This window comes from Pelophylax lessonae, assembly GCF_965119305.1.
Source record: "Pelophylax lessonae genome assembly, chromosome: 7".
Lineage (NCBI taxonomy): Eukaryota > Metazoa > Chordata > Amphibia > Anura > Ranidae > Pelophylax > Pelophylax lessonae.
Window position 1 is genome coordinate 172,165,476 of NC_138774.1, and position 144,179 is coordinate 172,309,654.

At 42.8% G+C, this 144,179-nt stretch overlaps 1 protein-coding gene across 2 annotated transcripts; it reads right to left on the minus strand.

The window, feature by feature from the left end:
- Nucleotides 1-7,529: 7,529 nt before the first annotated feature.
- LOC309560748 (actin-binding protein WASF3-like) lies at nt 7,530-85,594 on the minus strand. 2 transcript variants are annotated; one of them, XM_082264396.1, is made up of 8 exons: nt 85,423-85,594; nt 75,864-75,998; nt 69,087-69,240; nt 65,052-65,169; nt 50,274-50,389; nt 49,274-49,534; nt 20,037-20,413; nt 7,530-8,470 (listed from the first exon to the last, which is right to left on the minus strand). In XM_082264396.1, the coding sequence occupies exons 1-8, from the start codon at nt 85,553-85,555 to the stop codon at nt 8,313-8,315; spliced, it is 1,452 nt and encodes a 483-aa protein (XP_082120522.1). In that variant the 5' UTR covers nt 85,556-85,594; the 3' UTR covers nt 7,530-8,312. The 2 variants fall into 2 exon arrangements, with proteins under 2 accessions (XP_082120522.1, XP_082120521.1); XM_082264395.1 differs by having other exon boundaries at nt 50,214-50,389.
- Between the last annotated feature and the right edge of the window lie 58,585 nt (nt 85,595-144,179).

The window sequence follows — 144,179 nt, forward strand, 5'->3', positions numbered from 1 at the left end:
CTTTTGGGTGGAGCTCTGCTTTAAAGGAAACATTCCCTGAAACAAATATGGTGGCTACCATCACTAACTTATCATCATGTAAACGCTAGGTTCCTGGCTGACGTTCTAGCTTTAATTCTATGACTTTCCTCATTTCCATTACGTTGTTACAGGACATAGACTTTAAAGCACTGAACACAGTACAGGTGGTCCCAGCTTACAAACAAGATAGGTTCTGTAGGTTTGTTCTTAAGTTGAATTTGTATGTAACTCAGAAAAGGTAAATTTTTTAAGTGTAGCTCCAGACAGAAAAAAATATTTAAATTTTTTTTTGGAATAGCATAGGGAAGGGTTAACACCCCTGTAAGGTTTGCTTTGCTGTCTATGTTCCAGTTCAGAAGATTTCCCCTCACTTTCTGTCCCTATCCCTATTGGGTTTTGAAAATGTTGGGTTGTTGTGGAAACAAGGATTAGTGATAAAGCTTCAGTGGAGACACCTTTTGCCAACTCTTACAGGAATGAATTTCCCTTCCTAGGGGGAGATTTCCTCTCACTTCCTGTTGTCTCCCCCCATTTATAAGTAGGAGTCGTATGTAGGTCGGATGTTTGTAACCCGGGGACCGCCTGTATAAGCATAACCACCAGACAGCTAGGATTTTTGGAAGAAGGTCCACAATTGCAGCTCTCTAGCAAAGATCTAGCAAAGAGTGAGACCATAGAGATTTTACTAACAACCAAAAGAACTATCCTAAGATGTGAGAGAATGTTCAGGACTTCCATAAATATAGTGTTATATAAGTAATCTACACCTAGGAGACTTCCTGTCCAGTTTTTACGCAGAAAATTCAATTTGAATTCTTTAGAAAGCTTTCTGCAAGCTATTGTGAGCTATCTCTTCTTCATTAAAGAACTATTTTAGGGTTACCGATTATTCTCATTTTGTCTATACAAGTTTTTTCTGTAAATAAGATACATTCTAACTCTTGCTTATGTTTAATAGGGGTTAACCCTAACTCTTTCATGACCAGAGGTAATTGATGCCTAAGTACACAGAACAAATTTAGCAGCGTCACATTTTATTTTCATTACTGCACATTGTTTACAGTTTGCTTTATCCCAGCTAGGGCTTTTTTAAATTTTTCTTTAACATGAGATTACCACAACTTTCACACATTTTCCAATTAAATCCAGCTAGAAAAATGTGTGAATCTTGCTTAAAACATCTTAAAAAAAAAGTTATTGGGCTGGTTATAACAGTGAGTTTCAATGTGTACAAAAAAGAAGTAATTAGAGGTAAAAAGAAAATAACACTTCATGAGGTAATTCTTTTTTTTCAACATTAATATATGAGAAAATAACAGCTTATACTCTGAAAAAAAGTGATTGTAAGATAAAAAAAACATGGTAAAATAACTAGTCCATATCACTAATTTAATCCTTTTGAATATCCATTTTGATCCATGCTCAAGTCATTTGCTATCCAGCAAAAATTGAATATATTTTAGTTTACCAATCATTAACCACTTGCCGACCGGTCACGTTGACCGTACTGCGGCAAAGTGGCACGATTCCGTCCAGCGACGTAGACCTACGTCGCTGGACTCCTCCCCCTGTAGGCGGCGCTCGCGCGCCGCCGGAGGCGCGCTCCCGCTGTTTTCATTCACAGCGGGAGTCGGGCCAGGGGAGGAGCGGCGGCGATCGCCGCTGCTCTTCCCCGATCGTTGGGGAATCTAGTTTGGAGATCCGCCCGCCTGTGTAAACAAAGCAGGCGGATCTCCTAAGTGACAGGGAGTGACAGATCGCAGTGTTCAGCATAGCTGAACATCCGATCTGTCCCTGCCTCACTCAGTCACCCCCCCCCCCCACACGTCAGTAAGCACCAGGCATACATTAACCCCTCCCTCTCCAATAAAATTAACCCCTTCACTGCCAGTGTCATTTTTATAGTAACAGTGCATATATATAGCACTGATTACTGCAGTAATGTCACTGGTAACCCCAAAAGTGTAAAAAATGTCTGTCAAGGGTCCGATCTGTCCGCCGCAATGTTGCAGTCCCGCTAAAAAAAAAAAATCGCAGATCGCCGCCATTACTCGTTAAAAAAAAAAAAAAAAACACCAAAAATGACAGAAATCTTTCCCTTAGTTAGTAAACGCAATAACTTTTGCGCAAACCAATCAAAATACGCTTATTGTGATTTTTTTTACCAAACATAGGTAGCAGAAAACAAATTGGCCAAAAATGTAAAAAATTTGGATTTTTTTTGGGGGGGGGAATTTCATATAAAAAAATTTTAAAAATATTGTTATTTTTTCAAAATTGTTGCTTTTTTTTTGTTTATAGCGCAAAAAGTAAAAATCGCACCGGTGATCAAATACCACCAAAAGAAAGCTCTGTTTGTGGTAAAAAGAATAAATTTTGTTTGGGTACGGCGTCGCACGACCACGCAATTCTCCGTTAAAGTCGCACAGCGCCAAATCGTAAAAAGTGGCCTGGACGTAAGACAGCAAAATCCTCCGGTGGTAAAGTGGTTAAATGAGGTGGCTGCATTTGTTTTTTTTTTTCGGCTTTTTTACTATGACCTAGTAATGCAGTCAGTAACACACTTCCTGTCTTAGGGTGGCTCCACTATTTATGAAGGACTAAAGGAGCAACAGAGACCTCTTTGGAAAAGGTTTTTCACCAGGTGAAAAAAACTAAAAAAGAAAACAAATGCAGCCCCCACATCTAAGAATAGATAAGCTGCAATATAATTGTTTTTTTTTGGTTTTGGGTTTAATGTCACTTTAACCATGAACATAGAAAACCTAGGTGCATTTTATAAAGTCTGTTCTGGTAAAACCCAGCATCTACCAATGTAATGTGCAAGTCTACTACTGATTTATTTCTACTGAAGGCAGGAGGAGAAATATAGTCATCATTTTGGGGGTAAAAAGCAAAGGCATGAGTGTACTTCTGATGTCAGGTGTAATAGTGTCTGGCATATCATTTGGATCACTACTGACTGTTGTTACAGCTCACCGAAAGGGGTAAATGTCACTATTATATGTACTTTCCTGGGTCAAGTAAATGTCTGCTCACTGGCTGAACATAAAAAAAGGCTGGTGACTGTCAATCCCTAACAAATATATATACAAGAAATAGCAAAAAAACAAAAAAAAAACAATGAACCCTTTTCTTACAATGGCAGCTTTCCAGGTAGTTAGGACTTTCAGTTCTTGTCAAAATAATTGTTTATAAAATTTAGAGATTTAAAATGTCTGATTTTGTAAGAAGCAGTGAGATAAAATTTATTGCAACAATGCAAACCACATTTTAATGCACTTTCAAGCACATCAAGTATTCTGTATTTTGGAGATTTAATGCTGCCGCCCAGACATTTTCTTTTTGAAACTGAAAGGTCAACGTAAGGTAAGTTGAAATGCCTTAACGACTAGATGGTTCCAATTTATTGTTCTATTAAGACTAGCCCCACTTGTACCACTGCAGAAGCCTGGAAGCTTTATACCTGTAAATCTGGTGACCTCTCAATAGTTCAAAGGTGTTATGTACCCCAGTGCTGGGTACCCAGCACTCTGCATCTGATGTAAGCATCCATCCCATGACTGACAGCAAAGTTATTGTCAGATGGCTGCAGTGCATCATGGAAGGATCAAAAAAAAGCTGAACTCCATGAAACTTGCAATGCAAGAGTTATTTGCTCGTTTATGTCTAGAGAACAAAGAAGGTCTACTTACCTGATCCTCTGCTCCTCTATACTGCTAGACTGGTTCCCGAAGTGTCTTTTCCCCCATGCTCTAGCAGTCCAAGGTCCTGATGTCATCAAGACCAATGTAGGATCCAAAGCCCTGCACTGGATGTGAGGATGACTAGGGACAGTCCACTTCTAGAGTGGGGGGGGGGGAGCACTGTCTGCCTAGAGAGCAGAGGATCAGGTAAGCAAAAGTGTTTTTACTTTCCCCCAGACTAAACAAGCCATCCATTAACCTTTGCAGTGCTGGCATAGCCCCACTGAAAGGGAGAATTCTTAGATTTCCCAGAGTTGGCCTTTAAGCTATTTCCAATGATTTTTTAAATTCCAAATGGATATTATCAGGTTTTCTAAGAATGATTTTTATTATTTAATGTATTTGTTTATTTTATTAATAATAAATAAATTAATTTTTTTAACATATATTGTTATTATTTAATTTGTTTCTGTAGGCAAAATGCAAAAATACTGGGACATTTTATGAAAAACAGATCATCTTAAAAAACAGACTAAAACTGTAAAATCTTTCAAGATAAATATTAAGGTTTTAAAAGCCAGCCCTACAAATTAACACTGCACCGCTTTTGGGTGACAACCCGTCATGGCTAATTTGTCACCTATCATATCGGAGGCTCTCATTCAATGAGGAAGGTTGTCACAGGCTAAGTCCTGGAAACAGAGATTATTGAAGGGAGAGCAGGCTTGCCCATCATCACTTACAAGGGCTTTCCTGTAACTAGTACTGCCTCAAATACCCAATCAATAGCAGTGTACAGCGTTGGATGGGAACCTCAGCTGTGTTTTCTGAAAGTGATATAAAGAACTTTTAGAAGATTTGATTTCCTCTTTCTATATGCAAACCTTTGGCTCACATGTGACAAGCTATCTCTTGAGGATGTAGTATATGTACAGTATGTCACCATACTGTCATCTGGACCATTTCCTCCAAGCAACTGTCAGAGAGAAGAAGAAGCTCCTAAATAACAGTCCCCACAATAGCTAAGAGGATAAAAACTGTTCATATGTTTAAAACACATAATAATGTTTTTGTAGAGATGGAATGAGAATTAAGTGTGAAAAAGGAAAATAAAAATAACTGCCGGAGAGCTTGCTATTTAAAGCTTCGCTCTATGATTCCACAACAAGATGCAGAGAGGGAATCAGGAACGCTTTGATGTTCCAGCTGAAATATTGTTTCCAAGGAGACTGGATGAATTCAACTGTTTGAGGGGGAGGAGCTTTCCCATGTCGTCTCCAAAATGACAGATACAGAAGGAAATCTGGTTTGTCTGATTACTGATAACTGTGCACTCTCTACACAATAGTGTCATTGGGAACGGGACTGAGCATAGAATACATTATAAATAAACAACAGAAATTTTGAAAACCTTTTTATTTATATAAAAGTAATTCATTGTGTTTGTAAGTCATCTCTAAATGTTGTATTTATATGTGGTACTCATCAGTATTAAGGTGCCATGTATGGCACACTGTAGTTTACTAGCATTAAACCCAAAATCAAAAATGTAATATATTTCAGCTTACCAATTCCTAAACCTTTTTTTTTTGTTTAATCTAACATTGAATGAGAAGTGTCCTCCCTCCTGTGCATCCCCCATACTGCAACAGTAGTAATCTTCCAGTGCTTTGAGGGTTAATATAACCCCTAGTCATAATGGTCATAAGCATAAGAAAATAAGAAATAATGCCATATAAGTGCCGACTGTCCACCCTTTACACCCCATCCTCCATTCTTATAACCTGTTCTATAGCAACTATTAATGAAAAGCCATCTATAAATGGAGGACAGCAGATGAATGAAAGGTCCACCTTCTCCATTCAAAGATTGCTTTTTGTTCCACAATCCATCAGATATAATAGATTCACTACAATGTGCCAGAGAGAATCCTTCTGGATCCATCAGCTAAATACCCTTTCCCCATGCGGTTTGAGCAAAGTCAAAGAATCTTGCTAAACTGCATGGATTTAGTGTATTTCCTAAAGAAATATAACCCTCTCAAAGTTTAACCAATCTCCAAGAAAAAACAGCCTTGAAGAAGGGAGAGGCAGTTCCCCGAAACACGTTGGCTCTACTTGTTTAATTTTATCTTCAATAAACAACTATAAAATTCATCAAGTGAGACCTTTTTTTTTGGACATCCGTACTCTCCAAGTACCCAAGTGCTCCCTTCAGTAACGACTCCATTATCGTTATCAGAAAGGTAGCAGCCCTAGACCCCAATGGAGCCTTTCACTTACCACCTACAATGTGGATACAACCAATTGGAAGCAATTCCCGCTATACCCTCCACACAGTAATGTGCGCTAGGCAGCCTCTAGTGACACCAGTCCAGTGCTGTCTTCCACTCAAACTTTTTGCTAATGGAAGCCATAGTACAGCTTCTATAAATGGAGGATGGGTGGAAGTCGCAGGCATAGTCACTACTCTTTGCAGTTGTCAATGACAGGTCCAATGGCTGTATTAACCCCGCAGTGGTAAGCCTCTGGTGCTACATGAGTTCATTTGTGGAATGGGGGCAGAGGACAGAAGATTTAAAAAAGACAGCAGCCACCAGCACAACGGACACCTTTTTATCAATGTAAGTCATGTTGATTGTGCTAATTAACCTCTTGCAGACCGCCCCAAGTACATGTACCACCGGGACCTGCCGATCGTTCCCGACAGAGGCAGAGCAGCAAAATGCCTATGTAAGTAGGGAAGACAAAGATCCTGTGTTTCTGCTAAGCAGGAATATGGATCTCTGTCTTCCCACAGTTAACCCCCCCCCCCCTCCACACAGTTAACCCCTTCCTGCTAGTGTCATTAGTAAAGTGACAGTGCATATTTTTAGCACTGATTGCTGTGTTGGTGTCACTGGTCCCCAAGAAAGTATCAAAAGTGTCACTTAGTGTCTGATTTGTCCACCGCAATGTCACAGTTCCACTATAAGTTGCTGATCTCGCCACCATTATTAGTACAAAATAAATGAATAAATAAAATTTCCATAAAAATATCCCATAGATTGTAGACACTATAACTTTTGTGCAAACCAATTAATATGCGCTTATTGAATTTATTTTAACCAAAAACATGTGGCAGTATACATATTAGCCTATATTGATGAAAAAATTTGATTTTTTTTACATTTTTTTATTGGATGTGTTTATAGCAGAAAGAAAAAAAATTTTTTTTTTCAAAATTGACGGTCTTTTTTTGTTTATAGCGCAAAAAATAAAAACCGCAGAGGTAATCAAATACCACCAAAAGAAAGCTCTATTTGTAGGGGGAAAAAAGAGACATAAATTTATTTGTGCACAGTGTTGCACAACGGCACAATTTTCAGTTAAAGTAACGCAGTGCCGTATCGCTGGTCATGAAGGGGGGTAAACCTTCGGGAGATGAAGCGGTTAAAAAAAAAAACTTAGTCTTTAAATTTAGTAGTTGTATTTGTTTTCTTTTTTAGGCTTTTAGGGGAGCAACAGAGACACCTTTGGATAGCAGCATTGTCCGTCTGAGGATTGGGTAGTGTCAGACTAGCAGATTTAAATGGGTTTGTATAACAAATTCAAGCTACACTCCAGCTAACACTTCACAAGCAGTTACAGCAACATTTTTTTCCTTTTGGGATAAAGGATTTACATAAGTGAATAAAAGCTGACCATTGTAAGCACCCCCGTCAGAGTTAAATGGTTCGTCTCAAATATCTAAATGCCATGTTTGCTTGACAGCTTTGTCTTTTTGCAAATAATAATTGAATATAGATGCTGAAGAACAAAAACAAAACAGCAGTTTAAAAACTAAAAAGAAATGACCCAAAACCATGATAGTTTTCCTTTAAACAGAAATGACTCTTCCCTGTCACACTTTAAAAGGAATATAACCCTGCAGTAATGCGAAATCATACTGGCTAAATATTTTGTTTAGTGAAGTAAAGCCAATGATATATTCGTTCTGGCTGGCTGTGTACACTGCTTATTTGCCCATGAATAAAGGGCTCCCTTGTCACTTCTTCTGGGGTTTGTGTTTGGAGCCATATTTATATTTAGGCACTAAAAAACATTTTTCCATTCATTCTTTTAATCATAAAATCCTAGAATATGAACTGAAAATGTGAGAAAATGAGTTCCAGCATGTATTTGTTCCTAATATTCTACTCTCTGACAATGAACAATCCTAGAGAATATTATGTGTAAAAGACCCCTGGCTTGTGCAAGGGTTAATGTGCTGGAGTCTCCAGTGAAGTGAGTCCAGTCCTGTGTTGTCCTATAGGTCAAGAGTAAAAAAAATCAGTCGAATGTGCAGCTCATGTATACTTGAGTGCAAATATGTATATTTGTGCATATCACAATTTATTACTATGGCTCACAAATAAAAAGACCACATTACTTGACCATATTCAAAGACAGAAGTTTTGGCTTATTAGTGCAGAGTTTGAACTGTGTAGATATCCATAGACATAAGCAGGCAGAGCTAAGTGATACTGGTGGCTGAGGGCTACACCGTGTTATTTGCAGAGATCTAGTGAGAATTGGCATTGACAATGTGGGTTTAAATAATTCAGTAAACAGGAAATCCAAATCCTTAATCAGACCATTCGTTCTCATCCAGTTCTGAGTCATCATCCGACTCACTGTATTCGACTGCAATTCTGCGAGATAAGATGGTGGCCACATCATTGCCCACAGGCTCTTTTTTTGCTTCCTGTTCTCTCTGTTCTTGAACTTTTCGAAGCTGAATACCTGCAGAGAAACCATAATTATCAGTCTTAATTTAACAAAAGACTTTTCTATTACAATCTAACCTGTCCATCCATTACAGTGGCCTCTGCATGAATACATTCACAATATGCAGTAGACCAACAATATTAAAAGCAGTTCTTGAGCACCAGAGAGAGACTTTTGTTCACCCACTAATTGGGAACATGAGCTGGGATAAGACTATTGGGAGACAGGTTCGTTTTACCCTACTGATGATGTGTTGTTGCAATAGTAATCCTCCTCAGCACGAGAGGAACCGCAGGTTCAGACATTTGGTGTATGTGCTTGGCTGAGGAGTCAATGGAGCGAAGCTACCATCTGTGGGATTATGACTGAAGGCCTCTAAGTCAGAATCCCCCCTAAAGGTGACAATACCACAATGCTGCGGAGCCCAGGTTGGCCTGGGATAGCCGACCCCCCCACCCCTTGGCTGGGGCAGAGGCCAGCACATAGCATCCTTCGCCTCGGGACCAGAGCGGGACCAGAGCGCAGGCGGAAGTGGGCCGACTTCCTGGAGCGCTTCGCTTGTTCGTTGGGAACCTGGTGCAAAATCATTCATAGACGACCTGATTCTGGGTCAGGGTTTCATGCGTAGCAGAGCAGCTACCCCGTAACGATCTATTGAAAGTCATCCCTTGCACCAAGCTTTTGTAAAATAAAAGAGAAAAAAAATATAACACAAAGAGACTTTGTCAAGGCTGAAATGCTGTCATCAGTCTGCTGCAGGCAGGAGGAAACATTTTCCCAGTCCCCTTTCCCAAGTTGTCAGGCTGCAACATTGCAACTTTGTGACAAGTCACAAAGTGCTGCAGCGATCTATGTAAGACATTTGGAACACAGCTAAGGACTGCACAGGCAACAGGGTTTACATGTCAACTCTGAGCCAGAATTCAGGCCAGCGATGCTAACCCTGAATGATGCCTAAAAAGATTGCTCTGTGTCTAATAAAAAAAAAAGAAAACATACAAGGACATTTTTGGGCACAGTACTGTGATCTCTGTGAGAGGTAATAGACATCTACAATCTCAATTTCAAAAAGGTTGGAACACTGTAAAATCTACATAAAAACAGAATGCAATGATTTGCAAATCTCATAAACGCATATATTATTCACAATAGAAAATATTAAACATATTGGATATTTAAACTGAGAAAATGTACCATTTAAAGAAAAAAATAAGGTCATTTTGAAGTTAAATATTGCAATACATCTAGAAAAAAAGTTGGGACAGGGCCAAGTTTATCATGGTGTAGCATCTGCTTTTCTATTAACAACACTTTGTAAACCTCTGGGAACTGAGGAGACCAGTTGCTGGAGTTTGCCTGAGCATATGTCGTTTTAAAACCCAGATATATCTTTCAGCATTGAATATGCTTTTCAGGATGTAAAAGCTGCCCATTTCATATGCACTAATGCACCACCATACCATCAGAGATGCAGGCTTTTGAATTAAGCGCTGATAACAAGCCAGAGGGTCCCTCTCCTCATTAGTCAGAAGGATGCGGCACTCAAGGTTGGAAAAAAGAATGTCAAATTTTGATTTGTGTATATTGTTTTTCCTTTGATGTGCTACATGTTAACATTATGGTTGGGCTATTGGTCGCTGTACACAAAACCACTAATCTATGTTCTGGGGGACATTCTGTTCTGAAATTGCCTAATGTTATTTCTTATTTTCAACAAAACGTATTCTTGATTTAAACAAAAGAAATGATTCATGTGACCACAAACAATTTTCAACTTTTCAACAGACCATTTTAAATGAGCTTTGGCCCGGAAAAGATGCCAGCGTTTCTCAATCATGTTCAGATATGGCTTCTTTCCTAGCAGGATAGAGCTTTAACTTGCATTTTTGAATGGCACGGACACAGTGATTTTTTTAAGTATTTCTCTTTTCCTCTTTGTATTCCATGCATTAATGTTCATCACAGAATCATGCCTGTTCTTAATGCAAGGTTGTCTGAGAGCCTGAAGATCTCGGGTCTCCAATATTGCATTTTCAGCCTTGTCCCTTGCACCCAGATATTTCTCCAGATTCTCGAAATCTTTTGATGATATTATGTACTGTATATGATGATATCTTTAAAGTATATGCGTTTAGGTTGAGGAACAATATTCTCAAAACTGTTCGACAATTTTTAGATGCAGCTTTTTACAGATTGGTGACTCTGCTCATCTTTACTTCTCAGAAAATCTGACTCTCTAGTCAGAAAATCTGACTCTCTAAGATGCTCTTTTTAAAGCCAATCATGTTACTGACCTATAGCCAATTAACCTAATTAGTTAGAAAATGTTTTTCCAACTCTTCCTTGTTACTACCACTTACTTTGTCAGGTTTGGTTTTTGTTTGTTTTTTTTTAACACATGTTGCTGCCATAAATTTCAAAATGTCCTTATTATTTCATAAAATGGTACAGCTTAAATATTTGATATGCTTTCTATTTTCTATTGTGAATAAAATATGGGTTTATGCGATTTATAAATCATTGCATTCTGTTTTTATGTAGATTTTACACAGGCTCAACATTTTTTGGGATTTGTGCAGTTTGAAATTGTGTTATAATTACACATTACACATATTGTACATAAACTTAGCTTTAAAAATATATATCTGATGCTAAGTCCCCTTAACGACTTGCAGGCAATAGCCAAATGACAGCTACAGCACGGTCGGCTTATTCTGGGAGGGCGTACAATGACGTCTTCCCAGAATTGTGCTTCCCGCGCGCCCCCTGGGGCATGCACCCAGAAGTGTCAGTGCCTGCCAGGTCCTTTGGACCCTGTGCATCACGGATCTTAGTAAAGGGCCAATGACAGAGTGACAGACAGACAGAATGACAGCTTACAACGTAATCGCTCCATCCAATGACAGAGTGATCAGTTGTTAACAAACAGGCGCATGTCCGGTTTAGTTCCCTCCTTTCCTTGCACGCTGTACACAGTGATCGGTACAGCGTGCGAGGAGAAGAGGGAGGATGCAGCACTGCTCATCCACTACCCCCTCCATGCTTCAATCATACCTCAGTCATGCCTCAATTATACTTCAGTCATGTCTCAATCATGCCCATCCATGCCTCAATCATGTCCATCAATGTCTCAATCATACTTTAGTCATGCCTCAATCATACCTCTGTCACGCCTCAATCATACCACAGTCATGCTCCAATCATACCTCAGTCATGCCTCAATCATGCCCACCCATGCCTCAATCATACCTCAGTCATGCCCACCCATGCCTCAGTCATGCCCACCCACGCCTCAATCATGCCAATCTATGCCTCAATCATGGCCATCCATGCCTCAATCATGCCCATCCCTGCCTCAATCATGACTCATTCATGCCCATTGGTGCCACATCCAGGCCTAATCTGTGCCCACCCATGCTTCATCTGTGCCCATGCATATCACCTCAGTGCTCATCTGTGGCTCATCCATGCCACATCCATGCTTATCCATGTCATATGCATGCCACATTAGTGCTCATTTGTTCCACATCCATGCCACGTCAGTGCTCATCCATGCCATGTCAGTGATCATCCATGCCACGTCAGTGCTCATCCATGTCACATCCATGCCACGTCAGTGCTCATCCATGCCTCATCCATGTCACGTCAGTGTTCATCCATGCCGCATCAGTGCTCATCCATGCCACATCTGTGCCACATCCGTGCCACATCCATGCCACATCAGTTCTCATCCTTGCTACATCCATGCCATATCAATGCTCATCGGTACCTCATCCATGCTGCATCAGTGCTCATCCATGCCACATCAGTGCTTATCAGTGCCCGAAAGTGCCTCACAAAAGTCTAATGGGTAGTCAGGAAATGACGGTGCTCCCTGCATGTTGGGCCTCTGTATGTGGCCAGGCTGTGTAAAAGTCTCACAAATGTGGTATCACCATACTCAGGAGGAGTAGCAGAATGTATTTTGAGGTGTAATTTCATATATGTACAGTGTTGCATGACTGAGTAATTGTCATTCAAAAGGTGAGAGCACTGAAAGCGGAAAATTGGTCTGGTTAGGAAGGGGGTTTAAGTGCCCAATGGATAAGTGGTTAAAGGAGCTTGTTGAAGTTCAAAATAAGTTTGAAATCCTTCAGGTCCAATTTATCTTGAGGCCCAAGTCACTAAAATCTATTGCTTCTGGAAAAAATTCAGTTTGTACATATGCATACAGCTGTCCTTCCCTCATTGCATGCTATTACTGAAGATAGAACTCAGCTCCTATGACTCCTATGAACAGCAGCAACTGAGACTAGAATGTAGTCAACTGCTTCCAATGTCCAATGTCAACAACCTTAGCACAGGCCTAATGGCAAGCAACATATCTGACAAGTTTAGGAAAGTTTAGGCATGCTTAGTGACACACGAGACAACTCCAAATTTTTTTATTCATCATTACAGTTTGCCCTTGACTTATGGGCAAATATATCATCCTTAATGAGAAAGCAGTTGATGCTTTAAGTATCCATGTCTTGCAAAACCACCTACATCTCACCTATGCAAACTGTGATTTGTAATGATAAATGAAGTCCTTATACAATTGTTTGAGATCCATAATGACTAGAAATGCAATACAATCCACTGGGTCCCCTTGGATATCCTAGGGGTAGCAAACTTGGCAAACTGATATATGGGGTTACTTGGAAATTATAATTAGACCTTGTGGCCCCCCATATTACAAAGCATTAAGCACCTTTAGTCTACACACAGCAGGATGAACAGTTTTTTTGCCTTAACCAGTATGCATGATTTAACGTTGTCAATCCAAAGCACTGAATTGCAATGAGAGTAATGAAAACCAACAAACTAGCTAGCAGTATTTTCATTTACACTAATGTAAAAAGCAAATTGTTCTTAATGAACTGGAAATTAATTGTTCTTAAGGAACTGGAAATTGATGCTGATTAAAAAGACACACTTCAAAGAAAGTATTCAGTGGAAATGCCTACAAACGACACCCTCATGCTCTTCAGTCAAAACTGGGCTTAAAGTCTACGTCCACTTTTTTTGCAAAAAAATAAAAATGCACATATATATTCCGCAATATAAATGTACATTTATCTTTTTTTTTTTTTTTTTTTTTGCAAATGAGCCTGCAAAGCATTGCAACCATGATCAGTTGATCGCAGTTGGGATTCACAGACTCCTGCCGACTCTTCTTCCAGCTATATGACCATACTGAGGTACAAGCTTTCAGTTTCATAGCTGGAGAAAGTGACAGTCGCCTTTAAGGGCGGTATTACCTAAACTTGTGTTTTACTGAAAATTATGATTCCATCTTGTGCAGTGGCAGACAGGACTTGTAAGTTCATTCACTCACAGGGGGTTCGCTTGGCACTATGTTAACCCTAAATATGGATGTAATGTGATCAAAAAGGTGAAGTAAGCCTTTAAGCAACGATCTGAGTGTTTAGGCTTAAAGTACACCAGACTATGAACATTAATCACTTTTGGACCACCCACAGTACATTTCATGCAGGCGGGCAGCATGGCCAGGCTGGATCACATACCTGTATGTGATTCAGCCTGTTCCGGTGTATGGACACTCAGCGCGCCACTCCTGTTAAAGCGGACACAGCGGATCACAACTATCGGTAACTACTGAAAACTATTTTTTTTTTTTTTACATACTGTCACACAGTCACCCTGCCACAAACTATGGTATATATATTTGGAAATTGATCAATCCTGATGTACTGATGACCTTATTTCTTGATGCCCTTAAAATGCCAGGACAGTAAAAATACCTCCCAAAATGAAATGACCTCTTTTTGGAAAGTAGAGAGCCTGAGGCCCCGTTCACACTGGGGCGATTCGACTTGGGGGGGCGACCTCCGAGGTCGTGGTGCGAGCAGCGCGCCGCGACCTCGGAGCGGCCGGCACGGACTTCATAACATTGAAGTCTATGACGGTCGCTCCGGGTCGCCCCAAAGAAGCTCCGGACCCTTTTTCTAAGTCGGAGCAACTTGTGTCGCTCCTATTAGAACGGGTCCGCAGCTTCCCTATGGAAGGCGACCTACGGTGACCTGTGAGGCGACCAGGTCGCCTCACAGGTCGCCTTAGTGTGAACGGGGACTAAGGCATTTAGTAAGAGGCAAGGCAAGTTTTTTTAAATTGTAATTTTTTTGTCACAAATATTTTGAAAATTAAGAAATTGAATACATAATTTTTTCACAATTTTTTTTTACATGCTGTCATCAGTGCAGTACAGCGTCATCATGTGACTAATGTGGTGGTGGTCAGAGACACTGACTGGTAATTTTTTTTTTTTTTTAACTTTATAAACAAATGTAAAACATTTTAAAATGTTTTACTATTGGCTTTTACATACTCTCATCAGAGTAGTTCAGTGTCACCATAGTAACACTGTATTACTCAGTGTGATCAGGGATTTATTTATTTTTTATACACTTTGTTTGCTGTTACAATGAAGATCATTGTAGCAGCAAAGTTTTCAACTGTCATGAATGGGTTAACCATTCATGACAGCTGTGATCACTAGAGATCTATTATTGGCTACAGCAAATCTCATGGTATAGGGTGCTATGATTGGACCAGGTACAATATGACAGCATAGGAAACACAGCTGTTATGAATGTACTCATTCATAACAGCTTTATTAAAATTGTGATCATGTAATTGCACACTGCGTACCCACCCCACCGGGCCCCAACTACTGATATCCACAATCAGTTGTGTCCAGTGGGGGCACAGCATGCTCCCAAACCCAGAGCAGGCACATGATGTACATGCTGCCTCGCCTCAATATATGTACAGGTGAGAAGGTGCAAAAAAAAAGAAGTGTAGCCACCACATCTAGGTGGGAGGTCATAGCTAGGTTCACATCTTTGTGGATATGGAACAAGCGCATAATTGTGCGTGTTCCTGAAATCCACTGCACTTTAGCAGGCGCTAAATCAATTTATTAAAGGCACCCCTACGCATCAGAAACTGTGGCATTTTTTTAGCGTGTGCCAAACTGCATGGTGCTGCAGCACCATGTGGTTCAGTGTGGCACACTTTTTAAAAAAATGGTCAGCGACTTATTCCCTAATTTCTGCAGCTAGGGAAGCCCACTTAAATTAAAGGACTGCCTTTCATGCAGAACACAGGTGTAAAGGTCTAAATCTAGCCTTGGAGCTAGTAAGCTGCAATTTATAACATTTTTGATTTTGGGTTTAGATACCATTGAAGTAATTCTTTCTCAAAGATCCGAAAAGATCACAACAAATACTCGAAAGTTTCTGTTTGTTTCTAACAATGTCAAAACATCTGCTGTGTGTTTAGATTAGAAGTTTGGCAAGGTACCAAGATTCTGCTGCAATATAAAATAACAGGGAAAGCACTAAAGTGCTTCTGTTGTAAGCTTTGAAGACTAATTTCTCCACAAAGCCTATAGCTACAGAGATGAATGATGACTTGTTTTGAAATGATTTACTGCTTGTTCGGAATATTTCAATACCTTAGTGTGCATAGTCTAGGCACAGGTTTACTTTAAATTACTGTGTATGTTCCAGGGTAGATTTGATTTAAATCAAGTTAATTCAAATCATAATTTTTAAAGAGCAACTGTCATCTCTGTCCTGCAGCGGCTCCTCCTCTGACCCGCTGTTCACTCACTGACAGTCCCATTCACTTTAATCGGATGGCTGGTGATGTGGTAGTGACACAACAAGGTGGGGGACATGGAGGCAGCAGGTGAGTGGATACCTGCTAACAGGCACTGCCATGATGGATCTGAAATGACAGGTGCTCTTTAAATGTAAGGACTTATTCTTGCTGGTAGTTAGAATATTTATTATTTGCAAAAAAAATGAAGGTTTCCTATTTAGAATAATAAGCTGTCAGGTTAGTAAATCAGCGCTATCAGAACCAATGCAATCATACAATTTGTATTGTACATAGATTTGCAAAACAATTGGATAAAGGAATATTCCTGAACTTTGTTTTATCGCATTGTTACTGTGAAATTGTGTGAATACATCAATGTAGTGCATGTTATCTTAGCTTGCAGAGCTTAGATTCATTGACTGAGCTTACCAAAAATGTAATTATTGCAGAATATACAGCCTCATGCTATATAACTAAGCTGCATTTCATGCTGAATAAACTAAATTATTAATGCATCTTAACCACTCTGCAACCGCTCACAGTAATACTACTGCGGCAGAGTGGCTCGTTCCCGTCCAGCCACGTAGTATTAACGTGACTGGACTCCTCCCCTTCTGGGCGGCGCTTGCGCGCCGCCGGAGGCTCGCTCCCGCTGTTTTCATTCACAGCGGGAGTCGGGCCAGGGGAGGAGCAGCGGCGATCGCCGCTGCTCTTACCCGATCGTCGGGGATCGAGTCTGGAGATCCGCCCGCTGTGTGTAAACACAGCGGGCGGATCTCCATAGTGACAGGGAGTGACAGATCGGACTGTTCAGCATAGCTGGACATCCGATCTGTCCATGAATCACATAGTCACCTCCCCCCCTACACGTCAGTAAGCACCAGGCATACATTAACCCCTCCCTCTCCAATAAAATTAACCCCTTCCCTGCCAGTGTCATTTTTACAGTAACAGTGCATATATATAGCACTGATTACTGCAGTAATGTCACTGGTACCCCCAAAAGTGTCAAAAATGTCAGTCAGGGGTCCGGTCTGTCCGCCGCAATGTCGCAGTCCCGCAAAAAAAATCGCAGATCGCCGCCATTACGCGTTAAAAAAAAAACACCAAAAATGACAGAAATCTTTCCCTTTGTTAGTAAACGCAATAACTTTTGCGCAAACCAATCAAAATACGCTTATTGCGATTTTTTTTACCAAACATATGTAGCATAAAACAAATTGGCCAAAAACTTTTAAAAAAATTGGTTTTTACATCTTTTTTGGGGGGAATTTCATATAAAAAAATGTGAAAAATATTGTTATTTTTTCAAAATAAACGCTCTTTTTTTGTTTATAGCGCAAAAAGTAAAAATCGCACAGGTGATCAAATACCACCAAAAGAAAGCTCTGTTTGTGGGAAAAAAAGGACGTAAATTTCGTTTGGGTACGGCGTCGCACGACCGCGCAATTGTCAGTTGAAGTCGCACAGCGCCGAATCGCAAAAAGTGGCCTGGACGGAAGACAGCAAAATCCTCCGGTTGTAAAGTGGTTAAATAGAAAACTATCATTAGATAGATTTTTTTAAATAAATTTGCTAAATCAAAAAAATCAGATTTAAATTAAAAAAAAATGTTTTAAATTTAACAAAAATTATTTTTTTTATTTACAAAAAAAAAAAATCATTGTTTTTTATCCACCCTGGCATGTTCTTACTTTTCACTTTCATTCAGGGGTAAAGGTCCCTTAAAGCAGTATTAAAGTGTTGCTTAATCCAGGACCCTGCATTCACTATATCTGGTCTCCCACAATACACAAAACATGGAAATGCAATTATTTTATTAAATATACAACTGCTAAATACCTTTTCTCATGTGCAGATAGGGCATTCTTGTGACTTCTATCAGTGCCTGGTTAAAGCTTGTAGGAAGAGTTTTCATTCTCCTCTGACTGTCCTATGAGGCTGCAGGACCCCTGACCCTCTGTCTGGACAGTGCTGATTGGCCCTGTGCTAATCACATGCACTCTCCCCCCCAAAAAAAAAAAAAAAACCCTCTATCTAAACACACCAAACTGAGCATGTGAAGCTTGCCCCCAGAGGCTCTGTTCTATAAGCAGATAGATTGGGGACAGTGAAAGAAGGGGGGGTTAAGAAAAGACATGATCAAACAGCCTTTTTTACATAATGCACAGGATTAACCCCTTAGGTCAGTGAGTATAACAAGCATGCTTTACTGCATTTACAGACTGATTTTACTGTTGTGGGTTTAGTAACACTTTAAACCCCAAAATAAAAAAGTAATAAATTGCAACTTACCAATCATTAGATGTGGTGGCTGCATCCGTTTTTTTTTTTCTTAGGCCTTTATTCTCTATGTTTTTACCTGGTGCTCTGGCCAGTAACACACCTCCTGTATTAGAGTGCCTCCACTCTGGATGAAGGAGCATAGCAGCGCCTTTGGACAGTGGCATTGTCAGTCTGGGAGGGATGGGAGTGTTTTATGTGCCAGCAGATTTAAATACACTATCAAACTGAAGCCAAATTCCACGTAACATTTTATAAGCAGTCACAGCAAACACTTGTTTTCCTTTTGGGGTAAAAGTTTTACTTAAATAAAAGTAGATAATTGTGCGAACCCTTGCTAGTGTTTTGGTTTGTCTCACCTCTGTAACTGATACATTCTGCTGAAGAGCTTATTAATTTGAAAAACAGCAGACTTACTGGCCAGATCATCACATGAAAATAAAGGAAAGAAAGCCTAAAAAATAAAATGAATTTAGCCATCACATCTAAGAATTGGTAATGCTATATTATAAATGTTTGCTTTTGGATTTAATACTGCTTTAGGTCTGCCAGTTGCAAATCTATGAATTGCCTAAAGTATAACTACTAAAGGCAAAACTTTTTTTTTTAGTTTTGAATAGAGTATAGAGGGATTAGAATACTTGTCAGAGAAGAAAAAAAAATACTTATCAGTTTGTTTGTTTTTTTGCTTTCTGTGCCCCCATCAGTGAGATTCACCCTCTCTATTATTCATGTTTACTGTTCTCAGTGAAAGTGGAAGTAAAAGAAAATCACAAATTTTGTGTTGTCCCCAGAAGAGTAATAGAGGGAGGGGATATTCTCCAGTGTGGACAATGTAGCTCTGGTGACAACCAGGGATTCCCTCACTTTCAAGGGATTTCCCTTTACTTTGTGTTTTGGCAATGGGACAGGAAGTTAAGGGAAATTTACCCAATGGGATCCAGATGGCAAAAAAAAAAAAAACTGTCAGGGGTTATAACCCTTCCTTATTCAAATTTAAGTTTGTCCTATAGTTCTACAATAACCTCAGACAATGGCGTTGATTTACTACAGGCAAATAGGCTGTTCACGTTGCAAGGGAAGTTTCACTTTGCGAGGGAATTGTTCCTTAGCTTATTGAATATGATGAAATTTCACATTGCAAAGAATACTCAAACACATGCCCAATTAGGAAAATAAAAAACAGCATTTTTGCTTACATATGAACAGATGATGGAAGGCAGCAGAGCTTCAACTTGTTCACTAAGCTCAGAGAATATTTACCTTCAATAAATTAACCCAATGTCTGTATAAGAGTGTCAATTAGCAAAGACCCGATGTTAGGAGGAATGTAGGCATCTCTCGTCTACTTCCCTCAGTGTCTCTTTCATACTGTCCAAATGGAAACCTTTTCTGAAATCCTTATTATGAAGCCACTTATTGTAATACTTGGACGGTTATAAAGGGGTTAATAGAAAAATGTTTTCTTGCATTAAAAAAAAAAAAGTTAGCAATAAGTAACCAAGCAACAATGCATTTAAAGTATTTCCAGGATTAGCTCTACCATGATTAGCTTTGTGACTGTCAAAATTGCTCATCTCCTGTGTTCTATAATAATCCAGCGGGTAACTATAAAATGATGCTTTCCAAGCAGACAGCTCCCTCTTACCTCTGCGAATTGCAGCCAGAAGGTCACTCCTCGCGTCACTCATAGGGATGAGTGGAATCTGAGGTTTTCTTGGTTCCACAGTGACGGTGGGAGGGGAAGCAGTGTGAGCAGGAGAAGCTGTGACAGTTGGAAGGCCTGGTGGAGGTGGTGGGGGAGCAACCGGTGGTCCCATTGATACGGTTTGGGGAGGAGAACCCGAATATGGACAGGGTGGGGCTGGAGGAGGGGTAGGAGTATAGGAAACAGCTGCATTAGGAACTACAGAAGCAGGGGCAGAAATTGGACTGTCAAATGCTGTTTGTGCAGAAGGGATCACAGGAGGTGGCGGTGGGGGAGCAGGAGGAATAAAATATTCTGGCATTGGCACCTGTTGACCACTGCAAAAAAGAAAAAAAGACTCTTTACTTCACCACTCCAATGTACTATGCAGTCACACATGAAATACATCATTTTGCACTTCCACCAACTGCTTTCTCTAAGCCCTGTTTGTATAATACTAATGCTTTCAATAATTTAGGTGTTTATCTAGCAAAAAATTCATTTTTTTTATTTTGAAAAGAATATGGAATAGTCAGACCCCTTTTCACCGTTTTTTTTTCTATTTGCTATCTTGGAGATTTCTTTTGACTTCCAGAGCTAGATACATAAGGTGAAGGGAGTGGAATCCTCTCTAAAGTGAGCAGACAGTTGTCACTGGAACAAATGTCCTTACTGGAAGATTTTTCCACAACTTCTTTTCCGCTTCTGGTAAAATTTTGGATTTCCCATCATTGTCTCTCTTTGTGACAATGTTTACAGGGACAAAGAGAAAGGATAAGTCTTCCGTGACAGCTGGTTTAATTCTTAGAGCACCACAACTGCAGTGATGTGTACTAATATGGCCGATATATATATATATATATATATATATATATATATATATATATATATATACACACCATAAAGTCCAATGGGTGAGGTGCACTGCGGTGATTAGAGTAAGTGCAAAGCAATTAGGCCCTCCCACAGGCCATATGTAGAAAAAAAAATTAAGGGATTGCTGCACAAAATCCATTATATTGAGAGTATAAAACATATATATTATATATATATACATATATATATATAATGTATATATATATATATAATATACAGAGCATCTAGAAAGTATTCAAAGCACTTCATTTTTTCCACATTTTGTTATGTTGCAGCCTTATTTCAAAATAGATTAAATTCATTATTTTCCTCAAAATTCTACAAACAATACTTTTGCAAATTTATTAAAAATAAACAACAAAAAAAAAATCACATGTACATAAGTATTCACAGCCTTTGCCATGCCACTCGAAATTGAGCTCAGGTGCATCCAGTTACCACTGATCATGCTCTGTCTATATAAGGTCCCACAGTTACCAGTGCATGACAGAGCACAAACCAAATGTGATAGGTCACCCACGCCAGGAAATTAATTTATGAGTCAGTTGAGTCAGTAAGTAACTGGCTTGTTTTTTCCCATTTTGCACATATCTAATTAATCACATTATTATAGCAAGCATTGTGTTTTTTTGCGGGAGAAGGTATATTTGCTTTTTCCTCCTCTTTAGAGCACAAACCAAGCCATGAAGTCCAAGGAATTGTCTGTAGACCTCTGAGACAGGAATATATCGAGGCACAGATCTGGGGAAAGGTACAGAAACATTTTTGCATTGAAGGTCCCAATGAGCACAGTGGCATCCATCATCAGTAAATGGAAGAAGTTTGAAACCACCAGGACTCTTCCTAAAGCGGGCTACCTGGCCAAACTGAGCGATCGGGGAAGAAGGGCCTTAGTCAGGGAGGTGACCAAGAACCCGATGGTCACTCTGACAAAGCTCCATAATAATAAATAAAGAGAATATGAACAAAATGATTACACATTCCCTTAAAGCGATTGTAAACCTTTTTTTTTTTAATAACATGTCATACTTGCCCGGTCTGTGCAATGGTTTTGCACAGGGCAACCCCAAACCTCCTCTTCTTGGGTTCCCCTGCCTCCTTTTCTCAGTGTGCCACCATAGGAAACTGCTTCCTATGTGGAACACCTGTGGGCTTGATCCTGAGCCGCGCTGTCTGCATCTATTGACATGCCCTTCCTTCAGAGCCCAGTGTTGTAAACAGCGACTCCTGCATGCATTTGTGGGAGTGAAATCATCACAGCTCCTCCATTCAATGGACAGGAGCCCACAAACCTGGAAGGAAGACTGGGTGAAGAAGGAAGCCTTGTCAGCGGTGACAGAGCGCTGCTGGAGGGCTTCTTTTGAGGTAAGTTTCACTTAATGTGCTAGTATGCAATTTTTTTTTTTTTTAAACAGGTTTACTACCACTTTAAACACTAGCTGCTGTCACTGTGATGCTAGAAAGCAACAGTGCGCTCTCCATGGTCCTGAAGAGTTCATTAGTTGTGATTGTGCCTATTAACATGGGTTCCAAAACACAAATAGAAAAATAACCTGTTTGAATACTTAAGGGATATAAAAAAAATTAAAAAAAATAAACTAAAACTGTCTAAGAAAGCTGTCTTAAAGAGGTTGTAAACTCGTTTTTTTTTTTTTTTTCTACACCCTGCAAGAGAAAGACATAATGAGCTAGTATGCATCGCATACTAGCTCATTATGCAATACTTACTTTAGAACGAGCCCCCGCCGTGCCGCTCACTCACCTCTATGACGGGCGACATGTCCAGTCGCCCGTCTTCCAGGATCGCGGCATCCGGCCATCTGATTGGCCGGAGCCGCGGTGACGTCACTCCCGCGCACGTGCACGGGAGCCGACAGTCACGGCACGGGGCTCTGAAGGAACGGCACGATCTGCCGTTCCTTCAGAGCGCATGCGCCAGTGACGTCACTGGCGGCATGTAAGGTAAATATCTCCTAAACGGTATATGTTTAGGAGATATTTACAGTACCTATAGGTAAGCCTTATCATAGGCTTACCTATAGGTACAAGTTGTAGAGGAGGGTTTACTTCCTCTTTAAGGCCGACCTTGTATAAAAAATAAAGTCACCATTATTTAGTAGCTCCTCCCATCGCCCATGTAAAAGCACACCTGGATCATTAGCCTCACCTTGGTAAAGCAGCATGAAATCATGTGAAAGGTAGGTATCTTTTACTTTTTATTAGTGATTTGTTTTAATTGTTTTAAAAGCTAAACTCCAGCCATGCCTTCAGTCTTGACCAGTTGTGCAGGCTCCTCTCCTGTCCTGAAATGATTTATTTTACTGCACACTCTGAGCTTCTCACAGTGTGCATCAGAAGCTGCAGTTAGGCAGATAAAGCCCGCTTCATCTCCTAGCTGGAGAAAATCCAGCATTATCTAGCTTTGCCCCCCGCCCCCTTTCATTTATTGGATATCAGTTATTTTAATCATGCTGGCCCAGCATTACATGCAGATGTTACTTAGGGCAGCCTGCCTAAAAACACTCACTCCACCTATCAAGACACTTTGATATTTGTATAACTGCCAGCCCACTGCTTGCATCAGACTTGAGGGCTCTTGAGAGGAGTACAGCTTCAGGGGGCTGTCATGTTTTCAGCACCCCTCCTACACTGCCATGATCTGCCTTCATAGCATAGGGAAGCAAAGAGACTTAGTCATGGCATCAATGGGTCCAAAGTAGCTAATGAAAACTAATATTTTTAGTTTAAAACTAGGAGAAGAAAATGAGCAAGTAGGAAAGACAAAATAGAAGCAGATTAAATGTTGGCTTTAACTAACAATTTCACATAACGTCTATTGCATATTGTCTATTGAATAACAGTACCTTGATTTTTGTAACAAACTAAAATGTGACCTGGTGCACCCAGTGATGTGACTCCATCCCTTCATTAATATTTCCATACAATCAATGTATTTGTCCTGGGACTTTAAATGAGGGTCAGCACATACTACCAATGAATAACTAGTTTCCAACACAGTTGTTTACTAAATTGATAATTATTGCATACAAAAAGAGGATTGAATGGTCATAAGCTGATTTTTAATGAATCCATATTAATGCATTTCATATGAAATTAAAATTAGTGTTGACCATATACTGTACAATCTAACTGGCAATACATAATTAAAACAAAAATTGCATCCATAAACTCTTTGTTCACTCTTCAGGAGTAGATGCATGTCACGAAAAGCTTTGAGTTTATGGATACAATTCTTGTTTTCATTATGCATTGCCAGTTGGATTGTATATGGTCAACACTAATTTTAATTATGTATGAAATGCATTTATTTGGATTCATTACAAATCAGCTTGTTACCATTTAATCCTCTTTTCGCATGCATTATTTATTCATTTATTAAACAATAATGTTGGAAACTAGTTATTTATTGGTCTTATGTGCTGTGCCTCATTTAAAGTCCCAGGACAAATAAATTGGTTGTATGGAGGTACCTTGATTTTTGTACACACATGTTGGCAGGTGCAACAATTCTAAAACACAATGTATATTTCAACTGTTATAACTTATGTTAAGTTGTGCTAGTAATAATAAGTGTCCATATTGAATCAATTCTTGTTAGAAATAAATCCACAAGTGATGAAAAAAATCCTTAATATAAAAATCACCACGATCCGTCACCTTGAAAAGTATACTTGGGTAACACCGCCACCACCAAAGGCTAAACTCACCTACCAGCTCTTATTGACCTTGTATTATAGGAGGTCACTGACACTTTTGGTCTAATGCCCAGCCATTGCCTTTATGTAGTCCAGGGTCCTCCCCAGGACTTCGCACAGCGGTATCTCTAGTGGTAACGTCATAAGGGGCATCCTCCTTACATGGGAGAAATATACTAGCTCATATTTCAACTGTGTCTATAGTTTGCCACGAGTTTACATTTAATTATCACATTATATTCTAACAGGGGTATTTATTTATGAAAGTACATGAAAGAATAAAGAGCAGGTGTCCAGAAATACCAGAAACGTGAGTATAAGCTCATGTTTTTAACCTGCTCTAGAAAAAATATGCCTGTAATCTGACTGCCTGTTCCCCTCACCTCCACATATTTCATTTCCTCCAGTATAAGGAAATAGGCCTTTTAGAATATGATTCTGTAGATCATGCAAGATCTGAATAGTGTTCACATTTTGAATGAACATCCTTGTATTTGTCAAACTCTGAAATCACTAATCAAGAAAATGATAGGATGACATGAACACCAGGTTATCATCCTATTCTATGTGTATGTTTGTGTGTTTTTACATTGGTAAAAAAAAAAACTGTTTTATGGATAGCAATGGCTAAAGTGAACTACAAGAGAAATTGCAACTGTCCGCGGTCATGAAACACAACTGCCTTGCCTTGCCTTGCCTTTGGTACATAGAGAAATATATATTTTTAGTTTTACGTTGACTTTGTATTTTATTAAGGATGTGCTCCATTAAAGGACAGTAAAAAATAGACCAGATTAGAAGTCATTCTAAAGTGTGTGTACAAAGCAGATTTTTTTTACATTGTATTATTGTTTAGGAGAGGGTACATTATTCTAATATACAATATTTCAATAGGGTATCTTTACTAGTGTATACATCATACATTTTTCTAGTAGCACTGGGATGTTTGTCTCCCATGCCCCAACTCACTGGGCCCCCTCCATCCTGGCACTTATATGGGCACCAACTCCATTACATCACTAGAGGAAGGTTTTCTCAAAAAGAACACAACACCCAATTACCAATTTCCCTCTAAAATCAAAGCCATCTAGTGGCAGACAAGCTAACTGCACCTGCCTACACGCTTGGTGGTTGGACATGCTCCTCCTTGCCCAGAAGTACCAGATACTGTATTTTCCTCTCTGCTAGAAGCTGAACATAGCACTTGAAAGGCACAAAGAGTAGTATTTGTTATGGGCCGGAGGGGGGGGGGGGGTGTTGAAGCAAAGCATTGCCCTGCATGTACATATTTGTTTTTGAAGCAAGTTAGCATTTATACACCTAAAACAAAGGAGAAAAGTATGGGTTGCACTCCCATTTTCTCATAAACATTATTCCTATGACCCTTATTCATATATAAAATATCTTTTCTCCTCATGACATGTCAATAAAACTCACAATTATCTTAAATCTCCCAGGAGACACTATTCAGATACAGTTTTTTTTTATGCTCACAGGCTGCTTTTAAATAAAATCTCTGCTAAAAAAAATAAATCTTTATTTTGGAAGAGCAGTGATTCCACCTGGTCACCCTTACTTGACATGTCTTTTTATTCGCATGGCATGACTCACTTTTGCAGTGCTCTGGGTTTGATGGATAACAAACAAGGTCAAAAATAGAAAGCTGCTACTTTAGGGCAGAAGAAATAATTTCTATGTTTTTTCCTGTATTGGATGCAAAAAAAAAAATACCAAAATCATAAACATTTTTGGCCACATTCTGCACAGTCATCATAGGTACATGATAGGTACTGTAAGACAACGGTAACAGAGCTGCCAGAAGCAGCATGCCACCTATTTTTTTTTTTTTTTTTTAATATGAAATAAAAGTTTCCAGATTGCCACCACTCTCCTTGCCAGTCATGCTGGGTCCTTATAGTTGCTGTTTCTATACAGCAGTGTAGGGAGAGCTGACAGTTCATGAAGGGAAAGTTAGTTGTTCTATGGTGCTATATTGTGCGATATTGTGCTAAATTATTGTGGACTGCAGTTTGGTAGAATATGTTATATTCTTGTGCACCCCAGGCGGTGTAAACACACCTATGGCAAGCACTGAAATTGCACCCTTGTCCAAACATCTGACACTAATATTCCTATTTAGACTCATTATTCATTTAATTAACAATATAAAAGGGAGAGGTCCATTCCCCAACCTAACACGCTATAAGCGCAGTCTATTCCACCTCTGCACAGTGACAATGCAGTCGCTCAACACTCCGGCCGGTTGCCCTAGCAACTCTCACATGGCATTGCCATGAGTGTAACAGCATTGCTCTTCCCTGTCTCTCTCAGTCAGAAGATTTTACCAATGTACCAAAGAGTGGCCACCAACAACTAACTTTCCAGCTACTGTACCCCACATAATCCAGTTCTCCATGAGAGTTCACAGATTCAGGGGATACACAAAAAAATTAGAACATTTTAATGTACTTCCCACCCTGCTGAACTGTGTGTAATTTCTCCAGCATTCCACGTTACTGCCTGCAAACCCACCCAGATATACAGTATCTAGCTCAAGCAGGCACCTGCATGCCCTGGGGCAGTTATTTGCCCAGTGGATACCAAAATCTCACTGCTAGGTTTACACTCCTGATGTTCTTCTTAAACTAACAATGTTTGTTTTTGCACTGCTGCATGCTACAATATCCAAGAAAGCATAATTATGGTATTTGATGTAGATGCATGTATGTATTTGTATATATATATATATATATATATATATATATATATATATATATATATATATACATATCTGTAGCCTTTCCTGTCAAAGAGGGTGGATGTCAAACTGTGAATTGGTTCCTGGAGTGACACATACCACTAGTGATGTATGAGGGGTGGGGGGCCATCCTAAAGACTATATAAATGTATGGTGGGTCATTTGTTCTTTTGGCTTTGAGGAGGAGGGTTCTCCCTTGAAACGTGTTAGCGTAGCCATCACGGACACTATCTGTTCTCCTTGCACTATTGAAGTAGTCCAGCAGTCCTTGAGGTGACTTGTCTACATTATGTTTTGACATGTCTATTTACTATGTGCATTTGTGAGTATAATATGTATCACATTTTATTCTTTAATAAATGTTTTTCTATGGATTTGCACTAGGTCGGTGCGCCCTTCTCTTGTTTTTGTTGCATCCTACAATAACAGTGGCATTGCTAGGGGAGATCCAGAGGGGGCCATGGCCCCATCCCCAACATTATGCTGTGCCCCAAAATGTGCCCCCCAACAGGATCCAACCTCCTGCTCTGGGATGGTGGGTAAGCTTAGATTGTGGGATCCCGACCTGCTATCCCTGAGCATCACTGTAAACAACTAAGCCTGCACTAGAGGAAGCGGAGCCTATGCTTCCTGTATAGTTCCGGCTCCTGTCACTAGCGGAGTGATACCAAATGTACTCCGCCTGTGACAGTCACAGTAGAGATACAGAAAGCAGCAGCTCTGTTCTCTACTGCAGCTGCATGCTTCCTCCAGCACCGTGCTCTGTTGGTGTGAGGAACCAGCTGTACCAGCCAGCAGTATCCACCAGCAGTACGGGCCAGCAGTACCAGCCAGCAGTACCCATCAACAGTACCAGTCAGCAATACCCACCAGCAGCACCAGCCAGCAGTACCCACCAGCAGTATCCACCATTAGGACCTGCCAGAAATACCAGCCAGCAGTACCAACTAGCAGTACCTAGCAGCAGTACCAGCCAGCATTACCCAAAAGCAGATGTAAACAGACTTGTCCGTTTACACAGCCTATATCCAATCCCATCCACTTAAAAAAACAGAAGTGATCCATCCCCTTCTGTCTTGGCTGATCAGAACGAAGGGCCCATAGAGTGGAGCGGGCTGTGTCTGCCCGCTCCGCTCATTGTGGCCAGCGACTGGTTACCAAGTCGCTAAAGTGGCCCTCTCTCCTCAAAAGGTTGGGCACCCATGCTGTAGGGGCATGAGTCCCAGATAGAGAGGGATGCTGTAGCAGCCTTCCCTCTTAGTTTTGCCATGGTGTGTGGCGAAGTGAAGGAGTCCCGGATTGAGATGTGCGCTGTAGCAGCCTTCCCCCTCAGTTTGGCAACGGTGTGTGGTGGAGTGAAGGAGTTCTGGGTGGAGAGATGCGCTGTAGCAGCCTTCCCTCTTAGTTTGGCCACGATGTGTGGCGGAGGGAATAAGTCCCGGATGGAGAGGTGCGCTGTAGCAGCCTTCCCACTTAGTTTTGCCGCAGTGTGTGGCGGAGGGAAGAAGTCCCGGATGGAGAGGTGTGCTATACTGTAGCGCATCAGGAGACCCGCGAGGAAATCCTAAAGATCTCCCATAAAGTTGATAAAAGTGTTAAGACCGCCACCACTGTCATGGCTGGCCTTAACACTTTCATCACTGTGGTTGGCAGCCCTCACTATTCTTCCCCACCTCCTCCGTCCTGAGAGCATGGCATCAATACTAGGCTTCTATTACTGCGTAAACTGGCACCTATACTAGGCTTGCTTACTGCATAAACTGACACCAATACTAAGGGTTCTTACTGCAAAAAACTGGCATCAATACTAGGCTTTATTACTGCATAAACTGAGAAAAATCTTAGGTTTTATTACTGTGTAAACTGGCATCAATACTAGGCTTTATTAATGCATAAACTGGCATCAATACTAGGGGCTATTACTAAGATCACTGGCACCAATAATAGGGGCTATTACTGTGTAAACTGGCATCAATACTAGGGGCTATTACTGCATAAACTGGCACCAATACTAGGGGCTATTACTGCGTAAACTGGCACCAATACTATGGGCTATTACTGCATAAACTGGCACAAAAACTGGGGGCTATTATTGCTCAAACTGGCACCAATACTAGGGGCTATTACTGCGTAAACTGGCACCAATACTAGGAGCTATTACTGCAGGAAACTGGCACCAATACTAGGGTCTATTACTGCATAAACTGGCACCAATATTAGGAGCTATTACTGCGTAAATGGGCACCAATACTAGGGGCTATTGCCGCTTAAACTAGGTGCTATTACTCCATAAACTGGCACCAACACTAGGGGCTATTAGTGCATAAACTGGCCCCAATACTAGGGGCTATTACTGCGTAAACTGGCACCAATACTAGGGGCTATTACTGCATAAACTGGCACCAATACTAGGGGCTATTCCTGCGTAAACTGGCACCAATACTAGGGGTCAGTACTGCGTAAACTGGCATCAATACTAGGCTTTATTACTGCGTAAACTGACAAAAATCCTAGGTTTTATTACTGTGTAAAAACTGGCACCAACACTAGGGGTTATTACTGCGTAAACTGGCATCAATACTAGGCTTTATTACTGCATAAACTGGCATCAATACTAGGGACTATTACTATGAATACTGGCACCAATAATAGGGGCTATTACTGTGTAAACTGGCACCAATACTAGGGGCTATTACTGCATAAACTGGCACCAATACTAGGGGCTATTATTGCGTAAACTGCCACCAATACATGGGCTATTACTGCATAAATTGGCACAAAAACTAGGGGCTATTATTGCTCAAACTGGCACCAATACTAGTGGCTATTACTGCGTAAACTGGCACCAATACTATAGGCTATTACTGCATAAACTGGCACCAATACTAGGGGCTATTACTGTGTAAACTGGCATCAATACTAGGGGCTATTACTGCATAAACTGGCACCAATACTAGGGGCTATTACTGCGTAAACTGGCACCAATACTATGGGCTATCACTGCATAAACTGGCACAAAAACTGGGGGCTATTATTGCTCAAACTGGCACCAATACTAGGGGCTATTACTGCGTAAACTGGCACCAATACTAGGAGCTATTACTGCAGGAAACTGGCACCAATACTAGGGTCTATTACTGCATAAACTGGCACCAATATTAGGAGCTATTACTGCGTAAATGGGCACCAATACTAGGGGCTATTGCCGCTTAAACTAGATGCTATTACTCCATAAACTGGCACCAACACTAGGGGCTATTAGTGCATAAACTGGCCCCAATACTAGGGGCTATTACTGCGTAAACTGGCACCAATACTAGGGGCTATTACTGCATAAACTGGCACCAATACTAGGGGCTATTCCTGCGTAAACTGGCACCAATACTAGGGGTCAGTACTGCGTAAACTGGCATCAATACTAGGCTTTATTACTGCATAAACTGGCATCAATACTAGGGACTATTACTATGAATACTGGCACCAATAATAGGGGCTATTACTGTGTAAACTGGCACCAATACTAGGGGCTATTACTGCATAAACTGGCACCAATACTAGGGGCTATTATTGCGTAAACTGCCACTAATACATGGGCTATTACTGCATAAATTGGCACAAAAACTAGGGGCTATTATTGCTCAAACTGGCACCAATACTAGTGGCTATTACTGCGTAAACTGGCACCAATACTATAGGCTATTACTGCATAAACTGGCACCAATACTAGGAGCTATTACTGCAGGAAACTGGCACCAATACTAGGGTATATTACAGCATAAATTGGCACCAATATTAGGAGCTATTACTGCGTAAACTGGCACCAATACTAGGGGCTATTACCGCTTAAACTGGCACCCATACTAGGTGCTATTACTCCATAAACTGGCACCAACACTAGGGGCTATTACTGCATAAACTGGCCCCAATACTAGGGGCTATTACTGCGTAAACTGGCACCAATACTAGGGGCTATTACTACATAAACTGGCACCCATACTAGGGGCTATTACTCCATAAACTAGCACCAATACTAGGGGCTATTACTACCTAAACTGTCACTAATACTAGGGGCTATTACTGCATAAACTGGCCCCCATACTAGGGGCTATTACTCCATAAACTGGCACTAATACTAGAAGCTATTACTGCTATTACTTTTAAGTGTTAGGTTAGTAAAATAAAAAGGTATAATTGCATACTGCATTACGCTCGTATTTTGTAACCTTATTCATATATATATATATATATACAGTATATATATATATATATATATACCTATTTCGTTTTTTTCATTGGTATGATATAGTGGTGAAAATTTTGATGCCCCCCCCAGTTTTGACTGTCGTATCTTATGTGCCCCTCCCCTATGTATTGTTCCTAGAGTCACCGCTGTACAAGTGTGAGTGTGCGTGTGTGTGTGTGTATTTGAGTTTGTGTGTCCATGTGGGTAAGTGTGCATGTGCTTATTCCCAAAGCAGTGCAGAGGCAGCTGGCACACAGCAACAGTCCATACACTCCAGCTCAATAAACAGACTAGGGGATTTATTTTTCTATTTATTGCTAAATAAACTTGGAAAAGGTGTATGGCACTTTGAGATACTTCAGAAACACTACATTGGAACAGAAGAACAGACTTCACTAAGCTATGCTTTTCTGAACAGTCTCTACACCAGGAACAAAATAAGGTAGCCAGACCTTTGGGTCGTTGCGAGAGCTATCAGAATCACCACTGGCACTCTCACCCACAGAATACCAGCACTCAGTCACTAGGAATTGAAGCTTAGGTCTTTACTCACAATGTCACAGGATACCCGGAGGCCTCCATCCAGTATCTACCGGGCACTCTTCGGTGAGGGAGAGGTTATTGCTCACAATGCCACAGGATAGCTATGCACCCTTCAGCTTTTACTGGGCACTTCTTAGTGAGTTCTCCAGACCAGATTCATAGCTCCAGAAGTTTTAAAAATAGGCCCCACTGCTAGGCCACAGCTGGGACCTTAATGAACATCAGCTTGAATCAGTAGAACTGCTGTGGGGGGGGGGGGGGGGTTCGATGATGCAGAATCCCTACAACAGGAAGACCTTACTGTTCTAAAGCACAGACTGTTTATGTGCCCTTTGACCACCTCCTGGCCAACCTCCCCAGGTATTGGCTGCAGCACAATAAATATTCATGCTGCTCATTTGCTTAGGTCAACCTCCTATGTTCAGCAGGAGAGAGAAATCAAAACTGCAGCCTGTGAAACCCAGAAAAAAACAGTCGCTCCAATGATTACAGAGGAGACAAAAATAACTAAATTTACCTACCATCCTACCAGCCAATCTGGAGGTTGTTACATCCACCCTCCTCCAAAAGTAGGCCCTGTTCTCAAGGGCCGGAACAAACAAACAAAAAAAAAAACTCTTGTGGCCAACAGGGTTGGGGTAAGGTAACTAAAAAGAAAACCAAGAAATATGTGGCACTCCACATAACAAACATTGTCTTGATTGCAGTGTAAAATTTAAGTGCTAAAACATTTGTACAACATAGGAACAGCAGAACTCTTACAGCAAAACGTATACACATTTATAAAGCCTATCTAGGTAGAGCCCTACAGCTAGCTAATAAAATATGGTTAGTACATTCAAAATGTTATCAACACTTTATACTTCAGCTGAAGTGTGGATCTCACCTACAAAAGAACATAGTTACCATAACAGCATAAACATCACAGTCCGAGACTGAAGCATATTCTCCACAGAGATAATCCTCCAACAGATCAAGAACATAGCAACTATAATCGTAAATGTAGTGTTTTAAAGTCTATAAAAAACTGTACTATATATAATCCTGCCATATGGTGTTTTAGAATTCATAAGCTATTTCCGCTACTGCATTGCCATCTAGTGGCTTAAAAGTACTATGACACCCCTAATGGGCATACATACATACACAAAATCTATGTTGTGTTTATCAAAATATACACCATAAACACAGTCGTTTTAAATCATAGTCATCTTCCAGAGCGCTGGAATGAAACAGAGAGAAATCCTATCTAATCGAAATACTATATCTACTGTACAGTACACCAGGAATGTATCCTGGATAGCAGGTACATTTCCCCGATATTTGGATTGTTGTCCCTTTAAGGGGAATAGCTGTAGAGACATTGTGGTACTCAGGGGTTCTTACCCATGCAGGATGACTTGTCCCGAGTTAAGTTTGGCTGGAAAAGGATTTCCAGTACTCTCTGGATTGCTAAATTTGTATTAGGGACCTGGGATTTCGCAAGTTTCAATGAGACTTGGGTGGGAACTGACTACCAGGACTATGGTCCCGAAGGGGTTAAGTCCCAGGTGAAGGAGACTTGAAAAGCAGCAGGGGGAAAGCAGCTCCTGTGTCAGGGAAGTGAATGGAAAAGAGACTCACAAGCTGTGTGGCAAGTGTGAGCTCTCAGACAAGCTGAGGATTGGGCTCCTAACCCCCCTGTGTGGTCTGCCTGGCACCCGTATTCTGGAGGAGCCTAACCCATGTATGGGACTGAAGACTAGTGGTGAGTCTGCTGTTTAGTTTGTAATACCAGGATTTGGACTGTTTACTGACTTTGGCTGAAGTAAGCTGTCTTTTTGTTTATCCGTGATTCAAATAAAGGAACTGTGTATAAGAAGGAGCAAGAAATCAAAACCGCTTACTCACCCAGCGCTAAAAACCGCTTAAAAGAACAGGCAAAAATGCATAAACCGTAAAGGTGGAAGCTGCTGCTATATAAATGAAAAATCTAAAGGAGGGTGCAAAAATAGAGAATGCATACACTAATTTGCAACACTTGCAGCGCTACAAAATAAATCACATAAATCATATATGTCTAAAACATCATAGCTAAAAATGGTTGGTCAACGAACATAAAAGCTTTCAAATGTCCATCAGTGGTCAAACCTCCTGCTGATATATATATATACTTTCGGCAAAAGTACAGTCCCAAGTACCCGTGCAAAAAGTAACATGGAAGAGTGTGCGGCTAGTAGGAATGTCCGTGTACCACCACCAGCAAGCCGTGATCACCCGTCAGATTGGAAACTCACCAAATCTCGGATAAAAACAGGCCTTAAAGTGTCAACGCTGGCTCCTCCACCGAGACCATTTGCACCAACCGGCTGGCTCTTTAATATGAAGCTTTGTCCTTCATATTGGGGGCAGGTTGTTTTGTGAACTGATCACGGAGGGCTTATGCAGCCCAGGACCGACTGTCCCTATAACTGAAATATATATACATATATGCGCCCCTTTCCTGCCTGGAGCACTTCATATACTAAGGAGAGGTCATTCACTGTCACCACCCAGGGCCTCTAGGCCGGGAATATAGCATCTCCTGGACCGCACAAAGAAGGCTGCTTCTTGTCCTGCTCAAAGCCACTCCTATGTAATATTAGATCCATCATACCTAATGGTGAAAATATATATATATAATTGAAAATATACCAAGGAGAGGACCCCTACCTTTTCTGGCTGCGATCTCTGTTCAGGAGGCTACAGCGAGGGTAAACCTAGAAGCCCTGCCATTGGTGACACAGTTGGGATTTAAAGTATTGCATCCAGTGCAATAAATCTGTTTATGACGTCTGTATAGAATTTATATTGGAAATACGGAAGCAACATCTTCCAAGCAGCATCTGTTATCGATACAACCTTGTCGTCTAGCATGAGTCACTACCAAGAAGGAAATACCGGTCTGTTATGGTCTCTCAGGCCCTGAGGAAGCCTTGAGCGAAACGCGTCGGCTTGCTGGGGACCTACATTGACCGAATCCAGCTTGAGACCCACTTTCCATCCTACACAGGCTTTTTTGGTCATATCCCCTTAGGGGATCTGTTTCTATATTGATAGTGACTCTCTAATGTTTGATTTTACTATTGTATGTCAGTCTGTTGTTCTCGAGTATGCATGGTAGTCCATGCGTAGTTTTATCCTGTAACTATCAATAAAATGTATTTTGGTTTTACAAAATTGGTTTTGCGTCTGATCCGTCTACTCCCACTGGCCTGCAAAGCCCCATCTTTTTCTATCCATATTTTTTGTTGTTCTCTCATAGGGGTAAGGGCCTAAATTACACGGCAATATCTGTATAAGCTTTGTCCTTATCGCTCAATTACCATGTGAATGCAAGCATAACGGGACACATAGCGTAATTCTGCCAAAAATGTATTAAAGCAAAGAAACACCCGTTCCCCACAGCAATATACTCACAAACGAAACCTGTAGTAAGGCATAATAATAATGCTCCGCAGAGCAGTCTGACTGCGCATGCGCACGGAGGATTATTTGAGGAGGTGATCGCGCCGCGCACTCACGCCCTCAGTGAAAGTCTTTGGTGACGAAACGCGATCACAGTGGTACCACATATTTGTATGTTATTTGTTGTTTGTACCTGTAGTAGGGCACAGAAACAATGGTGCATGTTTTTCTTTTTTTTCCTAACTAAGGCTTCATTCACACCTGAGCGTATAGTTTTCAGGCATTTTTTTTTGGCTGTTTTTCGGGTGTTTTTGCAGATGTTTGGAGGCAGACATTGACATCTAACAAAAATGCTTGTAATCTGCCAAAAAAAAAAAGCTCATGTACTTTTTTGAGCTTCAGGTGTTTTGCTTCAGGTGACAGGGGCCATTGAAATGAATAGGATTTTGCTTGTTGGGCGTTTTGAGACTTCAGAGATAACGGGTTACGAGTAGGGTTGAGTGAACACGGACTGTATTATTCGTGTTAGTACCGAATAATTGGATTTTTGTTACCCGAACACGGACACGAACACTTTACTGTATATTCGGGTAAAAATCCGTATTCGGTCATTTTATTTCCGGGTTTTGCATGCTTTGGCGCGCTTTTCATGGCGGGCTTTCAACAGCCAATCAACAAGCGTTTAACTGGTGTGCCTAAGCCATCCCAGCCATGCCTGCAAATGTATCAGTAGCTGTGATTGGCCGTCTGAAGCATGTGACCAAGTCTTTATAAGTTTGAGGCAGCGCCGCTGCGGCGTCATTCTGCTGTTTAGATCAGGGAGAGAGCACACATCAACGTGCTGGCTGCTGATTAGGGACAGACAGGAAAAAAAACCCATTTGTGTCCGGATAGAATTGAGGGACAGGTCGGAGTGTGTTAGGCAGGGCGAGTTGTAGGCATTTTAGGGAGAGAGTCTGCTGATTTTAGGGACAGTGCGTTCTACAAACTACAATCGACATTGCTGTGTGGGGTGGGGTTTGCAGTCACCCGTTCTACGATCTTATAAATCCTGTTAGGGAGAGAGTCTGCTGATTTTTAGGGAAAGTGTGTTCTACAAACTACAATCGATATTGCTGTGTGGGGTGGGGTTTGCAGTCCCGATCTACGATCTTATCAATCCTGTTAGGGATAGAGTCTGCTGATTTTTAGGGAAAGTGTGTTCTACAAACTACAATCGATATTGCTGTGTGGGGTGGGGTTTGCAGTCCCGATCTACGATCTTATCAATCCTGTTAGGGATAGAGTCTGCTGATTTTTAGAGAAAGTGTGTTCTACAAACTACAATCGATATTGCTGTGTGGGGTGGGGTTTGCAGTCCCGATCTACGATCTTATCAATCCTGTTAGGGATAGAGTCTGCTGATTTTTAGGGAAAGTGTGTTCTACAAACTACAATCGATATTGCTGTGTGGTGTGGGATAGGAGATAGGCAGGTGTCAGTGATCCACATCCATTTTGCTGTGTGTGGGCTGCAGTGAACACAATCTTTTTGGGGTGCAGTGAACACAATCTTTTTGGGGTGCAGTGAACGCAATCTTTTTGGGGTACAGTGAACACAATCTTTTTGGGGTGCAGTGAACACAATCTTTTTGGGGTACAGTGAACACAATCTTTTTGGGGTGCAGTGCACACAATCTTTTTTGCCCACTGAGGAGGAGGGAGAAAAGTATTTTTCTATCAGGCACTGTGTGCAGCCTTTTTCCTTCAGCTGTGCTGTGCTGAGTGACTGATCATACACTGCTGTGTTCAGTTCACATGTGCTAATATTGAGTGGTTTCAAAAATCATACACTTTTTTTCTATTCCACTATTCAATATACAGCCTTGGGTTAAAAAAAATTAAGTTGTGGCCTGCAGCAGAGCTGAATGATATTTGGGGTTTTTGGGGTTCATCTCATACTTCTGAAGATTTGAGGGTGCTGCCTGTTCCATACTCCCCCTACTCCTCATCCAGCCTTTTAGGGGTACAAACAATAGTAATTGGGGCCTAGTGTGGTTGTGTACGTGTGATATACATACACTTTTTTGGATCATATTTTCTATTCCGCTATTTAATCAAAAACCTTTGGGGATCAGTTAAATTGGGGGATAGTCTGTGTTGGTACGTGTGAGATCCACCTTTCCAAGTTTTTGGGGTTCAACTCATACTTCTGAACATTTGAGGGTGCTGCCTGTTCCATACTCCTCCTACTCCTCATCCATCCTTTTAGGGGTACAAACAATAGTAATTGGGGCCTAGTGTGGTTGTGTACGTGTGATATACATACACTTTTTTTGATCATATTTTCTATTCCGCTATTTAATCAAAAACCTTTGGGGATCAGTTAAATTGGGGGATAGTCTGTGTTGGTACGTGTGAAATCCACCTTTCCAAGTTTTTGGGGTTCATCTCATACTTCTGAAGATTTGAGGGTGCTGCCTGTTCCATACTCCTCCTACTCCTCATCCATCCTTTTAGGGGTACAAACAATAGTAATTGGGGCCTAGTGTGCTTCTGTACGTGTGAGATACATACACTTTTTTTGATCATATTTTCTATTCCGCTATTCAATAAAAACCTTTGGGGATCATTTAAATTGCGGGATAGTCTGTGTTGGTACGTGTGAGATCCACCTTTCCAAGTTTTTGGGGTTCATCTCATACTTCTGAAGATTTGAGGGTGCTGCCTGTTGCATACTCCTCCTACTCCTCATCCTGCCTTTAGGGGTACAAACAATAGTAATTGGAGCCTAGTGTGCTTCTGTACGTGTGAGATACATACACTTTTTTCGATCATATTTCCTATTCCGCTATTCAATAAAAACCTTTGGGGATCAATTAAATTGCGGGATAGTCTGTGTTGGTACGTGTGAGATCCACCTTTCCAAGTTTTTGGGGTTCATCTCATACTTCTGAAGATTTGAGGGTGCTGCCTGTTCCATACTCCTCCTACTCCTCATCCTGCCTTTAGGGGTACAAACAATAGTAATTGGGGCCTAGTGTGGTTGTGTACATGTGATATACATACACTTTTTTTTTTATCATATTTTCTATTCCGCTATTTAATCAAAACCTTTGGGTATAAACAATTAAATTGCGTCATAGTCTGTGTCGGTACGTGTGAGATACACCTTTCCAATTTTTGGGGCGCATCTCATACTGCCGAGGATTTGAGGGTGCTTCAGTCTGCCTCCTGCCTGCTCCTCCTACTCCTCTTCCTCATCCTGCCTTTAGAGTACAAAAAATTGTAATCGGGGCCTAGTTTGTATTTGTACGTGTGAGATACACCGTTTTGTAAAATTTGTCCTATTCCGCTATTCAATATACACCCTCTTTGAGTGTAAAAAATTAAATTGCGGGATAGTCTGTATCGGTACATGTGAGATACGCCTTTTTAAATTTGTTTGGCGCATCTCCTTCTACCGCCGAGGATTGCAGGGCGCTTCAGTTTGCCTCCTGTTCCCAACTCCTCCTACTCCTCTTCCTCATCCTGCCTTTAGGGTACAAAAAATTGTAATCGGGGCCTAGTCTGTGTTTGTACGTGTGAGATACACGGTATTATAAAATTTTTCCTATTCCGCTATTCAATATACACCCTGTTGGAGTGTAAAAAATTAAATTACGGCATAGTCTGTATCGGTACGTGTGAGATACACCTTTTAAATTTGTTTGGCGCATCTCCTTCCCCCGCCAAGGATTGCAGGGCGCTTCAGTTTGCCTCCTGTTCCCAACTCCTTCTACTCCTCTTCCTCATCCTCCCTTTAGGGTACAAAAAAATTAATCGGGCCTAGTCTGTGTTTGTACGTGTGAGATACACCGTTTATCCTATTCTGCTATTCAATATACACCCTTTTGGGGTAAAAAACATTAAATTGCGGCATAGTTTGCATATTTGACTGTGAGATACACCCGTGCGATACTGTTGTTGTTTTGTTCCGCTATTCAATAAACACCTTTCTAGGGCAAGATCTTAAATTACAGAAATATGAGGAGACCGTCAAATAGGGGCCGTGGCCTGGGTCGTGGTGCTGCTGGTAGAGCTCCTGTTGCAAGGAGAGGACGTGGTCGATCTGTGCCAGCTACACGCACAAGTGAAACACCTTCCTCAAGTGTGAGTAGGTGACAGAACCTGCATCAGTATTTGGTAGGGCATCATACGCCTCTAGAAGTGATGAGGCCAGAACACGTAGAGGCGATAGTAGATTGGTTTGCTGCTGACAGTGCCTCCAGTTCCTTCACATTGTCTCCCACCCAGTCTACTGCAGAAAGGTCAGAGTTGGCACCTGCAGCCGATGTCCAACCGTCTTTCACCTCACCCCCTTGCAAATCAGGCAAGCAGTCTGAGCCCCAAGCCATACAGCAGTCTCTTGTTCTTTTTGAGGACTCTGTCAGCAGGGTTTCCCAGGGCCATCCACCTAGCCCTGCCCCAGAAGTGGAAGAGATTGAGTGCAGCGATGCCCAACCACTCATTTCTCAAGATGAGTACATGCAAGGACCATCGCAGCACGTCTCCGATGATGACGAAACGCAGGTGCCAACTGCTGTGGCGTTCAGCATTGTGGAGACCGACAAGGAGGGCAGGGGTGAAGACTGGGTGGAAGATGATGTGGAGGACGATGAGGTCCTCGACCCCACATGGAATGAACGTCATGCAGGTGACCTGAGTAGTTTGGAGGAAGAGGCGGTGGTCGCACAGAGCCACCAGCACAGCAGAAGAGGGAGCAGGGTGCAGAAGCGGAGCGGCCGTGCCCTAGACACTACGCCTGCTACTGCCCAACGCAGCAAGGGAATGAGCGCACCAAAGTCAGCTCAAAGGAGTTCTCTAGCGTGGAAGTTCTTTAGAAAATGTGCTGATGACAGGACACGAGTGGTTTGCACCCTGTGCAATCAGAGCCTGAAGCGAGGCATAAACCTTCTCAACCTGAGCACAACCTGCATGATCAGGCATCTAAGTGCAAAGCACGAGCTGCAGTGGAGTACACACCTTCAAAACCAAGAAACGTCTCTGGCTCATCCTGCTTCCTCTTCTGCTGCAGTCTCGGCCGCTCCAGCCACATCTGTAGTGATACCGGCACCTGCCACCCCGCAAACAGAGGATCTGTCAGCAACACCACCACCTGGGTCACCAACCATCTCCACAATGTCCCGTGGAAGCGTTCAGATTTCCATCTCCCAAACACTTGAGAGGAAGAGGAAGTACCCCCCTACCCACCCGCGATCCCTGGCCCTGAATGCCAGCATTTCAAAATTCTTGGCCTTTGAAATGCTGTCATTCCGTCTGGTGGAGACGCACAGTTTTAAAAACCTTATGTCGGTGGCTGTCCCACAGTACGTCGTGCCCAGCCGCCACTACTTTTCCAGGCAAGCCATCCCTTTCCTGCACAACCAAGTGGGGGAAAAAATCAGGTGTGCACTGCGCAACGCCATCTGTGCCAAGGTCCACCTAACTACCGATACGTGGACCAGTAAGCACGGTCAGGGGCGTTATATCTCCCTAACGGCACACTGGGTAAATGCAGTGGCGGATGGGCCTGAGGCGGATAGCAATTTGGCGCATGTCCTTCCACCACCGAGGATTGCAGGGCGCTTCAGTTTGCCTCCTGTTCCTAACTCCTCCTACTCCGCTTCCTCATCCTCTACCGCCTCCTCATCCGGACAGCGTAACACCTTCACCACCAACTTCAGCACGGCCAGGGGTAAACGACAGCAGGTAGTTTTACAACTTGCCTGTTTGGGGGAGAAACCACACACCGCGCAGGAGTTGTGGAGGAGCATGGAACAGCAGACAAATGAGTGGTTGCTGCCAGCGAGCCTCAAGCCCGGCCTGGTGGTGTGCGATAACGGGCGAAATCTCATAGCAGCTCTGGGCCTAGCCGGTTTGACGCACATCCCTTGCCTGGCGCATGTGCTGAATTTGGTGGTGCAGAGGTTCCTTAAAAACTACCCCGATATGTCAGAGCTGCTGAAGAAAGTGCGGGCCATCTGTGCGCACTTTCGGCGTTCTCACCCTGCTGCTGCTCGCCTGTCAGCGCTGCAGCGTAACTTCGGCCTTCCCGCTCACCGCCTCATATGTGACGTGCCAAGGTGGAACTCCACCTTGCACATGCTGCAAAGACTGTGCGAGCAGCAGCAGGCCATAGTGGAGTTTCAGCTGCAGCACGCACACGTGAGTCGCTCTGCGGAACAGCACCACTTCACCACCAATAACTGGGCCTCCATGCGAGACCTGTGTGCCTTGTTGCGCTGTTTTGAGTACTCCACCAACATGGCCAGTGGCGATGACGCCGTTCTCAGCTTAACTATCCCACTTCTATGCCTCCTTGAAAAAACAATTCGGGCGATGATGGAAGAGGATGTGGCACAGGATGAGGAGGAGGAGGAGGATGAAGAGGTAACATTTCCAAGGCTTTCAGGGCAGTCATTCGCAAGGGGCTCCGAGGGTGGGTTCCTGCACACACAAACGCCAGGGACACAATTGTCCAGCAGGGGCACAGTTCTGGAGGATGAGGAGGATGAGGAGGAGGAGCTGGAGGAGAAGATGGAACCATGTTCACAGCAGGGTGGCACCCAGGCCAGCTCATGGCCATCACTGGTGCGTGGCTGGGGGGATACAGAGGACACGGACGATACACCTCCCACAGAGGACAGCCTTTCGTTGCCTCTGGGCAGCCTGGCACACATGAGCGATTACATGCTGCAGTGTCTCCACAACGACCGCCGAGTTGCCCACATTCTAACTTGTGCTGATTACTGGGTGGCCACGCTGCTGGATCCCCGTTACAAGGACAACGTACCGTCCTTAATTCACTCACTGGAGCGCGATCGCAAGATGCGCGAGTACAAGCGCACGCTGGTAGACGCGATGCTGCTGGCATTCCCACCTGACAGCGGGGCCACTGTGGAAGCACAAGGCAGAGGAGGAGGAGGAGGAGGAAGAGGTCACCAACGCAACCAGGGCACCGCCAGCACCTCAGAAGGCAGGGTTAGCATGGCCGAAATGTGGAAAAGCTTTGTCAGCACGCCACAACAAACAGCAGCACCAGCAGCTCAGATGGAACGTCTTAGCAGGAGGCAGCATTTTACCAACATGGTGGAGCAGTATGTGTGCACACGCCTACATGTAGTGAATGAGGGGTCTGCCCCCTTCAACTTCTGGGTCTCCAAATTGGGCACATGGCCTGAGCTTGCCCTTTACGCCTTGGAGGTGCTGGCGTGCCCTGCAGCCAGTGTATTATCTGAATGGGTATTTAGCACGGCTGGGGGCGTTATAACAGACAAGCGCAGCCGCCTGTCCAGAGACAATGTGGACAAGCTCACGTTCATTAAAATGAACCAGGCATGGATCCCACGGGACTTTTCCGTACCTTGTGCAGAATAGCGATGGATACCGACCTTACCCACCCATTGTTCCATTTTTGCTCTTTCTCACTCTTTTGGGGTGTACCCTCATTTAAAATTTGTGAAAAGAAGCAGTGTTGGCTACCTCGTCCTCCTCCTCAGGGCCAGATTAACGTAGGGGCTATTGGAGCTGCAGCTCCAGGCCCCTACCTTTTATATAGGCCCCGGGTTGGCCATATTCACTGTTACCGCTCTTCTGTCACTTGTAAACACAGAAGTCTGGCTTCTATGCTCGCTTCCCCAGGCAGCTCCCTCAGAACCTCCCCACACAGCACGAAGGCCGGACAAGGAGGGACAGTTGCCGATGCATGGATGTGTTTATGGGCTTCAGAGACAGCATCCCATGTTGAATTAGGCATGCATGGCTGCACCCTTCCTCCTCTGGGTGCATGCCAAGGCACGGCCCTTAAGGCCCTTCAAAATCCTCAGCACCAAGCCCATGATGCTCTTAATCCGGCCCTGGTCCTCCTCCACCGCCGCTTCCACCTACACCGCCCATAGGTGTGCGCAGCCTATTGCATTAGGGTGTGCACCCCAAAGTTTTAATACACATGCATGTGTTTGCCTACATGTACATGGCCCCGATACATTACTCTCCCTGCTGGCAAAGTGAAATAGAGCAGAGCAGGTCCGAGGGAGATCTTTCCCATCTCCTCACTGGCAAACAGAGCGATAATGCTAATGTGCCCTAGGTGATTAGGGTGTGCCCAGGTACACCCGGCACACCCTGTGCGCACGCCTATGACACCGCCACATCCACCACCACCTCAACCTCCCTCCTACTCCATATGGGCCTCGTCCTTCAGAGATGAAAAACATTGTTTTATTTTTCTGTTTTTTTTTGTTGTTTTAAGTTATTTCCCTATCCACATTTGTTTGCAGAGCACTTGCCATGCTCTTAAATATGTTTTGCTGCCATTTTCAGCACTCTAGCCCTTTCCTTTGGTGTTTTACAGCCATTTTAGTGCCTGAAAGTTCAGGTCCCCATTGACTTCAATGGGGTTCGGTGTCCGGGAAAAGTTCGGCAAAAGTCCGGGACACGGACCCGGACTTTTTTTTAAAGTTCGTCCGAACCCGCCGAACACGGACATCCAGGTGTCCGCTCAACTCTAGTTACGAGCTGAAAAACGCTCAGTTGTGAATGAGGCCTAAAACACACTGACACTGATACTAAAATAAAAAACGCTTTTTAAGAAAAAAAAAACCTAGATACTGACCCTGACCTTTAACCCTTACCTTGACCATAACACTAACCTTGGACGAACCTAGTTACAACCTTGATCTAAAAGCTATTTTTTTTTAACACACTTTTGTTTGTTTACATCTTTCTCACCTGCAAGGAAAGAAAGATACAATGTATATTTTTCTCCATTTAGAAGAGAAAGAAAACATAGTAGGTACAATGCCCGGCGGGTGTAGAGATGCGACTCGGTGTACATCTTGTGATATGTATGCGTTCCTCAGAAATGCGATCGAGGGCGAATACAAATGCGCAAGATGTAAGCACGTTGCTTCCCTGGAAGCTCAGGTCCTGAATCTAGGGAAGCAGCTGGCAACACTGAGACGAATGTCCATACCGGAGGAGAGCCGGGATCGTACCAGTCAGGTGCAGACAGGGGTCTGCACAGAGGTGGGCGGAGTATTGGAGGTGCAGGCATCAGAGCAGTTTAGAGGGGTGACAGTTAGGAGGGGTAGAAGGGAACAAGGCAAGGAGGCTGATCCTGGGCTGGAGCACCCCAATAAATTCGCCCCGTTGCGTGATGTTGGGGAAACCAGTCAGGGACCAGCATTGCTGGAGCAGAGCGACGCCCCTAGCTGCCAGGGGAAGAACTCCTCCAGTGAGGCCGGGAGAAAGGGAAAGGAAAGACAGGTGCTGGTGGTAGGGGACTCAATTATTAGAAGGACAGATAGTGTAATCTGTGACAAAGACCGTGTGTGCCGAACAGTCTGTTTGCCGGGCGCTCGGGTTCGGCACATTGCGGATCGGGTGGACAGATTATTGGGTGGGGCTGGGGAAGACCCAGCTGTCATGGTACACGTGGGTACCAATGACATAGGCAGAGGAAGATGGAGAGTCCTAAACGATTTCAGGGACTTAGGCGCTAAGTTGAGGAGAAGGACCTCCAAGGTAGTATTTTCCGAAATACTACCTGTACCCCGAGCCACACCAGAGAGGCAGCGGGAGATTAGGGAAATTAACGAGTGGCTGAGGAGCTGGTGTAGTAAGGAGGGTTTCGGGTTCCTGGAGAACTGTGTCGACTTCTCAGTCGGCCACCGGCTCTATGGTAGGGACGGATTGCACCTAAATGGGGTGGGTGCAGCCGTACTGGGTGCGAGGATGGCCACAAAGTTAGAGGGGCTTTTAAACTAGGGAATGGGAGGGAGGGTACAGATGTAGAATTAGCCAGTGGAAAGCAAGATTCAGAGGGCAGAAATGGGGGCATTAGCGGTAGGGTGTTTGGAGCTCCTATACCCAGGGTGGGTATGGGGAAAAATCACAAAAGCAGCCTAAAAACATCAAATGAGGATATTTGTAACCGGTCAAAATTACGAGGTTTGTATACCAATGTCAGAAGCCTGGCGAACAAGATGGGAGAGCTGGAGCTGCTGATGTTTGAGGAGGACTTAGATTTTGTGGGGATAACTGAGACTTGGTTTGACAGCTCTCATGACTGGATGGCGACCGTTCAGGGGTATTCCCTTTATCGCAGAGATAGAGAAGGTAAAAAAGGGGGAGGGGTATGTCTGTATATTAAGAACAGTATACAGGTAAATATGAGGGATGATATTAATAATGGAGCTAAGGACGAGGCAGAATCCCTATGGGTAGAGCTTCAAAGGGAAGGCACGGTGGGGAAGGTAATATTGGGCGTATGCTATAGGCCCCCCCACCAGAGGGAGGAGGGGGAGGTGGACCTCATTTTACAGATAGGATTGGCAGCAAGGATGGGAAATGTCATTATAATGGGGGACTTTAATTATCCTGATATAGACTGGGCAGAAGGAACCGCACACTCAGCCAAGGCTCGGCAGTTCCTAAATGTTCTGCAGGACAATTTCATGGGTCAGATGGTGAATGCACCGACAAGAAACAATGAGGTACTTGACCTACTGATTACTAACAATGCAGACCTGCTCACGGATATAGAAATACAGGAGAACTTAGGAAACAGTGACCATAGGTCAATAAGTTTCAGTATTAATTACAGTAATAGGAAGCACAAGGGTAATATTAAGACGCTGAATTTCAAAAGAGCCAATTTCCCAAAACTGCGCTCACTGCTAGAAAATATCAATTGGGATAGAACCCTGGGAACAAAGAACACGGAGGAAAAATGGGAGTGCTTCAAGAGCATACTTAACAAGGGGATTGGTCAGTGCATTCCAAAGGGAAACAAATTTAAAAGAGCAAAGCTAAACCCTGGGTGGCTAAACTCCAACATAAAAAGGTATAGTGCTAAAGAAAAGGCCTTCAAAAAATACAAGACTGAGGGGTCATTGGCAGCATTTAAGCATTACAAAGAGTGTAATAAGAAATGTAAAGATGAAATCAGGGCGGCTAAAATAGAACATGAGAGACATATAGCGGAGGAGAGTAAAAAGAACCCCAAGAAGTTTTTTAAGTATATAAACAGTAAGAAAGCGAGGCCAGAACACATTGGCCCCATAAAAGATGACAAAGGAAATATGGCCACTGAGGACAGAGAAAAGGCAGAAGTGTTAAATAACTTCTTCTCTTCAGTCTTCACAAAAGAATCGGGGGGCTACACAAACCTAGCTTGTAAGGCCGAACTAAACAACACACCTCAGGAACTGCCGCCATGGCTAAGAGAAGATAGACTTAAAACGAAACTAGAGAAACTTAACATAAATAAATCACCGGAACCGGATGGCTTGCACCCAAGGGTTCTTAAAGAGCTCAGCCAGGTGATTGCCAGACCATTATTCTTGATCTTTAAGGATAGTTTACAGACGGGTATGGTGCCAGCTGATTGGAAAAAAGCCAACGTGGTACCAATATTTAAAAAGGGGCCGAGATGTATCCCGGGTAACTATAGGCCGGTCAGCCTAACATCTGTAGTCTGCAAGATTTTGGAGGGGATGTTAAGGGACCACATACAAGACTTTAGTAATGAAAACTGTATTATTAGTAGTAATCAGCATGGATTCATGAAAAATCGTTCTTGCCAAACCAATCTATTAACCTTCTACGATGAAGTGAGCTGCCACCTAGATAAAGGTAAGCCGGTGGATGTGGTGTATCTGGACTTTGCAAAGGCCTTTGACACCGTTCCCCACAAACGCTTACTGTACAAACTAAGGAAGGTAGGTATGGACCATAGGGTGAGTACCTGGATAGAGAACTGGCTCCAGGGGAGAGTCCAGAGGGTGGTGATTAATGGGGAGTACTCGGATTGGGCGGGTGTGGAAAGTGGTCCCCCAGGGTTCTGTCCTGGGACCAATCCTGTTTAATTTATTCATAAATGATCTAGAGGAGGGGATATCTAGTACAATCTCAGTATTTGCGGATGATACTAAAATAAGCATGCCAATATCTTCTATGCAGGATGTGGAAACCTTACAAGCGGACCTGAACAAAATAACGGGGTGGGCAACTGCATGGCAGATGAGGTTTAATGTTGAAAAATGTAAAGTAATGCACTTGGGGGCCAGAAACCAGAAAGCAAGCTACTCACTAGGGGGGAACCTCTGGGTGAATCTAGGATGGAAAGGGACCTGGGGGTACTGGTAGACAACAGGCTTGGCAGTGGCATGCAATGCCAAGCCGCTGCAAGAAAAGCCAACAGAATACAGGGATGTATAAAAAAGGGGATTCACTCCAGAAATAAAGAGATTATTCTCCCGCTCTACAAGACTCTGGTCCGGCCACATTTGGAGTATGCTGTCCAGTTCTGGGCACCGGTCGTCAGGAAGTATGTGCTGGAATTGGAAAGAGTCCAGAGAAGGGCAACAAAAATAATTAGGGGAATGGAGGACATCAGCTATGAGGAAAGACTACAAGCACTGAACTTATTCTCTCTGGAGAAGAGACGATTGAGGGGGGATATGATATCAATGTACAAATACTGTACTGGCGACCCTAGCATAAGGAACAAACTATTCAGAGAGAGGAGATACAATAAGACACATGGCCACTCACTAAAAATAGAGGAAAGGCGGTTTAACCTTAAAATGCGTAAGGGGTTCTTCACTGTAAGAGCGGTAAGGATGTGGAATTCTCTTCCACAAGCAGTCGTATCAGCTGGGAGCATTGATAGTTTCAAAAAACTATTAGATGGGCACCTTGGAGACCACAACATACAGGGGTACACAATGTACGGTTAAAAGCAAACACACACACATCATAGGTTGAACTGGATGGACTGATGTCTTTTTTCAACCTCACTAACTATGTAACTATGTAATACACAAAGACTGCACAGTGGCTTATCACTGTAATAGCTAATCAGCAGCTATCACAGCAATCAAGTGATTGGAAACTGGTAATCTTGGGTCCCGATCTTTAGTATGAGACCCAGGGCTCTTGGTAAGAGCCTGGTCCCTCTGCTGGGAGCAGCACACCCCCTGTGCACACCTATATATGGAGTATACAGATTTACCTTTGTCCGGGCTAGAACAATCAAACTGCATTTCAATTCATACTTGGAATAATGTGTGATACTGGAAATTTCAATTTAATTTAATTTAATCCAAATGAGTTTGTTGAGGCAAGACCAAAGAAGTGAGGATTGAAAGACAAGCCAAACTCATATTCATAATTCAATTTTGGGAAGTTGCCAGCAGGGCAAAATATCCTCCTGGCTCCTCAAGCAAGATCCTTACATATGAATTCTCTGCACGTCTCACATTCTAAAGCCATTACAAGAGATTTACCATTATTATTCACTTATTTTATATCACAGAAATATGGCATAGCTAGTTTAGTGTAGAGTGGAGTGGAGAAGAGCAGAGATCACAGAGGCACAGCTGGAGTCCATGTGTGATATAAGGAACTACTGCGTTTCCATGGTAAAAATAATTGTATAAAATAATTGATTTAACTCACAATGTTTATATTCTGATTTTCTAGAAACATTTAGATCAAATGTATACAGCACTGGACAGTCACTACGTCCACATTGGTTTTAGATTTTAGAGAGTTAGTTATACCATTTTGCATCCATCAATTCTTCATAATAGGTGAAACATATCACTTACCTATAATCCTTCAGGACTTGAGGCCGAGGGCCATTAAGAATGGCCTCTGGGGGCTGTGGAGCATGAGCCTGCTGGGCTCTGTTTAGACTGTTCTGTCGACTACCCGGAGCAGAGGAACGGTAGCCATGCTCTTGTGCTTGACTGGCCATCAGAATAATTTCCTTGTTTTCTGGGGTCAGGTGAGGGACAGCAGCCAGGATTTGTTGAGAAGGGTGATTTGGGCTGGCAGGATATGAGTGATCAAGTTCTGAAGCATATGACCTGCAGATGCAAAATAAAACTACTTTAAAAGTGGCATTTTAAATTATCATTTTACAATCATTATTAAAATGATGTGCAGACATACCACCCAGGATGGAAGGGTGCCATTATTGTTCCAGTTTCTAAAACAAAACCCATAAAACTAGCTCCCCAAAATGTATCATTTAAACTTCTTCTGGTACATATGCTTTCTTTATTATTATGAAACAAAGTATGCGCATTTGTAATGCATATTAGAAAACTAGTAAATTGAATTACATATAAACCAGTGCATAATACATATAATAAACTGGTAATGACCAAGAAAGGGCAGCATGGGGCTTGCTTAACATCCCAACAAAGTGCAATCATTTTCAGCATGTCTTTGAATGTCGGGGATGATTATGTTTAATACTTAAAACTAGAGCAACTTAGCCTTACCCTTAGCAACCAGTAGGGAATCATCTTCCATAAAATTGGAAAATGATTTAAGTGATCTTACTTGTTGCAACAGCAATCACTAATGCTCTAAATTAAAAAAGCAAGCCCTATGGGTTAGTTCACATACCAGTGCTCTTTTTAGCCTGCTATTAATTTTGCCCATATTTTTTGAATACACCATATGTTCCTGTTCATATAAATTACATCTGTTTACCACTTAATATAATATAGATGGAATGATACAGTGCATGGAACCTGCCTATTATCAGGGGAAAGTGATCCCTCGGATGAAGTCACATGATATGGAGATGGTGAGAACCTGTTATCTGGCCTGAACTCCTTATCATATGCCATCATATTCCATTCTAGCCTTCGGTTCCGGGCTTTCCGAACCTTCTTCACCTCCCGGGTTGGATCTTCTACCTGCCTCTGTTCCTGTGAAAAAGACTTAAGTTAGCATAAATAGTAAGAGTCAGTATCTGCTTTTAGAACTATTTCACGCTTATAATACAAATCATTTTGCCCACTTCTGAGCTCCCATTCTCACTTGAGGGTTTATTTTTTTTTTTCTCATTTCCCTACCTTATTATGCCTGACTATGCAGAATCACATTCTTTTTTTTTTTGTCCCTGTTTATACTTGGTCTATCAGTCACCCTATCCTCTACGCCCCTGGTCCCGAACCCTGGTCCTCAGGGCCCACTAACAGGACAGGTTTGCAAGATAACTGAAATACATCCCAGGTGATATAATTTGCTGCTCAGTGATTGCATTACTCTAGTCTGCATCTCCCCAAGGTAATACTTAAAATCTGTCCTGTTAGTGGGCCCTGAGGACCAGAGTTGAGGACCACTGCTCTACGCTAAGCACATGAGCTTTTTTTGTGTATTCATGCATTTTTGGGCCATACACTTCATAAGGAGTACCTATAAACATATGTACAGGCCTTTTTGTACATTTCTTGACTGAAGAACTCCTCACCTCCTATCGAACTGCTCACTTCCCCTTGCCCAGCCCAGCCCAGGAAACAAATTCCTGCAAAATGCCTGTAAAATGTCTGTAATATGCTTGTAATTCGCCCTGAAAACATCTGTAAATGCTTTTAAATTGCCCAAAAAATGCCTTAAAAAAGCTTCAAAATCACCAGGAATATGCTCTGCTCCGATTTGTAGTTTTCTTCAGATAAAGAAGTTATTCTTAGTGGGTGTTAACAGACGTGAGATGCACGATCATCACTGACATTAAGTACTATATATAACCAAACTCAAAACCACTGTTAGTAGTAGTATTTTTCAAGTATTTTGTTCCAACACTTTTTCATTTTAATATTACCAGAATTGTCAAAAGCTAAAAACACAACTGTGTATGTAGCAAAAAGACATTACTTGATGACCTTAGTATCCAAAGTTACAACTTAATTTCAATGCTTCAGTCCATTGCACCCAGTTGGCTAGAGCAGTTTTTGAGGCTCTATAGCTCGAGTTTCCCATCACTTATCTGCCATCATGCTGTGCAGAGTGCCAGGAAAAAGTTCTCTAGCACCTGAGTCAAAGATGTCTAAGTGTTATATAAGGGTTAATAAGGGGATACTTTGGGGTTGATTTACTAAAGGCAAATCGTCTGTTCACTTTGCAGAGATTAATGAATGAGGTGAAGCTCTACTGACCTCCATCATTATTTTTTTAATTTTCCGTGTACATGATTGGGTATTCTTTACAAAATGATATTTTATAATATTCACTAAACTCTGGGGAAAATTCCCTTGTAAAGTGCAACTTCCCTTGTAAAGTGAACAGCCTATTTTGTCTTTAGTAAATCAACCCCATAGTAAAAGCCTCAGCTGTATCCCCATTATGACTGCTTGTGCATCAGCCCGACCTTGGCTGGGTAACACTTATTCAATGCAGTGTCTCTTCTCATTAATGCGTCAACCTTCATTCTCCTTATTGGACTGTTGTGTTCGGGAAGGCACTGACGTTTACACTGAATCTGTTTTTTCTTTTTTTTCCACAATATTTTTATTGAATAAAGACAAACTCACAAAAGAGTGAACAGACGCCAAGGCTAGTGGCGGAAAGTGATTTGAGAACGATAACATATATACTACAGATAAGTAGGCCTCTTATATGGTATAGCTAGTAACTGCAAACAAGAATCTGGGAGTTTTAACCAGAAAACATGGTGTTCGCTTGTGTGGAAATCTTTATAATAACTTCCAGCCCTGGGCAGTAATTATTTATGAACATGAGTGGCTGGTTCACTGCACTGTCATATTATTTATAATACTGCTGGCTGCAGCAAAAATAAAGTCAAAATGCTGGGTGTCATTTGAGACAGCACATACAAGAACACATTGTGGAGGCTCACTTTAAATTGAATTGAGTTAGAATTCTGGAGGTTTCACTGTTCTAACCAATAAACAACATAAACAGTTGCCTTTGGCTGAAAATGACACAATATTCCCTCTTTATGTTGTATTCTGCTTCTTGCACTCAGACAGAGAGGCTGTCTTGCTGGGACAGAATGAAAATTACAATAGCATTGCGTGACATCTCAGGGTGACAAGATGGCAACACATCATAACATATAATCATCAGTGAAAGACACACTGCAGTTACTGTCATAAAGAGTTGCTTTTTTCCTGCTGTGGTATTTGAAGGCAATCAGTCTGAGGGCTAAACAATTGCTATGGAGATTGCAGTATATATGGAAACTGTGTGCTTTTAAAGCTTATAGAAAAAAAGCTATCTTTAAAGCATAGTACATTTACTTTGGGCTTCATTCACTGATCTATGTACAGACCTCAAATGGCACAGCACATAGGCAGGCTGAAACATAATAGAAAAATGCAGGTAATACAACAATTTAATGCCCAATTGAACTTACTGTTTAAATCAGCTACATATATTCCCAGCTACAACAAAACAAAGGTTTGAAGTCTTACAGTTCATTTTCTTTCTAAAGCAGCCACAGTCTGATAGAAAAGCCTACCCTCTGCCAGCAGCTGCAATGCAGGACTATTGCTATGTTATCTCTCTGCAAAGATCTGACATAAAGCTGCGGGATTCTGGATAAAATGAGAAATTGTTATTGTTGTTTAGAATAAAGATTACAAAAAATTGGGCTAACTTTAGTTTCTTTTAATTCATCAAAGTGTATTTTTTCTCCAAAAATTGCATGTAAAAGACCGCTGCGTAAATACAGTGTGACATAAAATATTGCAACAACGCCATTTTATTCTCTAGGGTCTCTGCTAAATCTATATATATAGATAGATATATATATCTATATATATATATATAATGTTTGGGGGTTCTAAGTAATTTTCTAGCAAAAAATACTGATTTTAACTTGTGAGCAACAAGTGTCAGAAAAAGTCTTTAAGTGGTTAAACTGACCTCATTTGCAGACCAAAGTTCATCCCTTTGACCTCTAAAAGAACCAAATGATACAATGTTTCTTTTTATTTCTCAGCGCTGAGCAATGTTGTGATAAACTTTGCTGGCTGACTTTTTTTTTTATGACGACTGTGAGCATATAACTGGTCTGAACTTGTTACATGAAACATGGAAATGTTGGATAAGGATTGTGAGGGGGTTTGAATCGGGATCGCGCTTTTTTAATGATTAATCATGCAGCTCTTGTCTGACATAGCCTACTGCCCCAGAGCTGGAGCTATCCAATCAGCAGTGAGCACTCAGCATGAGCATTGTTAATTGTAAAGGTCTCACTCAGTAGAGGCATATTGGATCTCTGTAGTGAAACCACTGCTTACCCACAGAGGTTAAGAGTCCCACCCGGCAACTTTGAGCAGAGAACAGACTTTTCTACTCAGACTGTGGCTAATTTAAAAAAATGAACTATAACACACTGAACACATTTTCTTTTGCTGCACATCAAATGTATTAAGTAATTTAAAGAGTAACTCCACTTTTGTTGAGAAAAAAAAAAACATTGCCCTAAGGGTGATCTATATAAATTGCAAGGAATTCCTACCTTTTTATTCTGAAGAAATAGCTGTTTGTGTCCATGTGCAAATGGAATGTGAATGGAAGTGATGGTATAAATTATCAATCAGCTGATACACTTGCAGGCTTCTAATAAGTAAAGGGGCAGGACCTGCATCCCTTTACATGTGATTACTTTTTGGGAGTTTCTTACCAAAAATTACATTTTTGTTGCAGGGGATGCCCAAAGTCTGATTTATATCATAGTGCGGACTTCTCGGAAAATTAGTAAGCCAATCTCACAGGCAGAAATTACATTTTTGCAAGTTATTCTGTACACCATCTGTATACACAGCACCTCCAGGTTTTCATATCGCATTGCTCTTTACAGAAAATGACAGTGTTGCAGATTGAAAAGGAAAGGTCATTTTTATTAAACTTAAATTACAATATGACTTGTGTAGCAATTATATATGCTATTTTATTTTTGTTTTATTTGCAATTTTTTCCAGACAAAAATGGAGTTACCCTTTAAACTGAAGTTTCAATTTGCCTTTAACCACTTAAGCTCCAGAAGATTTTACCCCCTTCATGACAAGGCCACTTTTTGCTATTCGGCACTGCGTTAATTTAACTGGCAATTGCGCGGTCATGCAAAGCTGTACCCAAATTAAATTTATATCATTTTTGTTCACACAAATAGAGATTTTTTTTTGGTAGTATTTGATAACCACTTGGTTTTAACTTTTTTATTATATAAGCGAAAAAAGACTGAAAAGTCTGAAAAGAAAAAACAATATTTTTTACTTTCTTTATCTATCACAACACTGTGCTGTGAATAAACAACAACAAAACAAACTACATATCAACATGCGAAACGATGATAATAATGGTGCTAATATCTCCACAGCCTCCTTAATAAATGAAGCTTGATAAAACAAGAAATCCTTAAAGTTCATAGATTTCAGAGGCACTAAATATCAAAGTGTCTCTAAATAATAAGCGCCAAACAGTTCCAAAGAAATAATAATGGTGAAGATGGTGAAAAGATGACCCAATGTGCAGATGTCACGTCAAAAATTCACCCAAAGTGCTCCACCAAACACTCCTTTGTGTGAATGAAAAAAATGCTCGGAAAAAGCGCTTGGATTAAATCGCTAGTCGTGATATTTCAACTGGTTGATGGGTGTTCTGGGTGCTCCAGACCCTCCCATTCAAAAGTCCCTCAGATATCACGGAAGCTCCCATAACTCACTACCATAATACATAATTAAAATGTATTGGTCATAAAAAAAACAAAAAACAAACAAATTAAAAGCAAAAGCATGACAGATCTTAAGACCATGCAAAGGTCCGTATTATTCAAGCGTCGAAGGCTCTTCGAAGAAGTCAGCTTGACGAAACGCTGGGTCAGGGCACAGCCACACAGCGACATAACAGGCCATCCCAACAGTGACTCGGAGTCCAGCATGTGTTAAGCAGTCGGTTAAGGCGCTGATATACTAGCTAACTGAGAGACGCTTGGGCGTTTGAATAATGACCGTTGGATGGTCTTAAGATCTGTCATGCTTTTGCTTTTAATTTGTTTTTGAGTAGTTTTCTATGACCAATAAATTTTAATCATGTATTATGGTAATGCACAATGGGAGCTTCTTTGCTACACTACTCAAGTACTTAAAGGAACACTTTGAAAACACATCAGATGTCAATGGAGAAGAATATCATGCTGGATATCTATACTGATATGGACGGGGTAATGCGTTAGGAACGAAAGGATGCCACATCATTTGATGGATATGAAAATGATCAACCTACAGAGGGATGAATTCAAAGACACCCCAAAAATCAAAGTGAAAAAATGATGCAGCAGGCTAGTCCATTTTGCTGAAATTTAATTGCAGCAACTCAAAATGGTACTCAGTAGTTTGTATGACCCCCACGTGCTTGTATACATGCCTGACAATATTGGGGCATGCCCCTAATGAGACGACGGATGGTGTCCTGAGGAATTTCCTCCCAGGTCTGGACCAGGGCACCACTGAGCTCCTGAACAGACTAAGGTGCAACCTGGCAGTGTCGGATGGCTTGAAACATAGTGTCCCAGAGGTGTTCTATTGGTTTTATGTCAGGCGAGTATAGGGGCCATTCAATGGTATCAATCTTTCATCCACCAGGAACTGACTGCACTCTTGCCACATAAGGGCCCGGGATTGTCGTGCACCAAGAGGAACCCAGGACCCCCTGCGCCAGTGTAGGGTCTGACAATGGGTCTAAGAATTTCATCCCAATACCTAATGGCAGTCAGGGTGCCATTGTCTAGCCTGTAGAGGTCTGTGCATTACTCAGACCATCACTGACCCACCACCAAAACAGTCATGCTGAACAATGTTACAGGCAGCAAAACATTCTCCACGTCTTCCATGGATCCTTTCACTTCTGTCACATGTGCTCAGGGTAAACTTGCTATCATCTGTGAAAAGCACAGGGTGCCAGGGGCGGTCCTGCCAATTCTGGTGTTCAATGGCAAATGCCAATGGAGCTTCATGGTGCAGGGCAGTGAGCACAGGGCTCACTAGAGGATGTCGGGCCCTCAGGCCACCCTAATGAAGTCTGTTTCTGATTGTTTATTCAGAGACATTCACACCAGTGGTCTGCTGGAGGTCATTTTGTAGGGCTCTGGCCAGGGGCGTATCATGAAATCAGTAGGCCCGTGTGCAAGATAAAAAGTGGGCCCCGGGCAGCAAAAAAAAAAAAAAACGCTGCTCATAGTGCACAGCAGAGAAACGTTGGAGTAGCTAAAAATGCTCTAAATGCTGGGTGTGGCTTAAAGGGGGTGTGGTTTAATAGTCTAAGATGCCTTCATAGTGCAGAATGCCATAATGTTAAATAGGTAAAGTATAGTTCGGAGTGTACAGTGATGGGTAGTATGAGCAGGAGAGGGGTATGGAGTGTATGGTGATGGGTATTATGTGCCGGAGAGGAGTATGGAGTGTATGGTGGTGGGTATTATGTGCAGGAGAGGAGTATGGAGTGTATAGAGGTGGAAAGTATGTGCAAGAGAAGAGTGAGGAGTGGGTGGAGGTGGGTAGTATGTGCAGGAGAGGTGTGGAGTGTTTGGTGGTGGGTGTTTTGTGCAGGAGAGGCGTATGGAGTGTATGGTGGTAGGTATTATGTGCAGGAGAGGAGTATGGAGTGTATGGTGGTGGGTATTATGTGCAGGAGAGGAGTATGGAGTGTATGGTGGTGGGTAGTATGTGCAGGAGAGGAGCGTGGAGTGTACGGAGGTGGGTAGCATGTGCAAGAGAAGAGTGAGGAGTGGGTGGAGGTGGGTAGTATATGCAGGAGAGAGGTGTGGAGTGTTTGGTGGTGGGTGTTATGTGCAGCAGAGGAGTATGGAGTGTATGGTGGTAGGTATTATGTGCAGGAGAGAAGTATGAAGTGTATGGTGGTGGGTATTATGTGCAGGAGAGGAGTATGGAGTGTATTTAGGTGGGTAGTATGTGCAGGAGAGGAGCGTGGAGTGTACGGAGGTGGGTAGTATGTGCAGGAGAGGAGCGCAGAGTGTATGGAAGTGGATAGTATGTGCAGGTGAGGAGTTTGGAGGTGGGTGGTATGTGCAGGAGAGGAGTGCGGAGTGTATGGAAATGGGTAGTATGTGCAGGTGAGGAGTGTGGAGGTGGGTAGTATGTGCTGAAGAGGACTGCGTAGTGTATGGAAGTGGGTAGAATGCGCAGGTGAGAAGTGTGGAGGTGGGTAGTATGTGCAGGAGAGGAGCACAGAGTGTATGGTGGTGGGTAGTATGTGCAGAAGAGGAGTATGGAGGTGGATAGTATGTACAGGAGAGGAGTGCGGAGTGTATGGAGGTGGGTAGTATGTGCAGGAGAGGAGCGCAAAGTGTATGGCGGTGGGTAGTATGTGCAGAAGAGGAGTACGGAGTGTATAGAGATGGATAGTATGTACAGGAGAGGAGTGCGGAGTGTATGAAAGTGTGTAGTATGTGCAGGAGAGGAATGCGGAGTGTATGGAGGTGGGTAGTATGTGCAGGAAAGGAGTATGGAGTGTATGGAGGCTGAAAGATTGTGCAGGTGTGCAGGTGAGGAGTGCGGAGTGTACGGCAGTGGGTAGTATGTACAAGATGGTGTCATTAGGGCAGTGGATGGCGTCAGTAGTTCTTTGTTTTTATTATTTTTTTACAATTTAATTTGTTTGCCTTTTTTTTCATTCTTTCAAAATCCTTTTTGGGGGCCAGTGGATGGTGTCAGTAGGGCAGGGGACGGTGTAAGTGGAGCAATGAACAGTGTCAATATTTTTTGTTTTTATTGTTTTATTATTTATTATTTTTTACAATTAGTTTTTTAGTTTTTGTTTTTAAATCATTTTTGAAATTTTTTTTCACAGTGCTTCTGGGGGAGAGGGTGGGGGGAGGGGGGTATGAGGCAGTGGACAGTGTCAGTAGAGCAGTGGACGGTGTCAGTAGTTCTTTTTTTTTATGTATTTATTTTTTCACAATTTAATTTGTTTTTCTTTTTTTTTACAATGCTTTTTTGGGTGGAGGAGGTTGGGGCTGTGGACAGTGTCGGTAGGGCAAGGAGGGTGCTTGGGTGGTGTCAGTAGTTTTTTATTTTATTTTTTATTTTTTTTACAATTTTATTTTTCCTTTCAAAAGATTTTTATTTGTAATATAAAGGAACAGATACACAACAAGCATTATGAACCATGCACAAAAAGCAAATATTTACAAATTGAACCATACCGAACAGTATACGTACAACTCTCAAAAACTTCAAAGTATAAGTAAGCAAGTGAACCTCATAGGTTCCACAATGAGAAGGGCGCAGAGGAAAAGTTATGCGCCGTGAAATGGAGATCCGGAGAGACCCGCTCAATCCCAAGGAGACCCCTACTGGGGGCTAAGACTGTCCCCTCAGGAGAGATAGGGCATGCCCGGCTCCCCCATAACTCAGCTCTGGTAGACCAAGTTGAGGTATTAATGATTTACCCTTATAAAAGAGTGCAGTAAAGTTATAAATTTGGATCAAAAGGCTATTGAGTAATATGCAACCCTAAGAGTCGGGAAGGCTTACAATACAGTGAAGGTAGGGAGCAACTAGCGTCTCAAAAACTACGCATCAAGCATGGTATGCTCAAGAGAAAATGTTGTGGAGAAGAGAAAGAGAAGAGACAAAAGGTGGGAAAGGAATAGAAAGGAGAGTCAAAGAGGCTATTAAAAGAGAGAACAGAGGAAGCAGACCATGATAAAGAGGGTGCGATAGTAGCACAGAGGAATGAGGTCTTAGAGAGAGAAAGTGAGAGGAAGAAGTTTTCCTGACAGGTCCCTAAGAACAAGAAGGATCAAACTAGTGCTGCAGAGCATGTAACGGGGTTTTAGTGAACCATGACCAACTCAAAGAGATGGTGGGTATCCAGGAGTTTGCTTGCTAACAATTCTTGCGACATGATCCAGGAAATTTTTCTTTTAGCGCGCAATATGGAAACTGAAGGTGGCTTCCAAGCGCTTACAATTTTATTTTTAATCATTTTTTTGACAATGTTTTACAATTACATTTTTTTTAAAGTTATTGATTTTTTTTTTCAGCCCGGTTGGTGGGCTTTGTTGAGATATACAGATCTAAACAGACCCCTGACATCTCCCCTCCGAGACAGAGATAGGGAGTGAGGACACAGATTCCCCAGTCCCTTTCTCAGCAGCCTCAGCATTGAAGATGAATGGACAGAGTCTCCCTTTAATTCATAAACTGAAGCAAAGTAAACACAGTTTACTCTGCTCAGTTAACTCAGGACAAAGGAGCGATCGGTAGCGGACGTTCACTGTGACCAATTGAGAAAAGAAAGGGGCTGTTAAATGACATGTTTACCGGCCTCCTCCTCCGCTCTCCATTCTGACACATTCCCCCAGCAGCCGGCGGAGAGGAGGGAAGCCGGCTGTAAGGGACAAGGGGGGCGGAGAAGGACGGAGGGCTGGAGGAGCAGCCAGAGGAGGAAGAGGAGGATACAGAGGGGGGCAGAAGAGGAGCACGGGGGCTGAGGAGGAGCACACTGGGGCAGAGGAGGAAGAGGGGGACACGGAAGGGAGCCGGAGAAGGAGGACACAGGGAACAGCTGGGGATCAGTGCGGCGAGAGGGACAGCTGTGAGCATCAATCTCCAGGCATTGCTTTTCAGCTGACAGCTGCGGGAGGGAGAGGAGGAAATGCAGCTGTCAGCTGAAAAGTCATGCAGGGAGATCAGGGCTCAAAGCTGTCCCTTCCGCCGCACTGGCTGTAAACCAGGGGACTATCCATGTGTGCAGGATGATTCACAGTGGGCCCCTCCTTGGGGGGCCTGTGTGCAGTGAACATCCTGCACAAGCGGATGATATGTCGATAGCTTTGGCAGTGCTCATCCTGTTCCTCCTCGCACAAAGGAGCTGATATCGGTCCTGCTGATGGGTTAAGGACCTTTATTCGTCCCTGTCCAGCTCTCCTGGAGTAACTGCCTGTCACCTGGAATCTCCTCCATGCTCTTGAGACTGCGCTGGGAGACACAACAAACCTTCCGGCAATGGCATGTATTGATGTGCCATCCTAGAGGAGATGGACTGCCTGTGCGACCTCTACAGGGTCCAGTTATCGCCTCATGCTTCCAGTAGTGACACTGATCCTAGCCAAATACAAAACTAGTGAAAAACAGTCAGAAAAAAGTAGGGGAGTAGGGGAAAAAATGTCAGTGGCCTCAACTTGTAAAACATTCATGTTTTGGAGATCGTCTCAATGCTGCCCATCTAGTGCACCTGTTGTTAATTTCAGGGGTCTGGAGCACAAGGAACACCTATGAACCAGATGAAATATTGGACTAGTGATTTAATTCAAGTGATTTTTTTCTGAGCATTTTATGTGAGGCCAAACTGCCAACTGTCATTCACACAAAAGAGTATTTGGTGGAGAACTTTAAGTGAATTTTTCAAATGAGAGATCTGCACGTTGGGTCTTCTTTTAAAACCATCTTCACCATTATTATTTCTTTGTCAGAACTGTCTGGCACTTATTATTTAGAGACACTTTGATATCCAGCACCTCTGAAATCTATGAACTTTAAGGATTTCTCGTTTTATCATTTTTTTACTTTCTGCCATAAAACATATCTAATAAAAACATTTAAAAATCATATTTCTTCATAAATTTAGGCTACATGTCTTTGGTAAAAAAAAAAAAAAAATCCCATTAAGCATATATTAATTGGCTTGCGTGAAAGTTATAGCATCCACAGACAATTTTATATGTAACAGAATTTTTATTTATTTATTTTTTATACTAGTAATGGTGATGATGATCAGCAACTAATAGTTGGAATGTGATAGTGCAGCAGACAATCTAACACTACATGACACTTTGTGAGAACTGGCTAACTGACACTGATATCACCAGTGTGTTGTCATATAGTGGTTGATGATGTTGAATTCTACATTATTTAACACAGTGACGCTAATACAATGGTGAGGGCTATAATATATACTGTCACTGTACTAATGACACTGGCTAGGAAGGGTAAACATCTACAGGCGATCAATAGGCTAAAGTGAATGTAAAGGTAATTAAAAAAATTTATAAATAATAACAAAAATCTCTCTACTTACCTCCTCTGTGCACTGGAATTGCACAGAGTTGCCGCAAACCAGGGGAGGACTGGGCCAGGGGGCAGGGGGGAAATTGCCCCTGGGCCGCTCTGATGCCCTGTAAAAAGCCTGCACCGCTTCTGCCACAGACATGCCTACAGGTTTCCTGGTGAAGAGAAGTAAAAATTTCCCACTGCTAACCGATTGAGTGGGGGATGAAGACAAGGAAAGAGGGCAGGCCTCCCCCCCCAACATGGATGGTGTAAACTGTGTCTGAGCAGAGGCCAGTTCCATGCCCCACTGGAGACTCTCTTTCCCCGGCCAGCCACAAGTTCGGCCAGTGAATAGAGAGTACCTGGAGCGGAGCTTCAGCCTGGAAAGGTGGTTAGGAGGAGGCCAGGAAGAGGCAGAGTGGGAGGGGGGCCGAGTTGCTGCACGATGTGCCTCTGGTTTGTACTTGCCCCCTGGGCTAAAAGTTGCCAGTCAGCCCCTGCCACGAACCTCCTCTTTTCAGGTCCCCCCACTGACGCTCCTTGCCTCTCCCCTCTGTCCAGTGCCCCAAGTAAAAGCCGGAAGTGAGGGAAGAGAAGAGGGGCAGATGTGCATGGCACTGGATGGAATGATGGCTCAGGTAAGTAAAAAGGGGGGGGTGAGGAGGGATGCTGACAGGGCTGGTTGGCTACTGGTAAAGTAGATGCAACCCTTAAATGGAAGACATTTAGTCAACATTTAGTCAACTAAAACAATGTTTATCATAAATATCTGCCTCATTTTCTTAGGCTGATCTCTTCTAGTCCCTTTATAACAGGGGTGGGGAACCTTTTTTCTGCCAAGGGCCATTTGGGTATTTATAAAATCATTCGGGGGCCGTACAAAATTATCAACTTAAAAATGTGCCTGTTATATTTGGTCAAACATTTAATTAACTCACCCCTAATGTGATGGCTGCAACTGCTTCTCTTTGGTGAGGTGTGTGATGTTAGCTGGTATTGATGATGTTGCAACTCGCAACTTGTTTTCCAGGTTTGCGTCGGTCAGTCTGGAGCGCAGTCGACTTTATGGTGGTAAGTTTTGAAATGAACTGCTGGCAGGTAATGCTGGTGGGCATAGCTGACTGGTACTGCTGGTGGGTACTGCTGGCTCAGGCTGGTACTGCTGGCTTGTACTGTGCTGTGGGTACTGCTGGCTGGTACTGCTGTGGGTACTGCTGGCTCAGGCTGGTACTGCTGTGGGTATTGCTGATTCAGGCTGGTACTGCCTTGGGTACTGCTGGCTCAGGCTGGTACTGCTGGCTGGTACTGTGCTGTGGGTACTGCTGGATGGTACTGCTGGCTGGTACTGCTGGCTCAGGCTGGTACTACTGGCTAGTACTGCTGGCTGGTACTGCTGGCTCAGGCTGGTACTGCTGGCTGGTACTGCTGTGGGTACTGCTGGCTGGTATAGCTGACTGGTACTGCTGGTGGGTACAGCTGGCTGGTACTGTTGTGGGTACTGCTGGCTCAGGCTGGTACTGCTGGCTTGTACTGTGCTGTGGGTACTGCTGGCTGGTACTGCTGTGGGTACTGCTGGCTCAGGCTGGTACTGCCTTGGGTACTGCTGGCTCAGGCTGGTACTGCTGGCTGGTACTGTGCTGTGGGTACTGCTGGATGGTACTGCTGGCTGGTACTGCTGGCTCAGGCTGGTACAACTGGCTAGTACTGCTGGCTGGTACTGCTGGCTCAGGCTGGTACTGCTGGCTGGTACTGCTGTGGGTACTGCTGGCTGGTACTGTGCTGTAGGTACTGCTGGCTGGTACTGTTGTGGGTACTGCTGACTCTGGCTGGTACTGCTGTGAGTACTACTGGCTCTGGCTGGTACTGCTGGTTCTGTTGTGGGTACTGCTGACTCTGGCTGTTACTGCTGTCTCTGGCTGTTACTGCTGTCTCTGGCTGTTACTGCTGTCTCTGGCTGGTACTGCTGTCTCTGGCTGGTACTGCTGTCTCTGGCTGGTACTGCTGTCTCTTGCTGGTACTGCTGGTTCTGGCTGGTACTGCTGTGAGTACTGCTGTCTCTGGCTGGTACTGCTGTCTCTGGCTGATACTGCTGGTTCTGGCTGGTACTGCTGTGAGTACTGCTGGCTCTGGCTGGTACTGCTGTGTGTGCTGCTGGCGGGAAATGCTGGCTAGCAGCGGTGCCGTGCTTGAGGAAGAGGCAATGTTTCCTGTATTGGTCACAGGCGGAGTGCATTTGATATCACTCCGACAGTGACTCACTCAGACTGTCACAATGGAGCTGGAACTATACAGGAAGCATTGGCTCCATTCTGACAGATCAGCTGAGAGACACAGACTCAGCTGCACGGGGGGCCGGACCAGATGACTTCGAGGGCCGCATACGGCCCCCGGGAAATAGGTTCCCCACCCCTGCTTTATAACTACTTTCATCCTGCATGCATGCATTCCAACAGTGACTGCATGGGATTCATGATAGTGACAAGAACAGAATATGCCTCCACAATGAGTGTCGGCCAGCTTCTTATAGTTTGCTCCAGGTGCACATGTGACAGGGTGACCACATAACAGGAAGTGTTTGAACGAGGACCTTTAAAGTAAGATTACCAGGTTTTATTTCATTAAAAGTTGTAGATTTAAAAGTACTTACAATTACTTTTTTAAGTCAGCAAGGTAACAGCATATGTGTACAAGAAGCAGAATGTGGACAGATGATGGAATAGCGTATCTGTCCTCCTTATGCACTCCCTCCATTTGGCCTTGTCCATGAAGTGCAATATACAAATGTATGGCTATACACAGCAAATATTTAGAAAATATTTGTTCGGATTACTTCAAGGAGTTGTAAAGTCAGAAGCCGTTTTCTATGCATTAGGATAAAAAGCCTTCTGTGTGCGGCAGCCCCCTCCCCCCCCCCCCCCAGCACTTACCTGAGATCCCTCTCTGTCCAGCGATGTCCACAAGTGTCTCCCTCCTGATTTGCTGAGACACAGGAGCGGCCCCATTGGCTGCTGCTGCTGTCAATTAAAGTCAGCTAGCCAATCAGGAGAAAGAGGGGGCGAAACCGGGTTGGGGCTCCATGTCTGAATGGACACAGGGAGCTGTGACTCGGCTTCCAGTGCCCCTATAGCAAGCTGCTTGCTGTGGGTGCACTGAACAGGAGGGAGGGACCAGGATCACAGAAGAGAGACCCGAAAAGAGGAGAATCCGGGATGCTCTGTGCAAATCCACTGCAACAGTGCAGGTAAGTATAACGTGTTTGTTATTTTTATAGAAAAAAACATGAGACGCTACAATCGCTTTAACATGAGAAAGGCTAAATGTAAGTTTTCTGATTTTTGCACATTATTATATGTTGCTGAACGTATTCTATAAGCCTGTATATGCATTAGTACTGCTGTGGTCCATTTTCCCAATTTTGTGCTTACACAATTGTGGTGAATTTTATTAAGCAGAGAATATTAAGTTGAACGCTTCCTTTTTAAAAAATCTTTACATTTTATTGCACATTAAACCTCTGGATTGCAGAGTATGGACTTGGTGTAGTTACCTTCTGCCGTCTCTTCTCCTTCCTTTTGTCCTCAGTAGCTTGTAACATCTTCTCCTTCCACAAATTGAAGAAGTATGAAGGATCAGTGTAGAATCGGAGGCCATCTTTCTTGTCATCTCTATGGGAGAAGAATATATTTATGTAGGAAGAGACAAGAGACGTGCAGTGGATAGCTGTACTATATACTGAACTTACAATTGACTACCAATTTAAACATATATAAATCTTTATGTACAGTAGCTCAGGGGTCTCCAAACTTTTTTAGTAGAAGGATCACATGATATAATTTGCAAATATTTGTGGGCCAAAAGAATATATATTTTTTTATAAATGATTGAGTTCCCTCTTATATCAGGATCCCCATTAGAGTCCCCCATTTATTTCAGAATCCTCATCAGAGTTCCTTGTTTACAACAGGGTTCCCATCAGTGCCCCCCTTAAAACAGGATCCCCAAAAGAGTTTCCACTTACATTAAGGTTTCCATTAGATTCTCCCTTACATCAGGGTCCCTAACGGATTCTCCCCTTATATCAGCAACCCCATCAAAGTCCCCCATATACATTAGGGTCTTCATCATAGTGCCTCCTTACATCAGGATCCCCAACAAAGTCTCCACCTTCATTAGAGATCCTATTAGATTCCCCTTACATCAGTATTCCCAACTGAGTCTCCCCTTACATAAGGAACCTCATCAAAGTCACCCATTTATATCAGGGTCCCCATCAGAATGTCCCCTACATCAGGATTCCAGACAGAGTCCCCATTTGCATTGGAACTGCTTTTATAGTCCTCCTTACCACTGTAAGGCTTACAACAGGGCTGTAGCAGCAGGGTGGGAGCTGGGAGACAGAGTAGGCCTGCACACTGAAAACTCCTAGCAGTCCGAGCAACGAAGCCTAGTTCACATGGGCCGAATGTTGGGTGACATCGGCCGGTTTAATAAAAACCTGCCGGCATTCAGCCCGTGTGTATGGCAGCTGGTCCGACAGAAGCTGGGTTTTCGGCCAGCTTCTGTCGGACGTGCATAGTGGAAAAGCAGCATCCAACTGACTCCCAATCAGCGCTCTCAGCAAATGGCTGAAAATGCTGACTGGAGTATTCTGGCGGGGGGGGGGGCGCATCCCCCTGTCACAACACAATAGAACAGCAGGGAAGATCACTGTACCAACATTGGACTGTTAGTACAGTGGCTCCAACCGAAGCTGTCAGGTTTTTTTTACGTTCAACCTGCTGGGTTGAATGAAAAAACAAGTAGTGGTGCGTACTAATCTTTATGATGATGACAACACAGCAGGGGGGGGGGGCTATGCTGAAGACTGCAGGGGGTTGGGGGAAATTAAATTATAGGCAGCCTCTGCTGACCTGAATCCTCAGTCTGTGAATTGAGAATACATTACTATCCTTAGCTACAGGCCAGATAAATTATTTTAGTGGGTCGGATGTGGCCCCTTGGACCATAGTTTGGAGACTCTGATAAAAAATACTGTTATGATACTCATAAAAATACAGTATGATGTTCATGATCTTACATATATGAGCTCAACATGTCTAGACAGTTATCAGGCATCAAATGGTACAGAAATGACCAGCACAAATATCTACAGAACATAATCACAATACAAAAATTGAACTGGCTGAGTTGGACATTTCTGCTGATGACTATTGTTTATCACTGCCGCTTTGGAGACAAACTCATGTACTATTAGCCTTCATGCTCGCAGTACAGCAGAATTTAAGCTTTGGTGTGAACTGAATATAAAAAAACATATCCTAAACAACCTTTTCTGTCTTGGCTCTCATTTGATGTCACTCTGACTGTCCCCTATTCCTCCGAACTTGCTGGCTCATTAAAGGTAAACTCCCAACCAAAAACGCTAAATACAGGGATGAAATATATATGCAAACTGCTTCACCTGACAAAATATTGATAAATCTCTTTAGCCACTTTTGTAATCCCTGCCATGCTGCATAGCCCAAGAAAGTGATACAACTTTCTGTACTACAGTTAAGGGTTATGATGCTGTTACCTGCCTATTCCAGCAAGATGGCTGGACAAAGAATGAGCACCAGCACACACAAATCCGAGCGTCTCTGTGCTCTCCACAACTGAAGCATATAGACTGAGAGCACTGTGCAATGTATAAAAAGCCTTTACAGTAGCTTTTACTACTGGGCTTCCCTACCTTAAGCCAGCCATATATGTGTCCAAAATTGGCTGGTTCAGTAGGGACCGGTTGCATTTCAATCCATGTAAGGGGACAGTGGTTGTACTGAAGTCAACTTACTGATTGACTTCTGTTCAACCAGCCAGTTGGAATGCTGCTCAATCAACGCCACAGGCTATAGCCGGCAGCACTGATCCGTGTATTCTGACCCGCTGTTAGAGTACAATAGCTCAGTGGGGAGGATTTCCCCATCCACCTTGATTGTGTTGAATGTGTGGATCGGGGAATCAGGTCAGTTTTTTTAAATTACCATGCTGGTTGAATACAAAAAACCTGAATAATCTTTGGGCTGCTTTAAACTGAGTTCTGCTGTGCAAGAGAATACTGGAAGATAAAGTAGTAAGATTTGATAACTGACAATAGCCCTCTTGCCACTTTCACGTTTAAAGCTTCAAGTTGATTACTGCAAATTCCAAGTTTTTAGTTACACCATGATCAGTTAAATCTCTGGTGTTTCAAAACATACCAATGTTATCCACAGGTCCTCTGGCTGAATGTACAAAAGAGGGAGAATACTGTATATTGATCAAAAACTTCCAATACATTTAGGATTCAATAGATCTATTGGGCTTTTGGAAAATTATGTTTTAAAAGGGCAAATGTCCACGTCAGGAACCCCCCCTGAAGAAGTCACGTGATCCTGTGGAGTAACACGTAGGGGAGGGGCAACAGGACAGCATGGCGCCCGGATACAGTGTGGAGACAGAGACTCCTGCGGCTTGTGCGGTGTCACAGACATATCAAATATTTTAAGTGTGCATAGAGTGGTGTACTGGAAGCACCTAAAAAATGTGAGTACGTTTCCTATCTTTTAATAAAGTTGGATTGATTTTATGATATAAGCACTATTTTCCTTTAGCAAAAGCTATTTGATGAGGCTGGCATGCTATGAGACAGCAGTAAAGGGAGGAGGAAAAAGAAGATCCGATTCACATACTTCTATGATGAATAGAAGTATGTGAATCACTATGATGAAGACCCTAATGTATATGGGGGACTTCCGAGTCACACACAGTAAGATGAGAATATACCCAAAAGGGGGGGAGCACGAGTGTGGTAATACACCATTGTGACTATCGGAGCACTACAAGCAGCAAATGGAATATAAAACCGCTACAAGATTTTAGTTATTTTCACTGGATTCAATAAATGGACTGTATTGATATAATTAATATTTATGCACAGATATTGCATGCATCTATTAAGGATGTCACTATATATATGCACAGATATTGCATGAATTTAATAAGGATGTCACTATACTGTATTTATAAATATGTGTAAGTTGGCACACAAATTTATTGTCACTAAATGTATTTATTTTTTCACTTTTATTTTTCTAAATTTACTTGTGTATACACAAAGAAAGGATGTGCTATTAGATATCACTTAGCCTCGGTTTCCACTAGTGCGGCTACGAAGTCGTGCTTCTTCTAGCACGACTTCGTAGCAAAAGTAAACCGCGGCTTCAGTTAGACTTGTCCCTCATATATAGAGGGAAGTCGCGCTCAAAAGTAGTACACGATTTCGTTTTGAGGTCGCGGCAACTGAAGCCGCGGCAGTGGAAACGGTCCCCATTGAAAACAATGGGGTTTGACTTGCTGTGCGACTTGACATGTGTCAAGTCGCACCGCAAGTCGCACTAGTGGAAACCGAGCCTTAGGGTTTGCTAGCATGGCAATTTTGTAAATAGGCACATTTGTATGGAAATGTGAAAGTGCCTGCAGCTGTTTTGAAGGCCTAATTAACACAAATATAGCAGTTCGCAAGATGCTTCCATTGACAAATGTCCACATGTGTTGTGTTCACCTGTAAGGAGTGAGAATATTAAGAGGTGGAGGCTTGTCACATCGTTGGTACATCTCCATAACTGGATTTGGTATGGAATTCCGAGACACCACTTGTTGATTCTGCACTGTGGAGCTTTTAAAAGCTTTCCTCATATTAATGTCCTGCAATGAAACTGAAGACAGGTACACAAATGTTATTGAAACTACTGTGGAGTGGCCATGCAACCATTTATTTTCAAATAAATGATTGCCTAATATGTTTTTTCTTTTTAGGCAATTCCAAGTTTCTTCCCATTTCTTTTCTCCAGATTATTACAAACAACCCCCATGTATAGTGCTTATCATTAAACTAACCCTTGACCATAATTCCTAATTTAACTCTAACCTTGAAAAATATGATGATGATAGCACTCAGGAATTTAGACTCTGCAGCCTGCTGGGAGGATATGCGATGTATGAGGATAAGGAACTGTTTATAATGTTCTATGAAATCTCAAGTGACCTGACTTGTTATGTGACTTGGAATCCAGTAGTACTACTCATGAGAACTCTAAATGCCAGTGAGGTAGTTCACCACATCACCCCAGCTTTAGGACTTTTTTATTTTCTTTCAGTATTGCTTAGATAAAGGGAAATAACACATACACATTTTTAAGTGAGAACTAGATGATCTAATATCCTACACTTGCTGGTGTGTTGGATACTGTGTCACCTGTTGGGAGCTGTGGCTCCTCCTACCAGTACAGGACATATCAGCCGACACAAGCACCGGTCAGGGTGTTATCTGTCTAGCACACTCCCAACGGTCAAATAGCAGTGACACTTGGAGCTCCTTAAACCACTTAAGCCCCGGAAGATTTTACCCCCTTCCTGACCAGGGGGTTTTTTGCGATTTTTTACTGCTTGACTTTAACGGACAATTGCATGGTCGTGCGACGCTGTACCTAAACGAATTTGACGTCCTTTTTTTCCCACAAACAGAGCTTTCTTTTGGCGGTATTTGATCACCTGTGCGATTTTTACTTTTTGTGCTATAAACAAAAAAAGAGCGTCAATTTTGCAAAAATAACAATATTTTTCACATTTTTTTATATGAAATTCCCAAAAAAAATGTAAAAATCAAAAATTTTTAACATTTTTGGCCAATTTGTTTTATGCTACAAATGTTTGGTAAAAAAAAACGCAAAAAGCGTATTTTGATTGGTTTGTGCAAAAGTTATCACGTTTACTAACAAAGGGAAAGATTTTTGTAATTTTTGGTGTTTTTTTTTTAACAAGTAATGGCGGCGATCTGCGATTTTTTTTGCGGGACTGCGACATTGCGGTGGACAGATCGGACCCTTGACAGACATTTTTGATACTTTTGGGGTTACCAGTGACATTACTGCAGTAATCAGTGCTATACATATGCACTGTTACTGTAAAAATGACACTGGCAGGGAAGGGGTTAACTGTATTGGAGAGGGAGGGGTTATGTATGTCCTAGGGGCGTGTTTCTAACTGTGATTGGACATTGCTACTAGTGTAAAAACAGAGATCAACGGTCCTACATAGTAGAACGTCTGATCTCCATTTTTACACAGGGGAGAATGACAGGCAGCTTGTTTACATTAGCCGCCTGCCTTTCTCCCTTCCCAGCGAACGATCGCGAGTGACCGGTGGACATTGGGTCCACCGGTCACACGCACTGACTTGTTAGGGAATGGCTCACAAGCCAGTGACAGGCTAGTGACGTACCAGTATGTCACTTTGCCTGGCCGGGGCTGACCGCCGCAGTATATGTACTTGCGGCGGTCGGCAAGTGGTTAAGAAAGTAAAGGTTTTGACTGTCTGCCCAGAAGGGAAATGTTAAACTTCTTTTATATAGTATTTCTTTTTTGGCCCTTCACTCTGCAGGGGAATGTTCTCTTAGCTTAGTGAAAAAAAAAAAATGTAGTTTTGCTTGTACAAAGCTGGATGACAGAAGTCAGCAGAGCTTCACCTCATACATTACCTTAATGCAGGACAATACCACCTCGACATAAGAGATGCGGTGTTCCCTGCCTGGCTGCTGACATCTTCGGGTGTCCCACTTCTGAGTCCTGATCGCTGCCTGACTTTATTGGCCAGGCAAGGATGATGTTACTCCCGCGCATAAGTAGGAGTTTAGTCAGATCCAGCATTTCCAATTTTATACAGTGAGCGGCTCGTGCACAGCCTACTGTAGAAGGGCCAACAGGCAGGTAAGTAACAAAGCATTTCTCTTCTGCATTCAATTTCTTTCCTGTTCGCTCATTTTTAATTGTGGTCTAAGGTTTCACTTTAAGGAAAAATTCCCTTGTAAACAGCCTTGCTTTGTGCACTGGTCCAAATCATTTGTTGGAGGGGGATTATGATGTGGGGTTGTTTTTCAGGGGTTGGGCTTGACCCCTTCATTCCAGTGAAGGGAACTCTTAAAGCGTAACTCCACTTTTGTTGAGAAAAAAACATTCCCCTCTGGGTGATCTCTGTACACTACAAGGATTTTAACAAACGTTGTTGCAGATTCCTACCTTTTGTTATACTGAAGAAATCATTGTTTCTTGGAGTGGTTTCATAATTATCTATCAGCTGTGGCAGTTGCAGAGCTCTAATGAGGAAAGCTGCTGGGCCTGCATCCCTTTAGACATGCTCCTATTGGGAGTATCTCACCAAAAATGACATTTTTATTGCAGGGGATGCCAGAAATCTGACTGGTATCTTAGGCAGACTTCTGGAAAAATTGGTGAGCCAATCACACAAGCAGGAAATTATGTTTCTGGGGTGTGGTCAGTACACATTCTGTGTACAGAACAGCCCCAGGTAGCTATATTGCATTTTCAGAAAACACAACAGATGCAGATTGAAAAGGAAAGGTAATTTTTAATACCATTCAATTACAATATGATTTGTGTCGCAATTGTATACGCTATATTGTTTTTTCTTTATTTTCTATTTTCTTCCCCCCACGAAAGTGGAGTTACCCTTTAAGGCATCAGCATAGCAAGACATATTGGACAATTTCATGCTCCCACCTTTGTGGGAACAGTTTGGGGTTGGCCCTTCTTGTTCCAACATGACTGCGCACCAGTGCACAAAGCAATGTTCATAAAGACATGGATGAGCGAGTTTGGGGTGGAGGAACTTGACTGGCCTGCACAGAGAGCTGACCTCAACCCAATAGAACCCCTTTGGGATGAATTACAGTGCAGACCGCAAGCCAGGCCTTCTCTCCAACAGCAGTGCCGGACCTCACAAATGCGCTTTTGGAAGAATGGTCAACCATTCCCATAGACACACTCCTAAACCTTGTGGACAGCCTTCCTAGAGGAGTTGAAGCGGTTATAGCTGCAAAGGGTGGGCCAACTTGATATTGAACCCTATAGACTAAGACTGGGATGGCATTAAAGTTCATGTGCCTGTTAAGGTAGGCATCCCAAGGCTTTTGGTAATAAAGTGTATACATATACTGTGTGTATATAGATATATAAATATATATATATTATTTTTATATGTTTATGCCATTTTACTCCTACAGTAAAGGCCCTTTGATCTGCATGTCATTTAGAACCTCGATATAACTAATTATCTATGCAGTTTATGCCTCTTCAGAATAATTGTGTCCTAATGAACAAATGGCCAGATTAATAAATTAAAAATGATTGCAGAGCAGCACATTAGAAAATAACGCTCTGTACAAGTAGGTCATTTGGGCCTGGGCGCTGTGTCTGAGAGAAGAGGGCAGAAGTGCCTAAATTAATTGAAATTCAGATGTGTCCAATTACTGCCAACACTTTTTAGATGTTTGGGAAGGTTCATCTGGTATTTTTAGCATATCGATGAAAAGAGCAGGAACTCAGTTACAGATGCTTCAACAGCAAGCAGTTTATGGATTATCGGCAAAAATCTAGTCATGACAAAACCAGTAACGCATTTCAGCTGGTGAGGCCTTATTAATAGATACCTATCAGAAGCTATATGTCACAGTTAAATACCCTTAACCCCCCCATATAACTTTAATTATGATCCTATAATGGTGGTAAGAAGGAATTATGTAGTCCCACATTACTTCCAATAAAAGCTGGCAGGAGTGATTGAGCCCTGAGATACCCTGCAACGCAACTTAAAAATCCACCACACCTCCTGTTCCAGGAGTCACTGGTGTAAGTCACTGTCCCTGTCTTACAAATATACTCTACTCTCTCTGCTCAACAAAAGAAAAAGAAAGTGGTGTTCATCCTAGGAACTTTCATAAAATGTTTTGAAACATAGAAGGGATGTCTAGCTTCAGGATTTATCCCATCACAAAAATGCTCACCCACCATGATGAACTCCACCACATTATCAGAGGCGTAACTAGAACCTTCAGGGCCCCAGTGCAAGAAACCATGAAGGACCCCTGGCCGGGGCCCTTCCCTTCAAGCCTGGGGCTCTTCCCATTGATCCTGGGGCCCTTTACTCTTGTTGCGGGACCCCTTATTACGGTCCAGCAGCTGGACCCTTTCACAAGTTCTGCAGTGGGCCCCCTTCCTGCCATCTTGGGGCCTCCCCACGGTGGTGGAATGCCAGGGCCCAGTCACAAGTGTGACCTTTGTGATCCTGGAAGTTCACCTACTGGTGTCAGTAGTTTTTATTTTTTGGTATTTTAATTGTATTATATTATTGGATTATAATTTTATTTTATTACAATGTCACTGACTATGACTCTGTCCTTTCAAAAAAGGAAGGAGCTGGTAAATTACATATTTACCGACCGCTTCCTGGGCTTCCTGGTTCTCTATAGTGACACATCCCCTGCAGTAGCCAGCAGGAGGGGGGAGGGAGCACAGTGGGGGGGGGACCAGGGGAGCACAAGAGGAAAAAGGAGGACAGTGATTTCTCTACATGCTGCCCCCGCCACCCCTCCTATCCAGGTGTACAGGGGAGCCGCACAGGCCCCCTGGAGCACGGGGCCCAGGTGCAATTGCAACCCCTGTAGTTACGCCCTTGCACATTACAGTATGTGTATGTGGCACTTGAACTTCATGGAAACATGGATTGACTTTTCTACTTCCCCTCACCTTAAGTCTTTTCTATGACTTAACAACACTGGACTCACTTACAATGCCTGAATCTGAGCCTTTGTTTCATTTATTTTTTTTAATTTTATTGCAAATATTTAAAAAAGTATCGTATGTCAAAGACTTATTTTTCTTATATTCCTCAATCAGTTTTAACATATTCTTGAAAACATCCCGTGTATCCCAGCAGGTAGGATGTATGCGTCATTTTCTTTCATAGTAGTTCCTAACTGCGAATCAGTTGGCAACAATTCGATTTTATGGTGGGAGATATTTTGGGCTACTGACTGTTAAGAAATAAACCTATACAGCCTTATCCCCTTAACATTTTATTCTATTGTATTATTTTAATTACATATTATTCTACATAAAATCACATAGGAAATATCATTATTATGTTTATAGGTACAGTACGTGTAATATACTGTACTGTATGATTTCTTAATTCTCATGTTGTGTTAAACTGGAAAAATAGATATAGAAACATTTGTAAATAATGGTACAGAATACATTATGGGGTATATTTACAAAGCAGTGAATCTGACATTTTGAAAGAGAACTGTATTTTACAACTTTCTTCTTCAAAACATCATGTTGGTGTTAAACATATCAATGTTGCAAACAATCTAAAGTGAATAGTGTATGGACTAACAAAACTCCTTTCTAAGGTAATGTACTACTAAAAGGGCCATATCATGTTATGGATCTCTGCTAAGAGAATAATTGCCTGCAGCAACAGCATGAAAATGTGATTTTGAAAGATTTATCCATTGGAGGCCTTAGGGAGGTAAGCATATCTGTATAGCAGTCGCTAGAACTCCTTGAAAAGTATTGAAGCCATAAATGAAACCCAGCACTATATTTTCAGTTCAATACCAGTCTTCCAAAGACAAGCTATGGTCGCATATATACTTATTTTCCATTTGCTGTACTTTGGAATATCCTTTTGATTTAAAATCATGTGAGAGACTGCAGAAAAGATGGGGACTCCTATAAATAATAGAAAACTAGAGCATCTAAAATGTATACTTCATTCATTCATGTCATTGTTCATTCAGTTGTTCATATCCTTTCTATGTCTCATTCATGCATTCATCATTTATTCTCTGTCTGTCCTTGAATAACTGATTACTTGAAATTGTGTTCTATAACTGATGTTAATCACTTACAAGTGCCACTATTTACAATGAATACAATGAGGCTTGTCCGATAAAGCAGTGCAAAATACAATATCGATTTGCAAAATGAAGTAATCCATGGTAACCAATCAGATGTCTGAATTAATTTCTTAACTGGAGTAAATCAAATGCTGATTTGTTGCTATGGATAACTGCATATCTAGAAATCATCAATGTTCTTGGAACTGTTTTATTAAATAAACCCACAACCTTAAGTTTCATTATTTCTAGAAAAGAAACTCAAATAACTTCCAATTTTTTCTGTGACAAATGAATTCTATGTGTGCCTGTGTCCCCAATGGGTGACTCCATTTTCTAATGGATCTCTTGTGGCACATGCTATTTAATGTAAGACGCAAACAACACCACTTGTGTACTGCCTGTTACTGTTGCCAGTCCTTCTCCGTACACTGAAGCAGTGCCAAAATGTTTCCGCGACACATCTAAGTACCAAGAGGTATAAACATAATAGTTTTGTGGGAAATTATGCTTCAGTCTAAATCACAGGACACATAAGTGTTCTATAAAAACCCATGATGGGATTAAACTGTGAGCAATCACCTTCCTCCACAGTGGAGTCCAACTGAGTTACTTTGATGACAAGTAAGTCCACTCTCTCCTGCAGGGAATTCATCCTCATATAGAAACTGTTTGCTTCATTAAAAAGCTCCCCAAAGATGTCCTCTGCATGTCGACCTGCGTCACGGGAAAGAAAAAAAATGGAAGGAAACTAAGCTGGTTAACTATGTGCTGGAAATGAGGTTAAAATCTTCTTATTGCCTGTCACACATTGCTATGCCTTAGGGAGTCTACCACTAGTTGGTGAGTCACTTACTGAGAACAAGCATGCAGCTAGTAGACCTGATATGTGCACCCTTGTTTCAGGTAAGTGGATCCCCAAGAAGTGCTGAAATGGTTAGAATGTCAGCTCTAAAGCCTAAACCTTCAAAGTCAATATAGTCATTTTTATATTTCTGTCCTGAAAGGGTCTTTTTTAGAGCGATGTCACACAAGTTGTAAAACAGGTTGACAATAACCTGGTAAAATGTCCACACTGGGCTCATCATCTCACTAGTGAAGCATGGTTTAAGAGAAGATTATCTGGATGGGTTAGAATGGTCCGGTCTATTCAGGTGAGCGTCTCCAGTGCAAGTCGGGCCACCAGGGACCATGCGGGGTTTACACCAAATGAGGTGTTTGATTTGCTCTTTCATTTGACGTGAGCATTGATGGTTTCCTGTCCGCCAATCAGTGGACTCTATCGTGTGACGCCAGTAGCTCTGCCGTAACCGTGCCGTACCATTTCCTATGGCCCTACATCTGAAGCAGGACCAGGAATGGTGCGGTTTGGTTCGGTTGTATGGGCCACTTTCATAATGGAAACACTCAAATTAGCGCACCGTAGCGAACCGACCCGAACCGATCCGCTCAGTGGAAACGAGGCATAAGATAACATGACTGCAGTGTTACCTTTGGTTTGCTTGACCAATGCCTGTGCTATTTTTGTCCTGTTCCTCTATATTTATTGCTTCTGCCTAGCTCTGCTGCTTTCAGATAACCTTCCATACAGTATTATCACTGAGCCGAAAAACAGCTGCACTCTCCTCAAAAAAAAATTCCAGGTTTGGTTATATTATACAAAGCTGTACTGATCCAGCTTGAATGAAATGAACTTTAAATAGTGTATGCAACAGCAAGCCAATGCCCCTGGAAGCTGGGAATCCTTGAAGTAAGATGCTGCTCCTTCAGTGATCTACGCTTGCACTTGGGTCTCACCACTGAATGCCTGCACTCCTGCTTACTGAATACTGGAGGTTTGTCTCAGCAAGGACATCATTCAGAGAATGCTTTGCATTTGCTGAATAAATGCAAACATTCTCTGATTGGATAAGATGGGGAGGAGGGGTGGTTCTCCACCTCATCCAACCAGAGAATGCTTTGCGGAAAGTATTCACAGGGCTTCACTTTTTCCACATTTTGTTATGTTTCAGCCTTATTCCAAAATTGATTAAACTCTTTTTTTTCCTCAAAATTCTACAGAAAATAACCCTTGATGACAATGTGAAAGAAGTTTGAAATCTTTGCAAATGTGTTAAAAAAAAAAAAAAACAATAAAAATCACATGTACATAATTATTTACAGCCTTTGCCATGACACTCAAAATCAAGCTCAGATGCATCCTGTTTCCACTGATCATCCTTGAGTTGTTTCCACGACTTGATTGGAGTCCACCTGTGGTAAATTCAGATGATTGGACATGATTTGGAAAGGCACACAACTGTCTATATAAGGTCCCACAGTTAACAGTGCACGTCAGAGCACAAACCAAGCCATGAAGTCCAAGATATTGTCTGTAGACCTCCAAGACAGGATTGTATCGAGGCACAGATCTGGGAAGGGGTACAGAAAAATGTCTGCAGCATTGAAAGTCTCAATGAGCACAGTGGCCTCCACCATCTGTAAATGGATGAAGTTTGGAACCATCAGGACACTTCCTAGAGCGGGCCTCCCTGCCAAACTGAGCGATCGAAGAAGGGCCTTAGTCAGGTGGCCAAGAACCCGATGGTCACTCTGACAGATCTCCAGCATTTCTCTGTGGAGAGAGGAGAATCTTCCAGAAGAACAACCATCTCTGCAACTCTCCACCAATCAGGCTTGTATGGTAGAGTGGCCAGACGGAAGCCACTCCTCAGTAGAAGGCACATGACAGCCCACATGGAGTTTGGCAAAAGGCACCTGAAGGACTCTCAGATCATGAGAAACAAAATTCTCTGTTCCGATGAAACAAAGATCGAACTCTTTGGCCTGAATGGAAAGCGTCATGTCTGGAGGAAACCAGGCACCGCTTATCACCCTGCCAAAGCCATCCCTACAGCATGGTGGTGGCAGCATCATGCTGTTGGGATGTTTTTCAGTGTCAGGAACTGGGACTAGTCAGGATTGAGGGAAAGATGAATGCAGCAATGTACAGAGACATCCTTGATGAAAATTTGCTCCAGAGTGCTCTGGACCTCAGACTGGAGTGAAGGTTCCTTTTCCAACAGGACAACAACCCTAAACACACAGCCAAAATAACAAAGGAGTAGCTACAGGACTACTCTGTGATAGTCCTTAAGTGGCCCAGCCAGAGCCCAGACTTAAACCTGATTGAACATCTCTGGAGAGATCTGAAAGTGGATGTGCACCGACGCTCCCCATCCAACCTTATAGAGCATGAGAGGTCAGAAGAAGAAGAATGGAAGAACTGTCCAAAAATAGGTGTGCCAAACTTGTAGCATCCTACTCCAGAAGACTTGAGGCTGTAATTGGTGCCAAAAGTGCTTCAACAAAATATTGAGCAAAGGCTGTGAATGCTTATGCACATGTGGAAAAAGTGAAGCGCTGTGATTAGTTTCCAGATGCACTGTATATTCAGAAAACAAAAGACATTCTCTGAATGGCACACATGCTGACCATCTGACCTCCTGTATTCACAATGCATCAGGCTGGCTGCCCGGCACAGGACCAAGAACCAAGTGGAGATCACTGGAGTAGCGGGGTCTGCTTCAGTTTTTTCCAGTTTTATAGGGGCATCGGCTAGGTACCAAGCTGAACCAATGTAACTGTTTAGAGATATCTAGATAGATAGATATACAGTATCTCACAAAAGTGAGTACACCCCTCACATTTTTGTAAATATTTTATTATATCTTTTCATGTGACAACACTGAAGAAATGACACTTTGCTACAATGTAAAGTAGTGAGTGTACAGCTTGTATAACAGTGTAAATTTGCTGTCAAAACAACTCAATACACAGCTATTAATGTCTAAAGCGCTGGCAACAGAAGTGAGTACACCCATAAGTGAAATTGTCCAAATTGGGCCCAATTGGCCATTTTCACTCCCTGTTGTCATGTGACTCGTTAGTGTTGCAAGGTCTCAGGTGTGAATGGGGAGCAGGTGTGCTAAATTTGGTGTTATCGCTCTCACTCTCTCATACTGGTCACTGGAAGTTAAACATGGCACCTCATGGCAAAGAACTCTCTGAGGATCTGAAAAAAATAATTGTTTCTCTACATAAAGATGGCCTAGGCCTGTGATGGTGAACCTTTTTGAGCCCGAGTGCCCAGACTTCATCACAAAAGCAACTTTTTTTTTTTAAAGTGCCAACACTGCAATTAAACTGCAGACACCCAGGTGAGGATCACACACTCTAAGAGGGATTGTAGTCAATTCAGCACTCACCTGGCTCCAGCGTCCAGTGTCAGTGTGCCTGGCAGCAGCTTCTTCTTTTCTTGGTGCCTTTGATCACCCTCCTCACTCTTGATGGTGTCCTCTCAACACTGTCTTCTTGCTCCTCTCTGGCTGGTTCAACTCCAGGGGCTGTTGTGGCTTGGGCTCTCTCTCTGCCTCCTGAACCACCACCTCACTCTTGTCTCCACACTCCTCTCTCCCTTCTCTCTCAGCCCTTTTTTTTCCTCGGGGATCCAGGCTGTCCCTCCTCTTATTTTTTGAGGGCATGCTGGGGCTGTAGTTTTTCTGTAATTGATTAAAAAGGAGCCATAGCCTTTTGGAACTACATGTCCCGTGATGCACTTGTCCTGGCTCCTCATTGGTCCCTAGCTTCAGCCAATGGGGAGGCAGGAGGAATCAGAGTAGGCAGCGATCCCTGTAAGCACCGCTCTGTCCCTGTCCCGCACTGCTTGACAGAAGAAGGGGGACGAGTAGGGGAAATACACTGACAGCCTGCACTCACTTCTTACCTTGTCACGGTGCGGGCAGTGGCAAGGGCTCTCGGGTGCCCACAGAGAGAGCTCTGCATGCCAGCCATGCCATAGGTTCGCCATCACTGGCCTAGGATGACCACCAGGACCATACAGTGGTTTACCAGGACAGGTTCCACTCAGAAAAGGCCTCACCATGGTCGACCAAAGAAGTTGAGTGCACATGCTCAGCGCCATAATCAGAGGTTGTCTCTGGGAAATAGACGTATGAGAGCTGCCAGCATTGTTGCAGAGGTTGAAGGGGTGGGGGGTCAGCCTGTCCGTGCTCAGACCATACGCCGCACACTGCACCAAATTGGTATGCATGGCTGTCATCGCAGAAGGAAGCCTCTTCTAAAGATGATGCACAAGAAAGCCCGCAGACAGTTTGCTGAAGAAAAGCAGACTAAGGACATGGATTACTGGAACCATGTCCTGTGGGTCTGATGAGACCAAGATAAACTTATTTGTTTTAGATGGTGTCAAGTGTGTGTGGCTGCAAACAGGTGAGGAGTACATAGATAAGTGTGTCTTGCCTACAGTCAAGCGTGGTGGTGGAGTCATTGTCTAGGGCAGCATAAGTGCTGCGGGCACTGGGGAGCTACAGTTCATTGAGGGAACCATGAATGCCAACATGTACTGTGACATACTGAAGCAGAGCATGATCCCCTCCCCTTGGAGACTGAGCTGCAGGGCAGTATTCCAACATGATAACGACCCCAAACACACCTCCAAGACGACCACTGCCTTGCTAAAGAAACTGGGGGTAAGGGTGATGGACTGCCCAAGCATGTCTCCAGACCTAAACCCTATTGAGCATCTGTGGGGCATCCTCAAATGGAAGATGGAAGAGCGCAAGGTTTCTAACATCCACCAGCTCCGTGATGTCATCATGGAGGCGTGGAAGAGGACTCCAGTGGCAAGCTGTGAAGCTCTGGTGAACTCCATGCCCTGGAGGGTTAAGGCCTTGCTGGAAAATAATGGTGGCCACACAAAATATTGACACTTTGGACATTGTCACTTAGGGGTGTACCCACTTTTGTTGCCAGTGCTTTAGACATTAATGGCTGTGTGTTGAGTTATTTTGAGGGGACAGCAAATTTACACTGTTATACAAGCTATACACTCACTACTTTACATTGTAGCAACGTGTCATTTCTTCAGTGCTGTCACATGAAAAGATATAATAAAATATTTACAAAAATGTGAGGGGTGTACTCACTTTTGTGAGATACTGTATATATATATATCTTGTGAGATACTGTGTATACATATATATATATATATATATATATATATATATATATATATATAATACACTGCTCAAAAAAATTTAAGGAACACATCAGATCTCAATAGGGAAAAAAATCATGCTTGATATCAATGCTTATATGGACTGGGTAAGGTGTTAGGAATGAAAGGATGCCACATAATTTGATGAAAATGAAAATTATCACTCTACATAGGGCTGAATTTAAAGACACCCCTAAAAATCAAAGTGAAGATATGATGCAGCAGGCTAGACCATTTTGTTAAAATTTCATCTTTTGTGACTGTTTTTCACTAGTTTTGAATTTGGCTAGAGTCAGTGTCACTACTGGTTGCATGAGGCGATACCTGGACCCTATAGAGGTTGCACAGGCAGAACCACCTCCACCAGGAAGGCACTTGCCATTGCCAGAAGGTTTGCTATGTCTCCCAGCACAGTCTCAAGAAGAGCATGGTGGAGAATCCAGCAGACAGGCAGTTACTCTAGGAGAGCTTGACAGGGCCGTAGAATGTCCTTAACTCATCAGCAGGGCCAGTATCTGCTCCTTTGTGCAAGGAGGAACAGGATGAGCACTGCCAGAGCCCTACAAAATGACCTCCAGCAGGCCACTATTGTTAATGTCTCTGATCAAACAATCGGAAACAGACAGTCCTCTAGTGGGCCCTGTGCTCACTGCCCAGCACAGTGGGGCTCAATTGGCATTTGCCATTAAACACCTAAATTGGCAGGTCCACCACTTGCCCACTGTGCTTTTCACAGATGAGAGCAGGTTCACTCTGAGCACAGACAGACGTGAAAGGATCTGGAGAAGCCGTGGAAAATGTTATGCTGTCTGTAGCATCCTTCAGCATTATCGGTTTGGTAGTGAGTCAGTGATTGTCTGGGGAGGCATATCCATGGAGGGACGCACAGACCTCTACAGGCTAGACAATGGCACCCTGACTGCCATTAGGTATCAGGATGAAACCCTTGGACCCACTGCCAGACCCTACGCTGGTGCAGTGGGTCCTGGTTTCCTCCTGGTGCACAACAATGCCCGGCCTCATGTGGTGAGGGTATGCAACCAGTTCCTAGAGGATGAAGGAACTGATACCATTGAATGGCCCCCACACTTGCCTAACCTAAATTTAATAGAACATCTCTGGGACATTATGTTTCGGTCAACCAGACGCTGCCAAGTTGCACCTTAGTCTGTTCGGGAGCTCAGCGATGCCCTGGTCCAGATCTGGGAGGATATACCCCAGGACACCATCTATGGTCTCGTTAGAAGCATGCCCCCACATTGCCAGGCATGCATACAAGCACATGGGGCCATACAAACAACTTTGATTTGCTGCATAAAATTTGAACAAAATGGACTAGCCTGCTGCATCATTTTTTCACTTTGATTTTTGGGGTGTCTGAATTCTGCCCTCTGTAGGTTGATAATTTTAATTTCCATCAAACGATGTGGCATCCGTTTGTTCCTAACACATTACCCAGTCCATATCAGTATAGATATCCAGCATGTGTTTTCAAAGTGTTCCTTTAATTCTTCTGAGCAGTGTATATACAGTACAGTATACAGTATATGCAGTATAGCTATACCTGGAAATCTTATTTAAAGCTTAAATCAAGCTAAAATGTTTTTTCCTGGTTCTGGATAGAGTGAAAAAGAGTTACAACTTTTGTTAGATTTTCTTTTTTGTCTGTAATCCCAGCCATCCAAATGATGTAAAAAATTAAATTTATCAGACCAGGCCACCTTCCATTGCTCCGGGGTCCAGTTCTGATGCTCACATACCCATTGTAGGCAATTTTGGCTGTGGACACGAGTCAGCATGGGCACCCTGACCAGTCTATGACTATGCAGCCTAATATGCACAAACTGTGATTCACTGTGTTCTGACACCTTCCTATCGGAACCAGCATTAACTTTTTCAACAATTTGAGCTACAGTACCTCTGCTTTTGCGTCAGACTACATGGGTCAGCCATTGCTCCCAACGTGCATTAATGAGTCTTTTCCGCCCATGATCCTGTCGCCGGTTACCTGGTGCTCCTTCCTTGGAACACTTTTAGTGGGTTCTGACCACTGCAGACTGGATAATAGAGGATGTACACGAGCTGCAGTTTTGGAGTTACTCTGACACAGCTATCTAGCCATTACAGTTTGGCCCTCATCAAAGTTGCTCAAATACTTACACTTGCCTATTTTTTCTGCTTTCAACACATCACCTTCAGGGACAACATGTTCATTTGTTGTCTAATATATCCCACCCACTTTCAAATGTCCATTTATTGAGATAATTCATGTTATTCACTTTAGTTGTCAGTGGACATAATGGTATTGCCGATCAGTGTATACATACAAACCCAATTCTAAAAAAGTTTAGACACTGTACAAATTGTGAGTAAAAAAGGAATGGACTAATTTACAAATCTCATAAACTTATATTTTATTCACAATACAATATAGATAACATATCAAATGTTGAAAGTGAGACATTTTGAAATGTCATGCCAATTATTGGCTCATTTTGGATTTCATGAGAGCTACACATTCCAAAATAGTTGGGACAGGTAGCAAAAAGAGGCCGAAAAAGTTAAATGTACATATAAGGAACAGCTGGAGGACCAATTTGCAACTTATTAGGTCAATTGGCAACATGATTGGGTATAAAAAGAGCCTCTCAGAGTGGCAGTGTCTCTCAGAAGTCAAGATGGGCAGAGGATCACCAATTCCCCCAATGCTGCGGCGAAAAATAGTGGAGCAATATCAGAAAGGAGTTTCACAGAGAAAAATTGCAAAGAGTTTGAAGTTATTATAATCTACAGTGCATAATATCATCCAAAGATTCAGAGAATCTGGAACAATCTCTGTGCATAAGGGTCAAGGCCGGAAAACCATACTGGATGCCCGTGATCTTTGGGCCCTTAGACCCCACTGCATCACATACAGGAATGCTACTGTAATGGAAATCACAACATGGGCTCAGGAATACTTCCAGAAAACATTATCGGTGAACACAATCCACCGTGCCATTCGCCGTTGCCGTCTAAAACTCTATAGGCCAAAAAAGAAGCCATATCCTAACATGATCCAGAAGTGCAGGCCTTTTCTCTGAGCCAAGGCTCATTTAAAATGGACTGTGGCAAAGTGGAAAACTGTTCTGTGGTCAGACGATTCAAAATTTGAAGTTCTTTTTGGAAAACTGGGACGTCATGTCATCTAGACTTAAGAGGACAAGGACAACCCAAGTTGTTATCAGCGCTCAGTTCAGAAGCCTGCATCTCTGATGGTATGGGGTTGCATGAGTGCGTGTGGCATGGGCAGCTTACACATCTGGAAAGGCACCATCAATGCTGAAAGGTATATCCAAGTTCTAGAACAACATATGCTCCCATCCAAACGTCGTCTCTTTCGGGGAAGACCTTGCTCTTTCCAACATGACAATGCCAGACCACATACTGCATCAATTACAACATCATGGCTGCGTAGAAGAAGGATCCGGGTACTGAAATGGCCAGCCTGCAGTCCAGATCTTTCACCATAGAAAACATTTGGCGCATCATAAAAAGGAAGATGTGACAGAGAAGACCTAAGACAGTTGAGCAACTAGAAGCCTGTATTAGACAAGAGTGGGAAAACATTCCAATTCCTAAACTTGAGCCACTTGTCTCCTCAGTCCCCAGACATTTGCAGACTGTTATAAAAAAAAGAGGGGATGCCACACAGTGGAAAACATGGCCTTGTCCCAAATTTTTTGAGATGTGTTGATGCCATGAAATTTAAAATCAACTTATTTTTCCCTTAAAATGATACATTTTCTCAGTTTAAACATTTGATATGTCATCTATGTTGTATTCTGAACAAAATATTGAAATTTGAAACTTCCACATCATTGCTTTCTGTTTTTATTCACAATTTGTACAGTGTCCCAACTTTTTTGGAATCGGGTTTGTATATATATAGATTTTTAGGTCTGAAAAAAACTCGGTAGAACTAGTTTTGAAATGCTCTATCTGCAATGTTCGTAGGAATAAAAATGACTAATACTTGTCTGGAGAAATACTCCACGGATAACATCACAGAAATGAATGAAAAGAAAAAATCAATGTACTCACTTAGACTACCCAGCTGTTTTATTATGGCAGCGAGCGTACTATTGGTGACGCATTCCAGCTCACTAGTGACTCCATCTGGCACTGTTCCTCGACATAAATGCCGGGGTTCTATATTTCTTTTTACCAAAGGCATTTTTTCCTGTTGAGCTCAGCTGTAGGAAACATCAAAGGGCAACTGAAATAGATAAATAAGATACAAGTGTTATGATATTTTCGGCAAGCTATAACAGTGAAATGATAAGGTCAGCAACCTTTATTGCAGATCTAGCAACAAATGTTTAAGAAACATATTGGATAAACACAATCTCTAAAGTCCTGTACAGTAAAACATAATTTCCACTTTTTAAAGGACAATAGAAACAAAGTATATTTTGTAACCATTTACATTGCAGGAAATGGGGAAAAAAAAAACCATAAAAAGTTTTGACTTTGATTTCAGCAAAATAACATATTTAACTGCTTCCTGCCCGACCTATAGACAATTGATGGCAAAGCAAGAGCTTTCCCATCCTAGGTGGAATGACATCCTCCCCATTGCGTGCCTCCTGTGCACTCTAGCAGCCGCATTGCAGCTCTGTCACCTGCTGTGTCCGGTGGATGACAGATTGTTGTACCAGGCACGCCTCCGTACCATGTGATCACTGTGAACAATCACAGTGATCACATGACAGATGTACACAATGAATGGCTTTAATTCATAGACATTCATTGTGTACTACTATGATGATCTATGTGATTGGTCACAGTGATCACATGGTACAGACAGGGGCAATAACAGCACATCCGTATCATGACATAGCTGTGCCCAATCAGAATACTACACACTGGCAATAAATGGATGTCATTTATAAAATTGATTGCCTATAACAGTAATCATCATCATAAGCAATAATATTAAAAAAAAACTCCTGATCACCTTTCCAGAGCAGTACAGTGTCACTATTATAACACTGTACTACTCTGGTCACAGTATGTAAGAAAAAGATTGTAAGAAAAAGAAAATGTTAAAAGAAAAAAAAATTTGAAAACAATTATTTATTTATTTTTTTACATAATGTCACCAGTCAGTATCCCTGATCGCTGCCATTCAAGCCATATGATGATGCTGTACTGCTCTGGTGACAGTATGTAAAAAAATAATTGTGAAAAATTAACACATTTTCTAGAAAATTGTGACAAAAAGTTACAATTTCAAAAAACTCTTACTAAATACCTTGGACTGTCTATTTTCAAATGTGTCCTTTGGGGGGTATTTATATTTTAGGTCCTCAAGAAAGGAGATAGGTTGTCAATACATCAGGATTGATCAATTTTCAAATATATTTATACAGCAAAAATTAAAAAAAACAGTGGTGATTCAATATACCAAAAGAAAACTCTAGCTGTCTCAAAAAATGATATACATTTTATTTGGGCACAGTCTTGCATGACTGAGGAATTGGCATTCAAAGTATGACAGCACTGAAAGCTGAAAATTGGCCTGGGCAGGAAAGGAGTGAAAGTCTCCTGTACTGAAGTGGTTAAAATCATTGCTCCTTCATTTAGATGTTTACCAACATAGTAAATTCAAGTTAAATACTCATTAAACCCTGACATTTTCCATTTGTCATAGAGTATCTCACAAAAGTGAGTACACCCCTCACATTTTCGTAAATATTTTATTCTATCTTTTCATGTGACAACACTGGAAAAAATTACACTTTGCTACAATGTAAAGTAGTGAGTGTACAGCTTGTATAACAGTGTAAATTTGCTGTCCCCTCAAAATAACTCAACACACAGCCATTAATGTGTAAACTGCATATGCCGCACACTGCATCAAATTGGTCTGCATGGTTGTCATCCCAGAAGGAAGCCTCTTCTAAAGATGATGCACAAGAAAGCCCGCAAACAGTTTGCTGAAGACAAGCAAACTAAGGACATGGATTACTGGAACCATGTCCTGTGGTCTGATGAGACCAAAGATAAACTTATTTGGTTCAGATGGTGTCAAGCGTTTGTGACGGCAACCAGGTGAGGAGTACAAAGTAAAGTGTGTCTTGTCTACAGTCAAGCATGGTGGTGGGAGTGTCATGGCCTGGGGCTGCATGAGTGCTGTCGGCACTGGGGCACCATTAATTACAACATGTACTGTGACATACTGAAGCAGAGCATGATCCCATCCCTACGGAGACTGGACCACAGGGCAGTATTCCAACATGATAACGACCAAACACGCCTCAAAGACGACTACTGCCTTGCTAAAGATGCTGAGGGTAAACGTGATGGAATGGCCAAGCATGTCTCCAGAACTAAACCCTATTGAGCATCTGTTGGGCATCCTCAAACTTAAGATGGAGGAGCGCAAGGTCTCTAACATCCACCAGCTCTGTGATGTTGTCATGGATGAGTAGAAGAGGACTCCAGTGGCAACCTGTGAAGCTCTGGTGAACTCCATGCCCAAGAGGGTTAAGGAAGTGCTGGAAAATAATGGTGGCCACACAAAATATTGACCCTTTGGGCCCATTTTTTACATTGGTGTACTCACTTTCTTTGCCAGCGGTTTAGACATTAGGTGCCGGTTCACATTGGTGCAATGCGGGAACCCTGCAAATCCACTGCTGGTTCCCGCATCGCAGCCGACTCGCAGGCAGTTCACACTGCCATATGCGAACTTCTGGGAGTGTCAATACAAAGTTAACGACACCCCCAGATTAGTTTGCATATCGCAGTGCAAACTGTCAGTTTTGACAGGAATCGAATAGCTTAGGTGTGAACACCCATGCGATCCTGACTTTGGCCCGAACGCGATGCGAATTCAGCCATACAATCTGTATGGCTGAATTTGCATTGCCCAGACATTGCATGTGATTTGCATAGCAGTGTGGTGTGAATCACATGCGATGTCTTTCATCGCATATGTGTGAACCAGCACTTATGGATGTGTGTTGAGTTATTTTGAGGGGGCAACAAATTTACACTGTTATACAAGCTGTACACTCACTACATTGTAACAAAGAGTGATTTCTTCAGTGTTGTCACATGAAAAGATATAATAAAATATTTACAAAAATGTGAGGGGTGTACTCACTTTTGTGAGATACTGTATATCCCTAACACTTTCACGCAACAATGAGAATGTTACTAAAACTTTTCTATATAAATATAAATTATGCTTTCTAAACATAAATATAATCCACTAGCTGTCCATAGGCTGCTTATAAATGGCCTGGACCTGGCTGGAGTTGGAGCTGCAGCTGGGAGCTTGGTCCCCTTTTTTTCAGTCGGTAGCCAGCTTTTTGCTAAAACTAATCTGGGCAACTGTAGAGCCAGCTGATCACTTTTACAGTACTAAGAAGGTGCCAGCCTCCACCTTGCCAGCTGGAGTGGGTCACCAATCTCCTCTGCAACTAATGAACCTGGAAGTGACAAGCATTTCATCATTTTCGGGTTCAGAGCTGTCATTTCTGGGCTACTGTGGTTGGGTAAGAAGCTAAACAAGCATGATCTAGGCTTGATTGGCTTAAAGGGTTTGTTACCCCAACACTTCATATTCCTGATATGTGTCCCCTGTACTATGTACTTGTATGAGAAAGTATCCTGTTCTCTTTGTAATGCTTCCTTTGTCTGAAATCCCTGGCGATCCTTCCAGTCCCCCTGCTTTCCTATTAAAAACTGACCACACAAGGCAGAAGAGCACATCGTGGTCAGTTCTTTACTTATGCTGGGAACTCAGTGTGGTCTCCTCCAATGATCAGACTTGTCCTGACATGCCTCTGCTGCACAGCCATTCACTGGGAAGCTCAGTGTGCTGCTGCTTCTCCTCCCCCAGCTCTTATGCAGCTAAGAACAGAGAGAATGTATTAATTTATATTAAAAAAAGGGGAAAAAAAAGGTATTTATAATCTTTTATTATATATTTACAAAAATGGTTTGCCTTTCATTTCATTGTCTGTATACTTCTTGTTTTTTAAAATATATATTGAATAAAGATATTCATTTTAAAACAGTTGGGAGCTGTCATGCATCTATGTATATATTTACTCTTTTCTATTGAATAAGTCCCATTTTCTCCAGTGCATTGAGTTTTGCCTTGAGTTTAAATTTACTGATAAGTAAGGGAGGAGTTGAGCCGATATCCATTGATTGTGGTTTTTGTGTAGTATTGTAGCTTGGTGGAGGGCTCCCCCACCAATTTAGAGAAAAAAACATAAACCTTGTGGGATTCTGCTGTGTTTTTTGTTTTATAGAAGCTCCTAAACTCTGCTTAATGCCTATGTGTACATGAACACATAGACTTGATGGAGTTGAGTTTAGGAGCTTTGGCAAAAAAATGACAACATCACCTAAACACAAGTTTTGAAGCTGCCAGTGTCCCAGAAGCCTAAGACTTTTACACAACTTTGGGAATGCTACTAAAACTCTTACATACAAAAAAATAATAATATTCTGACCATTAAATATTACAGTGTTAGACATATAAATAAATCACATAATTGGTATACTAATAAACCTGAGATAAATGAACAGAGTCTGATGTGATGGAGAACTGTGAGAGACGAATTCCCCATCAGGTTAGCTTTGCCTTTGATTGAGAGTAGATGGAAGTGGGCGGATCCATAGCCGCTACTCAGTCCAATAGCGGATTTTGAATCCACCCACTGCCATCCGCTGTCAATCACAGACATGCGAACCAGATAGGGAACTAGTCTCTGAGTTCGCCATCCAGTTCCCCATCAAGTCCACCTTGCCTGTGATTGACAGTGGATAGCAGTGGGCTTTTTGGACCTATTAGCAGCTATGGATCCACCCACTGCCATCCGCTGTCAGTCAAAAGTAAAGCGGACCTGATGGAGAACTGGTCTTTCAGTTACCCATCAAGGCCTGTCAACCGCTAGCTCACAACTACTCAGCCATGTACCTGTCAGTGTGATGGTACAGAGCCTGGGAAGGGAGTGCACTTAGGAAGGACAGTCCTGTATGAACATTCCTTCCCTCAGTGCTGTCATTGATAGGTGATGCAAGCACTGTCACTTTCAGTGCTGTGCCTCAATGAAATTCTGAAGGGAGTCTATGACACCCTTTAAGTATTTCCAAGGGTATGTTTTCAGACATAAGCCTGCTACATGCAAGTATTTCTGTTTGAATTGTTTAGGAGACATAATATACCCTTTTTTAGGTTGATGTGTAACACTTTGTTGAATGACCTCTAGATGGCGCTTTAAGCACATAAACAGGTAGAAGCTGCACTGTAGATGACAAAATCATTTGTGTAGATATTCGATGTGTGAATGACTTTGCAATCTACATAAAATGTATCATGATAGTTGATTCCTTAATGTTCTTGTGAAAAGGTATAATTTGAAGAAAAAAAAGTCTCTACATTTAAAGAATGAATCCTTGGCAGTATCCAATCATACATAATATACTATACCTTTACATACAGAAAGCTCAAATACAATTTACGGGAAGAAATAAGGCACACAAACCTCTATACAGTATTTTAAAATAAATGAAGGTATACAGGAAATGTCATTATAATCTAATAGAAAGTACTAAATAAAGTGTTTTTTGAACATGTACACATTTGTGTAGCTTCATAATGATGGCATTTTTGGTCATATTTATTTTATGGATCACAGGAATGTACTTACTTTTGCTCTCCTGTGACCCAGCTTATAGCCGAATATTGCCTGCTGTCGTTGCTCCAAGCTCTAATGGAACCCCCTTAGATGTATCTATTTTCCCATTCATGTCTCCCTTTTATGTTATACAATTGGAGTAATCATCTGTCTCACTGTTAATAAAAACTAGTCCAAAACGGTAATCTATTATTTATGACTATTAACACTTGTAGTTACTCTGTGGTATATTTTTACATTGTTGGATGACTTATTTATGCACTTAATACTTTAATTCATTGCTGATCTAATTATATTAAATATCTTTAATAACAGACATTTCTGTGCTACTTCCCCTGAACAAGAAATCAACAACAGATTTAGAAACATGTCGGGATCACCTTATTCCAAATCACTGTCTACTGGCTTATTGTATGCCGATTAGTGAATTTGGTAAAATGTGTCACGGCACAGATGATTGAACTCTGTCTGTTCTGTATATTTATCTGTATTTTTAAACAGGCCTGGTTTCACACCTAGCCTTTATATTTTTTTGATGTATATACAATAAACTTTTTGACTTTTATATACCTTTCTCTGCGTGCATGCTGTATTAAACCCCATCTTGGGACCAAGTTTTCCTTGTTGCATAGTTGTTAAATATATGCCTTAATTCTTCATAGTAAATCATTCAGCATTAGCAGCGCTCCTCGGGTGTATTCCACCTCCTGTGCCTTTAAATTTCAAGTCAAACACCATGTGAGTATTCAGAATTTTGCACCACTTGGGTTTAGGGGGATGGAATCCAAACTTCTGCGGATCCCATCACCACACCACATGAGACCTCTCCCTTAGGCGAATAAACTCACCAGATTGGTAAGAATATTTGCCTGGGATAAACAATTGTCCTCTGTGGATGATAAAGGATTCTCTAAATTTGAAATCCTTGTCTCCTCAAGGTGTCACCCATGTCATGAAACAAATGGACTCATAGCATAATACTGTTTTAAAATGTATTACACAAAAGAAATCAAGTCAAGCATGTAATCAGTCTCATACCACTTGGCCAGCATGTATCAGTCTCACCGTTCATCAATAGTCACTGATCGCGGTGGTTCCTGGGATACGATACAAACTGTCAATAGTCCTGGTAGCTACGTGATCACGTACTGATGCGTTTTGTCATCACGACTTCATCAGAGGGCCCTAAAATCGAATAGGTTTAGTTAAATTATAATGCATTACTTAAGCATTTCTCTAGAATTTCCAAACTCATTATATACTCTAGGAGTAAAAAAATCTAGTATCATATTATTTATGGTATTAAGGTTTAAACAAACTCACAGACACAAATTTAGCTGCTCTAGATAGTCGGAGGAGGCCTGTACTGTACTGTACAGTGCTCTGGACGGTCTGAGGAGGCCTGTCATGCTGCACAGTGCTCTGGACGGTGGTCTGAGGAGGCCTGTCATGCTACACAGTGCTCTGGACATGGTGTGAGGAGACCTGTAATGCTGCCCAGAGCTCTGGTCGGTGGTCTGAGGAGGCTTGTAATGCTGCACAGCGATCTGGATAGTGGTCTGAGGAGGCCTGTAATGCTGCACAGAGCTCTGGATGGTGGTCTGAGGAGGCCTGTAATGCTGCACAGTGCTCTGGACTGTGGTTTGAGGAGGCCTTTATTGTTACACAGTGCTCTGGACGGTGGTCTGAGGAGGCCTCTAATGCTGTACAGTGCCTTGGACGGTAGTCTGAGGAGGCCTGTAATACGCACTGCTCTAGACGGTGGTTTGAGGAGGCCTGTAATGCTGTACAGTGCTCTGGATGGTGGTCTGAGGGGAGGGCTGCAATGCACAGTGCTCTCCCTCACATACTTGTTTTGTTTTCATTCGTTGACAAAAACTGAATTAAGTTTCATCATAGTTTTCGTCAGTGGATGAAAATGTGGTGTACTTTTTGTTTAGTTTTAGACAATGTAAAAAGCGTAATGACGACAATTTTGACGAAAATTGTTTTATTGACAAAATGAACACTGGAATTCAGCTTTAATGATGCCTCAGCACAGTTAACGTGCAGTTTTCATTCAGTTTCCCCTGATTTCCCCATAGAACTTCTGTTGAATGGTGCATTTTTTGTGCATTTTCTGAAAGCGCAACAAAAATTCTGCATACTGTATCATTGGTGCATTTTCAGAAAAAGCACCAAAAATGCATAATTTAATAGCAAGTCTATGGGAAACCTTGGGTTACCTGCATGAAAACCAGGGGTGTGAATTGACCCTTAACCATTCCCTACTTTATCAATAATGATAAAGTACTTGTACTTTTTACCCTACCTTTTAATGTTTATCCATAGAACAAGTATCTCTAGGTTTTGTTATGTTTTCCAGTGTACACTGAAATCTGGGGAAATCTATTATACAAATATTGACCCTTTATGCTCCACCCCAATGTGGTTTCAACAACAAGAACCAGCTTGAATATTTATGTCTCTTATCGCTCTATCAGCATGATCAGCAGGCTAGGCATTCTAGTCGCAATGTCTGTTGTTACATAAATAAAAAGGTTACAGCTGCATATGTCACAATAAAGTATCAAAAAATATTTTATAGCCAAATCCTGAGCATGAACTGACCAAAATGAGAATAGTAACAAGTTGCAATTATAGGAAAAATATGATTTTTAACAAACAGCCCTATTTAATACCAAAACAATTAAATACAAAATATTAACTGTAGAAGCAGATTATTATTAATTAACTGAATACATGGAGGGTTTACAAACAGAAAACATTCACTGATCATCACTACTGACCGTTTTGTCATTCTTACTCTAGACCCGTGCTGTTTTGTGCAAGTTCCTCCACCCTGCTCGTAGTCCTGTGTGTCATGTGTGTCCTAAATGCACATTTTAGCTATGTACCAGTTGGTAACAATGATCTATATAGGAGGCTATGATGTCTCTCGTCACTGTCAAGTGTAACAATTGAATAGGCTGCTATGAAAAACCAACACTGATCAATACTATTTCCCCTAATAAAGGCAGTATTGGCAGCGTCTGCCAACTCTACTAATCTCCCCTGCTCTGTCTTCTTCACAGATATGAAGGCACAGAATAGAAGTCATACATGGCCAACCTTCCAATGTCTATATGAAACTTAAAAAAGAACCAATGTATCTATTTCAATACAGCGAAATACAATGTACTTAGAAAGCTAAAGGGACTTATTTTTTACTGGGCTAGCCTTAGTCATCTAAAATCTCATCGGCTATACGCTGCTGCACTTTGCACATAATATACTGTATGCAAATTTAGCAGCGCTAATAAGAATCTCAACTCAATACAAATACATAAAGTGCAAAGTGCAAAAAATTATTAAGTAAAATTCATAGGATCAAAGTATAAAATCCCTAAAATTCATATATTTACACATAATTGGAAGTGCAAAAAGTGAAAGTGCAGCCAGCAAAACATATTGATATACAGTATGTAAATAGCGTATATAGTCCTTTAAAATAGCTAGTGAAACACACATCAAATTCCTTCAAAAAGTACAAAGTGCAAAAAAGGTTGAATGAAGAGATCCACTACCAGACATAGACACTCAGCATACACCTCTTACCAGAGGTGATGGACCAAAAATTATAATGGTTATAAGTGCAAATCTTAAAACATAAAGAGTCAGCATCAGATGAAAAGATGGCCACTCGATGGTGAATCCAGATATATCAGGGAATAAAGAAACAAGCCAACATAGTGAAGCCCGTTTTAACTATCCCTCTTTATTAAAAGGTGGTAAAAAGAACCTTAAGGCAGCTTGCAGTCATACAAAGCAAAGGAATCCAGCAGACTGTCTGCTCCTAGTTAGTAAAGCAACAAGTATCAGCAAAGCATGCGTGATGTCCTCAGCGTCTGGCCAATTCCGACGCGTTTCTTCATGAATGAAGTCCTCTGGGGGCAGGCAGAACTGCTACTTACATATATCAATACGCTATTTACATATATCAATATGTTTTGCTGGCTGCACTTTCACCTTTTGGACTTTGGATTATGTGTAAGTATATGAATTTGTCGATTTTATACTTTGGTCATATGAATTTTTCTTATTAATCTTTTGCACTTTATGTATTATTATTGAGTTAAGTTTCTTATCAGCACCGCTTATTTTGTATATATACTATCTACAGCTGGTATCCCAGTTGAATAAGTGGCTGCTTGTTTTTTTAAAAAATTTTGATTTAGCGCAGATTTTAGGGGACTTATTGCAGCAAATAATGGCTGCTGTTTGAAATGCCTTACCGAATAAGCCAGGATTTATAAACTGAGCTGGAATGGTGTTGCTTAGGGACAGTTCAACAGCCTTCATGAAAATCCTATTGCCTAAGTCCTTCCATAGACTTTCCTCAGTGTTCACAGCAAACCATACTACAAAATATCATAATATGTAGTATGCAAATCTGACATTCCCATGTACAAATGTAATATAGTGCAAAACTGGAAAAAAAAAAGGTTTGAAAATATCAATGGACCATACTTACAATTTCCACAGATGCACATGCAAAATATGACAGCTTCTCTTTAAATATCATTCATGTGCTTTTTTTACCTATCTTTCACCCAGTATTGAATTTTCAGTATCAAACAGTCTAATCTTTAAAGACTGTGTTACATTCACTACAAACTACGCAGCCCGTTCAAGCACACGCATAGAATTATTTATTCTCTCAATGATATTGCACAGTTAGAATTATCTAGGCCACTCTGGCTAATATTGATTTTAAAAGCAGAGCGAGTCGTTAAGTAGCTTTAGCTTTCACTGACAAAGCTGTAAATGTTATTAAGAGTAAGAAACCACTTAAAGAACTGCAGGCGAATACTACAGACTTCATGCAGCAAACACACAAACAGATACACAGTGCCTGCGTTCAATAGGATTTTCAGGATGTTTATTCCTCCCACTGGAATGCTGCTTGTAAATCTTTGTTGTGCAAGTCTTTTCAAGGAAACCTTTCCTAAGAAAAACGGAGGCTGCTGACTTCCTCTTCTGTGAATCCTAGTAACACGATTGTCATGCCAACCCTCCTGCTTGGGTTACCAAGCAAAAACAAATATGGGGATAAAACATCTCATTTTATCTTGACTTCTCGAACAGGTCACCTGTGCTTTTTTGTTTGTTTAGCCAGATGGGATGGCAAAGTCCCTGATTATTTAACGACTGTGATTGGCTGTTGCAGCGATCACAGTGATCAGGAGCCCCAACCACTGGCACCCTATCAGAAACAATGACCAGGAAGCTGTTGGTGAAAGCCTGGTCACAAAGGCTATATGCTAATCTCTATATTATCATTCCTTCATTGGATTGCATGGAGTGTGGGACTGGGTCAATAAGATGCATATTACCACCACATATAATTGCTAGCCCATTCTATGGTTGAGCGCCTTGGGCCTGCTTGTTACATTTTTACGGTGAAAACCTGGTCACTGTGCTGAGGGTGTGTTTTCAGCAAAGAACAGTGGAGCCAGTTGATGCATATCTGCGTACAGTCGTAGTTAAGGCCCACCCCCATGATGATGCATGTGATAATAATGCAAACTGGGCACTCCAAAGGCTGTATGAGTGGGCCAAGGCAGCCATGTTGTTCACAATTCCTAAGTCAGCCATGACATTTTGTAACACTAGGAGACATATGACAGAAGTGATTCCCTTTGCATAATCCCAAGAAGGCATCTAGTACAATTAACAAACTTTGCATTTCAAACACCCTTATCAGTACTTTGGTAGGATTAGGAGAATCTAACACAACCCACATCTCAGTCTTGTGGCCATCTCAAAACATTTAAGCTTTCAGGCTTCAGTAACTAGAAACTTAACAGACATCCCTCTTCACCAATATCAGATTTATCACCTGTTGTAAATAGCTCAGCTGGTAGAGCAGCCAAATATGCATTTCCGGTTGGCTGTTATTAGCAAAGAATCCAAAGTTTAATGTATTTCATAACTCCTGAACTGATAAAAGTACATCCAGAAAAAGGATATATTTACATGTGTCAGGTAATTAGCAGCACTTTAAGCCCAAACACTACTATATTAGAAGGTGCTATAGACAAACTGGACACATCACCTCTTGTAGGTGAAATAGCCATTAGATATCCATCATATTTGTATTCATTCAAAAGGTAGTTTCATGCTGGACATTATTATACAAGTTACCAGAATGCAACTTGTACGTATTTAAAGATAATAATACCTGCATAAAACTGTATTTAGGGAATGACCACCACATGGTCTTAAAACATTGACATCCCATCGGCCACTCGTCAGACCTTCGCATTGGTCAGATCATTTCTGTTCACACCTTCATCAAGGACCAGAAAAGTGGGGCTGCATTCACAGTCTGGAGCTCTCTTTTTACTATAAGAAAAATCTGCCGAAATCTTTGAAAGCCACTGATTCATCTTATGCTAATTGATTGAACTCTGCTGAATGCACAAAACCAGGACGTTGTTAAGTATTTTCCCCCCTAATTCCTTTTTATATCTCTGCTGCCTTATTGTTTCTGTGTTCATTTATAGCACCCTTTGTAACAAAATATTTTGCTTGCAGTGATTTACCTTTTCTGTTATTAAACCATATTCTGAAAGGTGTTAATATTGTCTCTAATGCACTAACGCAGAACTTAAAGAATTCCTGTCTCTTTGAAGAGTGCTACTGTAGTGAAAATCACTGCATATACAGTACCGGACTGTGGTGACAGTGTATGTTACAGATGTTTTGTTTCAAGTCATTAGTGCTATTTCCACTATTGTAAATGGTTGACGATCGCTCTCAGTCTCCTGGCACTTGGATTTGATCCTGCAAGCTGAAAAACCTTTGTGCAGGGTGAGGCTGAGAATGGCATCATTACGTAGCAGTGACAGTGCGGTGTGAGTTTGACCAGCCATTTGTCACATGTTGGTGAGGGTGGCCGGTGTCTAATGTCCCTCATAATGTATATCTGCATTATGCCAGTGGGAAGAGGTTAATGTTTCTGAACTATAAAGCGCCTTCTTAGCCTTCTCAACGCCCCTTGATCCCCAATCCTCCTACAGTTCTCTTGCAGAATTTCGCCATAAGTGACCAAAAGTAGTTAAAAGGAGTAAGAAGTCTAAATCCTAACCCATGCTATCCCAGTGAAAGGTGCTACCGGGACAGGATGTGAGAGTACATTGCCTTAATGTGGACACAGAAAGCTATCAAAACATGACAAATGTTCTAACCCTTCCACACTTTATCCAAAACTGAACAAAAGGATTTGTCTGGAGTTCTGTGACCATGTGGCTGTTTGTAACACCACCATTAGCCCCAATGGTGAAACAAGCAGTTACAGAAGCCAGGTAAGTTGGATGTCTGTCTCTCCCCAAGATCCAGCATTTGTTCCTTCAGCTGCTATGCAACTAGAGTGTCCCTGCCGCCCTTACACACAGCCTCTGCTCTATCAATAGACATCTCACAGGCTTGTTCTGTGTGTTTAACCTCCCTGGCGGTATGATTATGTCTGGAAGTTCATACCAAAAGCGGTACAATTATTTTCATGGAAATTTGGTGTTATGTATTATAGGCCTACAATTCTTAGTAATTACTGACTTAAACCTGAGCAAAACAAGACTCTAGTAGACATCCCAGATGTGATAAATTTTGAAACACAAACGCATGAATTATAATCTCATAAATAATGTAATTTTATTCAATAATGCAGTAAATAAGGAAATTTGTCAAAGAAAGAAAATTCAATACAAATGCTGCGTGTGATAAATCTTGAAACAAGGAACTACACAAAGTCCAACGTCACAGTCAGGACATAGGAACCTAGTTTCCTTTCGGACTTTCTTTCCATTCCTATCGCGTTTCGAGCAGCAGACAACACACATCCTGGTTGGTGCTGCCTTTTTTGCAGTTGGCGGAATATAGTCTGCAAAGTGACGGCCGGTCAGACGCTCTGGGTTGACCACGTCAACAGCGCGACGTCCAGGTCTATTTTCAACTCCTGATGGTGTCTGGTACTTTGCAAAAATCTGCTCAGCCACCTTGCAGACAAACTCGGAATGAGCAAGAGGGTTTTCACTGTTGGCTTTGTGCAGGATGTAAGCGTTCCATAGACATTGTTCCAGAAGATGTCTAAATATTTTTTTATAATATTTTTTTTGCTGTTTTCGTACAGCGGGATAGAAGGTCATGGCCTGATCGGCTCTGTCCACACCTCCCATTGTTTTGTTATAGTCAATTACGACCTGTGGTTTCAGCACATCAGTCCCACGTTTTGTATGGACCGTGGCAGTGGAGGTAGTGTGAACAGTGCTCATAAGACACACATCCTTCTTGTCTCTCCATCTCATTGCCATCACCTTTCCCTTCTGCCAGGCAACCATTTCTCCGGTTTTTAGTTTTTTTTTGGCAAAAAAAGATGGCATGTCTCGACGGTTAGGCCGAACGGTACCATATGCGTCGGTTCTATTTTGTAGCAAAACATCATATAGTTCCGGGGAGGTATAGAAGTTGTCCGTCGTCAAACAATATCCCTGGTTCAGCAAGGGGTCAAGAAGTGTCAGGACGGATGATGTGGCAATCCCATAGTCGCTGTACCTCGGGTTGAATTTAGTGCCTTTGCCGGTGTAAATTACGGAATTCCATATGTACCCCGTGGATGACTCGCAGAGCATATATGATTTGATGCCAAACCGTGCTCTTTTTGATGCGATGTACTGAATCCAACTTAGGCGACCTTTGTAGGCCATCAAACTCTCATCCACGCTGATGTCCCTTTCTGGCACGTAGGTCCGCTGGAAATTTCCCACAATAAGTTGCCATACCTCCCAGATCTTTTTCAGTTTGGGCGCAGGATGCGTGGCCTCAACAAATTCCTCATTGTTTGTGAAGTGCAAATACTTCATAATCAGGGAGAAGCGATACTCAGACATCACTGTCCCAAAGAACGGTGTGGCCAGTAACCTGTTGGTGGTCCAGTACCATTTTTGGAACGGTTTCCCCACCAACCCCTGAAGAAAGAGGAGTCCCATAAACAGCCACATGTCCTCTTTCGTTACCGGTTCCCACCTTCTGCTTCGGGAAAGCCTGGCATGCAGCGTTGCGGATTGCTGCTGTTGGTAGCGATTCGTCTCGGCGACAATTAATTCAATTACCTCCTCAGTGAGAAATAATTGAAGGTAGGCCAGAGGATTGTCACGCTCGACATCTACCTTCATCCCAGGTGATCCGGTGAAGGGGAATCTTGGGGGCGCTACCTGGTCCGCATCGCAATCAATAGCGCACCAAGTGCGCACATCGCTGCGGTCAGGTCAGGGTCATCGCCGTTCTCACTTGCCAGATCCGTGTCAGTGTCAGTGTCGGACGACAAATCACCGCATGACTCACTATCGCTCACTTCCGCGAGCACCTCTGGGTCGCTGTCGCTGCCGCTGTCACTCAGCTGGTCCAAAAGCGGTTTAGACTGGCGCTTTTTTGATGCCATAATATATATTTTTTTTTTGGGCACAAATCACGTTTACTGAAGAGAGGGGCACTGTAATATCAGATCTGAGGTGATCTGTGGTGATACAGTGTAATCCTATCAGATTACAGTGTATCACCTCTTTTATTTAGGTTCACTTTTCAAAATTCCCGCCCAGTTCCGCTCCCGTGCGCCGCCTCTGCTCGCAGGGAACGGAACCAGGAAGTCAGATGCCGGTCACCCGGCGATCGTAGGGAAGGACATCGCTGGATCGCCGGGACAAGGTAAGTGGAATGCTTCTGGGAGCCAAGGGAGGCTCCGCTGGCACTCTGCAACTCTACCCCGAGCGTGACTCGGTGTTACCGCTCTTGATATGAAAATTCAACCCCGAGTCACGCTCGGGATTACCGCCTAGGAGGTTAAGTGATATGATAGTGAGGGGGGAGTGGAGAGGCATTCGCACAGGCAGAAGTGAGGTATTTGGCACACCAAGAAGTGTCAAACTGTGACACTTTAGGTGATTTAGAAAGTGCATTTAAAAATCAGAATAGCCACAACTAACATTCACTAATATTTGTTCTTTAGTGGGAAAATGTGGCATTTATGGTGGATGATGTAAGTATTACAAACGTGGAGTTAAAGCAAATGATGTCATAGAAAACCCCAGGAAACCCCTCTTCTAAATTCTCTAGGATACTGGAAAGTGGGAAGAATAATGGATAAGAGGAGCAGATCATGTCACTTGTGATTTGCATTGTGTGCTGTATAGGAGAGGAGAGATGAGGCACTGGAGATCAGCATGTAAGCGATACGGGGCCGTAGATAAATTTTTGTTCTGGGGGGGGGGGGGGTTTAGCAGTAGGCACTAAGTAAAAGTCTTTTTAAAATCAACAAATTGTGCCAAATTAAACAAAGCTGGAAAAAGGAAAAAACTATGTGTTGCTCATAGTAAGCAATCACATTCTTAATTCTATTTTCTCAGATCATCTTGCAAACTGAGCCTTATTTCAGTTTTGCCTTCTTCCAGTTCTTATGAACATTGCCCAGTTTGGTTGGCTATTGTCCAGCCTAAAGCTGGGTACTGGCTGAAGGAAAAAAATTGACAGATCACTGTACTAAAACTCGCTGTGTTGGTACAGCCATCTCCCCAGCTGTGCTATTGTGTTCCCCCCTCACCAGAACACAGTGTACAGTGCCCTCAGCCATTGGACTGCCCACAGGGTGGTGCACTGTAATAGCCAATCTTACTGGGCAGGTGCAAAGGGCACCATCTTGTGGAAGGAAGCACTCACTGATTTTTTTGTTAACCTGGCATACCAGACAAGAGAAGCGGCACTGTGCATTGTTGATACATACAGAACATACCTCACAACTTCCAAGAATGAGGGACATGACAGGGAGGAAGTGACTTGCGTAGCACGCCACAGCAAAAAAGTGCGTGTGGCAAAACATTAGAGTGGGAGGATCTAAGAGACATGGTTAAACAAAACCTGGGCTTCCTTGTACCTATAAAATACATTGAGGCCGGGGCCTCCATAATAGCTGTTGTGTTAGCCTGTTAGGCCCTGACTTTTCACATGTAGCAATTTGGGATCTTTACTTGGCAGATGCAAAGGGCACCATCTTGTGGAAGGAAGCAGCATAGCACACACTGATTTTTTTGTTAAACAGGCATACAGGACAAGAAGACACCGCAAAGTCCATACATACAGAAAAAGAGAAGATACTTAGAATGCGATGCAGCCGGGAAACACAACAGTATCACAACAGCAATGGAAGACTCAGCCCAGCCTTAGTCAATGTCATTAAGGCCCTGTTCAAATGTAGTGATTTGGGATCACGGGCTGGCAGTATCCCCGTGATTCTGCCTGCAATTCCAAATCACACCGCATTGCTGGCAATGTGTGTTTGTGTTCCCTTCATTTTTAGTGGCACCAAAACATGGTGTGGTTTTGTATCCTCATGTGATAAATCGCTCAACAATCACAGCAAAACCACACCATATTTTGGTGTCACTAAAAATAAATAGAACACCTACACACGTGCTGCGCTTTGCTAGCATTGCCGTGCAATTTGGATTGGAATCTGGGTGTGGCAGTGGGTGGAATCACAGGGATATTCTGCCCACAATCCCAAATTGCTACATGTGAACAGTCAGGGCCTAACAGGCTAACACAACAGCAATTATAGAAGACTCAGCACCCCCCAGCATCTCAATCAACAAACTTTGCCAGCAGTTCCCACAATCTCAGATACCTAGTTATAGTATGAATCAATGACAGGAAGAAATTCTGCACTGCAGTTTTAGCCTGAGAAGCACACAAGGGAAAGAGGCACACACACACACACATATGTATATATATATATATATATATATATATATACAGGGCTTTTTTCAGCGGGAACGCGGGGGAACGCATTTCCGGCACCTCCAGCATTGAATGTATGTTATGGGAAGGGGTTCAGGGTCTATTGATGCTGGATGCTGGGGGTTCTATTGTTGCTTGAGGAGATGTATTTCTACGGGGTGGGTGAGTGGGGTTTATTGCTGCTAGGGAGGTCTATTGTTGCTGGTGGGGGATCTACTGTTGTTGGGGTTGGGGCTTATGTTGCTGGGGGTCAGTTGTTGCTGGGAAGGATCTAGCGATGCTGGCTGCAGGGAAATCTGTTGCTGCTGGGGGTCTATTTTTGCTGGTGGGGAGGGGTATTTTGTTGGGGGTTGCTTGGGGGGGGGATCTATTGTTGCTGGCTACAGAGGATCTATTTAACTGCTTTTCTTGTTTTCATTAACAAATTCCATACAAATTACTTAGTATTACAAATGTTACTTGGTTCTGTATTCTATAAAAGGGCCGGTATTTGGAGGAGGGTAGGGGGTGGAACCAAGGAATCGTGCAGGGCGTGGGTAGGGGGAGGAGACAAGGGGTGACTCAGAAAGGGGGAGTTCCTGCACCTATTGTCTGAGAAAAAAAGCCCTGTTTATTTATATATATATACATATAAAATCCAAAATTTGAAACTGCGCTTGGAAAACATCATTATTAAAACTACAACTAATTGGTGATATAAGCAGTGACTCTGCTCTGCTGTGAGATAATTAACACAGAATACATTCAAATATGTAACAAAACAGCTGCGCAAAAATAAAGTGATAATAAAAATAATGTGATAATAGTAATAATAATAATAATAATATATGCGATGCATACTAGCACATTATGCCATTAACTTTCAGGGAGAAGATTTTTTGTGGTTTACTACCACTTTAAGCTAAGACCAGTAGGCCTAGCATCACATGGAAAGGGTCAACAACTTCCTGAGCAGGACTACAATGTAGCATTCTAGCAGCATACATTTAAATAGGGATTAATAACATTCAGGGCAGCATTCAAATGTAATAGCACAGCACTCCATACAGCTAAGGGTAAATTTCAGAGTGTTCCCATTCTGAGGCACAGGAGATGAGAATGTGTGCTGTTCCTTTTTTCAGAGCCAATCTTTGTCATAAAATGATAACACAAGAGCAAAAAAAAAAAAAAATCCATCCTGCCCACTGTGCTTATATTCAGAATGACAGGATTGGCTTTTGTAAAAGATCATCAACCTTACACCTATTTTACACTCTAATGTTGAGACTGAGGTATGCATTGCCAGCATGAAATATAACGAGGATAAGAAGAGATATTATGAAAGAGTTTTTAAAAACAGAAGAAAAAAACTGAACTCCAACTGTTCTAGCAGCCCTAAACTTGATCCATGGTTGAAGTTCAGATCTGGAACACAGCACACAGAGAGAGACACAGCTGGTGGTTGTTGACCTGTCCTCCTGGAGTTAAGGTTAAGGTGATTTGGAAAATTGAGATGATCCTTCCACATGGTATTGGCAAGCGGGCGGGCAGGCAGGCTCAGCTGAGCTAACAGCACTCAGACTCAGGCTTAGGCAGCTCCTATCCCAAGCGACAGCCAAAGGTAGGAAGTGGCACCTCGAAGAGAGGAGAAGCCGATCATATGTGTCAGTGTGCGGAATATGTGCTGCCCACTCCCTCCCGCTCTGCTCTCTGTGCTGCTGTCCACCTGGAAGCTTCTGTAACTGGCTGGACAAGTCAAGACACGTCTCTAGAGTCTCAGTCTGGACTAGAGAGGAGGTGTGGAGGCGGAGCAGACAGACGAGAGCACTGTCAGCCAGAGCCTCCCTCATCCCAAGCCAAGCCTACAAGTGCTCCAGGTGGTCAGGAGGAGTAACAGCAGGCAGCAGCTTTAAAAAAACAATGCATGAGAGCCTAGTGCGGCGCAAAAAAAAAAAATATATATATATATATATATTTTTTTTTTATGTATATTGTACACTGAAGCCCCCCACCCCCCACCCTTATCTGCGTCCCAGAAGACATATAGGGTAGAAGAGATGAGGCACTGGAGATCAGAATTTTGAGCTCATAGCTCCCAACTGTGCCTAAATTTTAAGGGACCATCCCTCATTTGGAACAAAGCCCCTCTGTCCCTCTTTCCTCCTAATTTGTCCCTCATTTTGGTCTGATCTATATAGTTGTGCATAAAATGCACTGCATATCTATCAAAAAGTGTTTTACAGTGCTAAACCTTTAGTCCAATTTCTACATTGCTGCATTTGTAAATTTCAAAAGCCAATATACAGGAATAGTAGTGGTAAAAAAGCACTTGTGGGTTAAACTAATACTTTTTTTGTGTACAATTCTCCTTTTAAAAGGGGCATAGCATGGGGGTGTGCTCCATGCCTACATCTGTTTGCTAATAGGTGTCCCTTATTCCCATATAAGAAAGTTGGGAGGTATGTATGAGCTGGATAGAAGAGAACATCAGAGGCACTGAAGATCAGAATGTGAAATATATAGAAAATAACATCAGAGGCAATAGAGTTCATAATGTGTGCTGTATAGAAGAGGAGAGAGTGAAGGCACTGGAGATCAGAATGTGTGCTGTAATAGGAAAATGTGACAAATATAGTGGACGATGTAAGTGCTAATGCAAGTGATGGCATTGAAAGCCCCAGGAAAACACCTCTCACACTGGGACACTGGGAAGAGGGAAATATAGAGGATAGAGGAGGAAATCAGGAGCACTAGCGATTAACATGTGAATTGTATAGAGGAAAAGAGATGAGGCGAGATTGTAATTCCATGTGTCCCCTTTGCTTGTATGGATGGGGTTTTGTTTTACCAGTAATACACCAAGCATACTTGGTCTGATTCCTGCTTCTTTCAGAGGCACTGGAGAATGTGAGTGATATACAGGAAAGGAGAAAGGGGACATTGGAGATCAGGGTGTGTGCTGACTAGAGGAGATCAGGGGCACTGGAGATAAGATTGAGTGCTGAAAAAAGGAGGAGATCAGAGGCACTGGAGATCAAGGTGAGTGCTGAATAAAGGAGGAGATCAGAGGCACTGGAGACCAGGATGTGTGCTGATAAGAGGAGGAGATCAGGGGCACTGGAGATCAGGATGAGTGCTGAATAAAGGAGGAGATCAGAGGCACTGGAGACCAGGATGTGTGCTGACTAGAGGAGGAGATCAGGGGCACTGGAGATAAGGATGTGTGCTGACTAGAGGAGAAGATCAGGGGCACTGGAGATCAGGATGTGTGCTGACTAGAGGAGGAGATAAGAGGCACTGGAGATCAGGATGAGTGCTGAATAAAGGAGCAGATCAAAAGCACTCGAGAGTTGAGGATCAGTGCTGACTAGAGGAGGAGATTAGGGGCACTGGAGATCAGGATGTGCTGACTAGAGGAGGAGATCAGAGGCACTGGAAATCAGGGTGTGTGCAGACTAGAGGAGGAGATCAGGAGCACTGGAGATCAGGATGTGTGCTGACTAGAGGAAGGAATCAGGAGCACTGGAGATCAGGATGTGTGCTGACTAGAGGGGATCAGGAGCACTGGAGATTAGGATGAGTGCTGAATAAAGGAGGAGATCAGAGGCACAGGAGATCAGAATGTGTGCTGACTAGAGGGGATCAGGAGCACTGGGGATCAGGATGAGTGCTGAATAAAGGAGGAGATCAGAGGCACAGGAGATCAGAATGTGTGCTGACTAGAGGAGGAGATCAGGGGCACTGGAGATCAGGATGTGTGCTAACTAGAGGAGATCAGGGGCACTGATGATCAGGATGTGTGCTGAATAAAGGAGATCAGAGGCACTGGAGATCAGGATGTGGGCTGACTAGAGGAGAAGATTAGGGGCACTGGAGATCAGGATGAGTGCTGAAAAGAGTTGGAGATAGGGACACCAGGGAATAAATTAAATTTCCTCTAGCACTACATTCAGTAAACGGTAATTAGTACAATTGTTGTATAGTTCCATCTGAATTACTGTTACTTATTTAAAGCCACACTGGAATACAGCAGCAGTTTCTGAATGTCAGATGATAAATATGAACGCATCATTGCACACAAAGAAAATAATGTCAATAATGAACGCTCATCAATGATTATGAGTGTAGCTGCTCCTCCTCCAGCACAAGTAAATGTACAATAGACAGCACTAAATCACACATAGAGAGGGAGAGATCTGAGAGTAGCATTATAAATCAATATTGTCAGGGCTTTTTTTTCAGCCACAACATGGTTCTGTGCTTTCCAATCACTGCTGTCACTTCTAAACACAGAAACCTGGTTTCTGTATTTGGAAGTGACACTGCAACTAATGCATAGGTAGGGAGAGGTACCAATGGCATCGCTAGTGCCAGGATTCCAGGTGTTGCCCCTCTGCGATTGCTGCCCCTCTCAGCATCTCTCACTGCTGGCTACGGCCTGTTACACAGGGTTAAAAGAGTCTGGGAAATTTCCCGTAGGCTCCTCCTCAGCTCTGACATGTCTTGTGACAGACCACGAGGAGGATCTCCCATGGCGCATCGGCCACGCTGTATCTGCGGTCTGTGTTATGAAGGAAGATTTTGAAGGAAGAGAAACAAAAGGAATTATGGTGGCATTTGTAACAATATGGGGATTGGGTAGGGGGTGCTGGTAGGGGAGGAGGATTTATACGGGGGGAATGGGGGGTGTGACAGGACTCACTTTGGGCATGGGGGTTGTGGACTCCAAATTCCTTTAGAGAGGTTGGGGGGCACCATGCCCAGCCTTATGGGGCTCTCTTATGTTTAAGTCACCCTGCATCTGTTATGGATGCAGGGTGACCAAGAGAGTGGTGAACACTGAGAATGTTGATTGGACTCCTTCAAATGGGACAATAATATTCATTAACCATATCTCTCAGGAAATATGGAGATCTATCATAGGAATAGGACATAGGAATGGGGATTAGATGCTAAGGGGGAGGGGGGATTGTCCCACATTGTATATTTTGTACACTGTATGAGAGTGTAAAACTCTGTTCCTATTGGATGGTGAATATTATGTTCAGTCTTCAACAAGGTCCATCTGGGTGGTAACTTTGTGGGTGAAAACTGTATATAAGTCTTGTTCAATAAAATTGTGCTGAGTTCCTTCAACCTCAATCTAGAGTTCTGTCTCTTATTGGGGGAATCTGCTGCAAGGGATTGCTATGGTCTTCCATACTCCCTTAGAGAATCACTGAGCTCTTGTAAGAGCTTGTGTAAGAGCTTGTTCTGCTGCACTCTCTGGGGAAAGAGAGGTTCACCCATAGGAACCTGGAGCCTTGTCGTAGGTCCAGGGTGGGTAGGAGGCTGCAAGACCCTAACCAAGCTGCAGCTGTTCGTGGGGTCTGAAGTGGTTACGGTATCTGGTGGAGTGCTTGGAGCCCTCGGGAAGCACTAGGAGCATCTGTCAACGGAGGTACCCGGTCAGGGGTGCCCTGTTCCGTTACATTGGTGGCAAGCGGTGGGATGGCGTCCTAGTGTGAGGAGAAGCAGCTTGGAGACACCGGTAATGTTATGGAGCGAGATAACACCCGTGCAGCGTCCCCATATCAGGAGGAGTTTCTCTGGAGGTTGCAGCAACACTTGGTCCAACAGGATGGGCCTGTATCAGAGGAAGCCATACTGGACTGGAGAGATGCTACTCGAAAGGAGATGTGGTATGAGGCCTTAGAGGATGTGCAGTGGAGGCGGAGAGAGAACCTTCCCAGCGAAGAACAGCGGTTCCAGGTATACGTTGCCCTGCGGTTACCTTTCCTAGGAGAGCAACCCCTGCATGAGTGGGTGACGGAGCTGTGGAACCTGATTTGGAAGGAGTTGTGGCTGGATGAAGCTTACCGGGCACTAAAGTGGTATGCCACCGGGCACGACCACTGGATGGCTGACAACAATATGCCAGAAGGTGAGGACTATAGTGGCCCGGGCTTGCTGTGGGAGGCATTTGAGGAGAGGGACTTTGGATGTCTAGCAGTGTTTCGGCGCTGGGAAATCCAGGACACCAGGGAAGCCCTACTGGGTCTCCCCAAAGTGAATGACTTGGGGTCAGACCTGATTCATCTGGTCGGAATGGAGTGGGAACTGGAGCAGGACTACCTACGCCTGCTCTGCTCCGTTCCACCCCAATCTACCCTGCAAGCAGAGTCCTGAGTCGCAGATCCAGACCCACAACCCTTGAGTTGGAGAGACAATACAGACTGGTGGTACTTGGAAGACCCACCGATGGCAGGGGGAGATGGGACCGAGGTCTCTCTACCGGCCCTACAGGGAGCCTGGGAAGCCGGCCCAGATCTCCAGCTACAGCAGGAGTTACAGGGAACCGAAGGTGTCGTCCTTCCTCCGCAGCAGCAGTGTACCTTACAGGGAGAGGAGACAACTAATCCTTCTCCACAACCACAGGGCGACAACAGCCCTGACCCCAATGGTACAGATGGGGCCGCGGTCTCTGCACCAGACCTACAGGGATGCTGGACGTCCGGTCCAGATCCCCAACTTGCCCCGCAGGAATACCAGGAGGAGGAGGTAGGCGATCCCTCCTCTCTACAGCAGACCCCCAACCAGGTCCTGGGGGTAGTATTCGCCAACCCCAACCCAGCAGAAGAGCTGGCAACAGGGCAGAGTGTTAGCAACCTCTGCCCAGCACCTGCAAAAGCTACAGTCTTCATTTGTACACCCCAGGGATGCTGGACAGTCGGCCCAGATCCCCAACAGCCTGACGAAGTGAGCCCCACCACCCTGTCTTCTCTCCAGCGGCTGAAAGGACTGCCAGTAGAAGGGCCAGTCCACACTTATCCCCAGCAGGGGGTATGTTCTGCGAGAGAGGCAGAGGTTGGCTGGGTGAGTAACACTGTTTTCCCCACAATTTGTTTGGGGTACTTTGTGGGTGCAGACATTGGAGGACTGGAACTACGGACTAACTTTGAAGTAAACCCGTTTGGGGTCTCCTTCTGTGTTAGTCTCCTGCCAAAAGGGGAGAAATGTGACAGGAGTCACTTTGGGCATGGGGGTTGTGGACTCCAAATTCCTTTAGAGAGGTTGGGGGGCACCATGCCCAGCCTTATGGGCTCTCTTATGTTTAAGTCACCCTGCATCTGTTATGGATGCAGGGTGACCAAGAGGGTGGTGAACATTGAGAATATGGTTGGACTCCTTCAAATGGGACAATAATATGCATTAACCATATCTCTCAGGAAATATGGAGATCTATCATATTTCTTTAGACTGTCAGGCACAGGAAGTGCAGCTCCTAATTTGGGCGTCCAGGAACTAGTAGAGACAGCATGTCTGCTAATCATTGAAGTGCTTTTGTCTAAAATAGGGTCTGAGACAGCTTTTCCATTCACCTATTGTTAAGTGTGCTAATGAGCTCACCTTTGTTCTGTCTGTCTGCCTTAAGAGAAACTTATAGGAATGTGGATTAGATGCTAAGGGGGAGGGGGGATTGTCCCACATTGTATATTTTGTACACTGTATGAGAGTGTAAAACTCTGTTCCTATTGGATGGTGAATATTATGTTCAGTCTTCAACAAGGTCCATCTGGGTGGTAACTTTGTGGGTGAAAACTGTATATAAGTCTTGTTCAATAAAGTTGTGCTGAGTTCCTTCAACCTCAATCTAGAGTTCTGTCTCTTATTGGGGTAATCTGCTGCAAGGGATTGCTATGGTCTTCCATACTCCCTTAAAGAATCACTGAGCTCTTGTAAGAGCTTGTGTAAGAGCTTGTTCTGCTGCACTCTCTGGGGAAAGAGAGGTTTACCCATAGGAACCTGGAGCCTTGTCGTAGGTCCAGGGTGGGTAGGAGGCTGCAAGACCCTAACCAAGCTGCGGCGGTTCGTGGGGTCTGAAGTGGTTAAGGTGTCTGGTGGAGTGCTTGGAGCCCTCGGGAAGCACTAGGAGCATCTGTCAACGGAGGTACCCGGTCAGGGGTGCCCTGTTCCGTTACAGGGGGGCTTGTACTAAAATGGAGATATTATTCTTGTCAAGGATGGAGATTTGGGGGGGAAGGGGGAGTCATTTTCAATTTAAAGTGGCCTTTGCGATATGCAGTCCTTACTTCTGCACTCTGTACATAGCATGCTTCTAAATCCTGCACTCTGCACATAGCCCACTCCTGAACTCTGCACTCTGTACCTAGTTTTCCCCCTTAACCCTGCATCCTGTATGTAGTGCACTCCTGAACTCTACACTCTGTACACAGTGTACCCCTGAACCCTGCATCCTGTACGTAGTGCACTCTTAAACTCAGTGGTGGTAGATCTATTCACTGTTATCCATTGTCATTTTCTACAACTATATTGTGCTCAATGTGATAAACTAAAAACTGAGCGTTTAATACTACTTTCAGAAGTGTGAATGGGGTAAAGGTGAGTAGGAGATGTGAGTTAGGTGAGTAAGCGTTGCATCCAATCCAGGAGTTATTGTTCACCGGTGCAGCTTCCAGGCTCTCTACCTGCAGCCTGTCAAAGTCTATGCCAGGCTGAAGTATGTTGCAGTTTGTCACTGTTCAGGGACATATATATGTCCAGAATGCAGAATACCTGTTTTCTGGGCATGCATCCCAGAACACATACAGCCCTAAAATCAAGTACCACTCAATATAGCGTCTAGCTATGTTCGGCTGCAGCATATTTTAGCCTTTTTTAGACTGTAATAGGCTGCAGGTGGCAGGGATGGATGCTTTACCTGTGCCTCCCAGGTACACAAAAATGGCAGGACTGCGTGCACAGGGGCTAAACATTCAGTGTGCATGTTGCCTTTAGGCCCTGTTTACAAATGTGGTGTGATTTTGTCATGGTTGTTAAGCGCCAAAAGATTTGGTCCTTGAGATTCCTTGGTGAGACAAAAAAACTACCATGAAAGCTCTGCAATTCTTAAGTTGTAGCATACACTGGGCTATAGATTCTCAAGGGTGACTCCCACAGCTCTAGGTATCCAGTGGAGCAGCAAGAGAGCAAAGGAAGAGGAAATATATAAGGGGGGGAGGGTGGTAAATGGGGATTAAACCAAACTTCTTGCCTGACCCCAAATTTGCAAAGCACATGTTTGCATCCAACACTAGCAATCAGTATCCAACATCAATGGGCACAGATACATTCAAGCCTTTAATATCAGGTTTTAATCATTCTGTTGCCCAAAAGGGTAATACAGTCAAGCTCTATCTTGATTGAAATGTCACCATATGGGTAAAACTTAAACTAAAGCTTTCATCTCCATAATGTTGTAAGGATGAACTCTGAACAAATGTTGCAAGTGGAGGCAGTAATTATTGGATTTGTAACAAAGTCGATGCACTCAAGCAAAGAACTGCTTGTTTGACATTTGTTGCTTCTCTTACAATGTGTAGCACATTTAATAGCTTTTCAAATTTAATCTTTTGAAAACCTGTTCCAAAAAAACACATTTCACAGAATAGAAGCTACGTACAAATAATAGTCTGGCTCAGTGCGTTATACCAAATTAATTTCTGTGTCAGTATTTCTATCTGATTAAATCCTCCATGATGTGATATTTAATGCTATAGCAATAACTGAGGTCCTATTCAAAAAAAGACAAATATATTAAAGGTCTACAGGTCAGCAGAGTCTGTTATAAGTAGGCAAGCAATTACCTCCAATTGTAAATCTGTAACATTAGGTGTCATGGCATAGATACACCTTAAACCAGGATTCCAGCCAAAAATACAACTACAGTGAATATAAAAAGTCTACACACCCCTGTTAAAATGTCAGGTTTCTGTGATGTAAAACAATTTCATAATTTCTTTTTCCACTTTTAATGTGACCTATAAACTGTATAACTCAGTTGAAAAACAAGCTGAAATATTTTAGGTGGAGGGAAGTAAAAATAAAAAACTAAAACAATTTGGTTGCGTAAGTGTGCACACCCTTAAATAATACTTTATTAAAGCACCTTTTGATTTTATTACAGCACTAAGTCTTTTTGGGTATGATTCTATCAACATGACACATCTTGACTTGGCAATATTTGCCCACTCTTCTTTGCAAAAAACACTCCAAATCTGTAGGATTACAAGGGCATCTCCTGTGCACAGCCCTCTTCAGATCACCCCACAGATTTTCAATCGGATTCAGGTCTGGGCTCTGGCTGGGCCATTCCAAAACTTTAATCTTTTTCTGGTGAAGCCATTTTTTTTTAATCATTTGGATGTATGCTTAGGGTGGTTGTCATGCTGAAAGATGACGTTCCTCTTCATGTTCAGCTTTGAAGGTTTTGTGCCAATATTGACTGGTATTTGGAACTGTTCATAATTCCCTCTACCTTGACTAAGGCCCCTATTCCAGCTGAAGATAAACAGCCCTAAAACATGATGCTGCCACCACAATGCTTCACTGTGGGTATTGTGTTCTTTTGGTGATGTGCAGTGTTGTTTTTGCTCCAAATATATCTTTTGGTATTATGGCCAAAAAGTTCAACCTTGGTTTCATCAGACCATAAAACATTTTCCCATATGCTTTTGGGAGACTTCAGATGTGTTTTTGCAAAATTTAGCCAGGCTTGGATGGTTTCCTTAGTAAGAAAAGGCTTCCGCCTTGCTGCTCTACCCCATAGCCCAGACATATGAAGAATACGGGAGATTGTTGTCACATGTACCACACAGCCAGTACTTGCCTGGCTGCAGCTCCTTTAATGCTGCTATAGGCCTCTTGGCAGCCTCCCTGACCAGTTTTCTTCTCGTCCTTTTATCCTTCTGAGGCTTTGGAAGCTCTCTGCGGACCATGGCTTTTGCTGTAGGATGCAACTAAAAAAATATCAGGAAAGACCTACTAGAACAGCTAAACTTTATTTGGGGTTATTTAGAGGCACTTTAAATGATGGCAGGTGTGTACTGACTCCTATTTAACATGAGTTTGAATGTGATTGCCTTATTCTAAACAGAGCTACATCCCCAGTTATAAGAGGATGTGCAACCACATAATTTCAGTTTTTTATTATTAAGGTTACAGGCAAAACACAAAACTCCTGTAGAAGCAGCGTTTTTTAATCCCAGTATGCATGGCCCCTAAAGCATATCGAAACCCAAAAACAAAAATATAATTTATGTAAATGTAATTTATTGCAGCCAGTGGGAGCGACCAATGGGTGCTGTCTCTCCCCCCATTAGGAAGATCGACCCTATTTGTCCTTGTGACGGTATTCACCATCACTGGAAGTGAAAAACAGATACTTAATGGTTTGAATTGCTTCAGATGGGACAGTGATATTTGTCAGCAATGTCTTCATATAGAAATATGAAAATTTATTCCCACTTTACACTGGGAGACTAAGACTGTTATAGACCATTGCCACGAAGTCTGCCTCCTAGATAATGTGTATTCCAACTTGTCTGTGAGAAAGACACACAGACTGTCATTGACAGGCTTCCCTATTGTTTGTGTATTGAAATGGAATGTGTATTGTGTTAAAGTTTACCTCTTCCATTGTTAAATGTTAATGACCTCACATTGTTCTGTCTGCCTTAAGATTAACTTATTTTGGGATGTATATGTGAATGTGGATTGACTGTTAAGGGGGAGGGGGTATTGTCCCACAGTGTATACCTTTGTGTACACTGTATGGGAGTGTAAAACTCTGTTTTCATTGGATTGTGTACCTCAGGGCCTGTTTGAAACAAGGTCCACCTGGGCGGTAACCTTGTGGGGGGAAAACTGTATAAAAGAGCAGCTGTACCATTAAAGTTTGAAGTTATACTTCACCCTCAATCTAGAGTCCTGTCTCTCATTGGGGGAATATGCTACAAGGGATTGCTATGTCCTTCATACTCACTTGGATAATCACTAAGCTCTTGTAAGAGCTTGTTCCTGTTCCTGCTTCACTCTCTGGGGAAAGAGAGGTTCACCCACGGGAAACTGGAGCCTTGTCATAGGTCCAGGGTGGGTAGGAGACGGCGAGACCCCAACCAAGCTGCGGTGGTTCGTGGGGTCTGACGTGGTTATGGTGTCTGGTGGAGTGCTTGGAGCCCTCGGGAAGCACTAGAAGCATCCGACAACGGAGGTACCCAGTCGGGGGTGACGGTTGATCCATTACAGTCCTGTTTATTATTATCATTGAAAATGAAAGCATAAGAAAATCACAAACTTTGGGTTGTCCCGAGAAAAGTAATAGAGGGAAAATCTTCCAATGGAGACACTAGTTCTGGTGACCTTTGGGTGCCTCAAGTTATTCCCTTATTTTAACAGGGATTTCCTCTCACTTTCTGTTTTGGCTATGGGACAGGAAGTGAAGGGAAATTTCCCTCAGAGGACACATGTATCAGTTGTGGATTTTTTACAAATGTTCCCATACATGTGTAATAATCTCTCTCACCCACAGGTGGTTTTAAAATGGCTGCTGCATATTTAATGAGCCATGTGGTTGTGGGGGATGTGCAGCCATGTGTTGCTGCAAAGTGACCTAGGAGTGGTCAAAAGATATGACCACATCCTGTGGGTGGTCTTTTTGTATACAGGGCTATAAAAGGAGTAATTTGCATGAGAAAAGTCCCTTTGGCCCTTTTTACCTCACCCCCTCTCCTCTGAGAGTCACAGAGAAAACATCCATGATGTAGCCAGGAGTGCAATGCCTTGCTTGTAGAGTTCGTTTGGTGAAGGTTGGCTGTTTGTAGCTGGAGAAACATGCGGCGAAGACCTCTTTGTCCTGTTGTTGCAGAGATCCATTGGAAGCTGCTGAGCCCACCACCAGAGCTAAGTATTTATTCAATATTCTTGGGATAAGGGTTGTATGTTTAATGTGTATTTCTTTATGGTAACTTTTATGTGTAAGTATGCTTTATGTATTATGATGTCCAGTAATGGTAAATTTTAAGATGTGTAAGGAAGCTTTATGTATTTTGAAGTCCAGTAAAGTTTTGTTTTATGCTTTTTTTATCAAAACTGCTCTTGGTGCATACTTTCATCTAAAATATTCACAAGATATTTCAGTGGCTGTACAGTTTATACCTGAATTATAAATGTTGTTGTTTTTCACCATTTGATACAACACAGATGGCAAAAAAAAAACACTGACAAGGGTTATAACCCTTTTTAATCTATTCAAAATGTTTTTTAAAAACTTTTGCTTACAGTTCTACTTTAAAACTGCTGGCTGCTGTCTCACTGGAGAAATATGCCAATGGGTGCTTTGATGTGTTATAGCACCCCCCTAAAATTCTGATGGAACTGCTATAACTGATGGAACTGCTGGTAACCCCATAACCGGCAAGTGCCAGCACAAATATTTCCATATATTGCAGAGACTCATCTAAATCAATGGCAGAGAGGGAACTTATCTGTGGTCCTAAGAGTAACACACAGCAATTTTTTTTAATAAGAAAAGACAATATCAATCTACAAATGTTATTGCTATATTTTTTCCAATATACTGTATATGGTCCTTGCAATGTATAAAGTGTGAAAAAAGCATTAGAATGTATCTCATCAAAAATAAACTCCTTTTTCTCAGAATCCTTTAAAAATTAGTCAGCCTATCCTTACAAAAGAATTCCCAGAAGCGGGGCCCAGATAATGAGTAATATGTTATATAATCATCTACCGCTGACAATGCAAAACAAGCTAACTAGCAGAGCCTAGCAACTATCCATTTTCAAGCACCACTTGCCCCTCTAGCCAGTAAACAAAGGATATATGGTATTTATCGTGCATGCATTGTTTATATATCAATGAAGATCTGTACAATGTATAAAGTATTGAAATGCGATATTATTCTAAAAAAACAAAATAAAAACGTATAAATACAGTCTGTAAAAAAAATACATAGGCATATTATTCTACAAAACCGAAATACAAATGTATAAATACAGTCTGTAAAAAAAAAATACATAGGCATTAAATAAGATTTTTTGGAGGATCTGCACATATACAGTGAACAGAAAGTCCAAAGGTCTCCACAATACAAGAAAGGGACATTTGAACTTTAGAAAATCACAGTGGCCTCAGGCTGAAATGGAATGGTGATTTTTAATAAAAAAGAAACTCCATATGGCTTGTATAGCAAATATTTAAAGTATATGTAACATTTTAAAATAACAAAAGAGTTGAAATATATAAACAAAAAAACACCTGAAAATGATACGCTCAGGTGTGAATGGAGCCTAAAGACTTTTTCCTGGTGCCTCCATGGCAGCATACCTGTGATAGAGCTCCCCCTCTACTCCGCCTTCAGGACTAGTGAATAGCTTAAAAGAAAGACGCCCCCTACTCCCAGCATTCTCGTTTTTTTCCTCATACCTCTGGACTGCTGAAGAGTAGCAGTATGTCCCTACTTGCTGACCATCTGGCAGCTTCCGCTGGGTTAAGCCTCTCCCAAGCACAGTCCCTGTACTTGAGCCGCTAAAAGTGCTAAAAAAAGTCTGGGAACCCCTTCTGCGGATCTTTTGGGGTAAGCAGAGTTTCCTAATGAGGAACGCAGTCTAAAAGAGCTTTTTTTGTGAATGGCATTGATGGCGGCAGCAGCAGGATCAGCATTCTTTGACTCCCCTGCTCTCTTTTTCCTCAAGTATCTACATTTATTTTCCCTCCTCTCCAGGTGAGTTTGTTCCATTTTATTGTATCCCTCCTTCCCCTCCATCTGCTTAATTTTCCCCTTTCTCTTTACCAGCCAGCCAGGCATTCCTTGGGGTGTAGTTTTTCCTTCCTCCATTCATTCAGAGAATCATTTATTTAAAAAATATATATATATGTAGGTATATGTGTGTATGTGTGTATGTATATATGTATATATATATATATATATATATATATATATATATATATATATATATATATATATATATATGTGTGTGTGTTGTGGGAGATTAGCTCACAGGGATCACCTTTTCCAGGAAAGTAAGGCCAGCATGCAGGTCATTTCTTTAAAGTCTGGTGGGTTACCAGCTTTATTTATCAGAGGTTTGCAAATATGAAAAAACAACAAAACAGTAAAATAGATCCTTGCCATCCGGTGCTAAACTACACAGCAGTTTTTCTCACTAGTCCCCATCACCCACAAAAACACATGGGAGAGCAAACCTCAGCTCCCCTCTCAGATTCCCTTTTGAGTCTCAGACCAGAACATTCCTGTGCTCTCTTCCTGTTCATTTAAAGTCCAGCTGAGCATGGATTTAGGTGACCCACAATCTCTGGACCAGAACCTAGCCTGTCACAGAGGCTGGAAAAACCCGGGCCGGACTCCAGTTTAGTCTCTTACTACCGAATGTATGCGAGGTGAGATAAACCGATTGACTACCTCATCTCGCATACCGTCACTATGTGTGTGTAATGTGTATGTGTGTATGTATGTATATATATATATATATTAATGAAACAAGCCTTCTCATTTTTAGTTTATAAAAAAAAAAAAAAAAAAAGAGCATTAGAATATCCTGATTTTGAAGCTTTCTTCCTCCTCCCTATTTTCAGCTGATCCTCTTGCTATAGCCAACATGAGCCATTCACCTCATGATTAGTGTTGAGCGAACACGGACTGTATTATTCGTGTTCGTACCGAATAATTGGATTTTTTGTACCCGAACACGGACACGGACACTTTACTGTATGTTCGGGTAAAAATCCGTGTTCGGTCGTTTTATTTCCGGGTTTTGCATGCTTTGGCGCTCTTTTCATGGCGGGCTTTCAACAGCCAATCAACAATCGTTTAACTGGTGTGCCTTAAGCCATCCCAGCCATGCCTGCAAATGTCTCAGTAGCTGTGATTGGCCGTCTGAAGCATGTGACCAAGTCTTTATAAGTTCGAGGCAGCCGCAGCGGCGTCATTATGCTGCTTAGATTCAGGGACAGAGCACACATCAACGTGCTGGCTGCTGATTAGGGAAAGATAGGCAGGAAAAAACCATTTGTGTCCGGATAGAATTGAGGGACAGGTCGGAGTGTTTAGGCAGGGCGAGTTGTAGGCATTTTAGGGATAGAGTCTGCTGAATTATAGGGTCAGTGTCTTCTACAAACTACAATCGATATTGCTGTGTGGGGGGTGGGGTCTGCACTCAATCCTGATCTACGATCTCTTCTCAATCCTGTTAGGGACAGAGTCTGCTGAATTTTAGGGAAACTGTGTTCTACAAACTACAATCGATATTGCTGTGTGGTGTGGGATTGGAGATAGGCAGGTGTCAGTGATCCACATCCATTTTTCTGTGTGTGAGCTGCAGTGAACACAATCTTTTTGGGCTGCAGTGAACACAATCTTTTTGGGCTGCAGTGAACACAATCTTTTTGGGCTGCAGTGAACACAATCTTTTTGGGCTGCAGTGAACACAATCTTTTTGGGCTGCAGTGAACACAATCTTTTTGGGGTGCAGTGAACAAAATCTTTTTGGGGTGCAGTGAACACAATCCTTTTTGGTGTGCAGTGAACACAATCTTTGTGGGGTGCAGTGAACAAAATCCTTTGTGGGGTGCAGTGAACACAATCTTTTTGGGGTGCAGTGAACAAAATCCTTTTTGGGGTGCAGTGAACAACATCCTTTTTGGGGTGCAGTGAACACAATCTTTTTGGGGTGCAGTGAACAAAATCCTTTGTGGGGTGCAGTGAACACAATCTTTTTGGGGTGCAGTGAACACAATCTTTTTGGGGTGGAGTGAACAACATCCTTTTTGGGGTGCAGTGAACAAAATCCTTTTTGGGGTGCAGTGAACAAAATCATTTTTGGGGTGCAGTGAACACAATCTTTTTGGGGTGCAGTGAACACAATCTTTGTGGGGTGCAGTGAACACAATCTTTTTGGGGTGGAGTGAACAACATCCTTTTTGGGGTGCAGTGAACAACATCCTTTTTGGGGTGCAGTGAACACAATCTTTTTGGGGTGCAGTGAACACAATCTTTGTGGGGTACAGTGAACAGAATCTTTGTGGGGTGCAGTGAACACAATCTTTGGGGGGTGCAGTGAACACAATCTTTGTGGGGTGCAGTGAACACAATCATTGTGGGGTGCAGTGAACTCAATCTTTGTGGGGTACAGTGAACACAATCTCATACTTCTGAAGGTTTGAGGGTGCTGCCTGTTCCATACTCCCCCTACTCCTCATCTAGCCTTTTAGGGGTACAAACAATAGTAATTGGGGCCTAGTGTGGTTGTGTACGTGTGATATACATACACTTTTTTGGGATCATATTTTCTATTCCGCTATTTAATCAAAAACCTTTGGGGATCAGTTAAATTGGGGGATAGTCTGTGTTGGTACGTGTGAGAGAGATCCACCTTTCCAAGTTGTTGGGGTTCATCTCATACTTCTGAAGGTTTGAGGGTGCTGCCTGTTCCATACTCCCCCTACTCCTAGCCTTTTAGGGGTACAAACAATAGTAATTGGGGCCTAGTGTGGTTGTGTACGTGTGATATACATACACTTTTTTGGGATCATATTTTCTATTCCGCTATTTAATCAAAAACCTTTGGGGATCAGTTAAATTGGGGGATAGTCTGTGTTGGTACGTGTGAGAGAGATCCACCTTTCCAAGTTGTTGGGGTTCATCTCATACTTCTGAAGGTTTGAGGGTGCTGCCTGTTCCATACTCCCCCTACTCCTAGCCTTTTAGGGGTACAAACAATAGTAATTGGGGCCTAGTGTGGTTGTGTACGTGTGATATACATACACTTTTTTGGGATCATATTTTCTATTCCGCTATTTAATCAAAAACCTTTGGGGATCAGTTAAATTGGGGGATAGTCTGTGTTGGTACGTGTGAGAGAGATCCACCTTTCCAAGTTGTTGGGGTTCATCTCATACTTCTGAAGGTTTGAGGGTGCTGCCTGTTCCATACTCCCCCTACTCCTAGCCTTTTAGGGGTACAAACAATAGTAATTGGGGCCTAGTGTGGTTGTGTACGTGTGATATACATACACTTTTTTGGGATCATATTTTCTATTCCGCTATTTAATCAAAAACCTTTGGGGATCAGTTAAATTGGGGGATAGTCTGTGTTGGTACGTGTGAGAGAGATCCACCTTTCCAAGTTGTTGGGGTTCATCTCATACTTCTGAAGGTTTGAGGGTGCTGCCTGTTCCATACTCCCCCTACTCCTAGCCTTTTAGGGGTACAAACAATAGTAATTGGGGCCTAGTGTGGTTGTGTACGTGTGATATACATACACTTTTTTGGGATCATATTTTCTATTCCGCTATTTAATCAAAAACCTTTGGGGATCAGTTAAATTGGGGGATAGTCTGTGTTGGTACGTGTGAGAGAGATCCACCTTTCCAAGTTGTTGGGGTTCATCTCATACTTCTGAAGGTTTGAGGGTGCTGCCTGTTCCATACTCCCCCTACTCCTAGCCTTTTAGGGGTACAAACAATAGTAATTGGGGCCTAGTGTGGTTGTGTACGTGTGATATACATACACTTTTTTGGGATCATATTTTCTATTCCGCTATTTAATCAAAAACCTTTGGGGATCAGTTAAATTGGGGGATAGTCTGTGTTGGTACGTGTGAGAGAGATCCACCTTTCCAAGTTGTTGGGGTTCATCTCATACTTCTGAAGGTTTGAGGGTGCTGCCTGTTCCATACTCCCCCTACTCCTAGCCTTTTAGGGGTACAAACAATAGTAATTGGGGCCTAGTGTGGTTGTGTACGTGTGATATACATACACTTTTTTTGGATCATATTTTCTATTCCGCTATTTAATCAAAAACCTTTGGGGATCAGTTAAATTGGGGGATAGTCTGTGTCGGTACGTGTGAGAGAGATCCACCTTTCCAAGTTGTTGGGGTTCATCTCATACTTCTGAAGGTTTGAGGGTGCTGCCTGTTCCATACCCCCCCTACTCCTCATCTAGCCTTTTAGGGGTACAAACAATAGTAATTGGGGCCTAGTGTGGTTGTGTACGTGCGAGATACATACACTTTTTTTGATCATATTTCCTATTCCGCTATTCAATAAAAACCTTTGAGGATCAATTGAATTGCGGGATAGTCTGTGTCGGTACGTGTGAGAGAGATCCACCTTTCCAAGTTGTTGGGGTTCATCTCATACTTCTGAAGGTTTGAGGGTGCTGCCTGTTCCATACTCCCCCTACTCCTCATCTAGCCTTTTAGGGGTACAAACAATAGTAATTGGGGCCCAGTGTGGTTGTGTACGTGTGATATACATACACTTTTTTTGGATCATATTTTCTATTCCGCTATTTAATTTAACTGGGCCTCCATGCGAGACCTGTGTGCCTTGTTGCGCTGTTTTGAGTACTCCACCAACATGGCCAGTGGCAATGACGCCGTTCTCAGCTTAACTATCCCACTTCTATGCCTCCTTGAAAAAACAATTCGGGCGATGATGGAAGAGGATGTGGCACAGGATGAGGAGGAGGAGGAGGATGAAGAGGTAACATTTCCAAGGCTTTCAGGGCAGTCATTCGCAAGGGGCTCCGAGGGTGGGTTCCTGCACACGCAAACGCCAGGGACGCAATTGTCCAGCAGGGGCACAGTTCTGGAGGATGAGGAGGATGAGGAGGAGGAGGAGCTGGAGGAGGAGATGGAACCATGTTCACAGCAGGGTGGCACCCAGGCCAGCTCATGGCCATCACTGGTGCGTGGCTGGGGGGATACAGAGGACACGGACGATACACCTCCCACAGAGGACAGCCTTTCGTTGCCTCTGGGCAGCCTGGCACACATGAGCGATTACATGCTGCAGTGTCTCCACAACGACCGCCGAGTTGCCCACATTCTAACTTGTGCTGATTACTGGGTGGCCACGCTGCTGGATCCCCGTTACAAGGACAACGTACCGTCCTTAATTCACTCACTGGAGCGCGATCGCAAGATGCGCGAGTACAAGCGCACGCTGGTAGACGCCATGCTGCTGGCATTCCCATCTGACAGCGGGGCCACAGTGGAAGCACAAGGCAGAGGAGGAGGAGGAGGAGGTCGCCAACACAACCAGGGCACCGCCAGCACCTCAGAAGGCAGGGTTAGCATGGCCGAAATGTGGAAAAGCTTTGTCAGCACGCCACAACAAACAGCAGCACCAGCAGCTCAGATGGAACGTCTTAGCAGGAGGCAGCATTTTACCAACATGGTGGAGCAGTATGTGTGCACACGCCTACATGTAGTGAATGACGGGTCTGCCCCCTTCAACTTCTGGGTCTCCAAATTGGGCACATGGCTTGAGCTTGCCCTTTACGCCTTGGAGGTGCTGGCGTGCCCTGCAGCCAGTGTATTATCTGAACGGGTATTTAGCACGGCTGGGGGCGTTATAACAGACAAGCGCAGCCGCCTGTCCAGAGACAATGTGGACAAGCTCACGTTCATTAAAATGAACCAGGCATGGATCCCACGGGACTTTTCCGTACCTTATGCAGAATAGCAATGGATACCGACCTTACCCACCCATTGTTCCATTTTTGCTCTTTCTCACTCTTTTGGGGTGTACCCTCATTTAAAATTTTTGAAAAGAAGCAGTGTTGGCTACCTCGTCCTCCTCCTCAGGGCCAGATTAATGTAGGGGCTATTGGAGCTGCAGCTCCAGGCCCCTACCTTTTATATAGGCCCCGGGTTGGCCATATTCACTGTTACCGCTCTTCTGTCACTTGTAAACACAGAAGTCTGGCTTCTATGCTCGCTTCCCCAGGCAGCACCCTCAGAACCTCCCCACACAGCGTGAAGGCCGGACAAGGAGGGACAGTTGGCGATGCATGGATGTGTTTATGGGCTTCAGAGACAGCATCCCATGTTGAATTAGGCATGCATGGCTGCACCCTTCCTCCTCTGGGTGCATGGCAAGGCACGGCCCTTAAGGCCCTTCAAAATCCTCAGCACCAAGCCCATGATGCTGTTAATCCGGCCCTGGTCCTCCTCCACCGCCGCTTCCACCTACACCGCCCATAGGTGTGCGCAGCCTATTGCATTAAGGTGTGCACCCCAAAGTTGAAATACACATGCATGTGTTTGCCAGCAGGGAGAGTAATGTATCGGGGCCATGTACCTGTAGGCAAGGAGAAATAGAGCAGAGCAGGTCCCAGGGAGATCTTTCCCATCTCCTCACTGGCAATGCTATGTGCCCTAGGTGATTAGGGTGTGCCCAGGCACACCCAGCACACCCTGTGCGCACGCCTATGTCACCGCCACATCCACCACCACCTCAACCTCCCTCCTACTCCATATGGGCCTCGTCCTTCAGAGATGAAGAAGAACATTGTTTTATTTTTCTGTTTTTTTTTGTTGTTTTAAGTTATTTCCCTATCCACATTTGTTTGCAGAGCACTTGCCATGCTCTTAATTACGTTTTGCTGCCATTTGCAGCACTCTAGCCCTTTCCTTTGGTGTTTTAGAGCCATTTTAGTGCCTTAAAGTTCGGGTCCCCATTGACTTCAATGGGGTTCGGTGTCCGGGAAAAGTTCGGTAAAAGTCCGGGACACGGACCCGGACTTTTTTTTAAAGTTCGGCCGAACCCGTCGAACACGGACATCTAGGTGTTCGCTCAACCCTACTCATGATCAAGATCCGCAAATGTCTATTAGGTATGGGACCACCCTTGCGTGAGTATCAAAAGAGTGCACTGACAAATGTTTTTTTTTTTTTTTAAAAAAAACACATTTCTCTCTCAATATTTTTTAGCCCTGTTTACTCGAAGAGATCAAGAAATTCACCCAGGACATTATGCTTATCCTCGTGAACGCAGTCCGGGCCACAGATCGCATTCATCTAGACATAGATCTTCCGGTCGATCTAGATCTCATAGGAGCTATCGCTCTCCCTCTCCTCATACGTGTTTGGTGAGGAAAAAATGCTGGGCCTGAGGCACCACACCCCTACCTAACAAGCTGGTCTTTCAGAGCTGCTTTAAGGAATACGCAGGTGACCAAGACCAAGAAAATCTACAAGTGGCCAAGCTTTTTGAAACAGACCATGAAAGATTCTCTTTCTGAACTGGCTGCCATGATGCCTTCTCAGGCAATACCTCCGGACCCGCAGGCAACGGACGTTGATCCATAGGTGCCAGGCCCCTCTATGGCCAGCATGCCAATTTCCCCTTCAGGGCACAGGGTCAGAACCCCTTCTCAGGAAAAGGAGGTGATTGAGGAGGAGTGGAAGACGGAAAATTTCACTCGCAAAGTTTGGTAAACTTTACCCTCTCGTTCCAGCTGATTCAGAGCCCCTGGATTCAATGCCAGTGGGGGAAACAGCAGTGACCCAAATAGCAAAGAATGTTTCTCTTCCTATGGATTCAGCATCCTTTAAAGATCCTTTAGAGAGGTGTATGGATCTGGATCTCAAAAGGAGCTATCTAGCTTCAGGTGCAGCCATGTAAGCCAGCAATCGCCCTTACATCAGTGTCCACAGCAAAAAAAACATGGACAGAAAACATAAGAGTCGGCTATCAGACAAGATGTGCCAAAGCAAGACATCATAAAGGCACTGGATGAGCTGAAGATGTTGGCCGATTTCGTCGGAGAAGCAGCAATTGACACCATTCGCTGCTCAGCCAGAGCAATTCAGTCATGGCCAAAAGGGCCTTATGGCTAAAGCAGTGGGCAGCGGATATTGCTTCAAAACAAAAATGGTGCAGGATTCCCTTTGATGGCAAGGCACTGTTTGTGGAGAGATTGGACAAAGCAATTTCCAGAGTGACTGGTGGCAAATCAGGCTTACTTCCACAAGACAGATGGGCCGGGAGATCCAGAAACTTCTCTTCTAGATTTCAACAATCCAGGTCAAGAAATTTCAGACAGTCTCACCAAAATAGAAGAGACAAGGACTCACTGCTCAAGGTGGTGTAATTGCCTGATGACTCACACCGGTGCATGCCCGGCTCGCCTCCGTGAAAGTGGAGTGCTGCCAATTCCTTTTCCTTCGCCAAAATAGAGATGGCCGGAAAACCTGGAGGGGTACCCAGTCTTCTTTTCTGGGGACAAGAAAAAGTAAACCTTTCTCCGGCCCCCAGGATAAAACAAAATCCTTTTTTGACATAGGGCAGGCCCAAACACTCCCGTTGGGAACCAGGCTCAAACATTTTGTGCCAGTTTGGGCAAAATGATGTCAGGACCCTTGGGTCCTATCTACAATAAAACACAGACACTACAGGACTTTCTCTCCTCAGCCTCCTCAAGATTACTTCAAGAGGACAGAGATCCCAACATCACCACAAAAAGCAGAAGCTCTTCTGCAGTTTATAACGACTCTCCAAGTACAGAGCGCAGCGGTTCCAGTGCCCCCTTCGGAGCAATATACAGGTTTTTAATCCACTCTATTCCTCGTTCCAAAGAAAACTGGGGGATGGAGACCAGTAATAGACCTGAGAAAGCTCAATCGACATATCGATCTAGAAAGTTTCAAGATGGAATCTCTGCAGACAATAATCCAAGCAGTACAACCAAAGGATTGGTTGCTCTCAATAGATCTTCAGGATGCCTATATGCACATTCCAATTCTTCCGTCCTCTCAGAGATACCTGAGGTTTGCAGTGGGGCATCTTCATCTTTAGTTTCAGTGCCTTCCATTCGGCCTATGCACTTCTCCTCGGGTCTTCACGAAGGTCCTATTCTCTACCATAGCCCTTCTCAGGGAAAAGGGACTATGGGTATATCATTACCTGGATGACATCCTCTTGCTCGTGGACAGTCAGAGTCACCTTCTTGCACAGAGGGACATCTTGTTACAGTCTTTGACCCAGGCAGGGAGGTTAATAAACTATCAGAAGAGCCATCTTATGCCTACCCAGCAGATGATCTATCTTGGAGCATTATTTAACACCAGTCAGGGTACATTGTCATTACCCATACAGAAGGTGAAGATCCTCATTCAGAGAGTTCCCAAGATTTTGCGCAACCCCCGCCTGACAGCTTCTCTCTGTTTGAGCCTCATAGGTTCAATGTCAGCATGAATTCCGATGGTGCCATGTCACGTTGGCTTCAGAGGTACTTTCAGACCGGCTTCCTAAAACAGTGGAAGAAACAACGTCTCTCACAGACCATCCTCTTAACACCATGCATTCCCAGAAGTCTTCATTGGTGGATGAAGCTTCAGAACCTTTCCAAACCACGATAGTTGGGTTCCCTCTCCTGGACCACAATTACTTCAGATGCCAGCAGAAAAGGATGGGGAGCACATTTCGAGGAAATCGAGGTCGAGAGAAGATGGTCCTTTCAAGCCGAGAGCCTAGTCTCGAACATCCTGGAGTTGAGAGGAGCATTAGCCTTAAACTCTCTAGCTCCCCACATCAGAGGCAAGAGAGTCCTTCTATGACTGGACAACAGGGCAGTAGTCTCCTATATTCAAAAACAGGACGGGACTTGCAGCAGGTCGCTTGTGTCAAGAGTAGAACAGATCATGCTCGGGGCAGAGAGGAATCTCCTAGACCTCAGAGCAGTGTATCTCCCGAGCAGGCTAAACAATCAAGCAGAAATTCTCTCCAGATCTTGTCCGGACAACAATGAATGGGCCCTGCATCCGCACATATTTCACCAGATCGACAATCACTGGAAATATCCCCAGGTGGACTGTTCGCTACACCACGGAACACCAAGCTTCCCAGATTTATCTCCCGTTTTCCACACCCCAGATGGAAGCAGTGGACGCTCTGACATGCACTTGGGACTTCGAACACAGGGTATGCCTTCCCACACCGCCCTCTTATTCTAAAATTCTTCCTGAGACTCCTGAAGGAACCTGGCCATTCTCCCTTATTGGCCCAAGAGACCTTAGTTTCCACTAGCCATGCGGCTGTCTGTGAACACACCTCTGACACTTCCCCTGTTCCCTCAACTTCTACAGCAAGGCAGAGTCTCTCATCCAAACCCACACAGATTGGATCTACCGGTGTGGAAATTGTGTGGCGGAGGTTTGAAGCCTTAGGCTATTCCCCCGGAAGTAATTTCGACACTCCTTCAAACAAGGAAACAATCCACAAACTCCATCTACTCAAGAGTCTGGGAAAAGTTCCAAACCTTTACGGCTGGGAAAAAAAAAAATTTTGTTCCATTCTCACCTTCAGTCTCCAATATTTTGGGGTTCCTACAGACCGGACTTGACCTAGGCCTAGGTCTCAGTTCATTAAAGGTCCAGGTGGCCGCATTATCAACGGCAACAAATTCAAGATGGGCGGTGAACCCTCTCGTAATTACGTTCCTTAGAGGGGTGTTAAAGTCACTCCCTCTGGTCAGACGCACCTTTCCAAAATGGGACCTAACTCTAATACTGGAAGCCTTGGCAGAACATCCTTTTGCTCCTATGGAACAAATATCGATTTTGAACTTATCCTTAAAGATGGCCTTTCTTCTAGCCATTACATCTGGAAGGAGGATATCGGACTTGCAAGCCCTGGGAATCAGAGAGGATCACGTTTCTTTCTTTCCAGACAGAGTGGAACTACGACCTATTCAAGGTTTCACCCCTGAAGTCGCTACCGCAATTCACCTCAGGGAACCATGGGCCTTGCCAGTTTTTTTTCCCAGTCAGAAATAGACCCAAGCTTGGACATAACAAAAGTCCTCAAGAAGTATCTCGAGGCTACATAAAAATTTAGAACATCTAACAGGCTGCTCGTTATCCCATGGGAAAAAACAGAGGGAAGGAAGACTCCAGCAGAACTCTTGCAAACTAATATGTAAAGTGTACAGGGCTAAAGGCATGGTTCCTCCGGAGCAGGTAAAGGTTCATTCAACAAGATCAATTTCTGCCTCATGATCAGCCAGAGGGAACGTCTCCCTGGATACCATCTGCAGACCTGCCACATGGTCGTCTCAGCACACATTAATAAAACATTGAGTTGACCCTGGAACGCTCACCACTGTAGAATTTGAAAGAAGGGCCATGCAGGAAGCCCTTTCTTCATCTAAAAAAAAAAAAAAATTTCCTTGTGTTTTAGCATCTACCCACTCTTTTGTCAGCTAGTTATTTATCACAGGTATGCTGCCATGGAGGCACCAGGAAAACGGAAAATTGTAGCATACTTACCGTAATTTTCCTTTCCTGGTGCCTATACATGGCAGCATACGCTCCCTCCCTTGGTATTCTATATCACAGGAGAATGCTGGAAGTAGGGGGCGTCTTTCTTTTAAGCTATTCACTAGTCCTGAAGGTGGAGTAGAGGCGGAACTCTATCACAGCTATGCTTGCTGCCATGGATAGGCACCAGGAAAGGAAAATTACGGTAAGTATGATACAATTTTCCGTTTTTTCTAGTTTTGGACAGGGCGGAGAACACCTATTAGGTTTCATTGCTGTCTCTGCCCCTAGTATGAAGATTTTTCCTGTTTATCACTATCATTGAAAGTGAAAGCATAAGAAAATTCCAAATTTTGTGTTGGCTTTAGAAAAGTAATAGAGGCAAAATCTTCCAATGGGGACACTAGTTTTGGTGACCTTTGAGGGCCTCAAGTTATTCCCTTAATTAGCAGGGATTTCCTCTCGCTTCCTGTTTTGGCTATGGGACAGGAAGTGAAGGGAAATTTCCCTCAGAGGACACAGATGGCAAAAAAAAACTGACAAGGGTTATAAACCTTCTTTACTCTATCCAAAATGTTCTAAAAAAAAAACCCCACTGCATAGACAGTCCAAAACAATGATTTCAAATTAGAGTAGTTCACAGCATTGTTTTTCATTACAGTACAGTGAAAAAGACTATGTGAATGCAATGCTACTTTAAGCAACTGTGAAAAAAATAACAGGTTTGCTTCCTCTGATGACCCCTCTTCCCATTTCTGCTTTATGGCTGTCAAGTTAAAAAAAAAAATTCTAAAGCGAAGAAAAAATAAACATATAAAAAGTAAACATAAAAATATATAAAAGTAATTTCAGAAAAAACACCCAGTATTCCATTAAGTCTGCCCATTTGTTTTTTAAAATACGTTTTGTATTTTCTAATGTTTTTTTCGTTAACTTTTTTGTAACTTGCATTACTGCAGGAAAAACACAGGGATTGTGGTGTGAACAGGCCTTTGAACATACATTTTAGTAAAGCTTTCCTGCCTCTAGTCTCCATTTTTTCCCAATCCGTGTATATATTTACATGCACATACACATATACTTCCTTTTTTGTATAGAATTACTTTACATCTCTATATTCTCTATATAAGCAAAAACAATTGCATATACAGCAAAGACTTTGTTCTTCATTGCTTAAAATTACTGACTTTCTTCATCCCACTATCATTAAGCTATCATTGAATACACAGCAATGGGGAGTAGACAAATGAGTTATCAGCAGTTCTTTAAAACCCAAAGTGGAGTATTTTAGGATTTCTACAATGGTTACATAAATGGCTCCATATACATTAACCTCATTGCTACCAGTAGTAAGTATTAATACACAGACATTCCTACACTTTTTAGAAAATATATTTGTCATCATTGTCGCCAATATCAATATTTTGTGTATATGTAAACAATCACATATTCATTTTGAGTGTAACTATTGTTACTGTATGTGTTTGTGCACATAGCATGCAAAGAGCTTGCAACTCATAATGGGTTATGAATTGTTTGCAGGGTTGGTTTGGTGATTAATTTGTAAAGTGAACCTGTTAAAAGCCTACGCTAGGATAAAAACCTTTTCAGAGTAGAGTGGAAATCAAAGAGAAAGGCTTTGATCATGTTGCAAATTCTGTATTTTCTAGGAAAATATTCTCTTGTCTTGCAAGACACCAGGCATAAAATCAGTGGCATTTTTATGATATTTCCCTAAAGGTAGCATGAGATGGGCACTTATTTCCCCAAGGATGACAGCATAAGACTAAGATATTTCTGCTCATCATCAAGGAATCTCCAAATGACTTGACTTACCATGATACCCATCCAATATACAATACTTTTATTCCTTCTCTCTACTCCATACTGTATACCATGATGCAAAATTTCCATGTGTAATGTATGTTTCCAACCACCAGGTTCACTCATTGCTCAGGAGTCCAGAAATGTCTCCGTTGTCACAAGTGGTGCTCAAATCCTGAAGCAACTCCTGTAATTATCCAGCTGTTGATAGCTAAGATTACATTCAAAGACCATAAATCAGTAATGAAGTCCTAGATACTAAAAATTATAAACCAGCCCTAATTTTCAGACTGAATTTATGCTAACATACTGTATACAAGAGCAGACTATGGGAAGCCTTTTAGGTGTCTTCGCCAAGGTTTTTATATTATATGTGTTCAATAACTTTGTATATTATGCAAGAAGCAGTTTCTGCTTATTTTTTTAAACTAGCCGAGTCAGCAAATTAGGGTTTTCTTGTTGAGCTGGCTAAGATGACATATAGATTATAAAACAGCACACTCTTCTGTGGGCTTATCTTGTACAATCATATTTTTATTAATTTTCCTAAAAAAATTCCTTTAGTAGGGATGCTTAATGTACTGTATAAGTTTCAGGACTCTCTAAGATGAAGCGTATATTAATCTACGCATGGAAAAGTTGAAATGTATAAAACATCTGCCTTTTAAAATAAACATACATTATCATATCAAAAAGCATGTTGCAATAATTGCTACAATAACACAAAAATAAAAGTTACTTAAAAATATACAAATGTTTCTTTTTAATTAAAAGGTACCTGGAATTAATGTCTATATTCTTTGTAATTAAAGGAGAAGTATAGCCAAAGCTATTTTGGCCATACTTCTATGGATCACAAGAGTGCAGTTTATTAGGCACTCCTGTGATCCATTTTTAGCCAACAGCGGGCTGAAGCCTGCTGTCAGCTGATGTCACAGAGCTGGTCCAGGGTCTGAACCATATTGTCAGGATCTACCCAGAAGCCTGGATTACCAGCTGGCTTTGCCCCTCAGCTATCCACTGAAAACTTCAGACAGCATCTCCCGCCCCTTCCACAGCCCATCGCTCCAGTGAGCACTGGAGGGCCAGAGCAGAGAGTGGGTGACTGATAGTCATGGGCTCTCTGCTCACAGAAAGCTAAAAACTTAGCAGTCAGTGGTCTTTGATCGCTCATTTCTCAGTGCAGAGCCGGCGGGGACAGATGCAGCATTGAATCGATGCTGCATCCACCTAGTTGAGTAGAAATGTTTTTTTTTTTTTAAATCTCATACTTCTCTCTTAAACCTCCATTCTCGATTAAATCTTCTATTGCTTGAGAATATAGATGCCACTGAATCAAAAAGTGCCAAAATATACTTACAGTCAGGTCCATAAATATTGGCACATGGACACAATTGTAATCTTTTTGGCTCTATACACCACCACAATGGATTTGAAATGAAACAAACACTATGTGCTTTAGCTGCAGACTTTCAGCTTTAATGTTAGGGTATTTACATCCAAATCAGGTGAACTGTGTAGGAATTACAACAGTTTGTATATGCGCCTCCCACTTTTTAAGGGACCAAAGTAATGGGACAGATTAACAATCATGAATCAAATTTTCACTTTTTAATACTTGGTTGCAAATCCTTTGCAGCCAATTGCAGCCTGAAGTCTGGAACGCATAGACATCACCGGACGCTGGGTTTCATCCCTGGTGATGCTCTGCCAGGCCTCTACTGCAACTGTCTTCAGTTCCTGCTTGTTCTTGGGGCATTTTCCCTTCATTTTTGTCTTCAGCAAGTGAAATGGATGCTCAACCGGATTCAGGTCAGGTGATTGACTTGGCCATTGCATAACATTCCACTTCTTTCCCTTAAAAACTCTTTGGTTGCTTTCGCAGTATGCTTCGAGTCTTCGTCTGCACTGTAAAGCGCCGTCCAATGAGTTCTGAAGCATTTGGCTGAATATGAGCAGATAATATTGCCCGAAACACTTCAGAATTCATCCTGCTGCTTTGGTCAGCAGTCACATAATCAATAAATACAAGAGAACCAGTTCTATTGGCATCCATACATGCCCACGCCATGACACTACCACCATCATGCTTCACTGATGAGTTGGTATGCTTTTGATCATGAGCAGTTCCTTTCCTTCTCCATACTCTTCTCTTCCCATCACTCTGGTACAAGCTGATCTTGGTCTCATCTGTCCATAGGATGTTATTCCAGAACTGTGAAGGCTTTTTTAGATGTTGTTTGGCAAACTCTAATCTGTCCTTCCTGTTTTTGAGGCTCACCAATGGTTTACATCTTGTGGTGAACCTTCTGTATTCACTCTGGTAAAGTCTTCTCTTGATTGTTGACTTTGACACACATACACCTACCTCCTGGAGAGTGTTCTTGATCTGGCCAACTATTGTGAAGGGTGTTTTCTTCACCAGGAAAATAATTCTTCGGTCATCCACCACAGTTGTTTTCTGTGGTCTTCCGGGTCTTTTGGTGTTGCTGAGCTCACCGGTGCGTTCTTTCTTTTTAAGGATGTTCCAAACAGTTGATTTGGCCACACCTAATGTTTTTGCTATTTCTCTGATGGGTTTGTTTTTTCCGCCTAATGATGGCTTGCTTCACTGATAGTGACAGCTCTTTGGATCTCATATTGAGAGTTGACAGCAACAGATTCCAAATGCAAATAGCACTCTTGAAATTAACTCTGAACCTTTTATCTGCTCCTTGTAAATGGGATAATGAGGGACTAACACACACCTGGCAGTGGAACAGCTGAGCAGCCAATTGTCCCATTACTTTTGGTCCCTTAAAAAGTGGGAGGCACATATATAAATTGTTGTAATTCCTACACCTTTCGCCTGATTTGGATGTAAATACTCTCACATTAAAGCTGGAAGTCTGCAGTTAAAGCACATCTTGTTTGTTTCATTTCAAATCCATTGTGGTGGTGTATAGAGCCAAAATTTCAAATCCATTGTGGTGGTGTATAGAGCCAAAAAGATTAGAATTGTGTCGATGTCCCAATATTAATGGACCTGACTGTATTATTATCAATATTATCTTACAAGGCATTACATAGTTACATAGTTGGTGAGGTTGAAACAGGACTTCAATCCATCCAGTTCAACCCATAATGTGTGTGCGTGTGTTTACTGCTAACCATACATTGTATACCCCTGTATGTTGTGGTCTTTAAGGTGCCCATCTAAAAGTTTTTTGAAAACTATCGATGCTCCCTGCAGATACCACCGCTCTGATAGTAAAGAACCCCTTACCTAGTTTAAGGTTAAACCACTTTGCTTCTAGTTTTAGTGAGTGGCCCCGTGTCTTATTTTATTCCCTTTCTCTGAAAAGTTTGTTCCTTATACTATGGTCACCAGTACAGTATTTGTACATTGATATCATATCAATGTCAATAGAGTTTCGTATTGGCTACTATTTTCCAAAGTTAGTTCTTTAACATATCTAAAAGTTTTATATTGGTGACCCAGCTGGAACCTCACATTGATGTCCTTCTTTTCCCAGTGTAGCATTTTCATCTGCCATTCACAGATGCTGCCTAGGACTAATATTTACCAGTAACATTCTGTATGTCAGCACCATAGCAACACTTGATGAGGACAGAAAACTACGTTAAGCTCAGTTATCTTGACCCTCATCCTATTACTGAGACATTATCAGATTTGTGGGAAAAGGAAGTGCAAGTAAGTAACAAGTAGAAGTCTTTCACTGGATTAATTAATGGTCAGTGTGTATTAATCAAATGGCTGATATCAGTTACTGTCTGACAAGTAAAGAAGACATTCAAGGGGATGTGGCCAGACTGGGCATGTGAGCAGAGCTGCATTATGGAGCTCCCTCTATTTCTCCTGTCACTGATTCTTTCCCTGGCAGTTTAGTGGCACAAGCCTGGTACCATTTGTTTCAGCAGATCTCTAGAATCCAACGGTACAACACATTCCTGGGGTCTGCTCAAAATGACCTGCAAAAACAAGGAAGAAACAGCAGCGGGAGGAAGCTCAAAATGGCGCAGCTGCAGTCATGCTTCAGAGGACTTCATGAGGCATGGAGAAGTCCAGGGATGCAGGCACCAGTGCAGGTAGGTCATCATGGCGCCCTGGCTGGGTGGCCTGACTAAGGAGGTCTCTCTTTTGCAGCAAGACTTACAAAAAATTAGAGAGAGGACCACAGCAGCTGAGAGCGGCATAAAATACATTGAGGATGGACATCCACCCCAGCTCGCCAAAATCCGTTCAACCACTGACTTGGTTTAGGACAATAGAGATAAAACTGATGACTTTAAGAACAGGCTCAGGCGAAAGAACATATTCATCATGGGATTACCTGGGAAAGTGGAAGGCAGGGACCTGCTGAGTTCATAGAAAGATGGCTCCTAGAGCTCTTTGGCAAAGAAGCCTTTACCCCACTGTTTGCGGTTGAGTGGGCTCATGGAGTACTCACTAGAGCGCAACCTGGAAACTCACCCAGACCATTCCTAGCTCGCCTTCTACCTTACCACAACCGTGAAAGTGTATTACGTCTAGCAAGAGAAAGGTGCACTATTCAGTACAATGGGACAAGTGTCTTTTTCTACCCAGACTTTTTTCTCCTGAGGTGTAATGTGAAAGAGCTAGGTTTTTAGATGTTAAGCAACAGCTGCAACGGCTGCGATTGCTCTATACCATGCTACACCCTGCTCAACTCCGAGTCACAGTACGAGGCCAAACGCACTTCTTCAATACCACTGCGACGGAGTGGCTAGATGTCCATGAACCATCACTAAGAGCTCGTCGGCCAGAAAAAGCAGATACCTGAATATCATTACCTCAAGATGAATCAGAGCCTAACAGATGAAGTCTGATCAACTCTGCCAGGGACGATAACTTTGTTACCTTTCTTAAGTTTTCTCCTGTTATGCTATTTCAACATGTTTTATAAGCTACTTGCACTGCACACTCCATTGCAAAAAAGACTGCAGTGAAAGGCTTTGAGGAGGCCTAAACCATTGGCAGGTTTAGTCTACATATAGAGTGGCACAGGATAGTGCCTGGAGGCTCTTCATCATTTTTCACTGTTGTGTGGCACTGTTATGCCTTTTTGGTTCAATTTGTTTTGTTTTTTTCTCTTTCTTCTTTTTTGTTTCCAGAGAAGTCCTGAGACTAGTGCTTCACGTGTATACCATGAGAACCTTCCTTTGTGCCTGATGGCCTTACATGTGACACCCTTGCGCACTTCCTTATTGGAATCGCTGAGACAGTATTATCCCCACATTGCTATAGTAGGAGCTGGGGTGGTGCTTTTCCCTCACAACACTTAAACTGCTTATAAATTACTTTCCCGTACTATGGCGGACATCCCAATAATATCATGAGCAACCCTGTGAAAAGAGCTTTGGCCAATATGGTCACAATTGGATGCTCCCATTACATTAGAGGAGCTACAGGAGACGACCAGCTCTTTTCCTACCTTTAAGGCACCAGAAGACGACGGGCTTCCTATTGAGATATTTTAGCAATATGCTGCCTTGCTACTATGCCTGCCTTATACTATTATTAATAATTCATCCTGACTAGGCAGGCTTTATGCCCAATAAGTCCACAGCAGTGAATCTTAGAAGACTATGCAGACTCCCGCTGAGAACAACAGTGCTAGAGTTCTCCTGTCTCTGGACTCTCATAAAGCGTTTGACAGTGTAGATTGGCAGTTTCTGTGGGCTGTATTGGCTGACTCTGAGTTTGGGGACAATTTTATACCATGGGTCCGCCTTTTATATTACTATCCTCAAGCGACCATAAGGAAGCGTGGGAAGGCTTTTCCCGGCTTTTGCACTAGGCAGGGAGACCAAAAGTGAGCAATCCTGCTGTAGGTAGAATCCCAGATACGGAATGGGTCTGGCTGGAAAGCTGAAGCTGCGCTCCCCATGTAGGGAAAAAGATTACACAGGGATGATGGATCCAAAGCCTGGCCGTTAATTACAAAGCTGTCACCATGACGACGCGTATTGGGCATGGCCTTTCATCTGGTCTACAGGGGGAGTGCGGCTGTCCAACCGGACCCATTCCGTATCTGGGATTCCACCTACAGCAGGATTGCTCACTTCAGGCCTCCCCGCCTGCTGATCACAGTGTGATTCGTGGGTCCGCCGCTGCAGCGTCCAAGACAGCGATTTGAGCTAAGTGAGACACACAGCCGGGGAAGTACAGCTGCTCTCCCCTTTCTAGTTTTCACCATAGTTTCCAGCTCAATGTGACTGTAATGTTCTGGTACCTTTGGGTACCCTAATTACTCTTTCATAAGTGTATGCGCCCCACCATTCTCTTTTGGTAAGGTGCGCATACACCTTTAAGACTGATGCTGTCATCACTGAGCGCCGGACTGGATGGCTTTTTAGATCGCCGGCTCTCACTCACATGTGTTCGTTCAAACTGCTTTGTGCCTTGATGCTAACCTGTCTTGAAGCTCTCATGCTTGCAAGCATACCTCGCTGTCGGAACCACGCTGCGCTGATCCCTGTATCCCGCTACCGGATCATCCGCTCTTGCCGAACCTCTCCTCTGCTACATTGCTATTAGTGATAAGTACCCCACAGGGGAAACCTCTATAACTTTCATACTAAAGCTTACACTATCTAGCTCTGCATACTAAGGACTATTACTACATCTGCATTATCTAAGATTGCTTGAGCCTACTACCACCTGTTCTTGCACTGGGTTGATCTCTCTTGTATGTCCACCTGCTACTCTGTCATCTGCTACCATACATGATTGCTAAACCTATCTGCATCCCATCTGCTACTATCTTACTTTCAAGAACATTTCCTTTCAAGTGTCTGTCATCTACCATCTCTACCCAACCTGTCTCTTCAGCCTATCATCACTGTGTTACTATATACATAAGTCACTCTAGGAAACATCTTATTGAGTGTGTGTATTTACTTGCTGAATTGAGATCATCCACACATGATGAGTCATTGAGAGTTGGGAATGGTGTCTCAGCGTTTCTCTACATGACTACTGAAGTGGAATATTTCTGCAGCTGAAAATCCACATCATCCTTAAAATGCAGGAGCGTTACAGATTGAACGAACCACAAATGGATTCAGCAGAAATAACCACTCAGATGACACAATTAAAGCAGCAAGTACCTGCGTTAATACACGCACTTGCTGAATTAAAAGAAGACAATCAGGCACTGTCGCAGCAGGTAATTAGACTGACACAACTTACCACTGCTCAGTCCCCTGAACCCAAAATAAATCCTCCTTTGGTACTTACAGGCGATCGCAAAAAATTTCGCGAATTTAAAAACGCATGTGAGTTACTTTTCTTGCTAAAACCCCGTACCTACCTTACTGATCACATTAAGGTTTGTACTATTATTTCTTACCTAACAGGCGATCCTCGGGCCTGGGCAGACTCTCTTTTTGAGAAAAGCGACCAGCTTCTCAACTCCTATGCCTTGTTCCTAGCAGAACTCACTAGCCTATATGATGATCCCAATAGGCAGAGTACTGCCGATCTTCAATTAAGATCCTTGAAACAAGGTGGGAGACCTGTAGAAGACTTTGTCGCAGAATTCAAGAGATGGACCCTTGATTCAGAATGGAATGATGCATCTCTGAAATCCCAATTTAGGCTTGGCCTATCAGAGGCCGTTAAAGACGAGCTCGCCCGAGCGGATCTGCCAAAAACCCTGGATGCATTGATACAACTCAGTATCACCATAGATAGAAGACTACGAGAAAGAAAGGCTGAGAAAATGGGAATGCCATTATCCAGTTCTTCTCGGATTTCGGCCGTTGACCCCGTTCCTGGAGGTAGGAACCATACGCCCACCTCTATCAACTATGGAAAGAGCCAGAAGACGATCTGGTAATCTCTGCTTGTACTGTGCATCCCCGGATCACAAGATAAACGTCTGTCCCCTAGTCTACAAAAAGAAGGGTGAGTGTTCACATGTCCTCCTAGGGGGATTGACAACTTCAATCACTAACCCTTACCTTTCTGTTTGCTTAACATTACAGTGGGACCAGAACAGGATTACTACTAAGGCCATGATTGACACAGGATCTTGTGGAAATTATATTGACATACGTTTTGCTGCTTTAAATAAAGTTCCTATTATTTCTAAACTTAAACCTGTCTCAGTGAGTCTTATTAACGGTGTTCCTTTATCCTCTGGTCCGATCACTGATCAGACACAGGCACTCCTAGTCACTACTAACGGGTCTCATATGGAGACCACTACCTTCGATCTAATACCTTCACCCCACTTTCCCATTGTTTTGGGACTTCCCTGGTTGCACACACATCAACCAACCATAGATTGGAAGGAACGGACCCTGACCTTCCTCTCTTGCTATTGTGAGGGTACGTGTAACCTCCCGTCTTTCGGGAAGATCCTGTCTGTGGTGACAGATGAGATTGCACCACTATGTTATCAGGATCTCTCTGAGGTTTTTCTTGAGAAAAATGCTCAAGCACTACCTCCCCATCGAGACTATGATTGTAGCATTGATCTACTCCCAAATAGCAAATTGCCGTTCGGTCATGTTTATCCTCTTTCACAGGATGAACTTTCCCATCTCAAAGACTATTTGGATGAGAATTTGGAAAAAGGTTTTATTAGACCTTCCACTTCTTCCACAGCAGCAGGACTCTTTTTTGTCCGCAATAAGGACTCAAGTCTCATGCCTATCATCGACTATAGGCAATTGAATGCTATTACAATAAAAGATCGCTATCCTCTACCGCTTATCCCTGAGCTCATTGAGCAGGTGCGTGGAGCTACCTATTTTTCAAAATTGGACCTGAAAGGAGCATACAATCTCATTCGAATCCGTGATGGACACGAGTGGAAGACTGCATTCAGAACCAGATACGGATTTTTCGAATATCTTGTAATGCCATTCGGGCTATGCAACGCCCCTGCAGTTTTTCAACGATTTATAAACGATATTTTCAGAGACTTACTAGATGTCCGTGTTGTGGTATATCTGGACGATATACTTATATATTCACGATCCCTGTCTGAACACATAAGACATGTAAGACTAGTATTATCGAGATTGCTTGCACACAACCTTTATGTGAAACTGAAAAAATGCTTGTTTCATAAAGAAGAGGTACTGTTTCTAGGCTACATCATATCCAAAACAGGAATCGAGGTGGACATGAGTAAGATATCCTGCATTCAGGATTGGCCTACACCAACCACACGCAAGGCGCTACAGCGATTCCTTGGATTTTCGAATTTCTACAGGAAGTTCATTAGAAACTTCTCTGCCATTGTGAGACCCCTCACACAGCTCACTAGCATTAAAAAAACATTCAAATGGTCAGATGAAGCAAATAAAACTTTTCACCTGTTAAAGACAAGGTTTACTTCTGCTCCCATACTACGCCATCCAGACCCATCCCTCCAATACATTCTGGAAGTAGATGCGTCAAACATGGCAGTAGGAGCAATACTCTCCCAACGACCAACTCACACTTCACCACTTCATCCAGTCGCCTTTTTTTCTAAATCCCTAAGCAGTCCAGAGATAAATTACCCCATGGGTGAAAAGGAACTGCTTGCTATAAAATTGGCTCTGGAGAATTGGCGACATCTACTCGAAGGCACCCAATTACCAATACTTATATACACGGACCATAAAAATCTCCAATATCTTCAGACTAACAAAACTCTCTCGCACCGACAGGTACGATGGTCACTATTCTTTCTAAGGTTTAACTTCCTAGTGACCTACACACCTGCAGATAAGAACAAAAAGGCGGATGCACTGTCACGACTAGCTGAAGAAAACTGCTTCGAAATCCCTTCCGTTCCTATAATACCTCACAAACGCATTATTGGAGTTGTCCGTTCCTTGAAGGAAGAGGTTTTGCATGGTATAAGTTTGGATTCACCCCCACCACAACTAAATACTGATGCAGAAGGCTTCCTCTACTACAACGACAAACTTTACATACCACCTACCATACGCACCAAGATCTTGGAATTATCGCATGATGTGCCTATGGCAGGACATATGGGTATGACAAAGACTCTTAATCTGATTACCAGGCAATTCTGGTGGCCTGACATGAAAACATCTATACAAAAATTTGTCTCTTCATGCAATGTCTGTGCCAGGTCCAAAATTGACACTACGAGACCATCCGGTCTACTATGCAGTCTACCAATACCCCAAACTCCATGGGAAGTTGTGTCCTTGGACTTTATAGTGGAATTGCCTCCTTCCAAAGGTTTTAATACCATCTTAGTGTCAGTGGACCATCTGAAAAAAATGGCACATTTCATTGCTATTCGCAGACTACCTTCGTCCAAACAAACGGCAGAACTCCTGATGAAACATGTCTTTAAGTTACATGGTATCCCAAAAACTCTTCTGTCTGACCGTGGATCACAATTTATTTCCAAGTTCTGGCAAGAACTATGTCACATACTACGGATCGAGCGGAAGCTCACTTCTCCTTACCATCCGCAGGCCAACGGACAGACTGAAAGAGTCAACCAATGCATCGAGCAATATTTACGTTGTTACACTTCTTACCAACAGGATGATTGGGTGGATCTTCTCCCTCTGGCAGAATTTGCCTACAACAACGCAACCCACAGTACGACCAAGCAGAGTCCGTTCTACTTGAACTATGGGTTTCATCCCTCTATTCTTCCACCACGCATCCTTCCTTCAAATAACCCAGTAGCTTCAGACTATCTTACCCAAATAAAGGACTCTCTGGGTTTGCTTAATACTACCATTGCACACGCTCATAGTCAACAAAAGAAGTACTATGATCTTCGCAGAAGACCTTCTCCTCAGTACGCTATCGGGGACCTCGTTTGGCTCTCAACAAAAAATTTAAGACTGAAAATCCCTAGCGAAAAGCTTGGACCTCTGTTCTTGGGACCTTTCCCAATCAAGAAACTTATTGGAAAAGCTGCAGTACAGCTTACATTGCCAATAGACCTCAAAATACATCCCATTTTCCATGTGTCGCTACTGAAGCCCCATGTTCCTGACTAAGGAATAAGGCCTACTATCCCACCTCCTCCTCCTGTACAAGTTGAAGGTGGAGAAGAATATGAGATAAAAGAGATTCTGGATTCTCGTATCCACAGAGGAAGACTTCAGTACTTGGTTCGATGGAAGAACTATGGGCCCCAAGACGACACCTGGCTAAACACCTCTGACATACATGCCTCTAGATTAATCCGCAATTTTCATGCGAAGTACCCAGACAAACAAGCTCCAGAGGCCTTCAGGAGCCGGCCTTAAGGGGGGGGTACTGTAATGTTCTGGTACCTTTGGGTACCCTAATTACTCTTTCATAAGTGTATGCGCCCCACCATTCTCTTTTGGTAAGGTGCGCATACACCTTTAAGACTGATGCTGTCATCACTGAGCGCCGGACTGGATGGCTATTTAGATCGCCGGCTCTCACTCACATGTGTTCGTTCAAACTGCTTTGTGCCTTGATGCTAACCTGTCTTGAAGCTCTCATGCTTGCAAGCATACCTCGCTGTCGGAACCACGCTGCGCTGATCCCTGTATCCCGCTACCGGATCATCCGCTCTTGCCGAACCTCTCCTCTGCTACATTGCTATTAATGATAAGTACCCCACAGGGGAAACCTCTATAACTTTCATACTAAAGCTTACACTATCTAGCTCTGCATACTAAGGACTATTACTACATCTGCATTATCTAAGATTGCTAGCTCTTGAGCCTACTACCACCTGTTCTTGCACTGGGTTGATCTCTCTTGTATGTCCACCTGCTACTCTGTCATCTGCTACCATACATCATTGCTAAACCTATCTGCATCCCATCTGCTACTATCTTACTTTCAAGAACATTTCCTTTCAAGTGTCTGTCATCTACCATCTCTACCCAACCTGTCTCTTCAGCCTATCATCACTGTGTTACTATATACATAAGTCACTCTAGGAAACATCTTATTGAGTGTGTGTATTTACTTGCTGAATTGAGATAATCCACACATGATGAGTCATTGAGAGTTGGGAATGGTGTCTCAGCGTTTCTCTACATGACTACTGAAGTGGAATATTTCTGCAGCTGAAAATCCACATCATACATAAAACGCAGGAGCGTTACAGTGACACACCATGGAGACACAGTTCATCACACTGTGGAGACAGGTCGGTTTCGTCCCGGGCAGATCACTTTCTGCCTTCCATTCAGTGTTTGGGCTTCTGATATGTGTAGTTCTACGGGGATCATTGTTCAGGGTGATGCTTCATAAACAATTGTTTTTTGCTATACATTGCCTACAGCTGTTCACAGCTTCTTTTAGAGTTGAGTGAACACCTGGATGTCCGGTTTCGGCGGGTTCGGCCGAACTTGAAAAAAAAGTCTGGGTTTGTGACCTGAACATAACCCCAATCCTGGACCCAATTGAAGTCAATGGTGACCCAAACTTTTGAACACTAAAATGGCTCTAAAAAAAACATGGAAAGGGCTAGAGGGCTGCAAATGGCAGCAAAATCTTCTTAAGAGCATGGCAAGTGCTCTGCAAGCAAATGTGGATAGGGAAATAACTTAAAATAACATAAAAAACAGAAAAATAAAAATTAATCATCTTGATCTAGGAGGACGAGGCCCATATGGAGTAGGAGGTTGAGGTGGCGGTGGATGTGGCGGTGTAGGTGGAAGCGGCGGTGGAGGAGGACGAGGTAGCCAACACTGGTTTTCGTTTTTAAGTTTAAATTTCTTTTTAAATTAGGGTACACCCCAAAAGAGTGAGAAAGATCAAAAATACAACAATGGCTGGGTAAGGCCGGTATACATGTGTAACGCTCCGGCGTTTGTTTAGTGAACTGGATTTGCAGCTGCAGAATTTCCACTCAGTAGTCGTGTAGAGATGTGTTGAATTACCATATCCAACTCTCCAGACTCATCATTGTGGCCCAGCCTGCCTCAGCATGCAAATATACAGACACTCAGATAAGATGTTCCTGGAGTGATAGGTTGTATACGATAGTATAGAGGTGATGTGCTGAAAGGACAGGCGTGAGTAGTGATAGCAATGATAGGCACTCAATAGTAATGTTCAGGAGTGTTAGCAGATGGTGATAGATAGTATGCAGATAGGTTAGCAATCATGTACAAATAACAGGTGGTAGGGGACAGCAGATGAAGTGTACAGGAATTGCTAACTCAGTGCAAGGATATAGATGGTAGTAGACTCAAGAGATAACAATCTATGTAACAGTGCAGATGATAGAAATAGTAATGCATAGATAGCAACAGTCTTTAGTATGCAAGAGTAGATAGTGTAAGTTGATAGGAAGGAATCCCCTGTGGGGTACTTATCACTAGTTGGTTTAGAGAGATGAGGGGTCCGGTAATGAGATAAGGATCAGGTAGCGAGATACAGGATCAGTAGCGAGATACAGGATCAAGTAGCGAGACTCCGGTCTATCCAGATACTGGGGAAATAGCTGGAGGCTTCGGCAGCGTCAGACAAGGCTGTGTAACAAGCGGTTTGCACAAACACCTTGTGAGTGAAAGCCTGCGATTGAAATAGCCGCTCAGAGCGGCGCCTAGTGATGACGTCATGAGAATTAAAGGGACAGGTAG

Excerpts from the sequence above, each read along its gene's own strand:
- LOC309560748 (XM_082264395.1), bottom strand. The coding sequence starts at position 85,555 with ATGCCTTTGGTAAAAAGAAATATAGAACCCCGGCATTTATGTCGAGGA. Across the intron at positions 75,999-85,422 it reads AAAACAGCTGGGTAGTCTAA|GTCGACATGCAGAGGACATC; the intron begins GTGAGTACATTG and ends CCCGTGACGCAG. Across the intron at positions 49,535-50,213 it reads TCACTTTCCCCTGATAATAG|GTCATATGCTTCAGAACTTG; the intron begins GCAGGTTCCATG and ends TTGCATCTGCAG.